Source organism: Haliotis cracherodii, unplaced genomic scaffold (genome assembly GCF_022045235.1).
Source record: "Haliotis cracherodii isolate W230 unplaced genomic scaffold, xgHalCrac1.p SCAF_16, whole genome shotgun sequence".
Taxonomy (NCBI): Eukaryota; Metazoa; Mollusca; class Gastropoda; order Lepetellida; family Haliotidae; genus Haliotis; species Haliotis cracherodii.
Window position 1 is genome coordinate 26,511,341 of NW_027266271.1, and position 126,080 is coordinate 26,637,420.

Below are 126,080 nucleotides of genomic sequence, written 5' to 3' on the forward strand. Positions count from 1 at the left end.
CTCAAGATTTGGCCAATTTTCAAAGGTCACAAATCCCTGCTTATTTTACTCACTTGCTGCGAAAGAATTTGCTCCATTGACTACTTTTTTGCAGCTTTAGTTCTTTGACATCGTGTAATGTCCACAACAAAGATTTCAAGGTGAGGCTTCTCAATTAACCCACGGTTGATTTCAAGGTCTTTCATCCTGTTCTTATTCGTAACTTTTCACCTGAATTTTAAAGACTCACAGAGAAGACTAGAGCAGAGAAGCTGCCAAATAAATGTCCTTCTCTCCAAGACAAAGAAAACAACTGTTGCCGAGTATGGATATTATGCCTTTGTAGAATGAATTCTCAGACGTACTTTTGAGATTTGTGGTAAGTTGTATTCGGGATTCTGGGATGAGCAAATGAGACTCAGAATGAAAAGAACAGATGGTATTTGGGATTTAGGGGTTAGGGTTTGGCACTGATAGATGACACGTGGCCTAGTGCAAACAAACAAACACAATAAAAGATAAGATAAAACAGAAAAAATAATTTCTCACTATTTAAGTATTGAAAACACTAACTTGACAGAATATGAACTGAAGGATATGGAAAATATTCGAAGGGCGATTTATGTGTTCTAAGCCTCAAATAAAAATATTTGGCCTCAATACATTAAAATAACTTATTTTGTAAGACGATCGCCATCCCCAATGATACACATTTCAAATGATGTTGGGGGATTTTTAACCACTTTCGGAGAAGTCGTGTTCTTGGCTGTCCCGAAAAGTATTCACAGCTACTATGGTGTCATTGTTCGAGTTGAAATGGGTTCCGACTTTCATGCTTGGAAACAGATGGAAGCCTATGGACCCCTCGCCTGAAGCCTCGGGGTACATAGCTCACACACATGGTACATCACACCGCTTGCCCCTCGAGATCGGCTGACAAATTATATATAATGTCGAAGTATCATCACAACAGTCATCTCCGCGTCTACTTACGACCTTGAACTTCAATTTACAAATGAGAGTAGCCTCCCTTGTACCACGTGGCCAACAGATGGAAATCGTGTCGTGAGTCTTTGGTGCATCGTTATATGTGTTGCGTAACGGTAATTACAATCAATGTCACATCATGTAAAGTACCTGCTGATTCGTATAAAATCTCACTGCCAGCATGACATATCTGATTGCTCACCTTGCGGATCACAGCTAGATGTTTTCATTGAAAGGTGTTTCTTGGAGGTGTTTGTATACAGTTTCTGAATTTACAAAGTACCAGTGAGTGAGTGAGTTGGGTTTAACGCCGCTTTTAACAGTATTCCAGTTATATTGCGGCGTGTCAGCTTAATGTGGGAGGAAAGCCCTAAGTGATGCAGGTCTCAGACGTTTACCACTTCGGTGAAACCCACGAGCACGGGTATGGTGCTGACAAACCTAGAAACATAATCGGGGCGAACCGGGATTCGAACCCACAATCATAGGTTTCTGGCGTGCCCAAGGGACGCAACTCTGCACAGCGAATCGCGACGCCTTAGACGACTGGGCCACCTGTGCCCCCTACAAAGTGCTACGTCAAAGAATAGCAATTAAAAAGAAAAATCGGTTACATAATCCAGATATTGTTTTTAGCAAAACTTTTCTTAATACTGACAAAATTTTATGTCAACTGTTATTGCCTAATATGTATGTAGAGAAATAAGGCAATGGTTCACCGTTTCTTGTGAAGGAGATGTACCTTTGTGGGCAGGCATTCCACATAGAACAGCACTGAATGCCAATATCATGTTAGGAGCGGTCGGGTAGCCTAGTGGTTAAAGCGTTCGCTTTCCCGACATGCTGGAAAATTGCTACAAACGGCGTAAAACCATATTCACTCACTCACTCAATAACATGTAACTGCACAACGCTATTGTATTTCAATCACTACACGCAGCGTCGCGTTTGTTCAGATTTACGCAGGCATGTTGCCCTCACGAACTAAACATACAATATCAGCAGCAGAGAATATTCCATAATGCATGAAAAGGGAAAATAGAGGTGAACATTAAATGGATGGATCACTGAAAATCATTGCTGAAACCTGGTGTTCACAAAAGGGCAAACATGGCTTAACGATAACACCCACCACTTACAAGATCTGCATAGAAAAAGTAGGTGTTTGTTTGTTGTCTGGCGACAGCGGCCTGTAAACAAACCAGACAAAACGAACCGTCAACGTTTTCCACGAAGTTGAAACGAATGTACACAATGGTGGATTTCAAAGAAACTAGCCTGTGATAATTCGTCATCTGTCGCTTGAGTACCACTGCAACTGTCCACGGTTTGACAGGTAAGATTATATGCTGTACTATATCCACTTGGCTAGTGGGGCGGTGGGGCAGCCCCAGAGTTTGCCCGTCACGCCGGGTTCGATCTCCTCCATGAGGCGTTCCCTGCCTTCCCCGACCCCGTGGTATCTCGGCATTCATCGTATCGCGGCATTTGTGATTTCCGATAGTTCACGCGGGACACGCCTCTTAAGCCCCCTTTACACAGGGCTGAGACCTTTGTGCCACCTTTGAGCGATCAAAAACTGGCCAGGACGCTCAATGGTCGCCTAAAGCCAGACAATCATGTTTCTGTGTAACTGCTCCAGCAGTTGTTCAGCAGTAACTGCTCGAGTTGTTCATCGTCTGCAACCACAATGAAACACTGCAGGTACAAGCCCTCGATTTAAAGGTAGGCAGGCAGACTAGGGAGGCACTACAGGTAGCTCGAAGGATGCAGAAAAACGGCAGAAGCCTTGCCACGGTGTCTCAAGGGTCGCCGTTGTCGCCGAATGGAGGCACGGGGGTCGCCACAGCCATCGTTCAATTCACGCTGTTGTTCGCCCAAAGGAGGCACAAGCATCACCCAGAGTAACGGAATACATTTGCAGCAGAAGGCATCTTCTACCTGGCGACCATTGGGCGACCACTCTGCCTTTATTCTGCAACAACGGCAATGCTTTTGCATCCCTTCTGCCTCCTTTGAGCCACCTTTGAGCAACCAACCTCTTCGGCGACCTTCGTGCGACTGTTTTGAACATGTTCAAAAATTCCCCCCGACCATGACGTCCATCGCGATGTCTGAACCTCCCGCGTACCACCTTGGAACGACCTAGGCAGCCATTGAGCCTCCAACGACGACCTGGCAAATGTCATGGTCGCACACGGGAGGCACAAAGGTCGCCATCCCGTGTAAAGGCCCTATTAGCGGCTGTTTATTAGTGCAAATGCGTAACCAGGAATGGCTCACTTCGTAGACAATTTCAATTTCCTCGGAATGTTCCGTCTGCTGTAAGGAAGGAGTTATTAATTGTTGATACATACTCTGGCATCTTTTTAAAATATTGCCTTGCCCCCATCTATCAATGGCCAACGATATAACCCGTAGTTCCCCAAGTAAACTTTCTCTATCGACCTGAACTAGATCATCTGCATGTTCATGGCGACTCATAAGGTAACGGAAGTTACGTAGTCCGCACATTTTTTCCCGCTCTGTGCCCTGAATCTATTGGGAGATCATAAGGGCTATAATGCCAAACTTAGAAATACGTTCTTCACTAGTAGCCAAAAGATAAATACATACTTTTGGCATACTAGGAGTGTTTTTTATATATTTATTGTTGACTTTTAACATATTTCCATTTTGTGAAAAATCATTGTCATCCAATTTTTTTTATAAACAATCTTAGAATATAATTTCTGATATTTTGTTGTTGACTTATAAAAATGTTTTTCTCTTACTTTTCGGTAAATATGCATTGAATACCTATTGCTGATAACACATTTAGAATTTTATTTGTGCTGTCTTTGCACTCGTCTGGACTAATCAATGATGTCTGGCATGATCATACCAAGTGGTTGGTAGAATTATGTCCTCTTTTTGTCCAATTCGGACCTCCATACACAACTTTTCTCTGTACCGCGATACGATGGAGTTCTCTCCCTTATCAAACAGAGCGCGAGGCCCGGCTTTTACTCGGAGCTACTAATGTAAATAATGAACTTTTATCAGTAAAATATGCATTGTTTGATAAAATAAATGATATCTGATATGGAGAACACGAATAATCATAAAGGTTAGTGAGTGCATTTTGTTCCGTTTAGCGTACATGACAAGTATCGCGATACCCCGAGGTTGCAGGCTACTTACTTGCCTGGTAAACCCTTTGCTAGTGTTTGGATGTAACACCTTATAAACACACACTCACATACTACATTGGAGGGTGCTTTGAGCCTTTGACACATGGTGAACTCGATCAACACTCACTTGGAGTGAGTGAATATGGTTTTACGCCGCTTTTAGCAATATTCCAACAATATTCTCGGGGGGGGGGGGGGGGGGGGGGGGGTTAGGGTGTTGGAGAACACACCAGAAATGGGCTTCACGCATTGTACTAAAGTCGGGAATCGAACCCGGGTCTTCGGCGTGACGGGCGAACGATTTAACCACTAGGCTACCCGACCGCCCCTAGTTATTATTATGACCAGTGATGTCATTTACTGAAAACATAATGAACCTAATCTTAACAAAACCCTAAACTACATGAACGATTGCATACAACTTAATTCGTACGTTATTCTACCACAATTCGCAATGTACCATGTCAACACTGAATGTATAGTGATATTTTCAGGTATTAAGTTCACTGAAGCCAAATTGGGGGAAGTCATGGAAACGTATTATCCCATAGGAAACAGTCGGTCAGTCGACGTCACCCATCACTGTCAGGTTGCTAAGGAGTGCAACATCTTGATGATGGGTTGCGGGGACGTCAGGAACGTCTTACACACCCTGCACGTGCTCAGTCAAGATGGCACTACTGATGCACAAGATCAGACTTTACACTTCCATCTAAATGACATTGAGAGTGGTATTCTGGCACGAGACTTGCTTTTGCTGCACATCGTTGGGACCATTGATCCATCAAACACTGAAGACCTGAAGTTCCTTTGGGCAGTGTGGTACGATGCCCTGTTGTCTGAACTTCACAGTGAGAGGTTGAAGCAGTCGATCAAGGGATTATTAACAACGGAGTTACACAGTTATGGAATGTACTTTGGGAATGAGAAAAGTGAACGGGAAATCAGGGAGGCTCTGCAGGTTTTCACTCGAAGTGGTATAAGTGACAAGCGAGTGAAAAAAACAAGAGATGTTTTCTTCGAAGCTTTGTATCATTCCGACAAGCCAGAGTTTGTCTTGGACAGGAAAACAGGCAGAATGGTTCGTCCTAGAGTTGACCTACCCCACTCAGCTGTGGAGTGGATATCGCTGAGAGTGAGTGCCCACTGTCTTCGTCTGGAGGAAACTAGTGATCTGAGAGAAAGGTAATACGGGAAGTTGTCACTTACAGAAATACTGTTCACATCTGAAACAATGATACTATCGAAGTCGCATCAAAGTCCTTATTATATTATTCTGTTCATGAAGAACATTACTCAATAATCGTTCGAGATGTAACTTCTCTTGCATATGGTTTACGAGTTATTTACCGGTATACATGTGTAGGGGTTAGACCATTATCTATTTACTAGTTAAAATGATTAGACAATTATCTATTTACCAGAACATTGGGTTTAGATATTTATGGCATATTTACCAGCAAAAAGGGAGATAGATCATATATCATATTTGGACTTAGTGCAGTACAAATTGTAGTACCTTTTTTGGGTGGAGTCCCATCCAGGATGCGAAACACGAAACACCGAGGCTTCCACAAAATGGAAGTCTGACAACATTACTGGTGGTGTAGATAACATACTTTGTGTACCCCACTGATAAGTGTAAACTGGCACGGCTCCGACGGCCAAAATCTGTGAGTAGACAATACCTTTTGGAAAGATTTGGAAACCTTAGCAGATGTACATATTTACAATTGGTCAACACCTAACACGTTTGCAATCAATCACTTTATTCAGATACTATGAGGAAATTAGGGAGTTTGTATCGACTGGGATCACGAGGGTCAACTCTAAAGATGATCGACTGTACGGCAACATCACACTGTTTAGACCGGAGAGCGATGTTTGGGTCGTACCAGATGACTGCTGTCCATTCCTGTGCTATGATGTAGACCTACAACTTCACAGGTTCGAATATCGCAATTATATTTGGTGACTGGATGCATTAGTATTAACGCCGTTTTGAACATTGCTTCAGTTCTGTCATGGCGTGTCAGCTTAGAGGGATCCACATGGATGCTAACATGACAACCCCTGGTAGAAAAGGTGTCCAAAACGTTTGGCTGTCGCAAGAGGCGACTAAATTGTTTCTCGTGATCATGTTCGGTTATTTGGTTGATTGCGTGCCATCGTACTCCGATCTCAAATAATATGTGTGTCTCATGATATCAGCCACTGGTTTGTTCGGTCCAAACGCAAGTATTTATATAGACCGCCGTGATATATTGCTGACTGCAGCGTAAAACTACAAACAAATGGACAGGATTCAATCAAGAACGACTACATTAGTTTCAGGGCGGTCGGGTAGCCTAGTGGTTAAAGCGTTCGCTCGTCACGCCACCCCGGGTTCGATTCCCGACATGGGTACATTGTGTGAAGCCCATTTCTGGTGTCCCCCGCCGTGATATTGTTGGAATATTGCTAAGAGCGGCGTAAAACAATATTCACTTAATCACTTAATCATTAGTTTCAGTAAATATTCAAGATGCCGCTTTCTCAATTGTAGGTACGATGGACGAAAGGTCACTCTATCCTCTCTGTGTCTGGAAATAATGAAGACGTGGGTGGAAAGCTATCAGGCCGTAATGAAAGGAGGATGTAATATCAAGGTGAGTACTTGATATGATTTAACAATTAATATCATTACATGTAGCATGGGGAACATGTTAGTCTTTCTGACACAAGCAGGGCATATATATATGTATGTATGAATGTTATGGATAGTCACACACAAATAGGACAAATAGTACGTTAGCTGTACTGGACGTGAGGAATGACAATCAAACACCTATATTATGTTCATGTTCCCTTTTCACACCTTTGACAAACATATATATATACCGTAATATGTTTATTCACAGTCAACAAATTGATAAGTAGAATGTCATAACATAAGAGATCGTCATCGGCAGATTGAAAATCCTTCGGTAATGCCTTGATGAATACTATTGGTACCACATTGAACTTTAAATACATTGAGTTTCAGATCCATCTGTGGCTGGGAAACGCCATTGTTGTGTGTGAGACAGACCTTCCTGAAGACCTCCAGTTTGACTTCATCGATACCTCCAACATTGCCGACAAAGTTGGTCTTATCTTGCTGTTGTTACACTGTCAAGAGAAACTGAAGCGGTAGGTATCTCACAGAAAAAAAATGCCATAATCAAGATTTGTTGTTAATAAAATACATGTATGGAACTGACATGTTTACTTACCAGTCACTAGAAACCAGATGTGCATGTGTTCCCTTGAACACTTGATTTGCCATTGCGTGACAGGTGGGGCAGGATAGCTCTCCTTTTGTCCAACTCCTGGTATCGTCACTATTAGATTTGATTTCATAAACATATGCGTAAGATATAGCCAGACAGTGGTGTACTAGTTGAAAAGTCTAATGACTTTTGAATAAATTGAATTGAATGAATTGTTCCCGTGAACACTTGATTTGCCATTGCGTGACAGGTGGGGCAGGATACGCTCTCCTTTTGTCCAACTCCTGGTATCGTCACTATTAGATTTGATTTCATAAACATATGCGTAAGATATAGCCAGACAGTGGTGTACTAGTTGAAAAGTCTAATGACTTTTGAATAAATTGAATTGAATGAATTGTTCCCTTGAACACTTGATTTGCCATTGCGTGACAGTTGGGGCAGGATAGCTCTCCTTTTGTCCAACTCCTGGTATCGTCACTATTAGATTTGATTTCATAAACATATGCGTAAGATATAGCCAGACAGTGGTGTACTAGTTGAAAAGTCTAATGACTTTTGAATAAATTGAATTGAATGAATTGTTCCCGTGAACACTTGATTTGCCATTGCGTGACAGGTGGGGCAGGATAGCTCTCCTTTTGTCCAACTCCTGGTATCTTCACTATTAGATTTGATTTTAAACATATGCGTAAGATATAGCCAGACAGTGGTGTACTAGTTGAAAAGTCTAATGACTTTTGAATAAATTGAATTGAATGAATTGTTCCCGTGAACACTTGATTTGCCATTGCGTGACAGGTGGGGCAGGATAGCTCTCCTTTTGTCCAACTCCTGGTATCGTCTCTATTAGATTTGATTTTAAACATATGCGTAAGATATAGCCAGACAGTGGTGTACTAGTTGAAAAGTCTAATGACTTTTGAATAAATTGAATTGAATGAATTGTTCCCGTGAACACTTGATTTGCCATTGCGTGACAGGTGGGGCAGGATACGCTCTCCTTTTGTCCAACTCCTGGTATCGTCACTATTAGATTTGATTTCATAAACATATGCGTAAGATATAGCCAGACAGTGGTGTACTAGTTGAAAAGTCTAATAACTTTTGAATAAATTGAATTGAATGAATTGTTCCCTTGAACACTTGATTTGCCATTGCGTGACAGGTGGGGCAGGATAGCTCTCCTTTTGTCCAACTCCTGGTATCGTCACTATTAGATTTGATTTCATAAACATATGCGTAAGATATAGCCAGACAGTGGTGTACTAGTTGAAAAGTCTAATAACTTTTGAATAAATTGAATTGAATGAATTGTTTACAACTGGTATCTAAAATTTCTAAGGAAAAATACTTCAATTAGTTAATACTCGATAAAATGTGCGGTGACATAGTATACGACACTATTTGTTATGATTTTGTAAAGGGTTTTGTCGCTTTTACTTATGATTACTTAAAATAACGTTTATCACTGACAACTTGTTCAGAACTGATATCTTGAATTTGTAGGTCAAAATACAATCTTCTTCTTCTTTGTTTGTTGTGTAACACCGCACTCAACAAAATTTCAGCAACATGACGGCGGTCTCTAGATAATTGAATCTGGACAAGACAATCCAGTCATTGACATCACGAACATTGATCTTCGAAATTGAGATACGATGACAAACATCAACTACCTGAGCGAGCCTGACCACCCGATCCCGTTAGTCGCCTCTTACGGCAAGGATGGGTAGCTGAAGACCTATTCTCTACCCGGATCTTCACGGTTCCAAAATGCAACCAATACTCGATATAATGTCCCGTAACATGTGATAGCGTAAGACAATATTTGCTATGATTACAAAAAGGGTTTCGTCGCATTTTTTACGCAACTCATGCGTCTTTTTTTATGTTTAGCCCAAACGGTGTGCTGCGGACGGAAAGCTTTTTCTGGACCAAAGTCACCTTTATTTCAGTCAAAGACTTTCTGTGTCAATGTTTGGACATACCCGTGTCATATTACCCAACCATGATAGGTCTACATCTTGCTGAAGAACTCACTCTTGGACACGAGTAAGTGTTGGGGTGAGTGAGTGAGGGAATATGGTTTTACGCCGCTCTTAGCAATATTCCAGCATTTTTACGGCGGGGGACACCAGAAATGGGCTTCACACATTGTACCCATGTCGGGAATCGAACCCGGGTCTTCAGCGTGACGAGCGAACGCTTTAACCACTAGGCTAGCCCCTAGTAAGTGTTGGGAATTACCACTTTGACACAGTTTCAGTGAGCACGTAGAGCATTATGCATTTTGATATGTAAAACTCCTTTGACGACTTGAAATGGTCAACGTAAATCGACATACTGTAAAACTAGTTGAGAGAAACAAAAGAAGGCACATGTTTGTATGAATTGTGAATGTCTCTGGAGGTAAACATCCATTATTTGGCAATGCAGTAAAAACATTACACTGGGTGACGTGACGTATTGTGTACTTGAAGAGTTTCGTACTGACGTGTGCAATGTAACTGTAATATTTGTATATTGCCATATTCTTCCATAAGTATATATTAATCCTACGATTGCCAGCTGAACGATTTAGCTTAATTATGAATATCAATTCAAATTCATGTTTTAAACTAATTTTCCAACGCAAATATGTACAAGTATAATCATTGCTATGTTTTTTTAGGGAGCTTCTACCAACTTACGCAAATGATGTACGTTCCAAACTCACGCTGAGATGGACAGCAGCGATAGCAAAGGATACCATTACAAAGCTCAGAGTATCAACAGATGGTAGGCCTTAAAAAGATATTGTTTTAAACTTCATTTGTTAACATTTTCACGTGGCAGACTTCGGCTTCAAGCCTATGTGTAATGAGTGCGTAACGATATGGGGGAGGATATATTAAGAAATATATTGATCGACAATGTATTTTTCATATGATTAATTCTTGTAATTAAGCAAACGTTTCTATTACTTCTGTGTGAAATCTAAGACATTATGTCTGAGTGCAATACATGTTGCTGTATTCGCTTTCATGTAGAGTAAAATTTGGAATTTCAATTTTGTATAGATTGTCTGAAAAAATGTTTTGTTGTCATTTTCAAGGAACTGATGCAGTGTCCAAAACTGTGTATGCGTTGGAAAACCACACAAAGTTGAATAAAATACCAACAACAGCTCTTGACTTGAACTGTACAGGCAACAAAATTTACAGAAGATTGAAGGAACTTAAAGGTAATTTGTTACCTTACAGTCAGGAAAACAATCGGCATGCTGACAATAACATAATGTTTTTTTCATAATTCCATAATATCCTAATACTATTTCTTAGCATTTGATATTTGATAATTCGGCTTGCACGCGCACACACACACACACACACACACACACACACACACACACACACACACACACACACACACACACACACACACACACACACACACACACACACATTTATATATATTTTCACAAAAAAAGAAACCTAAAGCCAGGTTTGTGTGAGGTAGGAAAATACATTTATACGAGGAACCGTACAAGGTATTGAACCAGAGTATTGTGGAGAGAACACTTGGTGATTCTAGTCATCTCAGTTATCGGTACATAGGAAAAATCCAAGGTGAAGGTCAGCTACCATCACTAGCGCGTATGTCCCCCGTTGGATTCGAAAGCGGCCTGACATCTCCTGAACATGGAAGCGACGAGTATGCGAATCACATCCTGGGAAATGGTAGCCCACTCGTCCTGCAACGCAAAGGCCAACTGCTGCAACATCTGGGGTTGTGGTTGCAATATCTAATTCATCCCACAGGTGACCGCCTCCGTGGTCTAGTGGTAGAGCGTTCGCCCGGAAAGCGGAAGGTCCGGGGTTCGATCCCCGGCCGCGTCATACCAAAAGACGTTAAAAGATGGTACTTGTTGTTACCCTGTCTGGCGCTCGGCATCAGGGTGCTAAAACAAGGACTGGTCGGCTCGGAGTCAGTATGCTGTGTCTGAGTGGTTTATTCATGTTAAACTGCGGCATAGTATCTCAGTGAGCTAGCACTATAAATCGGCATTAATCCGGACTAGTACAAGCAGCCACACAAACACACACACGATATGGCCGCAATAATCTTGGACGCGACGTTAAACCCCATTTCACTTCACCTCATCCCACAGGTGCTCTGTGACGCGTCGAACAGGATGTCTTGCTCGTTGACCTGCTGCTCTTAAACGGTTTCGTACCGTCTGGTCAGAGACGCGCAGTCCGGGTATTTGGGATGCAGTTGAGGTGGCTGTGGTCGTCCTTTCACGCAGGTGGCGCAGTCGGATGTAGCGATTTTGGGCGGGGGTGGTTACACGTGGTCGTCCCGACCTTGGCCGATCTAGTGTTGACCCATGCTGTTGAAACCGATCCCATAGCCTTGTGATGGTGCTTGGCGCTATATTGAAAACCCTGGCTACAGCTGATCGGGATTAACCTGCCTGCAAGCGGCCCATGACGTTGTTTCTTTGCCCTTCTGTTAATCTTGGCATGTTGTTGAACTGTCACTGTTCGATTGACGCAGATGCCATGCAAAAAAACCCCAAACGCTGCACTTTAATACCGTTCATAGTGCAGATGCACGTGTAGTACGTGCAACTCCGTGGCCCTTTTGTTAATGCACTGGGTGCGTTTTTCCGAATCATACGTGTTTCCCAACTATTGGTTTGCATGTCCTTGCCCATTTTAACACGGGAACTTTTTCTCTCTCACTATAACCCATTAAACCTCTTCATATTGCACCGGTTTGTCCGCTAATTTGCCTTAATGGCCACAAATATCCGTATTGCGTTTCTTTTTTTTGAAGAGTATATCTATACATTTTCATTCTCTTATGTTGTCGGTTTCTCTGTAAGCAAAACCCATGTAAGTCTTTGTATGTCAGCTGTGTAAAAATATTAGCAAGTTTATGCATGGATGTTATTCAACAAAACAACAACTATCTGTTAAGCATCAACCACTGACTTGTTTATCTAATTTGTGTGAAATGCGGGTGCTATCGGTACGGCACGACATGCTCGCCCTTTTCAGTGATCCATTCATAAAATGTCCAGCGCAATTTTGACTTATATACACAATGGAATCCCTTTCGAAAGATAACTGAGACTGATTATTCTCTGGCGTTGACGTTTTATATGATAGTAATGACCCACTTTCTATAACTGCAGATTCAACGACAAGTGATGGGCATGGTTACGTAAGTTCTCTTTTTTAATGCTATCAGTAAAGGTTACATTTCAAGATTACACATGGCAGTGATTCTGTGATCGAAGCGACATTAACATTAAAGCACACGCCTAGTTTCCGATGTTGGCTTTACAATTTTAGAACATGCAATAAAACAGTTAATTAAATGGAGAATCTCACCCCAAGTGTCCAACACAAGAGGGTGAGATTATAATTATCATCCAACATCATTCTTCCAACCTTTTTCAGTTTGTAGACAGTAATAAGCAGTGTATAAAGTACTGCTAACAGCTTCGGTAGCAGAGCCATTAGTGATGTCATTTGATTGTGACGTCATGGTAACCAATGGCCTGCAAAGCACTGTGATGCAATTTCATTGCAGCGATATCTACAAGCAATATCTGCAGCTTGATCTCACCCTTGGAATATCTCCTGTGGGAGCCAGTTTTGGATGATAAAGAATGTTTATTATCTTTAACAGTTGGTTGTCGAGTTCCCTGACTATTACTCGGTGATCATCTCAACAGAACAGGACGGTTCGGAGAATGGGGCTTTCAAAGTTAAGATTGTTGATGGGGATCCACAGGATGTTATGCTGCAGTGTATCGAGAAAGGGTAACTCTCTATTTTGGAATAAATAATTCATAATTATAATATGTTAACTACTCATATGTTTAATGTTTAATCAGCTAAACTGTGTGGACCATGTTCCGAATGAATTTCAACCTCCAAGATAATGTTTTATAAATTTTCAAATAATAAAAAAGGAAACATAGCACACACACACGCACATGTATGCACGCACCCACCCCCCCACCACCCCCACCCCCCCACACACACGAAGAACAACATGAGTGATCAATAGAGCTCATGAGCCCTAATTTTTGTTACCTTCTCAGGATCACAGTAAGACTACACTTGGCATGCAGCATCAGTCTCAACTCGACCAGATTTATTAGTAGGGAGGATGGAACTGTTGAATGCCGCCTGATCAAGAACTCTGATCTCATCGCTGGGGAACGTGTACTTCCTTGGAAGAAGCTTGATGTGAACACTGTGGCTGAACTTGCTGATTTCCCTCAGTCGAAATACCGGGGAAGCACTTTAAAAACATACACTTCACGTATGTGGATTACAGATGCGACCTGTGAATTAATGCCACCAGAGAGGCAACTAGCGCACATCGTGGAGTTCATCTTTGGCGTAAGTATGTAACTACGTTTCGTCTTAAGTAAAGGAGTACTCTGCTCAATTGGGCTTTTGATGAAAATACAATGGGTTTTGTCGCTTTTATTACATTGGCGTCACAGAACGCTCGGCACAATTATGGACCTTTATTCAGGGTATATGTTTTGATGTTTTGACGAGCTTGAGCTTCCTTTTCAAACTTTGATCCGTTCATATGAACTGCATTAAAATTGAATTTGGTATGCATGCATATGCAATACGCAATACACTTAACCTCCCAATTTAACATTTTTTTTCACCAGGCATCATCATCTATCAAGATCAAATCATCAAAGCCATCCGGCAAGACTACCAACATCATATTACAATTGGAATGCTTAAAGATTTATGAGAATAAGCCCACAATGTTTTTGAGTTATTTTGATTTCGACAAGGCAAAACATTTTGTTTCGCAAAAGAAAATGAATAACGAGGAATTTCAAATTGCCTACAAAAACTTTGAGCATGCATGTGTGGAAATGGACGCTCCATCACCCAGAGGAATGAAAGAGGTAATTAATGCCTTCAGAAATATGCTTTTATATGGATTCTGTGAGGGTCAAACAAGAACGCATAAAACCGCGGGGACATTTTAGTACTGCCAAATATCCTTCTGTTTCTGTCCACATTTTTAGTGTGTGTGCAGGTGGCCACTTGACTAATTTTTGCAGGTGTTTGTGGCGGGTGTCATCGGTGGGACAGGATACCCTCACGTTTTCGCGTACTCCTGGTATCAACACTATTTGATAAATAAATATAAATGTGTCATCACCAGAGAATAATCAGTCCCGATTTTCTGCCCGAAACGGATTCAGTTGGACATAAAAGGCAAAATAGCTATGAAAACACATACTTATGATATAATTGGAATCGTACAATCAATTCTAATGATTATTCAATGGTTTGAAACAATAACTTGAATGTGATCCATACATGGGTAATGTGCAATAAATGCCTTTTGAAAAAGTAAACTCCACCAAACTATACTTTAAAAACACTCGAAGAACCCGAAAACCTTTGCACGTGTTTTTTATGAAGAATATCTATTACCATGCCCGATAATTGCCGAATGATATACAGTTAGTTATTAACCATAAACTACGCAAGTGTCTTCAGGGCATACCCGAACACATTTCATTACAATGTCCATCACAATGTCACAAACATTTGACATCCTCTCTCAAACCTAAGGCCGTGGATGCCATGAGTGTTTGCATGGATCATTCCAGCAATATATTTAAGGACTTGAAGGCTTTTAAACTGGATTTCATGAAGATCATGTTGAAAACGTCATTTTCCCAATTTCGTGTATCGTCATTACGTTTGACATTCGATCAGTTTCTGACAAGCACACTTACAAAAAGTATGTTTCGGCTTTTTGTCTATTCCAAATTTTGAAACATATCTTTGGGCAGAGATTTCTTATGATTATGTAAAGTGTTATGTCGATTTCATTAAAATATATCTAGATATTATATAGTAATGTCACATGTTCAGCATTTTTTCACTGCGTTTGTATATGAAACTTGAAATGTGTGTTATGGCCTTATCCGACAATACATCGTACAATTTTACATATTTGCCTCTTTTCTGAAACCATAAGCATTGAAAACATTGAATACTAACAGTCTGACACAATGGTTTGAATAACATCTGCTATGAGAATATTGTGAAAAGTTATTTATGTTGTTAAAATTACAGAGATACGAGACTCTTACTATTCCTTTTATCAAAACAAAGACGGTGATAATGGAACTGCCCTCATCGCACTCGTCTTAAAATTAAAATTCATTGTATACAGATTCTATTAATTCGGTGATGTATATCTACATTGTCATGTTGGTGTGTTCTTCTTCAGGGCTACGAGTTGCTGGTGAAGATGATGGAAATCAACTCACACCGCATGACCCAAGATCAGCCTGAAGACAAGAGATGGATTTTGAAGACCTTCGTTAGAGGACGGTATCCCTACACGGACCAAAATACATTCTGTAAATTAACGTCCTTTGCTCAGCTCTGTGCCACACGTGAGTTGTATAAAATGTATGTTAATAAACACAGTCAGACTGTTTAGGTTTACATGAGTGGAACACAAATACATGATCTGATAATTTAAAAATGTGTGTATACCAACCACTTACAGATGCATCAACCCATTGCTTCATTTGATTTGAACCCTGTTTACAGAACATGTATAATATTTCTTTACATTTACATTTATTAACAATACATGTGCTTAAAGTTGATATTTCAAGCATCTGACATTTAAAAATGTTGGTAGGTGATATGTCTAATAATCTTTATCACTTATACTAACGGTCTTAAATGATAGAAGGAAGAAAATGGAAAGGCATCGATTGGTATACGAGAAAAATTAAATTGATAAAAAAAGATAAAACAGCATAGGAATCATTGCATGTTTCAGTTGGTTTGGGGAAAAAGGCTGCATCACGTACTACCTCATACAGTGGGGCAGCTTCATCGACTAACTTGAAACAACTGTGTGCTAACTGCGGTAAGACATCACCAGACTGTAAGAAATGTGCCAGGTGTGACAAGGTATCTTATTGTGGCAAAGCATGTCAAAGGAAGGCCTGGTCAGTCCACAAAGGAGTCTGCAAGGAAGAGGAAAATAAGCACTCTTTGCCATCTTGTGCTAACTGCGGTAAGACATCACCAGACTGTAAGAAATGTGCCAGGTGTAACAAGGTGTCTTATTGTGGCAAAGCATGTCAGAAACAGGCCTGGTCAGTCCACAAAGGAGTCTGCAAGTCAGAGGGAAATAAGCACTCTTTGCCATCTTGTGCTAACTGCGGTAAGACATCACCAGACTGTAAGAAATGTGCCAGGTGTAACAAGGTGTCTTATTGTGGCAAAGCATGTCAGAAACAGGCCTGGTCAGTCCACAAAGGAGTCTGCAAGTCAGAGGGAAATTAAATTTACTTTGCTACTTGTTATAACAGGATCTCTTCTCAGATTATCAAATTCTCCAACCCTGAGTTAATCAGTAAGGTTCCACAAATGACCTATGACCGTGCTGTGTGCACACAACTACAAGACCAATGCCACATTTTCTCAGATTTTTATATATCTATCTTATCAATATATAGTTATTTAAACAAAGATATATAAAGATTTTGTAAAGAGGAATTATGTATCCCGATACAGTAATTGATGCATCTTTGTAGTTCGAAATGTTAGTTGTTTCTAGCATGATATGTATTTGGTCGAGAATATAACATTGCATACATGTTTCTGATTTGATTATAAAACCATATGACTAATTCTATATGACACTCTTTAAAGTATTATAGAAAATGTGTGCCGGTTCAGATTCATGTAGATGTGCTGCTGTATTTATATATTAAGTTATGAAATACTATTTTATCTGAAATTATGAACTGATATTTGACACTGGTGATATAAAACCTTATATCCCGCTTCACTGTTTTCAAATTTATATCAATAAGAAAAAACACATAAAACCCTTGGCATGTGTCAAATAACATGCTTTCTCATCTACTGACCGACTTCACTTGTCAAACTCTGAATTTGACCGCCACCACAAGAAGATTTATTTTGATAAATGTACGTCTACTATGCAAAGGTTATTGGCATTGATGAAATCATCAAATTGACTTCTTTCAAATGGTCCCATTGGGGAATTGTTTTGCATCAAAAAGGCCGAGATAGAAATATCTCATTAGAAGGTTTATGGTTTCTAATTTCTAAATAGTTATTCAAGCTTTCATCGTGAAGATCCGGATTAGAATAGGTCTTCAACAACCCATGCTTACATAACAGGCGACAATGCTTGTGGTAAAAGGCGACAAACGGGGTCGGGTGGTCAGGCTCGCTGGCTTGGTTGATGCATGTCATCGTACCTCAGCTGTGTAGATCGATGCTCATGATATCAATCATTGGGTTGTCTGGTCCAGACTCAATTATTTACAGACCGCCGTCATATAGCTGGAATATTGTATAGCGAGTACAGCGTTAATCACAAACAAACATCGTTAAAGTATATAATAGGAATCGTTACATCTGCAGTCATTGCACTTTATATATGAGTATATCGTCACAAGTCCTTTAAATTCATGTGGCAAGGCTACCAAATGTCTAAGTCATCTCCAGAAGTTGTTTTAATTAAGCTCAATGAACTGGAAATAATGCTTTTGGACTTTAAATGCACGATTGTATTGGACCTTCCCCCGCATCCAGATAAGTTGCACATAGTGTCAAAATAAATCACAATTACCCAAATAATTTTGAGTTGCTTGCGAACAAACAAATACAAAGGTTCAGAAAACCATTAATATAAAAACTCTGTGCGTAATTACCTAACCTTGTCAGCTTGAGTACCCAAATAGCTTTTTATATCATTTTTAGCTGATCGAATGCAGGCATCACCTGCACATAAACTCGACTGCAGTGAATAAAAGGCTTATTGTAACTGGGACATGTTGTGAGCTAATATGACCTGTGAAACACTTACGCGGCACTTGAACAGAAGAATGTTAGAAGTCTCCTGAATCATCATTTTAAGCCGAATTATTTTTATCTCTCACTGGGTTCAAAGTACCCAATAGACTGGATGCAAGGTGTGTGTGTGTGTGTGTGTGCGTGCGTGCGTGCGTGCGTGCGTGCGTGCGTGTGTGTGTGTGTGTGTTTTGATACCCAAAGAAAACTATGTAATACTCAGTTAGAATGACAACATGTGAATAAATACTCAGTGACTTACAAATATTATCTAGAGCCCGGGGAAAGGGAATATTTAACAATGCTTTAAGCCTCTAATAGCAACCCTAGTTTATATCATTTTCTCTATGATTCACCTGCAACGTGGAATACATTTGGAATAATCCTCTTTCTTTATTCCACGGGTGGGTTTGGTTCCACAAAACGATCATAGCAATAACTTACGATTGTCTGTTTGTGTAACGGATACCTGTCTGTACTTATGTCGCGGCCTTTAACAGGAATACTTTATGTCACATATCACATAACTTAGCAACATTTCACTTCTTAACATTATCTGTCCATCAGTTTCAACGTTATCACATGTTGTCAGTTTTACATCGTTATGATATATTGTTATGACATAGTGTACCAAGTGAAAGAATGTTTTGATTTAATGATTAAATGGCTTGCATGTGTTTGTGACTGGTGTAACATATGGGACAGGATACGCTCAAACCTGGTAAATCACTATTTGATAGTCAATCATAAATATATGCTTATGACATAGTGCGAATCGTACTATGAATCTTATAATTACAGACATTGTTTTGTAATTTAAATTAAGACTAGCATAGATAAGTGATTCACAACAATATGCTGATGATATATATGATTATGGAAAGGGTTTTGCCACTTTTATTTCGACTTAATTGTAATATTTCAGGTACCTCAGTGATTTATAGAAATAAATATAATTTAACAACACATTATTCACCTCTGACAATTATGTCAAAATATACCTCCATGTTGAATATGGTCCACATTATGTAATTATCATATATGCTTTGTTTGAAGAAGATTATGTCATACAGTTTCCAAATACAATTCAGTTACAACTTTGTAACGTGTCATGTCTTTTTTTGTTGATCCATGTATACAAATGTAAATTCAAGATAATATTTGAAAAGTTCAAAATGTTACCTAAAATTAGGATCGTGTAAAATACTCAATTTAATATGGTAAAATTCCTTGGGATTTTTTTTCGCAACGCAAGTTTGACGACGCATGCTAATGCAAATAATTTTTTGTTTGTTTGTCAGGTTTGTAGATATGCAAAGTACTAACACGCCACGCCTTTCTTCCTTGTGCACTATAAGAATACATAACTTCTAAGGTAAGACACATATATATTTAGTCTCCATGGTATGAAACATATCTTGGCAACATATATATGATCAACATTAAATTTTCTGAACTGCTTATCTGGATGATCATATATAGTCTGCTAAAAGAAGAAACGCAAAAGTAGCAAAATTGCAAATATCCGACAGAGTGTTGCCGACATCCATATAAAATTAATACCAAAAATGAATTGGTCATTTCTGCATGGATTGGGATTTATGTGTGAGAAAAGAATGAGGTACTGCAGGAATTTGGTGAAAAGAATCACAACCACGATATAGCCTGGCGCCGAACACACCAACATGACATGCAATGTGCAACGTCACTTGTTGGGCCACAACAAAACGTTGGGTCTTCATTTGCATGCCATCACAATCTTACAGCAAGTGAACAGCGAAAACATGCCACGCCTGACGGAAGCCCAACGCCACAACTCCATCGGCCGACTGCAAACACGAGAATCATCTTCAACTGTAGCCAGGTTTTTCCACGTAGCACCAATCACTATTACAAGACTGTGGAACCGTTATCAGACACTCGGGACAACACGTGACCTTCCCAGATTCACGTCACTTACGTGAAAGAACCATCACGGCCACCAGGATTGCCTAGGATATCAACCCAGACAGTGAGGAACCGTTTACGGGATAGACGACCAGTTTGGGGTATCATTTTGTCGGACCCGGTTCTTCGTCGGCTGCGACATCAACGGTGTCAAACTCACAGTATGGCAACAACTGCGATGGAGAGAAGTTTGGTTTAGTGACAAAATCACGTTTTATACTTAGCCGTGCGGATGGTGGACGTCGTGTTTACAGGCGTTCCGGGGGACGATATAAAGGAATTGCCTACAGGAAGTGGCCAGATTCGGTGTCGGTAGTGTGATGAGGATATTTCCTATACTTCCCATTATGCAACAACCGAAAGTCATTTTCCAACAAAGAGAACGCTCGACCTCACACGGCAAGGCCGACAACAGCCAATTTCAGGAATCACAACATCCAGGTCCTGTCATGGCCCCCAGGTCTCCAGGTTTAATCCGAAACGAAAATTTATGGGATGCATTGGATCAACGTCTGCGAGCACATCAGCAACAAACACAGGCCTCCGACAGTTGGCACAAGTGGATGAGCATAAATCTTTGTAAATACATAAATCTGCAAACTGAATGGTGAAAATGTGAATTTTGTAGCATCAGAGTGAATGCGACATTATTCATGTACATAGAGGTTATCACGCGAGTGTGTTTGGGGATGGTAAATATCCTGCATTAGGAATAAACATTGTATTTAGCGAGCCAGACGTTGTTGACAGTCGGTCTGTTCTGTCATAACGTTAAGAAGTGTAGTCAGATGTACACACAGTGACAAAACGAAACCAGGTAACAATTCGGCCAAATCCAACTATTTTAAATTGTTGAGAAAGGTTCCAGCCGCAGAGGTCTACATGCACAGATATGGCTACTGATCCCGCTTGGCTAGGCCTAGTGCCCTCGCAAAAATTGTTTCGAAATTTATATCTCCAAAGTTGCCAAAACGTATGAAATGCCTTAGCTACGTCACAGTTAGACACTGATTTTCAGTATATTAGACTGTTCTTTTGATAATGAAATCAGTTATCTCTGTAGTTTATCCAGATTCCCGATGGTTAATGCTGACTCGATCGCCGAATGACGAGTGCGACCCCATGTTTGTTTATAAACAGTGAAAGTAGTGCCTACTTGACCTTTGATATTTGCATCTCTATCCGCATATGACCCCAACGGATATCGTTTTTATCCGTTGGCTTTATCCTGCCGAGAAACCTACCCATTATATGATAAAAATTTATCTTGGTGCCTTCTGTCTGAAGAAATAAACATATTTCAAGTCATCTACCTTTATTTAAGAAACCTGTATAGATAGTAGACCTTCATTCACCCATGGTCGGGTAGCCTAGTGGTTAAAGCATTCGCTCGTCACACCGAAGACCTGGGTTCGAATTCCGACATGGGTACAGTGTGTGAAGCCCATTTCTGGTGTCCCCCGCCGTGATATTGCTGGAATATTGCTAAAAGCGGCGTAAAACCAAACTCACTCACTCACTATTAGTTGACATACTCTTAATAATCCCTCTCTTATATGATAATTGTTGTTACTGTTAATCCTTCACCTACCATTTTCATTAGTGAGTCTTGCAAAGGAACTATACTGAAACGTCTAAAATACAGTATAATAAAGAAGTTGTTATGCATATATTTTGGTCTACTTGTCATCCTTCACCTTCCAAGAAATGCCTATCAAACAATTCATAACTTCAAATTATATATATGAGGAGATCGTGAAATCTAAATGTTGTCTCAGTTAAGTGTAAACAGAAAGTCACCGCATGTTGGGAGGGGAGCAACTATATGTAGGCACAGCAATCTGTCACTATCTGTATGTTAGGGAGGGGGTATCTAAATGCAGACAATTCAACATGTACAAGTAAGAAGGAAGTAACCAGATACCTATAGCAAAGAATAAAGTAGAGGTGCTCCATATGAAAATTGAGCCAATTGGATATTCAAACTCCTTTTTTGAAGAATATTATGATTGCGAAACGTAGCACATCCAAACACATGAAGCATACTCCCCCTACTTTCATTGGTTATATCAGCGAAGGTCGATTTCCCCAATGTTATAACGCGAAAAGCTTACCGTCATTATGGTGAGCTCATAGGGTGAGAAATGCGTGTTATGCACTGCATTGGGTATGCATTGAGTGTAACACCAATCTGTGCTTTATTGTAAATCCTTGCTTGACACCGGTATAAGGATCTGTATTGAAACGTCACCATAACTGAGTGATACAGAAGGTGTTACTACCTTAGAGTGGTATGTTACTGAATGACCCATGCACGATTCAAGCCTAGTAATCCATGGCGTAACCGCAAATGTTATACTCTGTATTGTCATTAGTTATATTTCATGTATGAATTGAAGGAAAGCGTTGAAGGAAGAACACCGTTCTACTTTCAGTTTAAGTTCCAAGTGGTTTCTTTCCTCGAAGTAATCTTATCTGTCGCTGTCCACGTATCAACACAATTATGTATGACGTGTCGATCTCTAGATATCGGGTGAAGGTGATTTAACTGTTAGCTTTTAACAACAGTAGTCGGAGATAGTAGTCATCACTATTTTTGTAAACAAATAGGTCAGTTCAAATCCCTGCACAATGGGGAGCTGTGACTGGTGGCAGTGGTAGTACAGAGAGCACCCTGAACGGGCTATCACTGTTAGGAGCTTGAAGAAACCTATATCGAAAGTAGACCTTCGCTCACCCACGGATGTGTTCCCAGAAGCGTGAGTGAGGGCGTTGTGTACGTTCGTCTTGTCACGGACGCTTGAGTGTGGATATTGTGTTCAGAATCAAGGTAATTCCATTTAGTGACAAATACCATAGCAATGAAATGTGATACTTAAACTCAACCCTGACGGAATATTTTATATAGATTTTTCGTTCATGTATGATTTCTCTTTCCTTGACGGATGCGTGAAGGTTTCTCACTATTTATTATTCGTGGTGGGGTGGGTGAGAGATTTTCGACTTGTTGGTAACAGAATGTTACTTTTATTATATACTTCAAAGTGAAAAACTGAATTTTAAGTTGAGAAAAGTGATATTTTCATTGTGGTGAACATAACTCTTAATATTTCACTGAAGTGAACATAACACCTGATATTTCACTGCAGTTTTACAAGAGTTACCCCCCTCCCCCCCTCCTCAAATGATCTCCCTTTATCGTAAGTGTCAAGTCCGTACAAAAAACTGCTGACCTCCTTGTTCCACATTGACAAGGCACATAATGACAGATGGTCAGTTAATATCACTTCTTGCCGTTGTTATTTTCTTGACAATGTTTCTTTATAAACTGTAAATTTTTCATTTAACTCGTTACTCGAGACCGTTCGTTTCGCTAAGCACCATTTTTGTTACTGACCAGCGTGTATTCTTTCGCTTCCAACAGCGGTCTCGTAGTTTTCAAGAATATTTTTTATGCTAAAGTTGAGTTTGTACATAATTATATCTCAATGTACGATGTGACCCTACATATTTTTTTATACTTTTGTTAATATTATCTAAGATTTTGCAAACATGAAACTACTTTTTAAGCCGCAAATACAAGAGTTGGTGAAGCGTTCCTGTGTGTTAGGTAGGGAGAATTTACATTTGTAATGAAATTATTTAATATTCCGCTGCACAAAAAGTATATAATAAATCCATGTGTCTCGAGAAATATCATGTTTTTCTCATCTCGTGACGGAGGAAAAGGAGATATATTCACAAATGGCTACGCCACTCGTGTTTTGATACTTATCCGTCATTAATCCGTAACTGTAACAGTAGTTATACCCCACTTCCGGTCTCGTTGCCATGGTTTCTTCTGTTAAAACTGTAGGTTCATTTCCCAATACATTCCGAAAAAAGGGTAGTGATATCAGCGATATCACTCCACTTTTGACCATTCCCATTTTGTGTAAAAAAAAACAAAAGAAAAGGACATCAAGGTTTTTATTAGCATTGTCCCAAAATTAGAACATAATTTCAAAACTGTCACCGTTCCGTTTCGTACATTTAATGGTAACAGCTACATGAATCAGTTGACACAATGTGGTATTACGTTCAAGACATGTAAACATGAAACTGGAAAGATATTGTAAATTAGCATTAAAATAAACCAAAATACGGAAAATCTCCATATTTCTGCCGTATTTGTGTCGGACAGTGTGTTGGAAATAGTTATGGCCGGCGAAATATCTTGCGATATGAGACCCTAGAATTTTATAAACTAATTTAAAAGTTCTTACCTGAATGGAACCTTGCCACCTTGTTTTAGCCCTCCATGGTTATTCTTGAAAGTTCCTCCCAGGAAATCTACAAATTCTCCCTCGTCACTTTCCCGAAAACAAACTGATCTACACCTAGTGAAGAATGTTCATCAGCCGCCCTTAATCCAAATGTCTTGCAGTTGTAGAAATAAACTGTGTTGAACAGAGATTCAGAATTGTCAATACCGAATGAACCAGTCTCCCATAATTTCTCTTCTTCCAGTGGTGAAATGGGCTCGGCCTGTTTAACTATATTTCCTACACCTTCTGAATCCAGTTTCTTCATTTGGCCATCAAGTGTTGCTCTCAACCCGGCATATTGCGCATTATCTATATCCATGAACTTCAAGTCAAATCGCTTGTACTCTTCTTTGAGGTAACACAGAATTCCAAGTCATAGGTTCCTAAAATGACATGGCAGGGTATGGACTTCCATCTTGGCGACGTACCTTACATATGAATCGACACAACCAGAAGTCGAATTCTTCAGCGGTTATGTCCTTCGTTAATGGGACAACATAGGCATACTTCTCGCTGTGTGTAGTACCATACGTTTTCACACGCGTGTTTCTAGCACAGGCCCAACTGTCGTAGACATTAACGCTCCATTGCGTGTTTCTCTTAGTATTTCGTGGGATCCGACTTCGTTGTAAAGAGAAATCCCTGTTAAAGGTTTGATTGTACAGAGTCGAAAATACTATTTGAACGTATTTTATGTATGTCTTTCCTATCCCTGTTGGGAAATATCTTTGGAAATATTGCTGATGATAATTTTAAAGTAAGGAGAAGTATATATTCTTCGAGTTACTCGGATATAGGTCAGTATACATTCATCTGGAAACGAAAAGCTTACGCTGAAGTTATATTCCACTCATTCACTCCCTTATTCATGTATGCATTATTGTACAAGTTTCACGTATAACCTCATGAAAACATTCGTGAAGAAAAATTACTATGCGAAGTGCATTCAATATTGATAGTTTGCATTGTATCGAGTTTCGCAAACTCCTGGTATCATTGTTCTAAGTACAGTCGTGTTTGAAAGATTTCATCATGTAACGGATCCGGGTAGAATAGGACTTCAGCAACCCAAGCTTGTCGTAAAAGGTGACTATGCTTGTGGTAAGAGGTGACTAACGGGATCGGGTAGTCAGGCTCACTGACTTGGTTGATGCATGTCATCCATCGCAATTGCGTGGATCGATGCTCATGATGTCACTCACTGGATTGTCTAGTCCAGTTTCGATTATTTACAGACCACCGGCATATAGCTGGAATATTGGTGAGTGCGGCGTTAAAAAACAAACAAACAAAACTTGTTGTTACTTTGCCTGGCACTCGGCATTAAGGGGACTCAACAAGGTCAGGTCGTTGTAGAGTCAGTTTACTGAACCTGAGTGGAGTATCCATGTTAAACTGGTTTCTCAGTTGTGGCGCACTAAAAAAGATCGGACTAGTCCAAGAACGTCGCTGTATAAATGCAATATTCTTGAATGCGACGTCAAACCACAGTTCACCTCACCTCAATCCGCAGTCTTGTGGTGATGTTTCTATCACTTATGCATAGAATCTTTATGCATAGAACTAAATATGAAACACATGCGGCGGTTTCATTGGTCTCTTTTAGTTCAGGTGCATACATGAGTGGAAGGGTAATGACTATTTGACGCTTATTGAATGATATCAGATCATCGATATACCTGAAGGTTTAGTTTAAAAGCTTTGCCAGATTCCTTTTTTTTATTTTGCCAATACGAGCTGAATGTCCGATCAGTCAGCATAAAGAAACCAATATACCAGGAGAGGATCACTCTTTGTGCCTATTGGGGTGTCTACTTCTTGTCTATATGTCTTAATCTCACATAAATGTTATCAATGAGGAAGTCCAGCATTTCATAGTTTTCTCAGTAAACGTCAGACATGTACACTATACAATAAGCTCTAGTATCCAACCAATCACTACACCCATTATTGAAATATCCCCTATTACATTTTATCGTATTTGTTACAGCAATATGGAGGCGACTAACCCACAATTATCGTCGGTGTATTTTCCGATTGGAAACACACGGTCAGTTGATGTGACGCTTGGATGTCATGTTGGTAGGGAGTGTGACATGCTGTTACTGGGGTGTGGTGACGTCAGGAACGTCCTGCATACCATGCACATACTTCAGACAAGAGGGACCACAAAATCAAAGGATCAGAGAATCAACATCCACCTCAATGACATTGAAGACAGTATCTTGGGGCGCGATCTGATTTTACTCTACCTCGCTGGAACAATTGATCCAAACAACTCTGAAGACATGAAGTTTCTGTGGGGAGTCTGGTACGACGCCCTTTTGTCACAAGAACACCTGCAGAGGCTAAAGAAAGTGATGAAGGAAGTGGCGTCAGTCCAGTCAGGCAATAGCGGGGTATATTTTGGAAATTTGAAAAGTGAAGTTTCCATCAAAAGGGCTCTTCTAGGGATGGAGAAAGCTGACATTAATGGTAAACAAATGATAGATACGAGATTGGAATACCTTGACATGGCGTACAGAAGCGGTATGCCAATGGTAACCATGGATTGGATAACAGGAACATTGATTAGTCCTAAAGTTGACTTACCACAGACAGCAGTAGACTGGATGACAGCTAGAGTCAGTGCCCATTGTGGTCGGCTTGATAAAGTACCTCGGCTCAAAGACAGGTATATTATCTGATTATTACCACACGGACTACGCCTCTTTACATTTAGCTCGGAGTCAATTGCTGATCGAAGTTCAATATAACAGTCATGTTTTGTTATTTCTAACATCGCTTCTATCATGTATTTAGATTCCAGAACGCTAAGCGTTTTAAGGAAATGTATAAGTGCCACAACCTAAAAAGATATCAACGTAGGTGATACTTTCATCTACGTACATCGTATATACGTATATGATATTATAATCTGCATGAAAGAAAGTATAATCTATCGATTCATCGACTTTTGTAACCACATTTTCTCGAGTAATCGACAATAGTTCCGGGTCAGTGATATTTAACCTCTGGCTCAATTAATAACGACTATCGACCAATCTCTGTGTGTGGGTTACTGAAGAATGACACACGCTGCAGTCTTTTACAACTGTTTTAAAGAGAGAAGGGTACAAAATAGTCTCCAAACTACAAAAACCACACAACTATAGATTATTCAACCATGACATGGTTTAAGTCTGAGGTATCACTCGAATATGTTGATTCTCATGATTTCTCCAATACGGAAATGAGGTTTAAGGTGTAAAACGTGAACATGAGTGAGTGAGTGAGTATGGTTTTATGCCGCTTTTAGCAATATTCCAGCAATATCACGGCTGGGGACACCAGAAATGGGCTTCACACATTGTACCCATGTCGCGAATCGAACCCGGGTCTTCAATGTGATGAGCGAACGCTTTTACCACTAGGCTACTCGACCGCCCCAACGTGGACATGAAGGGGTGAGAATCAATCAAACTTTTAAAAAAAACCCAAACTAAATCAAACGAATGTTCGTCATCATCCTATGAAGCACTGAAGGTACAACTCTGCAGTTTCAAATTTTGTATTAGCGCTGATAGTTTGACCATTTGCAATTGAAATGATCTCAGCATGTTGTAAAAATACGGAAAATAGACGACCAACATGCCCCCAAACAATAAATGAACAGTAATTAATTAATCACCTTTAATTCAAAATATTTATGTTTGTGTAAACTTGTATCCAACCTGGGTCGCAACTTCTCTCTTAATAACGATACGTGCGATAACGATATCACATACGTAGATAAAGGTATCTTCTACGTAGATATAAGTATCATCTGCGTAGATGTATGTTTTATATAATGGACTGATACAAATACAAAGGACAATCATCACCAGTGCCATTTGGTAGGGGATGCTTTCATCAAGAATAATTCCTTCCCACAAACCCTTCTTCTAGTTCATGCTTCTTTAATCTGTGCAGGTACCATCAAGAGATCCGGGACTTCATTTCAACTGGGGTTACGAGGGTCAATTCAAAGTCGCTGTCGTCTGAACAGATCGTGGATAGTTTCAAGGGCAACATTACGCTATTGAGACCCGGGTGTAGTATTTGGAAAGTCCCAGATTCCTGCTGTCCATTTTTTTGTTACGACTTTGACCTGGAACTCCACAGGTAGAGAAACATAATTTCTCAGTAAACGTTCCTGTTTCGCTTAATTTATTGCAACATAAACACGGTTCAAACGAAATAATTTAGCCCTTTTGCTGACGTTAAGTTAATTGATTTTCAGACATGATATGCAAGAAACTGTCATTGCTATGCCTTAACACGGTCGTGTATACAAAGTTTATATTTCCTCACGTTTACATGAACTGTACTCACACCTAGATACGATGGGCGTACGGTGACACTTGCCTCTCTCTGCTTGGAAATACTGAAGAAGTGGGTGGAAAGTTTCCAGGCAGCAATGAAAGATGACTGTGCTATCAAGGTACAAACAGTACACAGAATGAAAGGATAAACCATTTTCGAGTTTACAAAATGTATATTTAAATTGTATGACTTTTCCATTCATAGACGGGTGGCCAAGTCGTCCAAGGGGGCCACAATTCGCTGTGCAGTGTCCCTTGGGCACGCCAGAAACCTATGGTTGTGGCTTCGAATCCCGGTTGCCCCGATTATGTTTCTAGGTTTGTCAACTGGAATACTGTTATAAGCAGCGTTAAACACAAATCACTCACTCCTTTCATAGACAAGAAATCTGTGTCTTCTAAGTCTGACTGAAAATAATATTCCCTCTCAACCCCCTCTGCCACACAGAGTTTATGGGACAAAACAACAGAGTTTGTGAAACGCCCTGGGAAATAGCACAATGGCCATGGCCCGGATCATCTCCCACAGAAACCTCTGATGTGCACACCCCTGATACTCGAATACTGGAATATTGGTGGTCTTCTCAGCAAAATAAATGATGTTGACTTTTAAACAAACATCAGTAAATTTGATATTGTGTGCCTTGTTGAGACATTTGTTGTAAATATTCCAGGAAAACATTGGCTACATGGGTATGATACTTTTTACTGTCCTGCAGTTAAGTTATCCAACTATGGACTTTTATCAGGTGGTATTTGTCTGTGTGTACGTCAATCACTGGGTAGTTTCTGTAATGTTATACAAGCAGATAGAGACAACATAATTGGTCTCTCGTTATCTAAAGATTTATTTAAAATTGACAAAAATGGGAATTTGTTATGTACCTATGTCCCTCCATTGGGGTCTCCTTATTATAATTATGTAAACACCATTGGTAACATTGTTAAAGTAGAAGAATTCTTAATAGATAATGATGAAATGATTTCAAATTTATATAATTTAATCTGTGGAGATATGAACGCAAGAACAGGTGAGAGAAATAACCCTGATATTAGCAATAATGATGATAGCTTCAATCATACCTCCCCTTTCCCTGAGGAGGTGGATGACCCTATTGAGGATCGTGCTTCACAGGATACAGTTGTAAATAGATTTGGTCAAATGTTGTTGGATTTATGCTATGTTTTTAAACTTTACATCGTAAATGGAGGTGTATATGGTGATACTAATGGGGAATTTACTTATTGTAGCCAACATGGCTCTAGTGTGAACGATTATTAAGTAAGTACACCAGATTTCTTTCAGTTTATCGATATGTTCACTGTCGGTGATCGGTCTGATTCTGATCACTTTCCATTAGAATTGATGTGTAAATTTCAAAATATGGGTAAGAGGGGCAACAATGATTCATGTATGGATCCACAAGCATCAGAGAAAATTGTATGGAATGATTATTACTCCAGTTTGTTTCTTGATAACCTGAGATATAATATTACTGAAAACAAAGAAATGGTCCTTAAAGAAATTGATAATGCTGTTATGCTCTTTCATTTAGATAGTATCGGTAAGGTTACATGGGTATCGCATATTAGGACACTATTATTCTCACATGGATATGGGTATATATGGCTTAACCAATTTGTTGGTGATCAACATTTATTTCTAAATGATTTTCGTAAAATAGCAATCAATATGTTCTATGAAGGGTGGCAATGCAATTTGGAAAACAGTTCACGTTATGATGGTACAGAACATTTAAGACTTTATTAGAGCCAGAAAAATATCTATCAGTTTTAACAAATAGTCGCCTAAGAAATGTATATATTAAATACACACTTGGCTTGTCAAAACTTATGATTAATTATGGACGGAATATATCACTTGAAAGAATACAAAGAATTTGTCCATTCTGTAACTCTGCTATAGAATACGAAATACATTTAGCTTTGACTGTCCTTATTATGCAGAACTACGTACTAAATATATACCAGAATGTTTCTTATCTAAGACGAGTAGAATAGCGTTTGTTTCTATTTTGTCATCGAATGATGCCGATGTTCAAATTGTCTTTATTTGTAAAACATGGGATGGAACTACGAAATAACATGTTGAGTGGAAATTCAGAATTTTTATTACCTTACCCAAGAAAGTCTTCATGATTATCACCGATTGTTAAATGAATGTTATATTTTTATATTTTTTGTTGTATCTCCCAATCTGTAAATTCTCACCCACTGTATTAATCTGAACTTGTATATGTGCAGATGGCCTTTGATACAATAAACGTCTTTGACTTTGACTTTGACAAAAGCTCCTCATATATCATATTTAGTGCATTGCTATTATGAATGTTCATTTTCAGTTTATGATGTATTGTTTTGCAGATCCATATGTGGCATGGAGAGGCAACAGAAGTATGTGAGACGGACCTCCCGGAAGATCTCCGATTTGACTTCATCGACACGTCAAATTTAGCAGATAGAGTTGGTCTGATCTCTGTACTGAGTTGTTCTCGCGACAGATTGAAATCGCAAGTATACCCGAAGAACTCAAATTCAATAAAACAGTGTTGTCAAATCACTATAGTACGAACCATTAATGAAATAATGATAATGAAGCATACCATCTCATGGGTGGCCCAGTCGTCTAAGGCACATTCGTGTCCCTTGGCCATGCCATACATTTGTGGTCGTCGGTTCGAATCCTCGTTCGCCCTGATTATTTGTCTAGGATGGTAAGCACACACACACACACACACATACATACACACACACACACACACACACACACACACACACACACACACACACACACACACACACACACTCTGTTGATGGTTTTGTTTTCGTTCAGGGCAAATGGACTGCTAAGGACAGAGAGCTTTAACTACACGAAACTAGAGGGCTACATTTCAGTAGAAATCTTTCTTCGTGACTGCATTGATGTGCCAATTTTGATGTATCCAACGGTGTTTGGTTTGCACCTAGCAGAAGACATCTCACTTGGACATGAGTGAGTACTCGAAATGTCTTTGTTTACAGAAGAAATGTAGCATATATGTCATATTTATAAACTTCATGTTTGAACAAGTGACTGTTACATGTGATTTACGGAACATACGATCGACCATTTAAAAAAGAACATATGTTCCAATATTACTACACTTTAAATGTTAACGCGAGTATTAGAGAATAACCAGTCTCGATTATCCGACGAAACCGATTCATTTGGGCGTAAAAGTTCAAATGGCCGTGAAAATCATGGACCGATCAGTGAAATACTCTTATCCTTCAACTGATCGTGCGGAGTAGTATTTATAGGAGATGAGGTATAACAGTCAAGATTATTCCACATTAGTCCATGATTCGTTAGGGCAGGGATTGGCTACAAAGTGACCATTAACAAGTCACTTCTTTCATCAGGAGTCTCCTGCTAACTCAGTGTGCACACATACGTACAAAGTTGACTTTGAAATGGAAAACAGCTCGGGAGCAGGAGAACCTGACAGCACTAACTCTGGCTGAAAACGGTATGTGATCCTTAAAAGTTTAGTTTAAAATATATCTACCTTAACCTTCACTCAACATCTCTCAAACCTTTGAAATAATCAAATACTGCTTACTCATATCAAATTAATGTAAAGTCAAAGACGAAACGTTTGTTGGAGTGAACAAACAACTGAATGGTACGTGTGTGACTATGTGCTTAACAACGTACTCATATATCCGAGGAAGGGACACTTTTTGGGGACCAACAGAACATTATTGTTTTCAGAACATGCAGCATGTACTTCAAATAAACTGTTCTGTTTTGTAAAATATGAGAACAAATTATGTTCGGGAACAGATTATTTCCATAAAACAACCCCCGTCTCTCACCAATACATAATATCACAGTTTCGTTGTCCTTGTTCCTGTTAACTAATCAAATTTATAATAAATTTGTACCTAAGAATGCATTGGTATATATTTCAGCATCAGATGCAGTGTCTAAAGCACTTGAAAAAATTGAAAATTATCAAGGCTTAGACAGTGGAGATCCCTCAGTAGTTAAGAAGATGTGTGTCAAAAGAGGAACGGACAAGATTCTGAAAAGGATTCAGAATATTGCTAAAGGTAACCGTAGCGTCGTTAAGCAACAAACACTTGATTTGTATATGTCACAGGTTCAAAACACATTTTTTAATTTGATGAGAGCAACATCCATTAAATTTTGTTTTTGATGTCACCGGAGGCAGAATAAGTTTGTAAAAGAAATCCCCGATTCTCTTGCGACACAAACATGGAAGCATCTCAAAATAGATAAAGTGTTATCATCACAACTGGAGACATCTGCTGTCAGATTTCTCCAATATCGATTGTGAAAAACGACATGATGCCGATTCGAAGATCATGTTCCTGAAAGCATTTGCACACACAAACTTTACCAGTGAGTGAGTGAGTGAGTTGGGTTGAACGCCGCTTTAAACAGTATTCCAGTCATATCACTGCGTGTCAGCTTAATGTGGGAGGAAAGCCCGAGGTGATGCAGGTCTCAGACGTTTACCACTTTGGTGAAACCCACGAGCACGGGTATGATGCTGACAAACCTACAAACATAATCGGGGCGAACCGGGATTCGAACCCACAATCATAGGTTTCTGGCGTGCCCAAGGGACGCAACTATGCACAGCGAATCGCGGCGCCTTAGACGACTGGGCCACCCGTGCCCCCCAAACTTTACTTAACAGTTATTCTGATAACAGGCAACTGCAATATATCGTTTATGGACATATTCAAGTAAAATATGTTGAAAGCACAATTTGGAGATACGTAGTGAGTCTATGCATTACTCATGCTTCGTGAAAAATAGTAGTGTCTATCGGGAGTAGAGTAGACGTTGCACAGTGCTACTGACAACCCGAATGATGTTTTTTACACAATGAGAAATATTCTAAAAATCTTTACTAAAAGTTCAAAGGCGCCATCTGTACTTTATCCTCCGACAAAGTGCATTTTTTGAGTAACGTCATAATGGACTGACGTCACGGCACAAAATGGTTCAAATTACCTTTCCCGTCATCCAACGAATCCGTTGTAACATCGTTCTTTCCTTCTTTTGAAAATGGCTTTAAATTTTCTAAAGCCAAGACCAACTGTATTCATTTTTGCAGGAAGTACAAGTACCATAAAGATCCCGAACTGTTTTTGGATGGCACTCCTATCAAAGTTGTTGAGGAAGCCAAGTTCCTGGGACTTGTTTTTGATCGGCATTTGACTTTTCTGCCCCATATCAAATATCTTAAGACTAAATGCCTGAAGGCTCTGGACTTGCTGAAAGTCGTTGCAAATTCAAAGTGGGGTGGTGATAAGAAAACCCTCCTTCACTTGTATAGATCCTTGATCCGATCTAAATTGGATTATGGTTCTATTGTGTATGGTGGTGCTTGCAGAAGTAATTTAGAGAAATTAGATTCCATACACCATCAGGGATTAAGGCTCTGTCTTGGCGCATTTAGAACATCTCCCATTGATAGCCTATATGTGGAAGCTGATGAACCTTCTTTACAGCACCGTCGTATCAAGCTATCCCTTCAGTATGTTACTAAATTATACTCCAACCCATTAAACCCTGCTTACACCTGTGTTTTCAAACCTCCTTATGAAGAGTTGTTTCAAAATAAATCTACGCTGGTCCCACCTCTGGGAATTCGGATAAAACCCCACATTACTGCTGCTAATATTAATCTAGATCTTATTTCTCCTTGTCGACTTTTGTCTTCTCCACCTTGGCAAATAGTTCGGCCGGAAGTTGATCTTACTCTTACTCAATTTAAAAAATCTGACACGAATCAATTGGTCTTTCAACAGGAATATCTTCAAATGAGAGCAAAATATGACTCACATCGCTCAATATTTACAGATGGGTCCAAGGACGGTGACAAAGTAGCGTGTGCCACTGTCGTTGGAGCAAAAATTATATCTTTCCGAATACCAGACTGTAGCTCAATTTTCACTGCTGAAGCAAAGGCTATTCTGACTGCCTTGGAATATGTGCAACATCAATCGAGATGTAAACAATTTGTTATCTTTTCAGATTCCCTGTCATGCCTTCAGGCACTAAAACATGTATCTTCCAATCATCCATATGTTCTTGACATTTTAGAATTGTATAATGATCTTTCTACTGGCCAATACGACATCGTTTTTTGTTGGTTACCGAGTCATGTCGGCATAACCGGAAACACAAAAGCTGATGCTGCAGCTAAAGCAGCTCTGGATAAATCTCTCTCCCACCTTCTTATACCGTATTCTGATTACAAACCTTCTGTCAGCAATTATGTCAGGCGGTTAATGCAGACAAGGTGGAATACCCAGTTAGGTGCAAACAAACTTCACCAGATTAAACCAACTATAGGCTATACTTTCTTGGGTTGCAAGTCCAGGTATGATGAAGTTATTCTACAACGATGTCGCATTGGCCACAGTCGTTATACTCACGAGTATTTATTGAAAGGCGAAGATCCTCCCTTTTGCATCCCTTGTGATGAGAGAATCACTGTCAAGCACGTTTTGCTTGATTGTGTAGAGTTTTCTCTCACAAGGGATACTTTTTATCAAGTTTCAAATTTAAGGGATCTTTTTATCAATGTCAATTCTCATTTAATTATAGATTTTTTAAAGGAAATAGATCTGATAAGCAGCTTTTGAGTAAATGTGTTTTAATTTAGTTAGATGCAATTGATAACTTCTATTATTCTGGTTGTGGCATTTTATGGGGTTGAAGTACAGTAAAATTATTGTCCCCTGATAGTGACACATAAATCCGCATAATATTTAGTACATTGCTGAGAACTAGACTTTTAATACGTTTCCTATTTTGATTTGAATGTGTCTTAATTTATGGCTAGTATTGTCTACTCTTACCAGTGCCTAGAGCTATGACTTAAATCCTGTTGGGGATTCATGCAGGTAGCTAAAGTACTGTAAGTCCCCATGATCCCCAATAAGGTGGTCTGGCTTTAGTTACTGGTGGTATATAGCTCGTATTTAAAAAAAAAAATAAAAAAAATAAAATGTAAAGTTGCTGTATATATGTTTGTTAGAGGTTTTAGAGTTGAATTTGTTAGTTTTTAGACTTCAATCTGTGATACCATGCTAATGTTTTACTGTCCTTTGTGACAGATATTTATCTTTCAATTTGTTCTCGTCACTATATGGCTGAAATACTGCCGATGTGACGTAAAACTTTAACTCACTCACTCACTCACTCGTTCTTTCCTTACGGTCATGCAAGATGGCGCATCCTTATCAATTTGGGGTGAAATAGTTTCTTTAAACTTGTCTAATATTTGAATACATTTACGTTGAAAAAAATACGGCAAGATGTTATCAATCTTCTCTTCGGTATTTTATTTAAAGATATCAATAATGTTTTTAAAGTAATTTAAGATATCTTGAATTCAATTCTGATATCCAAACCACAATAACTGATATCTGATGTTACTTTATCAACAAAATAGTTCGTGATATCTCTTAATGTATTTAAGATATCATTAAACAATTACCATCCTGCTGTACATAATCATATTAGAAATATATTCAAGATATCCTAAATTCAATTCAAGATATCTTGAATAAAGATGCATTAGAGATATCATTAATTTGTTTTAGATATCTCTAATTCAATTAGGGATATCTTTAATTATATCCAAGATCTCTTTAATAATTTTGATATCTTTATATCAATTGTTGATATCTTTAATATGATTTAAGTAACATGAAGGAACGGCAAAAGAATGATTCCGGTCCCAAAAAGTGTGGGAAATGATTTACAGATATCTTCATATACTTCCGGTCTGGCTACATATCCGTTAATTCTTCCAGTTCCAAAATGGCGGCAAAACCATGCCCAACTTGTGCAGGAACTAGTTTCAACAGCACGCCAAGCAATTCGCGGAGGAGTTGAGGGGACTGACACAGCTGTGATCAATTTGCAAACATGGTCTCCGTAGTGAGAAGAAATTTTCCGCAATGGTTAGAAACATAACCCACAGTACTTAACAGACAGAATTACTTGAAGATATCTGCAAATAAGCGAAAGTCTTCAATAATGGCAACAACTGAAGATATCAATAATTAATTATTGAAATCTGTATTTAGTTTCAAGATATCAGGAATTGAATTACTGATATAACGAAACATGATTTTTGTCGGCAAATAATGCCCTCCACAAAAGTTTGCAAGATATGCATTTTACCCAGTAGCTTGTAATGAATAACATTATGTTTCTACTTTTCATAAATACAAGACACCAACTTGCTAACCCATCCCCCAGACGCGAAAAAAAGGAGTGTAAGTACATATTGTTTAATCATAATGCATTGAAGTTTTTAAATATTATCCTATGCACAAACTTGCCAACAATCGTGCATGGATGAGAATACCCGTGAAGATCCGGGGAGGAATAGGTCTTCAGCAACCCATGCTTGCCGTAAAATGCGACTATGCTTGTCAGGCTCGTTGACTTGGTTGATACATGTCATCGATCCCACATTGTGAAGATCGATGCTCATGATATCAATCACTGGATTGTCTGGTCCAGATTCAATTATTTACAGACCGCTGGAATATTGCTGAGTGCGGCGTTAAACAACAAACCAACAAACGAACATGGTTGAGAAACGTGTTTCATGCAACGAAAATAATATTTCCCAAACTTATCTCGAGTTAAACAGCTCAAACAGTTTCTCAGTTTTAGAATGACCAACAGAAATGCTGCGGATTGGAGTGGATGAATTTGGTCTAACGCCGCTCTGGAAATTATTTCAGTTATTTTGTCACGTGTCAGCTTTATGTGGGAGAAAAACCTTAAGTGTCCCCGTTGCTGAAATGACCAGAATAAATGCTGTCATTGAAACACCACTCATATAATCTTCTTATTATTATCCTAACTCGTCATACAGTATTCTGTTATTGTTGTTTCAAATTATCGCAGACCTCGTTATCAATAGGAAAACCGAACCGTAGATTGTCATGACTACGTATACTAACGTGTACACGTGTTGATGCACAGACGGTGACTGAGTACACAGATCATTACCTTGTGACCATCACAACAGACCCAGAATGCCTGAAGGAAGGGACGTTCAGCACGGATCGTGTTGATGGAGACCCATATGTTGTAGAACTACAGAACAGTCAGAATGGGTGACTTTTTGTTTTGAGTTTATTCATTGGTAGACTGAATTTTTAACAAACTTTTAACACACTTTTAACCTGTCGGGAAAGCCTGACATCATAGTATGTCATGTCAAAACGTGTTAAAACCATTAAGCTACCATATGTGTGACAGGTGTACGTACGGAACGAGTTTCAGAAGTTTAAATAAAGTTTATGTGAGCATACCTAACTGTATTCCTTCCTATGCGCTCGAAATATATAACGTCAACGCCAGAGAATAACCAGCCTCGATTATCCGCTATGAAGATTTCATTGGTCATCAAAATCCTTATCTCTTGAACGGTATTTTAGTTTTGTCATCTCGTGTCAGCTTGATGGTGAAATAAGCCCAAATTGATGTAGATCTTAGACAATTACGCTTTTGTCGATATTTTACTGAATATTGTCCTTTCATGCTTCAGATATTCAAGCTTTAGTGAAACGCTAAGGCTTTCATGCGGAATTGCTTTAAACAGTAGCAACATTAAGCTGTCAAGGAAGAGAGGGTGGATTGAAGCTTGTCTTGTCAAGGATGCTGATGTGACCATGGGTGAACGTGTTTTGCCCTGGAACAAGCTCAACACAAACTCTGCAGCTGATCTGCCCAACTTTCCTCTCTCGAAAACCGGAAAAGAAACATTAGAGACGTATGTTGCAAGCATGTGCCAGGTGTCTGCAGGGAAACCTTCGCCCATACATCAGCTTAGATTTCTTGTGGAGCAGATCTTGATAACAGTCCCGTTTTCATCAGGGGTAGGTCTAATACTTGTGTGGTTTAACATGTATCTTTTGTTACACCATTTTGGTAGTTTAGTTGGTTGGTTGTTTGGTTTGTTGTTTAACGCCACACTCAGCAATATTCCAGCAATATGACGGCGGTCTGTAAATAATCGAGGCTGGGACAGACAATCCAGTGATTAATATCATGAGCATCATTCCACGCAATTGGGATCAATGACATGCATCAACCAAGTCAGCAAGCCTGACCACCCGATCCCGTTAGTCGCCTCTTACGGCAAGCATAGTCGCCTTTTACGGCAAGCATTGGTTGCTGAAGACCTATTCTCTCCCGGATCTTCACGGGTCGGTAGTTTAGTAGTCAGCGAAGTGTAAATACACAGTACACACTATTCAAACATTTTGATAGTAAATGCCAGTTGTTTGTGAAATAAAAACTGATTTAACTTTAAGATACATTTTTATAACGGGATAAAAGATATAATAAGTGAGAAAAGGATACTGTCGTCTCTCAAGAGAAGTCATCTTTCCTTCAATATATACCTTTAATCCAGCATTTGCTTGTTGTTTTCATAGGTGCCAACACACATCACACTCAGAGCTCCAAGTCACTCACATCCTGCCAAGAGAGCAAGCAAAATGCTTCGTTTGGAAGGTCTTAAGATCCACGAGGACAGACCAACTCTATTTTTGACGTTTTTCGATTTTGACATAGCCGAGGTTTTGGTTACCCAAACAAAAATAACGAATGAAGAAATCATGCCTTGGGAAGACATCAAGAAGACATGTGGGGAAATGGACCTATCTTCTCAACGCCTTAGCGAGGTAAACATTACTTATAAGAACAACAAGAGGTACTGTAATCTGGTTGATTATTTCATGCTGTTTCATTCTTGCTGTTTTATATACATAAACCTTGTGATCAAATATAAACTTACCTATTCTGCACTTATTTTCTTCTTTTTGTTTTTGTTGTTTAACACCACACTCAGATTCAGCTATTTGCTCGCCCAGCTACATGCCCGCTGCCTGTGAATAAGTCTCAACCAGACAATCCAAAGATTGATTTTGTGAACAATGACCCACATGAATTCTATTATGCAGTGAGCACAATAGGGAAAATGTGTGACTATACAAACCTTTTCGCATATCGCTACTGAGGAAGATTTGATTAGACAACCTTAATTTTATATCGGCACATCATCATCATCATCATCATCATCATCATCATCATCATCATCATTATTACTTTTATGATTAAAATGGATGGTTGTGCAGCATTGTATGCTTTATCTCTGACAGGGATATGCTTTGTTGATGAGGATTCTAGAAGTAAACTCCCACAGAGTGATTCAAGATCAGTCTGAGGACAGGAGATGGATTACGAGAACTATCCTGAGAGGGAGGTATCCCTACACGGACCTGCTTACTTTGAACTGTGATACGGAGTTGGTCCAAATGGTTAATTCTCTGTGTAAGTACATAGGAAAATGAGTAATGGGCTGAGTTACGAACTATTTATGCAGCAGGTGCTTCTCCTATGTGCGTTGCTAAGGTATAGTCCACAGTTCTTCATAAATGTCGTTGTTTTAGGTGTTCCCGACATAAGGACATCAGGGCAATCTTCCCCGGTCAGTGGAGCGAGTTCTGGTTCGTTAGCCGCCAGGCCTGGTGAAGTTTGTGACAGCTGTGGCAAGATCTCAGAAAACTGTAAGAGATGTTCCAAATGTCTCCTGGTGTTCTACTGTGGCAAAGCATGTCAGAGGAAAGCCTGGAAAGTTCACAAGAAAGTCTGTAAATCTGCCTAAACGTATGCGCCTGTTTTGTTTTGTCTAGAGCTAACCCTGGACAAACTATGTTTGTATATGATATACTGCGAGTCAGGTTAGAAGTGGAGGGTCCTGCCTTCGTATGAAAACGACTGCGTTTTAAAACATACAGACACAAAGGTATTTATGTCATACATGTAGGCACAACATTGAGAAAGTTAAGAAAGAACAGTTTTAACTTTCTAACGACAGTCTTGACTATTTGTAGGGGGCCTACAACAAATCCGGTGAACAATGACTTTTCTTTATGCAAATTGGATTTTTTTTATTTTGTTGCAATGAATTATTTTTAGATAGAATAAAAATGTTGTAACGTCGAATATCCAAGCATCAGCACATAAACTATGGCAAACAGTTGACAAGCTCCTACCATCACATCGGGCTGGAGAATGTTCCATGTGTATGTCAAACGGGGAAATTTAACAAACAACAACTTGTATGTGAATGAACAAACAAGTCACCTCGGAAAATTGCATAAATGTTCAATTTGTTTGGTCGTCTATAAGCGCTAACAGTTCCTACTTTATACGTGTTATTAATCAATACCAATAGGAATATCTATGAATTAGTGAATGAGTGAATATTGTTTTACGATGGTGACGATGACATCCAGCCGTGCGATCACGACAGACTCTGGTACAAGGGATCCTGTGTTGAATCCCAGTACAGAAAGCCTTGCAATTGACATATACAGTTTATCCTACCTTGCATAAATATACTCTTTTTCGATAGGTTACTGAATTAGCATTTTTCCCCATGTACAACCAGACAGATAAGGTACAAAGTTCATGTACGTAGCTGTGAATGCCAAATTTCTTACAAATGCGAATCCAATGAGATAATACTATTATATCAAACTGAACACCAATGAAATGCAGTTCAGAGAACTTAAGCGATTATATCCGATTTTAATACAAGGGTGATAAATCTGAATGAATTTGCGCCGCCTGCTAGCTATCAATAGTTAGCCATACTGATAAAGAGATATGAGGGCTGTAAAATAGTTTCGTTGTCAACCGGTCCCTCGGCGTATATAGGCAGTGTTGCTGTACACTGTGAGCGAGGCTATGTACGCCTCGACGTCCGGCTCGGAGTACATAAACTCGCACACACATTACAGCACACTATGCATCTCTCGCGTCCACAACTAATACTATACCAGAACATTACATAGGTATTGATACTCCATTGTGGCCCAAATCATTATTTTGCAAACGAAAGGAACGTTGAAATGTATTCAGTTAGGAATATAAATAAAATGTTTACATTCAAATTGCATTACACACTGTAAAGCAGGAAGTTGAATTGTTTGTATTTGAGTTTTTTGTCAGTCAAGTTTTAGATGATCATATGGATATCCAGTTGATAATATAATGGTATGGCGGAAGGCCTGGATCCTCATTGTGTATACAAACAATGATGCTAATTTCACTTTCAAGACTTGCTTTAAAATATTTGAAGAACAGGTGAAACACATTTAATAAAAATGAGTGCACGTCAAATCAAACAAATATCACCATGAATAATACACGTATGCAAATAGACGTCTTTTATACAGACAGCACGCTTTCCAGTGAGCTGACGATTAATGACACCAGTATGTGCCTTCACAGTGTGGACCCCATACTGGAACTTTAACTTCTGTTTGAGTAACTAATTGTTATTTTCCATGTTTGTATTTTGGTCAATAAAGTCAGTAATAACGATTTCATTACGTTCTTTACCACGTGGAGTATCAGAAATATATATATGTGTTACTTACCGGTGAAGAGATCACTCGTTTAATAAACATACAGCAGTATTACACATTGTGTATTACCAAAGCAAGTGCTTGTGTACTGCGGGAACAAGTTTCACGAACACGTGTTGAACACTCCCAACATCCCCTGGCTATTTCAACGGCATTGAGTGTAGAGGTAATAGATCACTTCTTTTCCTGTATGGGACTGTATATGTTATGAGGGGAGTAACTGCATCTGGCTACCTGTCTATGTGTGAGACTATGTTTGTAAGGGTACAGCAGGCACGTCGTACGTCACGAGGGGATCTAGGCCTATCTGTAGGCACTTGTACAAGTAAGAAGAAAGCCAGTGTAAGCGAGGAGGGCGTCCGGAGTAACCCTTTGGAGGCAATGCAACATTACACGGAAGAAGAAATCCACCGTATACATATAGTAACGAATAATACAAAGTTGCCAGAAATGAAAACTTGAACCAATTGTTGTTTCGAACTGCCGTCTTGAAGGTGATTATTACTAATTGCACATCAAGACGCATCGAACATACTCCATCACTTTCAATTGTTCCTAGCAAGAAGGCTGATTTTCTCTCTGTGAACACAAAAAAGATCGATTTTATTTCTCTCTCCCTTGACAACGAAGCATATGTCATTATGGTGAGCGCATACTACGAGGCATGCGCGTGATGCACTGCACTGAGTATGCCAGAGTGTAACACTAATCTCTTCATTAATGTAAATCCTTACTTGACAACGGTATAAGGATCTGTATCAAACCGTCACCATGACAGTATACTAAAGACGTTGTTACCCCCTTAAAGTAGTTGTAACTGAATATCTTACTAAATGACCCATTTAATCTTAGTAATTCAAGGATAAGTAGCAAATGTTATACTCTGTGTTGTCATAATAAAGTATTTAATGTACGAATTGAATGAAGGGTAGAAAGAAGAACAGCACGGTCCTACTTTCAGTTTAAGTTACACGTGGTTTTCGGTCCTGGAAACATTTTAGGGCTTTATCTATCACTGTCCAGGTATTGACACAACTAGGTATGGTGTGTTCAGTCAGTCGATTTCTAGATAATTGGTGTTTTTATCTGGCACTGTCCCAGGGCAGCTGTATATAACCAGCGCGCATGTACTCAAAAATGATGTTAACCATCCAGTGAGAGAACTTTAATTATCTACTACAACGATGATCTGAATTGTTTTCTAAATTAACAGAAAAAAATAATAGATGCATGTGTGGCATATTTCACTAGTAAGAACATGTCTACATCACGTGCTTTGTGTATCCCTCTGACAAGTGTTAGGGGCAGTCGGGTAGCCTTGTGGTGAAAGCGTTCTCTCGTCACGCCGAAGACCCGGGTTCGATTCCCGACATGGGTACAATGTGGGAAGCTCATTTCTGGTGTCCTCTGCTGGAATATTGCTAAAAGCGGCGTAAAACCATACTCACTCACTCACTCACAAGTGTGAAGTGACACGGCTCCCATGGCCGAAAGCTATGCATATGATTATGATTATTATTATTATTATTATGATAGAGCATACTTGAGTCTCTTCGTGTTGGTAATCGTAGAGTTATCCCCCTTCATCCAAAACGAAACTAGGAAAATGACATACAATTTCCAAGAAAAGAACAGCTTTTTTCATGAGCGACAGATAAGCGACATCTGGAAAAGGTGTGTGACATTTCCCCAGGAAGGTAAGAATTCTTAAACATATTTCAGGCATAATCCCACCTACCAGGTTTCTGAAGATTGTGGCACTTGCATTGCTGACATAGACACTGGGTGTTTTTTTACGTCCGTAGAGAAAACCAATACTTTCAGTAGGACGGTGTGTCTACACCAAATCACGACCATATAAATCCTAACGTCAACACCAGAGAATAATCAGTTTCGATTATCTGCCGAAACATATTCCATAGGGCATGGAGGGCAAATACGATCTTAGTGATGTAGATTATATGAACTGATCACTGAAAATCAGTTATGTCACCAGGTGTTCACAACTGGTTTGGTCTGTCAAGCTTAATGCGAAATGCATATATCGATTCATATCCGACCTAAATTTGAACAAGAGTTTAACCTCGTCGACCGAGCAGTAGGCTTGTTGTGCAAGTGGGCTATGTATTCAGCTCACATATCACAAAGCACTTGTGTGAAATTCATACAGGTCATACAGGCGAATGTACATTGAATCAATAACAGGGAGTTTTAGAATTAGAATGATTGTCCCTGAAGATTAGCTTTCTATGACCAAGTAGTATCTGATATAATAGTAACTGAATGATGCAGTGTAAATAAAGTTACAGAAAAAATACGCATCAATTCACATTATATAAATTAAGGGCCAAAAGAAACTTTACCATCAAATCATGAAAACACAACAATGCTCTATGCAGAAAATGATACACGTCCACGTCACGTTTTTATTGTAGAAAATGTGAAAAAGTGAAAAACAAAAACTTATATTACCGCTTACTTCGGCAGCCGAAACTAGACTTGCCATAAGGGTATATAAATAATACGGCATGTCATACACTCACACTGATATAACAAAACACACCACAGAAATGCCACGACATCTAAAAGAAGCGAGCGGGCCCTGCAACATGTACAAGTAAGAAGCCCCTGTATATCAGGACAGGATCTGGAGTAACTATACGTAGGTACCGCAATTTGTACAAGTAAGAAGCCCCTGTATATCAGGACGGGATCTGGAGTAACTATACGTAGGTACAGCAACATGCACATGTAAGAAGAAAGTCCCTGTATATCCCTGTGTATTGAAACGTCACCATAACTGTGTGACAAAGAAGGTGTTACTCCCTTAGAGTGGTATGTGACCAATGCACGATTCAAGCCTAGTAATTCATGGCGTAACCGCAAATGTTATACTCTGTATTGTCATTAGTTATATTTCATGTATGAATTGAAGGAAAGCGTGGAAGGAAGAACACCGTTCTACTTTCAGTTTAAGTTCCACGTGGTTTCTTTCCTGGAAGTAATCTTATCTGTCGCTGTCCACGTATCAATACATGTATGTATGACGTGTCGATCTCTAGATATCGGGTGAAGGTGATTTAACTGTTAGCTTTTAACAATAGTAGACGGCGATAGCAGTCCTCACTATTTTTGTAAACAAATAGGTCAGTTCAAATCCCTGCATGGTTGTGGCCGAATAGCACAATGGGGAGCTGTGATTGGTGGCAGTGGTAGTACAGAGAGCACCCTGAACGGGCTATCACTGTTAGGAGCTTGAAGAAACCTATATCGAAAGTAGACCTTCGCTCACCCATGGATGTGTTCCCAGAAGCGTGTGTGAGGGCGTTGTGTACGTTCGTCTTGTCACGGACGCTTGAGTGTGAATATTGTGTTCAGAATCAAGGTCATTCCATTTAGTGACAATACCATAGCAATGAATAGTGATACTTAAACACAACCCTGGACGAATGCGTGAAGGTTTCTCAATATTTATCATTCGTGGTGGGGTGGGTGAGAGATTTTCGACTTGTTGGAAACAGAATGTTACTTTTATTATATACTTCAGAGTGAAAAACCGAATTTTCTGAAGTTGAGAAAACGTAAATTTCTCATTTAACTCGTCACTCGAGACGGTTCGTTTCGAAAAGCACCATTTTTGTTACTGGCCAGCGTGTATTCTTTCGCTTCCAACAGCAGTCTCGTTGTTTTCAAGAATATTTTTATGCTAAAGTTGAATTTGTACATAATCATATCTCAATGTACGATGTGACCCTACATATTTTTTTTATACTTTTGTTAATATTATCTAAGATTTTGCAAACATGAAACTACTTTTTAAGTCGCAAATACAAGGGTTGGTGAAACGTTCCTGTGTGTTATTTGGGAGAATTTACGTTTTAAAGTTTTACATTTGTAATGAAATAATTTTATATGCCGCTGCACAAAAAGTATATAATAAATAGGATAATCCATGTGTCTCGTGAAATATCATGTTTCTCTCATCTCGTGACGGAAGAAAAGGAGATATTTTCACAAAAGGCTACGCCACTCATGTTTTGAGTAACAGTAGTTATATCCCATTTCCGGTCTCGTTGCCATGGTTTCTTTTGTTAAAACTGTAGGTTCATTTCCCAATACATTCCCAAAAGTGTAATGATATCAGCGATATCACTCTACTTTTTTCAAAAAGTGAAGTGATATTTTGACCATTCCCATTTTGTGTAAATATAAACAACAGAAAAGGACATCAAGGTTTTTATCAGCATTGTCCCAAAATTAGAACATAATTTCAAAACTGTCACCGTTCCGTTTCGTACATTTAATGGTAACAGGCTTTGCATCCGACTTGTCAGGCACAGTGCATGTTGCAACTTGAGACTTGGGAGGCGATGTCTTCGGTTCAATCTTTGATTCCTTGTTTGGCGGCTGGAGGAGATCCGATTTTTTTTCCTGCTGTGTTTCGCTCGTGCGCTTGTACGCTCTCACAGCTAGACTTCTGTGGCCCGTCCTTTCTTGAACCAGCTGTTCGTCCACTTTGTTGTGGAACAGGCGAGTTGCTGTTGTTACCTGAAACACTAAGATTAATTTGAAAAAAGGACATATAGGCATTTATGCCGCTATATAATACGATCATGCAAATACATTTTTAGTCCTTGTCATGCTGAAGGCTGATTTACTCTTATTAAATTCAGAGTAAAATGTATTCAACGGAGGCGTGGAGGAGGAGTTGGAGTTTTACGTCGCACTAAAGATTATTTCAGCAGTACAACGGTTAAATGAGATGTCAATGTAATAATATTTACCTTGCCAGAATGACCAGTGTGGTGTCCTGTTATACTAGCTTTTTCGCATATTTTCTTAAACAGCTTCTCAAACGTGTGCACGCCTACCTTCTGGTGAGAATACCTCACGTTTTCACCGTCACGTGCCGACAAAGGTCGTCGATAGAACGGTCCTCCTAGGGGGATGGATTCCATGTATTCTCGTAGCACTTTTACATAGCATCTTGGGTTTGACTCTTGGACGTATTGGCGAACACGTCTGAAAATACATAGTAAGCGTTATTTAGACAGCTACATGAATCAGTTGACACAATGTGGTATTGCGTTCAAGACATGTAAACATGAAACTGGAAAGATATTGTAAATTAGCATTAAAACAAGCCAAAATAACGAAAATCTGCATATTTCTGCCGTATTTGTGTCGGACAGTGTGTTTGAAATAGTTATGGCTGGCGAAATATCTTGCGATATGAGACACTAGAATTTTATAAACTAATTTAAAAGTTCTTACCTGAATGGAACCTTGCCACCTTGTTTTAGCCCTCCTTGGTTATTCTTGAAAGTTCCTCCCAGGAAATCTACAAATTCTCCCTCGTCACTTTCCCGAAAACGAACTGATCTACACTGTAGAAATAAACTGTGTTGAACAGAGATTCAGAATTGTCAATACCGAATGTTCCAGTCTCCCATAATTTCTCTTCTTCCAGTGGTGAAATAGGCTCGGCTACATTTCCTACACCTTTTGAATTCAATTTCTTCATTTGGCCATCAAGTGTTGCTCTCAACCCGGCAAACTGCGCATTATCTGTATCCATGAACTTCAAGTCAAATCGCTTGCACTCTTCTTTGAGGTAACGCAGAATTCCAAGACATAGGTTCTTCAATGACATGGCAGGTATGGACTCCCATCTTGGCGACGTACCTCACATATGAATCGACACATCCAGAAGTCGAATTCTTCAGCGGTTATGTCCTTCGTTAATGGGACAACATAGGCATACTTCTTGCTGTGTGTAGTACCATACCTTTTCACACGCGTGTTTCTTGCACAGGCCAAACTGTCGTAGACATGAACGCTCCATTGCGTGTTTCTCTTAGTATTTCGTGGGATCCGACTTCGTTGTAAATCCAAGATTTCTTCTTCACTTACATGATTGCTGAAACGGGCCTGTTCTTGTTCCTTTGTAAGCTAGAAGTCTTCCACATCATCCTGATCGTTTGATTCCAGAGAATTGTCAATTTGAGTTACATGGCGACATTCAAACTTTCTAACGCTTTCGCCAGCACATGGTGTGGTGCGCACGCACTAAATACCTGCTTTCGCACGTGCGACTCATGAGAAATTTGCCCCCGGGAAGCGGGTACATGAGGCTACAGACGGAGGTGACCACTACACCTGTAAAGTGTGGTGATAACTATTACCTACTGGAATCCTCCCATGGGGATACTGTCCAAAGTTAAAGACAGTGAGATGCGTTTTACGTTTTTGAGGATTATTTCAGTTATTTCACAGCCTGACAACTTTATGTGGCCTAATGATCAAATTGGTTATTAGTTGTTTTCGAATTTAGTGAAACCCATTGGCCCCGTTTGGGCGTGACAACCTAAACTAATATTCAGAGCGACTGTCTAAATGTTTTTTTTGTATATAAAAATACAAACAACAAAACTTTTTCCATTATCATAAGAAATCCCTGTTAAAGTTTTAATTGTACAGAGTCGAAAATACTATTTGAACGTATTTTATGTATGTCTTTCCTATCCCTGTTGGGAAACATCTCTGGAAATATTGCTGATGATAGTTTTAAAGTAAGGAGAAGTATATTCTTCGAGTTACTCGGATATGAGTCAGTATACATTCCGCTGAAGTTATATTCCACTCATTCACTCTCTTATTCATGTATGCATTATTGTACAAGCTTCACGTATAACCTCATGAAAACGTTCGTGAAGAAAAAGTACTATGCGAAGCGCATTCAATATTGACAGTTTGCATTGTATCAAGTGTTTGAAAGATTTCATCAAGTAACGGATACGAGTAGAATAGGTCTCCAGCAACCCAAGCTTGTCGTAAAAGGTGACTATGCTTGTGGTAAGAGGCGACTAACGGGATCGGGTAGTCAGGCTCGCTGACTTGGTTGATGCATGTCATCGATCCCAATTGCGTGGATTGATGCTCATGATGTCACTTGCTGGATTGTCTAGTCAAGATACGATTATTTACAGACCACCGTCATAAAGCTGGAATATTGGTGCATGCGGCGTTAAAAAAACAAACAAAACTTGTTGTTACTTTGCCTGGCACTGGGCATTAAGGGGATTCAACAAGGTCAGGTCGTTGTAGAGTCAGTTTACTGAACGTGAGTGGAGTATCCATGTTAAACTGGTTTCTCAGTTGGGGCGCACTAAAAAGATCAGACTAGTCCAAGAACGTCGCTGTATAAATGCAATATTCTTGAATGCGACGTCAAACCACAGTTCACCTCACCTCACTCCGCAGTCTTGTGGTGATGTTTCTATCACTTATGCATAGAATCTTTATGCATAGAACTTAATATGAAACACATGCGGCGGTTTCATTGGTCTCTTTTAGTTCAGGTGCATACATGAGTGGAAGGGAAATGACTATTTGACGCTAATTGAATGATATCAGATCATCGATATACTTGAAGGTTTAGTTCAACTGCTTTGCCAGATTCCCTTTTTTTATTTTGCCAATACGAGCTGAATGTCCGATCAATAAGCAAACAGAAACCAATATACCAGGAGAGGATCACACTTTGTGCCTATTGGGGTGTCTACTTCTTGCCTATATGTCTTAATCTCACATAAATGTTATCAATGAGGAAGTCCAGCATTTCATAGTTTTCTCAGAAAACGTCAGAAGACATTTGCTAATAGATGTAAAATATTCATGACATGTACATTATATAATAAGTATCCAACCAATCACTACACCCATTATTGAAATATCCCCTATTAGATTTTATCGTATTTGTTACAGCAATATGGAGGCGACTAACCCACAACTATCGTCGGTGTATTTTCCGATTGGAAACACACGGTCAGTTGATGTGACGCTTGGGTGTCATGTTGGTATGGAGTGTGACATGCTGTTACTGGGGTGTCCTGCATACCATGCACATACTTCAGACAAGAGGGACCACAAAATCAAAGGATCAGAGAATCAACATCCACCTCAATGACATTGAAGACAGTATCTTGGGGCGCGATTTGATTTTACTCTACCTCGCTGGAACAATTGATCCAAACAACGCTGAAGATATGGAGTTTCTGTGGGGAGTCTGGTACGACGCCCTTTTGTCACAAGAACACCTGCAGAGGCTAAAGAAAGTGATGAAGGAAGTGGCGTCAGTCCAGTCAGGCAATAGCGGGGTATATTTTGGAAATTTGAAAAGTGAAGTTTCCATCAAAAGGGCTCTTCTAGGTATGGAGAAAGCTGAAATTAATGGTAAACAAATGACAGATACGAGATTGGAATACCATGGCACGATGTGCAGAAAGGATATGCCAGTAGTAACCATTGATCGGACAACGGGAACATTGATTAGTCCTAAAGTTGACTTACCACAGACAGCAGTAGACCTGATGGCAGCTAGAGTCAGTGCCCAATGTGGTCGGCTTGATAAAGTACCTCGGCTCAAGGACAGGTATATTATCTGATTATTACCACACGGACTACGCCTCTATTCATTTAGCTCAGAGTCAATTGCTGATCGGAGCTCAATGTAACTTCAATATAACAGTCATGTTTTGTTATTTCTAACATTGCTCCTATCACATCTTTACATTCCAGAACGCTAAGCGTTTTATGGAAACGTATTAGTACCACAACCTAAAGAGATATCAACGTAGGTGATACTTTCATCCACGTACATCGTATCTACGTACATGATATTTTATAAACCTATTCATTGGGATCGCTATTAAGTAAGAGACTTCTTTCTATAGGCATTTAAACCTATTGTGAGGTTTTACTTTCCAGTCAGGTTAAATCTCATTAACAGGGACGTTGTAATGTCCCTGGGATTTTATATAATATCCCAGGGATTTTATATAATGTCCTGGGTATCTTATTAATATAACTTCCGTTCAGATTGTAACATGTAATGAAATGTAGAATCAAATGACAAATGAAATGTTTTCTTTATATCCCCGAGCATCGAACTCGCAACCTATCATATCTGTAGCCCAGTGAGTGTACCCTGAGGCTACAGAGGTGTTGATAAGCCTCACTGGTTTTTAGAATGTCCTTTTCAAGATCCGTACGCCAGCAACAGATATTTTACGCCCGTTTCCTAAGGTTCATGGAAAGTATGTTCGAAACATAAAAATGTTTATAAATGTTGTTTTAAGTTGTTGTTTTTCGGTTTATAAGCATGGAAAAAACACTTTCCCTCGGTTTTGGTAGACAGAGCATGCCCTGGGGGTCGGGGAAAACCGCGGGGGCTTCGCCCCCTTGGTTTTTCCCTCTCCCCAGGGCATGCTCTGTCTACCAAAACCTCGTGAGCGTGTTTTCTTCAATACATAATCTGCATGAAAGAAAGTAAAATCTATCGAATCATCGACTTTTGTAACCATATTTTCTCGAGTAATTGACAATAGTTCCGGGTCAGTTATATTTAACCTCTGGCTCAATTAATAATGACACACAAGCACACAACTATAGGTCATTATTCAACCATGACATGGTTTAAGTCTGAGGTATCACTCGAATATGTTGATTCTCATGATTTCTCCGTTACAGAAATGAGGTTTAAGACGTAATACGTGAACATGAAGAGGTGAGAATCAATCAAACTATAAAAACCCCAAATCAAACGAATGTTCGTCATCATCTTATGAAGCACTGACGGTACAACTCTGCAGTTTGTATGTTTGTATCAGCGCTGATAGTTTGAAATGATATCAGTATGTTGTAAAAATATTGAAAATGCCAAATGAAAATAGACGACCAACATGCCCCAAAACAAAAAAATGAACTTAAATTAATCACCTTTATTGAAAATATTAATGTTTGTGTAAACTAGTATCCAACTAGGGTCGCAATTTCACTGAACAATCTCACACTCTGAGTAATGATACGTACGATAACGATATCACATACGTACATCTACGTAGAAGATACTTTTATCTACGTATCACATATGGAGATAAAAAGGACAATCATCACCACTGCCTTTTGGTAGGGGGTGCTTTCATCAAGAATAATTCCTTCCCACAAACCCTTCTGCTAGTTCATGCTTCTTTAATCTGTGCAGGTACCATCAAGAGATCCGGGACTTCATTTCAACTGGGGTTATGAGGGTCAGTTCCAAATCGATGTCGTCTGAACAGATGGTGGATAGTTTCAAGGGCAACATTACGCTTTTGAGACCCGGATGTAATATTTGGGCAGTCACAGATGACTGCTGTCCATTCTTTTGTTACAATTTTGACCTGGAACTACACAGGTAGAGAAACATATTTGCTCAGTATGTTGTTTTCACGCCTACAGGCAGGTTTCGCTTAATATAATGGGGGCGGTCTGGAAGCCTAGCGGTTAAAGCGTTTGCTCGTCACGCCGAACACCCGGGTTCGATTTCCGACATGGGTACAATGTGTGAAGCCCATTTCTGGTGGTCCCCGCCGTGATATTGCTGGAATAAAAGCGGCGTAAAACCATACTCACTCACTCACCTAATATATTGCAACATAAACAAGGTTCAAACGTTGCTTTGTATATCTTCATGTTTACATGAACTGTACTCATACCTAGGTACGATGGGCGTACGGTGACACTTGCCTCTCTCTGCTTGGAAATACTGAAGAAGTGGGTGGAAAGTTTCCAGGCAGCAATGAAAGATGACTGTGCTATCAAGGTACAAACAGTACACAGAATGAAAGGATAAACCATTTTCGAGTTTACAAAATGTATATTTAAATTGTATGACTTTTCCTTGCATAAACGGGGGTACGCTGAGCAGAGTTGCGTCCCTTGAGCACACCAGAAACCTATCATTGTGGGTTGGAATTCCGGTTCGCCCCGATTATGTTTCTAGGTTTGTCAGCACCATACCCGTACTCGTGGGTTACACCGAAGTGGTAAATGTCTTAGACCTGCATCACTTGGGTCTTTCCTCCCACATTAAACTGACACACCGTGGTGTGACTGGAATACTGTTAAAAGCGGCGTTAAACACAACTCACTCCTTTCATAGACAAGAAATCTATGTCTTCAAAGTCTGACTGAAAATAATATTCCCTCTTAATCTCCTCTGCCACACAGACGCACGCACGCACACGCACAGAGTTTATGGTACAAAACAACAGAGTTCGTGGAACGACAAAAGCTCATAACGTATCATATTTAGTGCATTGGTATTTTTGATGTTCATTTTCAGTTTATAATGTATTGTTTTGCAGATCTATATGTGGCATGGAGAGGCAACAGCAGTATGTGAGACGGACCTCCCGGAAGATCTCCGATTTGACTTCATTGACACGTCAAATTTAGCAGATAAAATTGGTCTGATATCTGTACTGAGTTGTTTTCGCGACAGACTGAAACAGCAAGTATATCCGAAGAACAGATCACAATAGTACCAACCATTAATGAAAAGCAAATTAAGATAATGTATCATAACATCACACAGATGGCACCACGTTCCACTGTGCACATTTGTGTCCCTTAGCCGTGCCAGACATTTGTGGTCATCGGTTCGAATCCTGGTTCGCCCTGTTTGTCTAGGATGGTAAGCACCATAGTCGTGCTCGGTTGTGGTCTAAATACCTGCGTCATTTGGGTTTTCCTGTTCAAAGTGGCGTCACACACACACACACACACACACACACACACACACACACACACACACACACACACACACACACACACACACACACACACACACACACACACACACACTCTAATATATCTCTGTTTATGGTTTTGTTTTCGTTCAGGCCAAATGGACTGCTAAGGTCACAGAGCTTTAACTTCGCGAAACTAGAGGGCTACATTTCAGTAGAAATCTTTCTTCGTTACTGCATTGATGTGCCAATTTTGATGTATCCAACGGTGTTTGGTTTGCACCTAGCAGAAGACCTCTCACTTGGACATGAGTAAGTAATTTAAATTTCTTTGTTTACAGAAGAAATGTAGCACATATGTCATGTTTAGAATTCATGTTTGAACAAACTGACTGTCACACGTGATTTAGAGAACATACGATCGACCATTTAAAAAGAACATATGTTCCAATGTTACTTCACTTTAAATGTTAACCCGAGTATTAGAGAATAACCAGTCTCGATTATCCGACGAAACCGATTCATTTGGGCGTAAAAGTTCAAATGGCCGTGAAAATCATGGAACGATCAATGAAATACTCGAAGCCTTCAACTGATCATGCGTAGTAGTATTTCTAGGAGATGAGGCATAATAGTCAAGATTATTCCACTTACACATGCGTGTGTAGCTGCATGTACGGTTTTCGGTTTTATAGTTCTATGCTCGCCCACTGAGATATTATGCGTCAGTTTTATATTTGGAAATCCCACTCAGACACATTAGTCAATGATTCGTTAGGGCAGGGATTTGCTACAAAGTGACCATTAACAGGTCACTTCTTTCATCAGGAGTCTCCTGCTAACTCAGTGTGCACACATACGTTCAAAGTTGACTTTGAAATGGAAAACAGCTCGGGAGCAGGACAAGCTGACAGCACTAACTCTTGCTGAAGACGGTATGTGATCCTTAAAAGTTTAGTTTAAAATATACCTACCTCAACCTTCACTCAACATCTCTCAAACCTTTGAAATAATCAAATAATGCTTACTCATATCAATTTGATGTATAGTCAAAGACGAAACGTTTCTTGGAGTGAACAAACAACTGAATGGTATGTGTGTGACTATGTGCTTACAACGTACTCACACATCTGAGGAAGGAACATTTTTTAAGGGACCAACAAAACATTATTTTTTTTCAGACCATGCAGCATGTATTTCAAATAATGTGTTCTGTTTTGTACAAATTGAGAACAAACTATTTTTAATAACAGATTATTTACCTAAAGCAACCACAGTATCTCACCAATACATAATATCACAGTTTGTACCTAGGAATTCATTGGTATATATTTCAGCATCAGATGCAGTGTCTGAAGCACTTGAACAAATTGAAAATTATCAAGGCTTAGACATTCAAGGTCCCTCAGAAGTTAAGAAGATGTGTGTCAAAAGAGGAACGGACAAGATTCTGAAAAGGATTCAGAATATTGCTAAAGGTAACCGTAGCGTCGTTCAGCAACAAACAAACACTTGGTTTGTATATGTCACAGGTTCAAAACACATTTTACTTATTTGATGAGAGCAACATCAATTAAATTTTGTTTTTGATATCACCGGAGGCAGAATAAGTTTGTAAAAGAAATCCCCGATTCTCTTGCGACACAAACATGGAAGCATCTCAAAATAGATTAAGTGTTATCATCACAACTGGAGACATCCGCTGTCAGATTTCTACAATATTGATTGTGAAAAACGACATGATGCCGGTTCGAAGATCATGTTCCTGAAAGCATTTGCACACACAAACTTTACCAGTGAGTGAGTGAGTGAGCTGGGTTTAACGCCGTTTTTAACAGTATTCCAGTCATATCATCACGGCGTGTCAGCTTAGTGTGGGAGGAAAGCCCGAGGTGATGCAGGTCTCAGACCTTACCACTTCGGTGAAACCCACGAGCACGGGTATGGTGCTGACAAACCTAGAAAAATAATCGGGGCCAACCGGGATTCGAACCCACAATCATAGGTTTCTGGCGTGTCCAAGGGACGAAACTCTGCACAGCGAATCGCGGCGCCTTAGACGACAGGGCCACCCGTGCCCCCCAAACTTTACCAAGTTATTCTATGTTGACAGTTATTCTGATAACAGGCAACTGCAAAAGTTCACGGACATATTCAAGTAAAATATGTTGAAAGCACAATTGGAGATACGTATGTCTGCGTCTATGCATTACTCATGCTTCGTTAAAAATAGTTGTGTCTATCGGGAGTAGAGTAGACGTTGCACTGACTACAGTGCTACTGACAACTCGATTCCATTGATGTTATTTACACAATGAGAAATATTCTAAAAATCTTTACTAAAAAGTTCAAAGGCGCCATCTTTACGTTATCCTCCGATAAAGTGCATTTTTTAGTTACGTCATAATGGACTGACGTCACGGCACAAAATGGTTCTAATTACCTTTCCCTTCATCTAACGAATCCGTGGTAACATCGTTCTTTCCTTACGGTCATGCAAGATGGCGCATCCCCATCAATTCGGGGTCAAATAGTTTCTTTAAACTTGTCTAATATTTGAATACATTTACGTTGAAAGAAATACGGCAAGATGATATCAATCTTCTCTCATGTCGCAGGTATGGCAAGCCGTTTTCACGTTTATCACGGAATTACTGATATCTTCAATTGTTTTAAAGATATCGGTATTTTATTTAAAGATATCAATACTGTTTTTAAAGATATCAAAAAATAATAAAAGATATCTTGAATTCAATTCTGATATCCAAACTACAATAACTGATATCTTAAATGTTACTGTGATATAAACAAATTATTTCGTGATATCTCTAAATGCATTTAAGATATCATTAAACATTTACCATCCTGCTGTACATAATCATATAAGAATCAAATTTAAGATATCCTAAATTCAATTCAAGATATTTTGAAATAAGATGCATTAGAGATATCATTAATTCGTTTTAGATATCTTCATATATCTTCATACATTTTATATCAATTGTTGTTATCTTTAATATGATTTAAGTAAAATGAAGGAACGGCAAAAGAATGATTCCGGTCCCAAAAAGTGTGGGAAATAATTTACAGATATCTTCGAATACTTCCGGTCTGGCTACATATCCGTAAATTCTTCCAGTTCCAAAATGGCGGCAAAACCATGACCAACTTGTGCAGGAAGTAGTTTCAACAGCACGCCAAGCAATTCGCGGAGGAGTTGAGGGGACTGACACAGCTGTGATCAATTTGAAAACATAGTCTCCGTAGTGAGAAGAAATTTTCCGCCATAGTTAGAAACATAAACCACAGTACTTAACAAACAGAATAATGGCAACAACTGAAGATATCAATAATTAATTATTGATATCTGTATTTAGTTTCAAGATATCAGGAATTGAATTACTGATATAACGAAACATGACTTTTTGTCGGCAAATAATGCCCTCCACAAAAGTTTGCAAGATATGCATTTTACCCAGTAGCTTGTAATGAATAACATTATGTTTCTACTTTTCATAAATACAAGACACCAACTTGCTAACCCATCCCCCAGACGCGAAAAAAAGGAGTGTAAGTACATATTTTTTAATCATAATGCATTGAAGTTTTAAAATATTATCCTATGCACAAACTTGCCAACAATCGTGCATGGATGAGAATACCCGTGAAGATCCGGGGAGGAATAGGTCTTCAGCAACCCATGCTTGCCGTAAAATGCGACTATGCTTGTCAGGCTCGTTGACTTGGTTGATACATGTCATCGATCCCACATTGTGAAGATCGATGCTCATGATATCAATCACTGGATTGTCTGGTCCAGATTCAATTATTTACAGACCGCTGGAATATTGCTGAGTGCGGCGTTAAACAACAAACCAACAAACGAACATGGTTGAGAAACGTGTTTTCATGCAACGAAAATAATATTTCCCAAACTTATCTCGAGTTAAACAGCTCAAACAGTTTCTCAGTTTTAGAATGACCAACAGAAATGCTGCGGATTGGAGTGGATGAATTTGGTCTAACGCCGCTCTGGAAATTATTTCAGTTATTTTGTCACGTGTCAGCTTTATGTGGGAGAAAAACCTTAAGTGTCCCCGTTGCTGAAATGACCAGAATAAATGCTGTCATTGAAACACCACTCATATCATCTTCTTATTATTATCCTAACTCGTCATACAGTATTCTGTTATTGTTGTTTCAAATTATCGCAGACCTCGTTATCAATAGGAAAACCGAACCGTAGATTGTCATGACTACGTATACTAACGTGTACACATGTTGATGCACAGACGGTGACTGAGTACACAGATCATTACCTTGTGACCATCACAACAGACCCAGAATGCCTGAAGGAAGGGACGTTCAGCACGGATCGTGTTGATGGAGACCCATATGTTGTAGAACTACAGAACAGTCAGAATGGGTGAGTTTATTCATTGGTAGACTGAATTTTTAACAAACTTTTAACACACTTTTAACCTGTCGGGAAAGCCTGACATCATAGTATGTCATGTCAAAACGTGTTAAAACCATTAAGCTACCATATGTGTGACAGGTGTACGTACGGAACGAGTTTCAGAAGTTTAAATAAAGTTTATGTGAGCATACCTAACTGTATTCCTTCCTATGCGCTCGAAATATATAACGTCAACGCCAGAGAATAACCAGCCTCGATTATCCGCTATGAAGATTTCATTGGTCATCAAAATCCTTATCTCTTGAACGGTATTTTAGTTTTGTCATCTCGTGTCAGCTTGATGGTGAAATAAGCCCAAATTGATGTAGATCTTAGACAATTACGCTTTTGTCGATATTTTACTGAATATTGTACTTTTCATGCTTCAGATATTCAAGCTTTAGTGAAACGCTAAGGCTTTCATGCGGAATTGCTTTAAACAGGAGCAACATTAAGCTGTCAAGGAAGAGAGGGTGGATTGAAGCTTGTCTTGTCAAGGATGCTGATGTGACCATAGGTGAACGTGTTTTGCCCTGGAACAAGCTCAACACAAACTCTGCAGCTGATCTGCCCAACTTTCCTCTCTCGAAAACCGGAAAAGAAACATTAGAGACGTATGTTGCAAGCATGTGCCAGGTGTCTGCAGGGAAACCTTCGCCCATACATCAGCTTAGATTTCTTGTGGAGCAGATCTTGATAACAGTCCCGTTTTCATCAGGGGTAGGTCTAATACTTGTGTGGTTTAACATGTATCTTTTGTTACACCATTTTGGTAGTTTAGTTGGTTGGTTGTTTGGTTTGTTGTTTAACGCCACACTCAGCAATATTCCAGCAATATGACGGCGGTCTGTAAATAATCGAGGCTGGGACAGACAATCCAGTGATTAATATCATGAGCATCATTCCACGCAATTGGGATCAATGACATGCATCAACCAAGTCAGCAAGCCTGACCACCCGATCCCGTTAGTCGCCTCTTACGGCAAGCATAGTCGCCTTTTACGGCAAGCATTGGTTGCTGAAGACCTATTCTCTCCCGGATCTTCACGGGTCGGTAGTTTAGTAGTCAGCGAAGTGTAAATACACAGTACACACTATTCAAACATTTTGATAGTAAATGCCAGTTGTTTGTGAAATAAAAACTGATTTAACTTTAAGATACATTTTTATAACGGGATAAAAGATATAATAAGTGAGAAAAGGATACTGTCGTCTCTCAAGAGAAGTCATCTTTCCTTCAATATATACCTTTAATCCAGCATTTGCTTGTTGTTTTCATAGGTGCCAACACACATCACACTCAGAGCTCCAAGTCACTCACATCCTGCCAAGAGAGCAAGCAAAATGCTTCGTTTGGAAGGTCTTAAGATCCACGAGGACAGACCAACTCTATTTTTGACGTTTTTCGATTTTGACATAGCCGAGGTTTTGGTTACCCAAACAAAAATAACGAATGAAGAAATCATGCCTTGGGAAGACATCAAGAAGACATGTGGGGAAATGGACCTATCTTCTCAACGCCTTAGCGAGGTAAACATTACTTATAAGAACAACAAGAGGTACTGTAATCTGGTTGATTATTTCATGCTGTTTCATTCTTGCTGTTTTATATACATAAACCTTGTGATCAAATATAAACTTACCTATTCTGCACTTATTTTCTTCTTTTTGTTTTTGTTGTTTAACACCACACTCAGATTCAGCTATTTGCTCGCCCAGCTACATGCCCGCTGCCTGTGAATAAGTCTCAACCAGACAATCCAAAGATTGATTTTGTGAACAATGACCCACATGAATTCTATTATGCAGTGAGCACAATAGGGAAAATGTGTGACTATACAAACCTTTTCGCATATCGCTACTGAGGAAGATTTGATTAGACAACCTTAATTTTATATCGGCACATCATCATCATCATCATCATCATCATCATCATCATCATCATTATTACTTTTATGATTAAAATGGATGGTTGTGCAGCATTGTATGCTTGATCTCTGACAGGGATATGCTTTGTTGATGAGGATTCTAGAAGTAAACTCCCACAGAGTGATTCAAGATCAGTCTGAGGACAGGAGATGGATTACGAGAACTATCCTGAGAGGGAGGTATCCCTACACGGACCTGCTTACTTTGAACTGTGATACGGAGTTGGTCCAAATGGTTAATTCTCTGTGTAAGTACATAGGAAAATGAGTAATGGGCTGAGTTACGAACTATTTATGCAGCAGGTGCTTCTCCTATGTGCGTTGCTAAGGTATAGTCCACAGTTCTTCATAAATGTCGTTGTTTTAGGTGTTCCCGACATAAGGACATCAGGGCAATCTTCCCCGGTCACTGGAGCGAGTTCTGGTTCCTTAGCCGCCAGGCCTGGTGAAGTTTGTGACAGCTGTGGCAAGATCTCAGAAAACTGTAAGAGATGTTCCAAATGTCTCCTGGTGTTCTACTGTGGCAAAGCTTGTCAGAGGAAAGCCTGGAAAGTTCACAAGAAAGTCTGTAAATCTGCCTAAACGTATGCGCCTGTTTTGTTTTGTCTAGAGCTAACCCTGGACAAACTATGTTTGTATATGATATACTGCGAGTCAGGTTAGAAGTGGAGGGTCCTGCCTTCGTATGAAAACGACTGCGTTTTAAAACATACAGACACAAAGGTATTTATGTCATACATGTAGGCACAACACTGAGAAAGTTAAGAAAGAACAGTTTTAACGTTCTAACGACAGTCTTGACTATTTGTAGGGGGCCTACAACAAATCCGGTGAACAATGACTTTTCTTTATGCAAATTGGATTTTTTTTATTTTGTTGCAATGAATTATTTTAAGATAGGATAAAAATGTTGTAACGTCGAATATCCAAGCATCAGCACATAAACTATGGCAAACAGTTGACAAGCTCCTACCATCACATCGGGTTGGAGAACGTTCCATGTGTATGTCAAACGGGGAAATTTAACAAACAAACAACTTGTATGTGAATGAACAAACAAGTCATCTCGGAAAATTGGATAAATGTTCAATTTGTTTGGTCGTCTATAAGCGCTAACAGTTCCTACTTTATACGTGCTATTAATCAATACCAATAGGAATATCTATGAATTAGTGAATGAGTGAATATTGTTTTACGATGGTGACGATGACATCCAGCCGTGCGATCACGACAGACTCTGGTACCAGGGATCCTGTGTTGAATTCCAGTACAGAAAGCCTTGTAATTGACATATACAGTTTATCCTACCTTGCATAAATATACTCTTTTTCGATAGGTTACTGAATTAGCAGTTTTCCCCATGTACAACGCAGACAGATAAGGTACAAAGTTCATGTACGTAGCTGTAAATGCCAAATTTCTTACAAATGCGAATACAATGACATAATACTATTATATCAAACTGAACACCCATGAAATGCAGTTCAGAGAACTTAGGCGATTATATCCGATTTTAATACAAGGGTGATAAATCTGAATGAATTTGTGCCGCCTGCTAGCTATCAATAGTTAGCCATACTGATAAAGAGATATGAGGGCTGTAAAATAGATTCGTTGTCAACCGGTCCCTCGGCGTATATAGGCAGTGTTGCTGTACACTGTGAGCGAGGCTATGTACGCCTCGACGTCCGGCTCGGAGTACATAAACTCGCACACACATTACAGCACACTATGCATCTCTCGCGTCCACAACTTATACTATACCAGAACATAACATAGGTATTGATACTCCATTGTGACCCAAATCATTATTTTGCAAACGAAAGGAACGTTGAAATGTATTCAGTTAGGAATATAAATAAAATGTTTACATTCAAATTGCATTACACACTGTAAAGCAGGAAGTTGAATTGTTTGTATTTGAGTTTTTTGTCAGTCAAGTTTTAGATGATCATCTGGATATCCAGTTGACAGTATAATGGTATGGCGGAAGGCCTGGATCCTAATTGTGTATACAAACAATGATGCTAATTTCACTTTCAAGACTTGCTTTAAAATATTTGAAGAACAGGTGAAACACATTTAATAAAAATGAGTGCACGTCAAATCAAACAAATATCACCATGAATAATACACGTATGCAAATAGACGTCTTTTATACAGACAGCACGCTTTCCAGTGAGCTGACGATTAATGACACCAGTATGTGCCTTCACAGTGTGGACCCCATACTGGAACTTTAACTTCTGTTTGAGTAACCAATTGTTATTTTCAGTGTTTGTATTTTGGTCAATAAAGTCAGTAATAACGATTTCATTACGTTCTTTACCACGTGGAGTATCAGAAATATATATATGTGTTGCTTACCGGTGAAGAGATCACTCGTTTAATAAACATACAGCAGTATTACACATTGTGTATTACCAAAGCAAGTGCTTGTGTACTGCGGGAACAAGTTTCACGAACACGTGTTGAACACTCCCAACATCCCCTGGCTATTTCAACGGCATTGAGTGTAGAGGTAATAGATCACTTCTTTTCCTGTATGGGACTGTATATGTTATGAGGGGAGTAACTGCATCTGGCTACCTGTCTATGTGTGAGACTATGTTTGTAAGGGTACAGCAGGCACGTCGTACGTCACGAGGGGATCTAGGCCTATCTGTAGGCACTTGTACAAGTAAGAAGAAAGTCAGTGTAAGCGAGGAGGGCGTCCGGAGTAACCCTTTGGAGGCAATGCAACATTACACGGAAGAAGAAATCCACCGTATACATATAGTAACGAATAATACAAAGTTGCCAGAAATGAAAACTTGAACCAATTGTTGTTTCGAACTGCCGCCTTGAAGGTGATTATTACTAATTGCACATCAAAACGCATCGAACACACTCCATCACTTTCAATGGTTCCTAGCAAGAAGGCTGATTTTCTCTCTGTGAACACGAAAAGATCGATGTTGTTTCTCTCTCCCTTGACAACGAAGCATATGTCATTATGGTGAGCGCATACTGTGGGCATGCGTGTGATGCACCGTATTGAGTATGCCAGAGTGTAACACTAATCTCTGCATTAATGTAAATCCTTACTTGACAACGGTATAAGGATCTGTGTCAAACCGTCACTATGACAGTATACTAAAGACGTTGTTACTCCCTTAAAGTAGTTGTAACTGAATATGTTACCAAATGACCCATTTAATCTTAGTAATTCAAGGATAAGTAGCAAATGTTATACTCTGTGTTGTCATAATAAAGTATTTAATGTACGAATTGAATGAAGGGTAGAAAGAAGAACAGCACGGTTCTACTTTCAGTTTAAGTTCCACGTGGTTTTCGGTCCTGGAAACATTTTAGGGCCTTATCTATCACTGTCCAGGTATCGATACAACTAGGTATGGTGTGTTCAGTCAGTCGATTTCTAGATAACGGGTGTTTTTATCTGGTACTGTCCCAGGCCAGCTGTATATAACCAGCGCGCATGTACTCAAAAATGATGTTAACCATCCAGTGAGAGGATCTTTAATTATCTACTGCAACGATGATCTGAATTGTTTTCTGAATTAACAGCAAAAAATAAAAGATGCATGTGTGGCATATTTCACTAGTAAGAACATGTCTACATCACGTGCTTTGTGTATCCCTCTGACAAGTGTTAGGGGCAGTTGGGTAGCCTTGTGGTTAAAGCGTTCTCTCGTCACGCCAAAGACCCGGGTTCGATTCCCGACATGGGTACAATGTGTGAAGCTCATTTCTGGTCTCCTCTGCTGGAATATTGCTAAAAGCGGCGTAAAACCATACTCACTCACTCACTCACTCACAAGTGTGAAGTGACACGGCTCCCATGGCCGAAAGCTATGCACATTATTATTATTATTATTATCATCATTATCATTATTATTATTATTATTATTATGATAGAGCATACTTGAGTCTCTTCGTGTTGGAAATCGTAGAGTTATCCCCCTTCATCCAAAACGAAACTAGGAAACTGACATACAATTTCCAAGAAAAGAACAGCTTTTTTCATGAGGGACAGATAAGCGACATCTGGAAAAGGTGTGTGACATTTCCTCTGGAAAGTAAGATTTCTTAAACATATTTCAGGCATAATCCCACCTACCAGGTTTCTGAAGTTTGTGGCACTTGCATTGCTGACATAGACACTGGGTGTTTTTTTACGTCCGTAGAGAAAACCAATACTTTCAGTAGGACGGCGTGTCTACACCAAATGACGAAAATATAAATCCTAACGTCAACACCAGAGAATAATCAGTTTCAATTATCTGCCGAAACATATTCCATAGGGCATGGAGGGCAAATACGATCGTTGTGATGAAGATTATATGAATTGATCACTGAAAATCAATTATGTCACCAGGTGTTCACAACTAGTTTTGTTCTGTCAAGTTTAATGCGATATGCATATATCGATTCATATCCGACCTAAATTTGACGTAGGTACAGCAATATGTACAAGTAAGAAGTCCCTATATATCAGGACGGGATCTGGAGTAACTATACGTAGGTACTGCAACATGTACAAGTAAGAAGAAAGTTCCTGTATACCTGTATATCAGGACGGGATCTGGAGTAACTATACGTAGGTACAGCAACATGTACCAGTTAGAAGAAAGTCCCTGTATATCAGGACGGGATCTGGAGTAACTATACGTAGGTACCGCAACATGTACAAGTAAGAAGTCCTTGTATATCAGGACGGGATCTGGAGTAACTATACGTAGGTACTCCAACATGTACAAGTAAGGAGAAAGTCCCTGTATATCAGGACGGGATCTGGAGTAACTATACCTAGGTACCGCAATATGTGCATGTAAGAAGAAAGTCCCTGTATATCCCTGTGTATTGAAACGTCACCATAACTGTGTGATAAAGAAGGTGTTACGCCCTTAGAGTGGTATGTTACTGAATGACCCATGCACGATTCAAGCCTAGTAATTCATGGCGTAATGTGTTCACGGATGTGTTCCAAGAAACGTGTGTGAGGGCGTTGTTTATGTTCGTCTTGTCACGGACACTTGAGTGTGGATATTGTGTTCAGAATCAAGGTAATTCCATTTAGTTTCAATACCGTAGCAATGAAATGTCATACTTAAACACAACCGTAACGGAATATTTTATATAGGTTTTTCGTTCATGTATGATTTCTCTTTCCTGGACGGATGCGTGAAGGTTTCTCACTATTTATTATTCGTGGTGGGGTGGGTGAGAGATTTTTGAGTTGTTGGAAACAGAATGTTACTTTTATTATATACTTCAGAGTGAAAAACTGAATTTTCTGAAGTTGAGAAAAGTGATATTTTCATTGTAGTGAACATAACTCTTAATATTTCACTGTAGTGAACATAAACCTGATATTTCACTGCAGTCTTACAAGAGTTGAGATCAAATGATCTCCCTTTATCGTTAGTATCTTGCCCGTACAAAAAAACAAACCCTGCTGACGTCCTTGTTCCACATTGACAAGGCAAATAATGACAGATGGTCAGTTAATATCACTTCTTGCTGTTTTTCTCGACAATGTTTCATTATAAACTGTAAATTTCTTATTTAACTCGTCAATCGAGACTGTTCGTTTCACAGAGCACCATTTGTGTTACTGACCAGCGTGTATTCTTTCGCTTCCAACAGCGGTCTCGTAGTTTTCAAGAATATTTTTATGCTAAAGTTGAGTTTGTACATAATCATATCTCAATGTACGATGTGCCCCTTCATAATTTTTGATACTTTTTGTTAATATTATCTAAGATTTTGCAAACACGAAACTACTTTTTAAGTCTCAAATACAAGGGTTGATGAAGCGTTCCTGTGTGTTATTTGTAACTGTTTGTAATGAAATAATTTAATATTCCGCTGCACAAAAAGTATATAATTAATAGGGTAATCCATGTGTGAAAAATCATGTTTCTCTCATCTCGTGACGGAGGAAAAGGAGATATTTTCACAAATGGCTACGCCACTCGTGTTTTGATACTTATCCGTCATTAATCCGTAACTGTAGTTATATCCCACTTTCGGTCTCGTTGCCATGGTTTCTTTTGTTAAAACTGTAGGATCATTCCCCAATACATTCCCAAAGTGTAGTGATATCGACTACTCCACTTTTGACCATTCCCTTTTTGTGTAAAAACAACAACAGAAAAGGTCATCAAGGTTTTTATTAGCATTGTCCCAAAATTAGAACATAATTTCAAAACTGTCACCGTTCCGTTTCGTACATTTAATGGTAACAGGCTTTGCATCCGACTAGTCAGGCAAAGTGCATGTTGCAACTGGAGACCTGGGAGGCGATGTCTTCGGTTCAATCTTTGATTCCTTGGGTTTTGGCGGCTGGAGGAGATCCGATATTTTTTTCTGCTGTGTTTTGCTCGTGCGCTTGTACGCTCTCACAGCTAGACTTCTGTGGCCCGTCCTTTCTTGAACCAGCTGTTCGTCCACTTTGTTGTGGAACAGGCGAGTTGCTGTTGTTACCTGAAACATTAAGATTAATTTGAAAAATGGACATATACGCATTTATGGCGCTATATAATACGATCATGCAAATACATTTTTAGTCCTTGTCATGCTGAAGGCTGATTTACTCTTATTAAATTCAGAGTAAAATGTATTCAACGGAGGCGTGGAGGAGGAGTTGGAGTTTTACGTCGCACTAAAGATTATTTCAGCAGTACAACGGTTAAATGAGATGTCAATGTAATAATATTTACCTTGCCAGAATGACCAGTGTGATGTCCTGTTATGTCAGCTTTGTCGCATATTTTCTTAAACAGCTTCTCAAACGTGTGCACGCCAACCTTCTGGTGAGAATACCTCACGTTTTCTCCGTCACGTGACGACAAAGGTCGTCGATAGAACAGTCCTCCTAGGGGGATGGATTCCATGTATTCTCGTAGCACTTTTACAATAGCATCTTGGGTTTGACTCTTGGACGTATTGGCGAACACGTCTGAAAATACATAGTAAGCGTTATTTAGACAGCTACATGAATCAGTTGACACACTGTGGTATTGTGTTCAAGACATGTAAACATGAAACTGGAGAGATATTGTAAATTAGCATTAAAATAAACCAAAATAACGAAAATCTCCATATTTCTGCCGTATTTGTGTCGGACAGTGTGTTGGAAATAGTTATGGCTTGCGAAATATCTCGCGATATGAGACCCTAGAATTTTATAAACTAATTTAAAAGTTCTTACCTGAATGGAACCTTGCCACCTTGTTTTAGCCCTCCATGGTTATTCTTGAAAGTTCCTCCCAGGAAATCTACAAATTCTCCATCGTCATCTTTGGCGAAAACAATCTGATCTACACGTAGTGAAGAAAGTTCATCAGCCGCCCTTCATCCAAATATCTTGCAGTTGTAGAAATAAACTGTGTTGAACAGAGATTCAGAATTGTCAATACCGAATGTACCAGTCTCCCATAATTTCTCTTCTTCCAGTGGTGAAATGGGCTCGGCCTGTTTAACTACTTTTCCTTCACCTTCTGAATTCAGTTTCTTCATTTGGCCATCAAGTGTTGCTCTCAACCGGCAAATTGCGCATTATCTGTATCCATGAACTTCAAGTCAAATCGCTTGTACTCTTCTTTGAGGTAACGCAGAATTCCAAGTCATAGGTTCCTAAAATGACATGGCAGGGTATGGACTTCCATCTTGGCGACGTACCTTACATATGAATCGACACAACCAGAAGTCGAATTCTTCAGCGGTTATGTCCTTCGTTAATGGGACAGCACAGGCATACTTCTCGCTGTGTGTAGTACCATACCTTTTCACACGCGTGTTTCTTGCACAGGCCAAACTGTCGTAGACATTAACGCTCCATTGCGTGTTTCTCTTAGTATTTCGAGGGATCTGACTTCGTTGTAAATCCAAGATTTCTTCTTCACTTACATGATTGCTGAAACGGGCCTGTTCTTGTTCCTTTGTAAGCTAGAAGTCTTCCACATCATCCAGATCGTTTGATTCCAGAGAATTGTCAATTGGAGTTACATGGCGACATTCAAACTTTCTAACGCTTTTGCCAGCACATGGTGTGGTGCGCACGCACTAAATACTTAAATGTGCGACTCATGAGAAATTTGCCCCCGGGAAGCGGGTACATGAGGCTACAGACGGAGGTGGCCACTACACCTGTAAAGTGTGGTGATAACTATTACCTACTGGAATCCTCCCATGGGCATACTGTCCAAAGTTAAAGCCATTGAGATGCGTTTTACGTTTTTGAGGATTATTTCAGTTATTTCACAGCCTGACAACTTTATGTGGCCTAATGATCAAATTGGTTATTAGTTGTTTTCGAATTTAGTGAAACCCATTGGCCCCGTTTGGGCGTGACAACCTAAACTAATATTCAGAGCGACTGTCTAAATGTTTTTTTTGTATATAAAAATACAACGAAACTCTTTCCATTATCATAATAAATCCCTGTTAAAGTTTTAATTGTACAGAGTCGAAAATACTATTTGAACGTATTTTATGTATGTCTTTCCTATCCCTGTTGGGAAACATCTTTGGAAATATTGCTGATGAAAATTTTAAAGTAAGGAGAAGTATATTCTTCGAGTTACTCGGATATGAGTCAGTATACATTCATCTGGAAACAAAAAGCTTACGCTGAAGTTATATTCCACTCATTCACTCTCTTATTCATGTATGCATTTTTGTACAAGCTTCACGTATAACTTCATGAAAACGTTCGTGAAGAAAAGGTACCATGGGAAGTGCATTCAATATTGATAGTTTGCATTGTATCGACTTTTGCAAACTCCTGTTATCATTACTCTAGGTACAATCGGGTTTGAAAGATTTCATCATGTAAGGGATCCGGGTAGAATAGGTCTTCAGCAACTAACGGGATCGGGTGGTCAGGCTCGCTGACTTGGTTGATGCATGTCATCGATCCCAATTGCGTGGATCGATGCTCATGATGTCACTCACTGGATTGTCTAGTCCAGATTCGATTATTTACAGACCACCGGCATTATAGCTGGAATATTGGTGAGTGCTGCGTTACAAAAACAAACAAACAAAACTTGTTGTTACTTGCCTTTGCACTCGGCATTAAGGGGACTCAACAAGGTCAGGTCGTTGTAGAGTCAGTTTACTGAACCTGAGTGGAGTATCCATGTTAAACTGGTTTCTCAGTTGTGGCGCATTAAAAAAGATCGAACTAGTCCAAGAACGTCGCTGTATAAATGCAATATTCTTGAATGCGACATCAAACCACAGTTCACCTCACCTCACTGCGCAGTCTTGTGGTGATGTTTCTATCACTTATGCATAGAAACTTTATGCATAGAACTAAATATGAAAAACATGCGGCGGTTTCATTGGTCTCTTTTAGTTCAGGTGCATACATGAGTGGAAGGGTAATGACTATTTGACGCTTATTGAATGATATCAGATCATCGATATACCTGAAGGTTTAGTTCAACTGCTTTGCCAGATTCCTTTTTTTTATTTTGCCAATACGAGCTGAATGTCCGATCAATCAGCATAAAGAAACCAATATACCAGGAGAGGATCACACTTTGTGCCTATTGGGGTGTCTACTTCTTGTCTATATGTCTTAATCTCACATAAATGTTATCAATAAGGAAGTCCAGCATTTCATAGTTTTCTCCGAAAACGTCAGATGACATTTGCTAATAGATGTAAAATCTTCACGACATGTACACTATATAATAAGCTGTAGTATCCAACCAATCACTACACCCATTATTGAAATATCTCCTATTAGATTTTATCGTATTTGTTACAGCAATATGGAGGCGACTAACCCACAATTATCGTCGGTGTATTATCCGATTGGAAACACACGGTCAGTTGATGTGACGCTTGGATGTCATGTTGGTAGGGAGTGTGACATGCTGTTACTGGGGTGTGGTGACGTCAGGAACGTCCTGCATACCATGCACATACTTCAGACAAGAGGGACCACAAAATCAAAGGATCAGAGAATCAACATCCACCTCAATGACATTGCAGACAGTATCTTGGGGCGCGATCTGATTTTACTCTACCTCGCTGGAAAAATTGATCCAAACAACTCTGAAGACATGAAGTTTCTGTGGGGAGTCTGGTACGACGCCCTTTTGTCACAAGAACACCTGCAGAGGCTAAAGAAAGTGATGAAGGAAGTGGCGTCAGTCCAGTCAGGCAATAACGGGGTATATTTTGGAAATTTGAAAAGTGAAGTTTCCATCAAAAGGGCTCTTCTAGGTATGGAGAAAGCTGAAATTAATGGTAAACAAACGACAGATACGAGATTGGAATACCTTGACACGACGTACAGAAGCGATATGCCAACGGTAACAATGGATTGGATAACAGGAACATTGATTAGTCCTAAAGTTGACTTACCACAGACAGCAGTAGACTGGATGACAGCTGGAGTCAGTGCCCATTGTGGTCGGCTTGATAAAGTACCTCGGCTCAAGGACAGGTATATTATCTGATTATTACCACACGGACTACGCCTCTTTACATTTAGCTCAGAGTCAATTGCTGATCGAAGTTCAATATAACAGTCATGTTTTGTTATTCCTAACATCGATTCTATCATGTATTTACATTCCAGAACGCTAAGCGTTTTATGGAAACGTATTAGTGCCACAACCTAAAAATATATCAACGTAGGTGATACTTTCATCTACGTACATTGTATCTACGTATATGATATTATAATCTGCATGAAAGAAAGTATAATCTATCGATTCATCGACTTTTGTAACCATATTTTCTCGAGTAATCGACAATAGTTCCGGGTCAGTGATATTTAACCTCTGGCTCAATTAATAACGACTATCGACCAATCTCTGTGTGGGGGTTACTGAAGAATGACACACGCTGCAGTCTTTTACAACTGTAATAAAGAGAGGAGGGTACAAAATACTTTCCAAACCACAAACAGGCACACAACGATAGGTCATTATTCAACTATGGCATGGTTTAAGTCTGAGGTATCACTCGAATATGTTGATTCTCATGATTTCTCCATTACGGAAATGAGGTTTAAGATGTAAAACGTGAACATGAGTGAGTGAGTGAGTATGGTTTTACGCCGCTTTTAGCAATATTCCAGCAATATCAAGGCGGGGGACACCAGAAATGGGCTTCACACATTGTACCCATGTCGCGAATCGAACCCAGGTCTTCAGCGTGACGAGCGAACGCTATAACTACCAGGCTACTCGACCGCCCCAACGTGAACATGAAGGGGTGAGAATCAATCAAACTCAAGAATCAAGAATAAAAAAACCCTAAATAAAACGAATGTTCGTCATCATCCTATGAAGCACTGAAGGTACAACTTTGCAGTTTCTAATTTTGATAGTTTGACCATTTGCAATTGAAATGATCTCAGTATGTTGTAAAAAATACGGAAAATAGACGACCAACATGCCCCCAAACAATAAATGAACAGTAATTTATTAATCACCTTTAATTTAAAATATTAATGTTTGTGTAAACTTGTATCCAACTTGGGTCGCAACTTCTCTCTGAGTAACGATACGTGCGATAACGATATCACATACGTAGATAAAGGTATCTTCTACGTAGATATAAGTATCATCTGCGTAGATGTATGTTTTATATAATGGACTGATACAAATACAAAGGACAATCATCACCAGTGCCTTTTGATAGGGGATGCTTTCATCAAGAATAATTCCTTCCCACAAACCCTTCTTCTAGTTCATGCTTCTTTAATCTGTGCAGGTACCATCAAGAGATCCGGGACTTCATTTCAACTGGGGTTACGAGGGTCAATTCAAAGTCGCTGTCGTCTGAACAGATCGTGGATAGTTTCAAGGGCAACATTACGCTATTGAGACCCGGGTGTAGTATTTGGAAAGTCCCAGATGCCTGCTGTCCATTCTTTTGTTACGACTTTGACCTGGAACTCCACAGGTAGAGAAACATAATTTCTCAGTAAACGGTCCTGTTTCGCTTAATTTATTGCAACATAAACACGGTTCAAACGAAATACTTTAGCCCTTTTGCTGACGTTAAGTTAATTGATTTTCAGACATGATATGCAAGAAACTGTCATTGCTATGCCTTAACACGGTCGTGTATACAAAGTTTATATTTCTTCACGTTTACATGAACTGTACTCACACCTAGATACGATGGGCGTACTGTGACACTTGCCTCTCTCTGCTTGGAAATACTGAAGAAGTGGGTGGAAAGTTTCCAGGCAGCAATGAAAGATGACTGTGCTATCAAGGTACAAACAGTACACAGAATGAAAGGATAAACCATTTTCGAGTTTACAAAATGTATATTTAAATTGTATGACTTTTCCATTCATAGACGGGTGGCCAAGTCGTCCAAGGTGCCGCAATTCGCTGTGCAGTGTCCCTTGGGCACGCCAGAAACCTATGGTTGTGGCTTCGAATCCCGGTTGCCCCGATTATGTTTCTAGGTTTGTCAGCTGGAATACTGTTATAAGCAGCGTTAAACACAAATCACTCACTCCTTTCATAGACAAGAAATCTGTGTCTTCTAAGTCTGACTGAAAATAATATTCCCTCTCAACCCCCTCTGCCACACAGAGTTTATGGGACAAAACAACAGAGTCTGTGAAACGCCCTGGGAAATAGCACAATGGCCATGGCCCGGATCATCTACCACAAGGAACCTCTGATGTGCACACCGGTGATACTCGCGCTCACAGTGTTACTGATGTCAACAGAGACGCGTTCTCCTTATTATGTTGGAATATTGGTGGTCTTCTCAGCTAAATAAATGATGTTGACCTTTTAACTTACATCAGTAAATTAGATATTGTGTGCATTGTTGAGACATTTGTTGTAAATATTCCAGGAAAACATTGGCTACATGGGTATGATACTTTTTGCTGTCCTGCAGTTAAGTTATCCAACTATGGACTTTTATCAGGTGGTATTTGTCTGTGTGTACGTCAATCACTGAGTAGTTTCTGTAATGTTATACAAGCAGATAGAGACAACATAATTGGTCTCTCGTTATCTAAAGATTTATTTAGAATTGACAAAAATGTGAATTTGTTATGTACCTATATCCCTCCATTGGGGTCTCCTTATTATAATTATGTAAACACCAATGGTAACATTGAAAAGTAGAAGAATTCATAATAGATAATGATGAAATGATTTCAAATTCATATAATTTAATCTGTGGAGATATGAACGCGAGAACAGGTAAGAGAAATAACCCTGATATTAGCAATAATGATGATAGCTTCAATCATACCTCCCCTTTCCCTGAGGAGGAGGATGACCCTGTTGAGGATCGTACTTCAAAGGATACAGTTGTAAATAGATTTGGTCAAATGTTGTTGGATTTATGCTATGTTTTTAAACTTTACATCGTAAATGGACGTGTATATGGTGATACTAATGGGGAATTTACTTATTGTAGCCAACATGGCTCTAGTGTGAACGATTCTTTTGTAAGTTCACCAGATTTCTTTCAGTTTATCAATATGTTCACTGTCGGTGATCGTTCTGATTCTGATCACTTTCCATTAGAATTGATGTGTAAATTTCCAAATATGGGTAAGAGGGGCAACAATGATTCATGTATGGATCCACAACACGTAGGGCACCTAGGAGATTTAGAACACAAAGAACAGTCGCTAACAGAATTGTGTACTGTCGACAAAGAAATCATTATAAATTTTGTTGCAGAAAATTTAAATCCATTTCACGTAAGAAATCAGTTGAAAGATTGCATAGAAGCATAACTAGTCAATCTAGCTTTTGGAAACAGATAAGATCATTAGAAAACAAACCCAGACTGAAGAATCATATAACGAAAGCAGAATGGCTTTGCCATTTTAGAGTGGTTTCTGCAAATGACAATGTTTTTTCTCCTCACTTAGATGATGAAAATGAACTCAGTTCTAATCAGTTTACATATATTGAGGCATTCATACTAAATTCTGCGATAACTGAACATAAAATTACATCATCAATAAATAAGTTAAAAAAAGGAAAATCTGCCGGGCCCAATCAAGTGCTGATAGAAATGCTTAAATGTTCCCAATTGGATAAACTCCCATTTCTCCATAAATGTTTCAACAAACTCTTTGATAATCAAATATTTCCAAGCAGTTGGTCTTGTTCAGAAATAGTCCCTCTACATAAAAAAGGCGATCCGAGAAACCCTGACAACTGACTAGATAAATATACTAAGGAATTGAATTTATCTGTAAATTTAGATAAGACAGAAATTATAGTATTCAGAAAAGGGGGTCCTTTAAATTTTAAGGAAAGATGGTACTTAAATGGACAACAAATTAATGTAGTTAATGGTTATAAGTATCTCGGCATAATGTTTAATTCAACACTGAATATGGACAAATGTGTATCTGACTTATCACTGCGATGGAAAAGAGCTTTACTTAATATAATGTCTGTTTCACATAAACTTGGCGTTATTACACCAAAAGTATTTTTCAAATTATTTGATACTCAAATACAGCCAATTTTATTGCATGGATCTGAAGTGTGGGGTTACCGAATATATGAATGTTTAGAAGGAATTCACCTACTGGCATGTGAAAAGTTTCTTCGCGTTGGAATAGCAACACCACATAATATGATATATGGAGAATGTGGAAGATACCCACTTTACATTAATTCGCAAATAAAGTGTTTAAAATATTGGTTTAATATCATCCGTATGCCAGAACATCAGCTTCCGAAAAAAGCATATAACATTCTCTTTCATTTAGATAGTATCGGTAAGGTTACATGGGTATCGCATATAAGGACACTATTATTCTCACATGGATATGGGTATATATGGCTTAACCAATCTGTTGGTGATCAACATTTATTTCTAAATGATTTTCATAAAATAGCAATAAATATGTTCTATGAAGGGTGGCAATGCAACTTGGAAAACAGTTCACGTTATGATTTGTACAGAACATTTAAGACTTTATTAGAGCCAGAAAAATATCTATCAGTTTTAACAAATAGTCGCCTAAGAAATGTATATATTAAATACAGACTTGGCTTGTCAAAACGTATGATAAATTATGGACTGAATATATCACTTGAAAGAATACTAAGAATTTGTCCATTCTGTAACTCTGCTATAGAAGACGAAATACATTTTACCTTTGAATGTCCTTATTATGCAGATATATACCAGAATGTTTCTTATCTAAGACGAGTAGAATAGAGTTTGTTTCTATTTTGTCATCGAATGATGCCGATGTAATGTTTAAACTGTCTTTATTTGTAAAACATGGGATGGAACTACGAAATAACATGTTGAGTGGAAATTCAGAATTTTAATTACCTTACCCTAGAAAGTCCTCATGATTATCACCGATTGTTAAATGAATGTTATATTTTTATAATTTTTGTTGTATCTCCCAATCTGTAAATTCTCACCCAATGTATTAATCTGAAATTGTATATGGGCAGATGGCCTCTGATACAATACACGTCTTTGACTTTGACTTTAACAAAAGCTCCTCATATATCATAATTAGTGCATTGCTATTATGAATGCTCATTTTCAGTTTATGATGAATTGTTTTGCAGATCCATATGTGGCATGGAGAGGCAACAGCAGTATGTGAGACGGACCTCCCGGAAGATCTCCGATTTGACTTCATCGACACGTCAAATTTAGCAGATAGAGTTGGTCTGATCGCTGTACTGAGTTGTTCTCACGACAGATTGAAATCGGAAGTATACCCGAAGAACTGAAATTCAATAAAACAGTGTTATCAAATCACTATAGTAACAACCATTAATGAAATAAAGATAATGAAGCATACCATCTCATGGTTGGCCCAGTCGTCTCCCTTGGCCGTGCCATACATTTGTGGTCATCGGTTCAAATCCTGGTTCGCCCTGATTATTTGTCTAGGATGGTAAGCACACACACACACACACACACACACACACACACACACACACACACACACACACACTCACACTCACTCACTCACTCACTCACTCACTCACTCACTCTAATATCTCTCTGTGTAACCTGTTTATGGTTTTGTTTTCGTTCAGGCCAAATGGACTGCTAAGGACAGAGAGCTTTAACTACACGAGACTAGAGGGCTACATTTCAGTAGAAATCTTTCTTCATGACTGCATTGATGTGCCAATTTTGATGTATCCAACGGTGTTTGGTTTGCACCTAGCAGAAGACATCTCACTTGGACATGAGTGAGTACTCGAAATGTCTTTGTTTACAGAAGAAATGTAGCATATATGTCATATTTATAAACTTCATGTTTGAACAAGTGACTGTTACACGTGATTTACGGAACATACGATCGACCATTTAAAAAGAACATATGTTCCAATGTTACTTCACTTTAAATGTTGACACGAGTATAATAGAATAACCAGTCTCGATTATCCGACGAAACCGATTCATTTGGGCCTAAAAGTTCAAATGGCTGTGAAAATCATGAACCGATCAGTGAAATACTCCTAGCTTTCAACTGATCGTGCGGAGTAGTATTTATAGGAGATGAGGTATAACAGTCAAGATTATTCCACATTAGTCCATGATTCGTTAGGGCAGGAATTTGCTACAAAGTGACCATTAACAAGTCACTTCTTTCATCAGGAGTCTCCTGCTAACTCAGTTTGCACACAAACGTTCAAAGTTGACTTTGAAATGGAAAACAGCCGGGGAGCAGGAGAACCTGACAGCCCTAACTCTTGCTGAAAACGGTATGTGATCCTTAAAAGTTTAGTTTAAAATATATCTACCTTTCACTCAACATCTCTCAAACCTTTGAAATAATCAAATACTGCTTACCCATATCAATTTAATGAATAGTCAAAGACGAAACGTTTGTTGGAGTGAACAAACAACTAAATGGTATGTGTGTGACTATGTGTTTAACAACGTACACATATATCTGAGGAAGGGACACTTTTTGGGGACCAACAGAACATTATTGTTTTCAGAACATGCAGCATGTACTTCAAATAATCTGTTCTGTTTTGTAAAATATGAGAACAAATTATGTTCGGGAACAGATTATTTGCCTAAAACAACTCCCGTCTCTCACCAATACATAATATCACAGTTTCGTTGTCCTTGTTCCTGTTAACTAATCAAATTTATAATAAATTTGTACCTAAGAATGCATTGGCATATATTTCAGCATCAGATGCAGTGTCTAAAGCACTTGAACAAATTGAAAATTATCAAGGTTTAGACAGTGGAGATACCTCAGTAGTTAAGAAGAGGTGTTTCAAAAGAGGAACGGACAAGATTCTGAAAAGGATTCAGAATATTGCTAAAGGTAACTCTAGCGTCGTTAAGCAACAAACAAACACTTGATTTGTACATGTCACAGGTTCAAGACACATTTTTTAATTTGATGAGAGCAACATCCATTAAATTTTGTTTTTGATATCACCGGAGGCAGAATAAGTTTGTAAAAGAAATCCCCGATTCTCTCTCGACACAAAAATGGAAGCATCTTATTATAGATTAAGTGTTATCATCACAACATGAGACACCCGCTGTCAGATTTCTCCAATATCGATTTGATATCACCGGAGGCAGAATAAGTTTGTAAAAGAAATCCCCGATTCTCTCTCGACACAAAAATGGAAGCATCTTATTATAGATTAAGTGTTATCATCACAACATGAGACACCCGCTGTCAGATTTCTCCAATATCGATGATAAAAAACGACATGATGCCGGTTCGAAGATCATGTTCCTGAACGCATTTGCACACACAAACTTTACCAGTGAGTGAGTAGGGTTTAACGCCGCTTTTAACAGTATTCCAGTCATATCATCACGGCGTGTCAGCTTAGTGTGGGAGGAAAGCCCGAGGTGATGCAGGTCTCAGACGTTACCACTTCGGTGAAACCAAAGAGCACGGATATGGTGCTGACAAACCTAGAAAAATAATCGGGGCGAACCGGGATTCGAACCCACAATCACAGGTTTCTTGCGTGCCCAAGGGACGAAACTCTGCACAGCGAATCGCGGCGCCTTAGACCAAGTTATTCTATGTTAACAGTTATTCTGATAACAGGCAACTGCAATATATAGTTTACGGACATATTCAAGTAAAATATGTTGAAAGCACAATTTGGAGGTACGTAGTGAGTCTATGCATTACTGCAAAAATAGTAGTGTCTATCGGGAGTAGAGTAGACGTTGCACAGTGTTACTGCCAACCCGAATGATGTTATTTACACAATGAGAAATATTCTAAAAATCTTTACTAAAAGTTCAAAGGCGACATCTGTACTTTATCCTCCGACAAAGTGCATTTTTTGTGTACGTCATAATGGACTGACGTCACGGCACAAAATGGTTCAAATTACCTTTCCCGTCATCCAACGAATCCGTGGTAACATCGTTCTTTCCTTACGGTCATGCAAGATGGCGCATCCCCATCAATTTGGGGTGAAATAGTTTCTTTAAACTTGTCTAATATTTGAATACATTTACGTTGAAAGAAATACGGCAAGATGTTATCAATCTTCTCTTCTTTCGTGATATCTCTTAATGTATTTAAGATATCATTAAACAATTACCACCCTGCTGTACATAATCATATTAGAAATATATTTAAGATATCCTAAATTCAATTCAAGATATCTTGAATTAAGATGCATTACAGATATCATTTATTCGTTTTAGATATCTTTAATTCAATTTAAGATATCTTTAATCATATTCAAGATATCATTAATAATTTTGAAGATATCTTTATATCAATTGTTGATATCTTTAATATGATTTAGGTAACATGAAGGAACGGCAAAAGAATGATTCCGGTCCCAAAAAGTGTGGGAAATGATTTACAGATATCTTCAAATACTTCCGGTCTGGCTACATATCCGTAAATTCTTCCAGTTCCAAAATGGCGGCAAAACCATGCCCAACTTGTGCAGGAAGTAGTTTCAACAGCGCGCCAAGCAATTCGCGCAGGAGTTGAGGGGACTGACTATGACAGCAGTGATCAATTTGAAAACATGGTCTCCGTAGTGAGAAGAAATTTTCCGCAATGGTTAGAAACATAACCCGAAGTACTTAACAGACAGAATAAATTGAAGATATCTGCAAAAAAGCGGAAGTCTTCAATAATGGCAACAACTGAAGATATCAATAATTAATTATTGATATCTGTATTTAGTTTCAAGATATCAGGAATTGAATTACTGATATAACGAAACATGACTTTTTGTCGGCAAATAATGCCCTCCACAAACGTTTTCAAGATATGCACATTGCGCAGTAGCTTGTAATGAATCACATGATGTTTCTACTTTTCATAATTACAAGACGCCAACCTGTTAACCCATTCCCCAGACCCGAAAAAAAGGAGTGTAAGTACATATTCTTTAATCATAATGCATTGAAGTTTCAAAATATTATCCTATGCACAAACTTGCCAACAATCGTACATGAATGAATACCCGTGAAGATCCGGGGAGGAATATGTCTTCAGCAACCCATGCTTGCCGTAAAATGCGACTATGCTTGTCAGGCTCGCTCACTTGGTTGATGCATGTCATCGATCCCACATTCTGAAGATCGATGCTCATGATATCAGTCACTGGATTGTCTGGTCCAGATTCAATTATTTACAGACCGTTGGAATATTGCTGAGTGCGGCGTTAAACAACAAACCAACAAACGAACATGGTTGAGAAACGTGTTTTCATGCAACGAAAATAATATTTCCCAAACTTATCTCGAGTTAAACAGCTCAAACAGTTTCTCAGTTTTAGAACGTCCAACAGAAATGCTGCGGATTGGAGTGGATGAGTTTGGTCTAACGCCGCTCTGGAAATTATTTCAGTTATTTTGTCACGTGACTGCTGTATGTGGGAGAAAAACCTTAAGTGTCCCCGTTGCTGAAATGACCAGAATAAATGCTGTCATTGAAACACCACTCATATCATCTTCTTATTATCATCCTAACTCGTCATACAGTATTCTGTTATTGTTGTTTCAAATTAACGCAGACCTCGTTATCAATAGGAAAACCGAACCGTAGATTGTCATGACTACGTATACTACTAACGTGTACACGTGTTGATGCACAGACGGTGACTGAGTACGCAGATCATTACCTTGTGACCATCACAACAGACCCAGAATGCCTGAAGAAAGGGACGTTCCGCACGGATCCTGTTGATGGAGACCCATATGTTGTAGAACTACAGAACAGTCAGAATGGGTAACTTTTTGTTTTGAGTTTATTCCTTGGTAAACCGAATTTTTTACATCACAAACTATTAACACATTTCCTGTCGGAAAGCCTGACATATCATAATATGTCATGTCAAAACGTGTTAAAATCATTACGCTCTCATATGTGTGACAGGTGTACGTACGGAACGAGTTTCAGAAGTTTAAATAAAGTTTATCTAAGCATACTTAACTGTGTTCCTATGCGCTCGAAATATATAACGTCAACGCCAGAGAATAACCAGTCTCGATTATCCGCTATGAAGAGTTCATTGGTCATCAAAATCCTTATCTCTTGAACGGTATTTTAGTTTTGTCATCTCGTGTCAGCTTGATGGTGAATTAAAGCCCAAATTAATGTAGATCTTAGACGATTACTCCTTTATCGATATTTTTCTGAATGTTGTACTTTTCATGCTTCAGATATTCAAGCTTTAGTGAAACGCTAAGGCTTTCATGCGGAATTGCTTTAAACAGGAGCAAAATTAAGCTGTCAAGGAAGAGAGGGAGGATTGAAGCTTGTCTTGTCAAGGATGCTGATGTGACCATGGGTGAACGTGTTTTGCCCTGGAACAAGCTCAACACAAACTCTGTAGCTGATCTGCCCAACTTTCCTCTCTCGAAAACCGGAAAAGAAACATTAGAGACGTATGTTGCAAGCATGTGTCAGGTGTCTGCAGGGAATCCTTCGCCAATACAGCAGCTTAGATTTCTTGTGGAGCGGATCTTGATAACAGTCCCGTTTTCATCAGGGGTAGGTATAATATTTGTGTGGTTAAACATGTATCTTTTGGTGCACCATTTTGGTAGTTTAGTTGGTTGGTTGGTGGGTTGGTTTGTTGTTTATCGCCGCACTCACCAATAATCCAGCTATATGACGGCGGTCTGTAAATAATCAAGGCTGGATCAGACAAACCAGTGATTAATATCATGAGCATCATTCCACGCAATTGGGATCGATGACATGCATCAAACAAGTCAGCAAGCCTGACCACCCGATCCCGTTAGTCGCCTCTTACGGCAAGAATAGTCGCCTCTTACGGCAAGCATAGTCGCCTTTTACGGCAATCATTGGTTGCTGAAGACCTATTCTACCCCGGATATTCACGGGTCGAAAGTTTAGTCGTCAGCCATGGTCCGGTGTAGTACTTTCACTGTACAGTGAATTGACGAAGTGTAAATAAACAGTACACACTATTCAGTTGTTTGTGAAATAAAAACTGATGTAACTGTATATATTGTAATAACGGGATATAATATGTGAGAAAAGGATACTGTCGTATCTCAGGAGAAGTCATCTTTCCTTCAATATATGCATTTGAATATCAATTTAAATACTGGACCTTTAATCCAGCATATGCTTGTTGTTTTCATAGGTACCAACACACATCGCACTCAGAGCTCCAAGTCACTCACATCCTGCCAAGGGAGCAAGCAAAATGCTTCGTTTGGAAGGTCTTAAGATCCACGAGGACAGACCAACTCTATTTTTGACGTTTTTCGATTTTGACATAGCCGAGGATTTGGTTACCCAAACGAAAATAACGAATGAAGAAATCATGCCTTGGGAAGACATCAAGAAGACATGTATGGAAATGGACCTATCTTCTCAACGCCTTAGCGAGGTAAACATTACTTATAAGGACAACAAGAGGTACTGTAATCTGGTTGATTATTTCATGCTGTTTCATTCTTGCTGTTTTATATACATAAACCTTGTGATCAAATATATACTTACCTATTCTGCACTTTTGTTCTTCTTTTGTTTTTGTTGTCTAACACCACACTCAGCAATATTCTGCTATATGCTCGCCTAGCTACATGCCCGCTGCCTGTGAATAAGTCTCAACCAGACAATCCAGGGATTGATTTTGTGAACAATGACCCACATGAATTCTATTATGCAGTGAGGGCAATAGGGAAAATGTGTGACTTTACACCTTATCACATATCGCTACTGGGGAAGATTTGATTAGACAACCTTAATTTTATATCGGCACATCATCATCATCATCATCATCATCATTACTTTTATGACTAAAATGGATGGTTGTGCAGCGTTGTATGCTTTATCTCTGACAGGGATATGCTTTGTTGATGAGGATTCTAGAAGTAAACTCCCACCGAATGATTCAAGATCAGCCTGAGGACAGGAGATGGATTACGAGAACTATCCTGAGAGGGAGGTATCCCTACACGGACCTGCTTACTTTGAACTGGGGCAAAATGTTCAATTCTCTGTGTAAGTACATAGGAAAATGAGTAATGGGCTGAATTACGAACTATTTATGCAACAGGTGCTTCTCAGATGTGCGTTGCTAAGGTATAGTCCACAGTTCTTCATAAATGTCGTTGTTTTAGGTGTTCCCGACATAAGGACATCAGGGCAATCTTCCCCGGTCAGTGGAGCGAGTTCTGGTTCCTTAGCCGCCAGGCCTGGTGAAGTTTGTGACAGCTGTGGCAAGATCTCAGAAAACTGTAAGAGATGTTCCAAATGTCTCCTGGTGTTCTACTGTGGCAAAGCATGTCAGAGGAAAGCCTGGAAAGTCCACAAGAAAGTCTGTAAATCTGCCTAAACGTATGCGCCTGTTTTGTTTTGTCTAGAGCTTCCCCTGGACAAACTATGTTTGTATATGATATACTGCGAGTCAGGTTAGAAGTGGAGGGTCCTGCCTTCGTATGAAAACGACTGCGTTTTAAAACATACAGACACAAAGGTATTTATGTCATACATGTAGGCACAACACTGAGAAAGTTATGAAAGAATAGTTTTAACTTTCTTACGACAGTCTTGACTATTTGTAGGGGGCCTACAACAAATCCGGTGAACAATGACTTTTCTTTATGCAAATTGGATTTTTTTTATTTTGTTGGAATGAATTATTTTTAGATAGGATAAAAATGTTGTAACGTCGAATATCCAAGCATCAGCACATAAACTATGGCAAACAGTTGACAAGCTCCTACCATCACATCGGGTTGGAGAACGTTCCATGTGTATGTCAAACGGGGAAATTTAACAAACAAACAACTTGTATGTGAATGAACAAACAAGTCATCTCGGAAAAATACATAAATGTTCAATTTGTTTGGACGTCTATAAGCGCTAACAGTTCCTACTTTATACGTGCTATTAATCAATACCAATAGGAATATCGATGAATTAGTGAATGAGTGAATATTGTTTTACGATGGTGACGATGACATCCAGCCGTGCGATCACGACAGACTCTGGTACCAGGGATCCTTCGTTGAATTCCAGTACAGAATGCCTTGTAATTGACATATACAGTTTATCCTACCTTGCATAAATATACTCTTTTTCGATAGGTTACTGAATTAGCAATTTTCCCCGTGTACAATGCAGACAGATAAGGTACAAAGTTCATGTACGTAGCTGTAAATGCCAAATTTCTTACAAATGCGAATACAATGACATAATACTATTATATCAAACTGAACACCCATGAAATGCAGTTCAGAGAACTTAAGCGATTATATCCGATTTTAATACAAGGGTTATAAATCTGAATGAATTTGCGCCGCCTGCTAGCTATCAATAGTTAGCCATACTGATAAAGAGATATGAGGGCTGTAAAATAGATTCGTTGTCAACCGGTCCCTCGGCGTATATAGACAGTGTGGCTGTACACTGTGAGCGTGGCTATGTACGCCTCGACGTCCGGCTCGGAGTACATAAACTCGCACACACATTACAGCACACTATGCATCCCTCGCGTCCACAACTAATACTATACCATAACATTACATAGGTATTGATACTCCATTGTGACCCAAATCATTATTTTGCAAACGAAAGGAACGTTGAAATGTATTCAGTTAGGAATATAGATAAAATGTTTACATTCAAATTGCATTACACACTGTAAAGCAGGAAGTTGAATTGTGTGTATTTGATTTTTTTGTCAGTCAAGTTTTAGATGATCATCTTGATATCCAGTTGATAGTATAATGGTATGGCGGAAGGCCTGGATCCTAATTGTGTATACAAACAATGATGCTAATTTCACTTTCAAGACTTGCTTTAAAATATTTGAAGAACAGGTGAAACACATTTAATAAAAATGAGTGCATGTCAAATCAAACAAATATCACCATGAATAATACACGTATGCAAATAGACGTCTTTTATACAGACAGCACGCTTTCCAGTGAACTGACGATTAATGACACCAGTATGTGCCTTCACAGTGTGGACCCCATACTGGAACTTTAACTTCTGTTTGAGTAACCAATTGTTATTTTCCATGTTTGTATTTTGGTCAATAAAGTCAGTAATAACGATTTCATTACGTTCTTTACCACGTGGAGTATCAGAAATATATATATGTGTTACTTACCGGTGAAGAGATCACTCGTTTATTAAACATACAGCAGTATTACACATTGTGTATTACCAAAGCAAGTGCTTGTGTACTGCGGGAACAAGTTTCACGAACACGTGTTGAACACTCCCAACATCCCCTGGCTATTTCAACGGCATTGAGTGTAGAGGTAATAGATCACTTCTTTTCCTGTATGGGACTGTATATGTTATGAGGGGAGTAAATGCATCTGGCTACCTGTCTATGTGTGAGACTATGTTTGTAAGGGTACAGCAGGCACGTCGTACGTCACGAGGGGATCTAGGCCTATCTGTAGGCACTTGTACAAGTAAGAAGAAAGTCAGTGTAAGCGAGGAGGGCGTCCGGAGTAACTCTTTGGAGGCAATGCAACATTACACGGAAGAAGAAATCCACCGTATACATATAGTAACGAATAATACAAAGTTGCCAGAAATGAAAACTTGAACCAATTGTTGTTTCGAACTGCCGTCTTGAAGGTGATTATTACTAATTGCACATCAAAACGCATCGAACACACTCCATCACTTTCAATTGTTCCTAGCAAGAAGGCTGATTTTCTCTCTGTGAAGACAATAAAGATCGATGTTGTTTCTCTCTCCCTTGACAACGAAGCATATGTCATTATGGTGAGCGCATACTGTGGGCATGCGTGTGATGCACTGCATTGAGTATGCCAGAGTGTAACACTGATCTCTGCATTAATGTAAATCCTTACTGGACAACGGTATAAGGATCTGTATGAAACCGTCAGGATGACAGTATACTAAAGAATTTGTCACTTCATTAAAGTAGTTGTAACTGAATATGTTACTGAATGATCTATTCAATCCTAGTAATTCAAGGATTAATGTTATACGTGTACTTTGTATTGTCATTAGTAAATGCGTTGGCACGCCACGCCGGAGACCCGGGTTCGATTCCCGACATGGGTACAATGAGTGAAGCCCATTTCTGGTGTCCCCAGATATTGCTGGAATGTTGCTAAATGCGGCGTAAAACCATACTCACTCACTCATTAGTAAATGTATTTCATGTGTGAATTGAATGAAGGGTAGAAAGAAGAACAACACCGTTCTACTTTCAGTTTAAGTTCCACGTGGTTTATTTCCTGGAAATATTTCTGGGCTTTATCTATCACTGTCCAGGTATCGGCACAACTAGGTATGGTGTGTGTTGAGTCAGTCGATTTCTAGATAACGGGTGTTTTTAGCTGGCACTGACACAGACCAGCTGTATGTGACCCGTATGCAGGTACCCCAAAATAATCTTAACCATCCATTCTTAATAACAGATGCAGTTGTGGCATAAATTATTATAATAAATCGTAGAGTTATCTCTCTTATCCAAAACGAAACTAGGAAACTGACATCCAATTTCCAAGAAAAGAACGGCTTTTTTCATGAGCAACAGATAAGTATATCACGCGGTGTGGAAAAGGTGTGTGACATTTCTTCAGGAAGGTAAGAATTCTAAACATATTTCAAGCATCTACTAGGTTTCTGTGGTTTCAATACTACACCCAGTCACGACAATATAAATCTAAACGTCAACAATGGAGAATAATCAGTTTCGATTATCTGCCGAAACGTAAGACATAGGGCATGGAGGGCAAATACGATCTTAGTGATGTAGATTATATGAATTGATCACTGAAAATCAGTTATGTCATCAGGTGTTCACAACTGGTTTTAGTCTGTCAAGCTGAATGCGATATGCAGATATCGATTCATTAATACGATCCAACCTAAATTTGAACAAGAGTTTAACCTCGTCGACAGAGCATTAGGCTTGTTATGCAAGTGGGCTATGTATTTAGCTCACATATCACAAAGCACTTGTGTGAAATTCATACAGGTCATACGGCTCTTGCTCAAAAGTTGTTTGATCAATGTTATAGAGCATTCGAAAGCCATATATGAGGCACGTAGATACGTAAGTATACGTATGCTAATTTCACTGTTCACTACAATACTGAACGCGAATGTACATTGAATCAATAACGGAGTTTTAGAATTAGAATGGTTGTCCCTGAAGATAAGCTTCTATGACCAAGAAGTATCTCATATAATAGACGTGCCATGAGGGTATATAAATAATACAGCATGTCATACACTCACACTGACATAAAAAAAACACCACAAAAATATCACGACACCCAAACAAAGCGAGCTGGCCCTGCAACATGTACAAGTAAGAAGAAACATGTAAGAAGAAAGTCACTGTCTATCAGGACGGGATCTGTAGTTACTATACGTAGGTACAACAACATGTACAAGTAAGAAGCCCCTGTATATAAGGACGGGATCTGGAGTAACTATACGTAGGTACAACAACATGTACAAGTAAGAAGAAAGACACTGTCTATCAGGACGGGATCTGTAGTTACTATACGTAGGTACAACAACATGTACAAGTAAGATGAAAGTCACTGTCTATCAGGACGGGATCTGTAGTTACTATACGTAGGTACAACAACATGTACAAGTAAGATGAAAGTCACTGTCTATCAGGACGGGATCTGTAGTTACTATACGTAGGTACAACAACATGTACAAGTAAGAAGAAAGTCACTGTCTATCAGGACGGGATCTGTAGTTACTATACGTAGGTACAACAACATGTACAAGTAAGATGAAAGTCACTGTCTATCAGGACGGGATCTGTAGTTACTATACGTAGGTACAACAACATGTACAAGTAAGAAGAAAGTCACTGTCTATCAGGACGGGATCTGTAGTTACTATACGTAGGTACAACAACATGTACAAGTAAGAAGAAAGTCACTGTCTATCAGGACGGGATCTGTAGTTACTATACGTAGATACAACAACATGTACAAGGAAGAAGCCCCTGTATATAAGGACGGGATCTGGAGTAACTATACGTAGGTACAACAACATGTACAAGTAAGAAGAAAGTCACTGTCTATCAGGACGGGATCTGTAGTTACTATACGTAGGTACAACAACATGTACAAGTAAGAAGAAAGTCACTGTCTATCAGGACGGGATCTGTAGTTACTATACGTAGGTACAACAACATGTACAAGTAAGAAGAAAGTCACTGTCTATCAGGACGGGATCTGTAGTTACTATACGTAGGTACAACAACATGTACAAGTAAGAAGAAAGTCACTGTCTATCAGGACGGGATCTGGAGTAACTATACGTAGGTACAACAACATGTACAAGTAAGAAGTCCTTGTATATCAGGACGGGATCTGGAGAAACTATACGTAGGTACAGCAACATGTACAAGTAAGATGAAAGTCACTGTCTATCAGGACGGGATCTGTAGTTACTATACGTAGGTACAACAACATGTACAAGTAAGAAGAAAGTCACTGTCTATCAGGACGGGATCTGTAGTTACTATACGTAGATACAACAACATGTACAAGGAAGAAGCCCCTGTATATAAGGACGGGATCTGGAGTAACTATACGTAGGTACAACAACATGTACAAGTAAGAAGAAAGTCACTGTCTATCAGGACGGGATCTGTAGTTACTATACGTAGGTACAACAACATGTACAAGTAAGAAGAAAGTCACTGTCTATCAGGACGGGATCTGTAGTTACTATACGTAGATACAACAACATGTACAAGGAAGAAGCCCCTGTATATAAGGACGGGATCTGGAGTAACTATACGTAGGTACAACAACATGTACAAGTAAGAAGAAAGTCACTGTCTATCAGGACGGGATCTGTAGTTACTATACGTAGGTACAACAACATGTACAAGTAAGAAGAAAGTCACTGTCTATCAGGACGGGATCTGGAGTAACTATACGTAGGTACCGCAACGTGTACAAGTAAGAAGTCCTTGTATATCAGGACGGGATCTGGAGAAACTATACGTAGGTACAGCAACATGTACAAGTAAGAAGCCCCTGTCTATCAGGACGGGATCTGTAGTTACTATACGTAGGTACAACAACATGTACAAGTAAGATGAAAGTCACTGTCTATCAGGACGGGATCTGTAGTTACTATACGTAGGTACAACAACATGTACAAGTAAGAAGAAAGTCACTGTCTATCAGGACGGGATCTGTAGTTACTATACGTAGATACAACAACATGTACAAGGAAGAAGCCCCTGTATATAAGGACGGGATCTGGAGTAACTATACGTAGGTACAACAACATGTACAAGTAAGAAGAAAGTCACTGTCTATCAGGACGGGATCTGTAGTTACTATACGTAGGTACAACAACATGTACAAGTAAGAAGAAAGTCACTGTCTATCAGGACGGGATCTGGAGTAACTATACGTAGGTACCGCAACGTGTACAAGTAAGAAGTCCTTGTATATCAGGACGGGATCTGGAGAAACTATACGTAGGTACAGCAACATGTACAAGTAAGAAGAAAGTCACTGTCTATCAGGACGGGATCTGTAGTTACTATACGTAGGTACAACAACATGTACAAGTAAGAAGAAAGTCACTGTATATCAGGATGGGATCTGTAGTTACTATACGTAGGTACAAAAACATGTACAAGTAAGATGAAAGTCACTGTCTATCAGGACGGGATCTGTAGTTACTATACGTAGGTACAACAACATGTACAAGTAAGAAGAAAGTCACTGTCTATCAGGACGGGATCTGTAGTTACTATACGTAGGTACAACAACATGTACAAGTAAGAAGCCCCTGTCTATCAGGACGGGATCTGGAGTAACTATACGTAGATACCGCAATATGTACAAGAAAGAAGAAAGCCACTGTATATCAGGACGGGATCTGGAGTAACTATACGTAGGTACAACAACATGTACAAGTAAGATGAAAGTCACTGTATATCAGGACGGGATCTGTAGTTACTATACGTAGGTACAACAACATGTACAGGTAAGATGAAAGTCACTGTCTATCAGGACGGGATCTGTAGTTACTATACGTAGGTACAACAACATGTACAAGTAAGAAGAAAGTCACTGTCTATCAGGACGGGATCTGTAGTTACTATACGTAGGTACAACAACATGTACAAGTAAGAAGCCCCTGTATATCAGGACGGGATCTGGAGTAACTATACGTAGATACCGCAATATGTACAAGAAAGAAGAAAGTCACTGTATATCAGGACGGGATCTGGAGTAACTATTCGCAGGTACAGCAACATGTACAAGTAAGAAGAAAGTCACTGTCTATCAGGACGGGATCTGGAGTAACTATACGTAGGTACAACAACATGCACAAGTAAGAAGTCCTTGTATATCAGGACGGGATCTGGAGTAACTAAACGTAGGTACAGCAACATGTACAAGTAAGAAGAAAGTCACTGTCTATCAGGACGGGATCTGTAGTTACTATACGTAGGTACAACAACATGTACAAGTAAGAAGAAAGTCACTGTATATCAGGATGGGATCTGTAGTTACTATACGTAGGTACAAAAACATGTACAAGTAAGATGAAAGTCACTGTCTATCAGGACGGGATCTGTAGTTACTATACGTAGGTACAACAACATGTACAAGTAAGAAGAAAGTCACTGTCTATCAGGACGGGATCTGTAGTTACTATACGTAGGTACAACAACATGTACAAGTAAGAAGCCCCTGTCTATCAGGACGGGATCTGGAGTAACTATACGTAGATACCGCAATATGTACAAGAAAGAAGAAAGCCACTGTATATCAGGACGGGATCTGGAGTAACTATACGTAGGTACAACAACATGTACAAGTAAGATGAAAGTCACTGTATATCAGGACGGGATCTGTAGTTACTATACGTAGGTACAACAACATGTACAGGTAAGATGAAAGTCACTGTCTATCAGGACGGGATCTGTAGTTACTATACGTAGGTACAACAACATGTACAAGTAAGAAGAAAGTCACTGTCTATCAGGACGGGATCTGTAGTTACTATACGTAGGTACAACAACATGTACAAGTAAGAAGCCCCTGTATATCAGGACGGGATCTGGAGTAACTATACGTAGATACCGCAATATGTACAAGAAAGAAGAAAGTCACTGTATATCAGGACGGGATCTGGAGTAACTATTCGCAGGTACAGCAACATGTACAAGTAAGAAGAAAGTCACTGTCTATCAGGACGGGATCTGGAGTAACTATACGTAGGTACAACAACATGCACAAGTAAGAAGTCCTTGTATATCAGGACGGGATCTGGAGTAACTAAACGTAGGTACAGCAACATGTACAAGTAAGAAGAAAGTCACTGTACATCAGCACGGGATCTGGAGTAACTATACGTAGGTACCGCAACATGTACAAGTAAGAAGTCGACCCTGTATATCAGGACGGGATCTGGAGTACCTATACGTAGATACCGCAATATGTACGTTCCTGTATATGAACATGTACAAGTAAGAAGTCCCTGTATATCAGGACGTGATCTGGAGTAACTATTCGTAGGTACCGCAATACGTACGTTCCTGTATATCAGGAAGGGATCTGGAGTAACTATACGTAGGTACAGCAACATGTAAGAATATAAAACGTCAACCCCAGAAAATGAACCAGTTTTTATTATCCGACGAAACAGTTTCCACTTGGCGAAAAAGAAAGCCACTGGATACAAAATATCGAATTATGTAAGCTTGCTGCAAAAAAACTTGAACCATTGGTAATAATTCGAACCACTGTTTTTAAAGTTCCAAATGTTGCTGTCCAAATTGCACACAAAGACACATTTGCATATGCCGCTTGTTGTTAGTGATTCGTATATCGAAAGTTGATTTACTTCCTGTAATAAAACCAATGTTATAAATCATTCGCTTGACCACGATGCTTATTGTCATTGAAGTGAACACACAGTGTGAGACATGCATGTTATACACTCCCTTCAGTATGCCAGAGTGTAACAATAATCGTTTTATTAACGTAAACCGGATAATATAAATTAAAAACAGCCTGTGTTGTATGATTAATATGTTACTGAATGGTCCATGCACAACCTCACCCTAGTAATTAAAGGAGTAATGGTAACAGTTGTATTCTGTATTTGTCATTTGTACATGTATTTGTATATATAAATTGATTGAAAGGGTAGAAAGAAGAACAACATGGTTTATACATTCAGTTTACGTTCCACGTGGTTTCTTTCCTGGAAATATGTTAGGACTTTGTCTATCACTGTCAAGGTATCGATCGACAGAACTATGTGTGGTGCGTTGTCAGCTGATCTCTAGATATTGGATGTACCCGATTAATTCTTTATCTGGCACTGTTCCACTATAACTCCATAACAGCTATTCTTGATAAGCACACATGTACCAAGAAATTGGTTGACGGAACTAATGTGGGGATCATCAATTATCAAACAAATTTCATTACTAATCAAAATAATCGAAGCAACGAGAAAAACTCGAAATTTTGAGTTTTTGAAATACATGTGAAATAACGAGAAAATAATCAAATGACGAAGACATAGCCGAAGCAACAACTAAAATGTCCAAATTTCGAAACAATGAACAAATAATTGAAATAACGAGAAATGTCCACTGAAAAAATAAAATTATGCTACGAAAGTGGTTCCATTAGGCTTTCGTATATACAGGAGAATCTATTCATCAATGCCACTTCGGTAAGCATTTAACTCACAGTATCCAAGACGAAATCTTGTAATTATGACTCCTCAAATTTCTTTTGTCGGCGAATTGTCCTATTGGTTTTAGCAAGACTAGCTGTGGTCGGCCAGCAGTCCGAGCGTCCCACAAATGTAATTGCTACCTTCTGGTGAACGAATTAGCTAAAATGAAGCCGAAATCATCAGGTTGGGGTCCAAATTCAGATATCATAACCTCATGATTTTGGAAGCCCGATTTTGCAAGTTATTCCGCCATCTCCTTTCCGTGCAGCCCGGCATAAACTGGGATCCACACACTATCACATGTAATATATACTTTGAGTATCCAGCTTTAATACTACAAAAACAATATCTCTTCGTGAACCACTGACATCTGATTCAATTGCCTTTACAGCTGCCATGAAGTCAGTGAATCTAACTGCCTCATGATCATATCCATAAATCCACCTTAGGGTTTGAAGTTAAGCAGCGAATGGTGAAAAGATGTTAACTGTTAGTATTAATGGACCCTTTAGACACCCCTTCTTTCATTGCAGAATCAATGATGATGCTTATTTAAGATGAATAACGGATTGATATTCGTATTGGCATGTTTTAAATTTCAGTGTTTCAGTGTTTCAGATGTGATAAGATATGGCGGAGCGTTTTGGACGAATAAGATTCAGTCCATTGGAGTTTTATTATCCTGTTGGGAACACAAGATCAGTTGACATCACCCGTGGTTGTAAAGTTGCTGACGAATGTGAGATGTTGTTTCTTGGGTGCGGTGACATCAGAAATGTCCTGCACACCCTGCACGTGTTGCACAAAGATGGCACCACAAAGACAAAAGGTCAAACGATTAACATTCATCTGAATGACATAGAAAATGGTGTCTTGGCACGAAATTTGATTTTATTGTACTTAGTTCAAACCATTGATCCTGCAAATGCTGAAGATTTGAAGTTTATGTGGGGAACCTGGTACGACTGTCTTTTGTCCCCGGATCACACGAAGAGACTGAAGCAGCTGATGAAAGAACTGTCAACTATTCCGACAAGTAGTTTTGACGTCTATTTTGGAAATTTACACACAGAAATCTGCATCAAGGAGGCTCTGCAGTCTTGGCTGAAGGTTGAATCCATCAGTGGTAAATTGACAAATGACAAGCGAGAAGCTTTCATAAGGGAGAGGTACACAAACGATTTCCCCGATGGAGCTGTTAAGAGGATCGCATCCAGGGTGACACATATGTGTGATCAGTTGATGTCAACGCCTCGTCTAAAAGAAAGGTGATTTTAATTTCAACATTTGCTTATAACAAAAGCTTTGATGTTTGAGAACAACACACTGTTTCTAACATTTGATCCAAACCAAACACTGGGTGACATTGCACATCTTTCCCATATCAAAGACTTCAGTCAATTATAAGGTATTTGAACCAGGTAATTGTGTCTTCACAGGTACGATCAAGAAGTTCGGGAATATGTCATGACTGGTGTGTCGAGAATCAACTCAGCTCCACTGTCATCAAAGCGTGTCGTTGAACAGTTTCATGGCAACATGACATTCTTCAGGCCTGGCTACGAAGACATGTGGAAAGTGGAAGACAATTGTTGTCCACTAATGTGCTTTAATGTGGCCCTTCAACTTTACAGGTAAAGTAACTGCTCTATAGGTTATCAGGATAGATAGACAACCCGAAGCTATGAACAGCTCTCGTGATTATGTACATAACTATGCTTATGTGTATTTTCAAATTGACGGTCGTGAATCGTGAAATTAGTTTAAATATTTGTACCTACATAGACGTTGCATTTCTACACCTACTTCGAATATCTTATTCATATATCTTTCAATTAACCAATATTGTGATCTTTTAAATATTATAGGGGCGGTCGGGTAGCCTAGTGGTGAAAGCTTTCGCTCGTCCCGCCGAAAACCCGGGTTCGATTCCCGACATGGGTACAATGTGTGAAGCCCATTTCTGGTGTCCCCCGCCGTGATATTGTGGGAACATTGCTAAAAGCGGCGTAAAACCATACTCACTCACTCACTTTTAAATATTATACTTTATCAGATACGACGGGAAACATGTCACGATGTCTTCTCTGTGTCTTGAAATAATGAAGCAGTGGGTGGAAAGTTATCAGGCAGCCATTAAGGAGGGATGCATAATCAAGGTATGTTTCTATGTCCACACGACTAACGCGTCTGTCTACAAATGTACGTCTGCTGTCAACGTAAACATTATTATTGATTAAATATTAATAATAGTTCCGTTGCTTGTAGATTCATCTCTGGAAAGGAGAGGCGACTGTACTTTGCAACACAGACCTGCCTATAAATCTCCATTTTGACTTCATAGACACCTCCAACATCGTGGATTGCCTTGGTCTCTTACCTGTTTTGACGTACTGCCGAAATAAACTGAAAAGGTGAGATAACATGGTAAATGCTGTTGCTTCTTGATATGCTAAACCGTATGGTCCTTTTTTCATAATGTGTTTGTGTTTTTCACTTTTACATTGCGATGCTGTTGTAAAGCTGGATTTCACATTAGTGGACATGTATCTAGTGTGTACCCATGTATGAGCTGAACTCCACTTGTTTCCGTTTAGGCCTGACGGAATCGTGGGTACACAAATCTTTCACTGGAACAAACATGCATCTTCCGTGATGCATTACTTACGTCTCTGCTTTGACATTCCTGTGTTGATGTATCCAACAGTATTTGGATTTCACCTGGCAGAAGAACTATTAATTGGACACGAGTGAGTACAGATAATTACAAAAGAAATTTGATCACAAATCTTGATCCATTTTCCCACAATTCCTTCGTTGAGCACGTATTTTAGAATAAGAAACATGACGCATAACCTGACGATTTTTATGTTCGGTAAAATGTATCAAAATGATTCAGCATTACCAATATTCTCAATATTAACTATACAATACATTTTTTTATCAAACCTACTGCTTGCTCCCTGTCATAGTTGTATTCCTATTGCATTCCGTCTATTTACATTTAACAGAAGTATCCCAGACTAGGGATCTTCTGTTGGAAATAAAATGGTATACTTGATGTGGAAAGTTGGACGTGACGAGACCGAACTCTCCGAACTCACGATCCTCCAAGATGGTATGTTCTTCTGCAGCACTTATACATGTATATGATAGTGTTTAAGTTACATTGGAATTACATAAAGAACGGGTTGTGAGTCTGAATAATTTTCAACTGAAAAGGTACTGTTACACTCTGAGATTGTATCTAAATGACCTGCGCTTCCACATTATTGCTCAGAGAAAAAATAATAAAACAAAACTGTTCACATTGCGGATCGAACCAAGCTTGTTTGAGAGAGAGAGAGAGAGAGAGAGAGAGAGAGAGAGAGAGAGAGAGAGAGAGAGAGAGAGAGAGAGGCAAAAACATTAAACATTAACTTAAAGTTTCCGTTATTATGTTATGTATGTGATACATTTTAGGGTCAGCTGATATTGAAAGACTGGAATATGTTTGAATTACAGTACTAAAGAATACTAAAAAAAATTCGTCGGCTCCTTTCAGAAAAAAATGTATATTTGGACCAGTGACCAAAATATGACCCACCACCCTAACCAGGATATGATATAGTCGGTCTGTTATTCATATCAATTTTTATCAAATATTATCGCCGTGTACTTGATTAGAAGGACGGAGTTGAACCACAAACACCTAATGGCATTTCATCTGTCATCTACATTGATCCCCCATCAAATTCTTGACAACCACTCTGTCCTCTTGGAGATATATAGATTATATAGATTTATAACATGATATGCTAAAGGCACAGATGCAGTGTCAGTGGCCCTTGACAAGTTGCTCAAACCAAGTATGGTTGATGAAGTAGCAGGGATCTTCAGAACAATACAACCATCAGCCTTTGATGTGGAAACAAGAGAAAAAGTCGTTAGAAGAATTAAGGGAATCAGTAAAGGTATGTTAAATTGAATACATTACTGCTTCATATTGTATACAATGAATATTTTAATAGAAATACCAACCCCTTTTGCGATTCAATGTATAAGGATTCCCTACAAAATGATCAATGGTAGTTAGTGCTAACTTTATCAACATTTTGTTTGTTGGTTAACACCGCACTCAGCAATATTCCAGCTCTATGACGGCGGTCTAAAAATAATCGACTCTGGACCAGACAATCCAGTAATTGATATCATGAGCATCGATCAACGCAATTGTTTGTTTCTTTTGTTTGTTGTTTAACGCCGCACTCAGCAATATTCCGGATACATGACGGCGGTCTGTAAATAATCAAGTCTGGGCCAGACAATCCAGTGATTGACATCATGAACATCGATCCACGCAATTGGGATACGATGACATGCATCAGCCAAGTCAGCGAGCCTGACCGCCCGATCCCGTCAGGCGGCTCTTACGACAAGCATAGTCGTGTTTAAGGGCAAACATGGGTTGCTGTTCTGATCGATGAAATGCATCAACCAAGTCAGCGAGCCTGACCACCCGGTCCGTTAGTCGCCTCTTACGACAAGCATAGTCGCCTTTAAGGGCAAACATGGGTTGCTGTTGTGATCGATGACATGCATCAACCAAGTCAGCGTGCCTGACCGCCCGATCCCGTCAGGCGGCTCTTACGACAAGCATAGTCGCCTTTTACGATAAAAATTGGTTGCTGAATACCTATTCTACCCCGGATCAACAGATCATATGGTTAATTGGTAAAACTTTCGAGGTTGCTGTCATTTCTTTCCAATTCATAAGTAGTATTGTAACAAATTTGACAGTTGATTAAGGATTATATGTACAGACACGTTATTCATGTATGATCAATGGTCCATGCTCAATCGGGTAGTGGTGATGTATATTGACAGCTGACAATGAAAGTCAAAGTATTTTCAATGTGATGCAATTTGGAAATGACATTGATGGGGTTCTTCTTTAATGCTTGGGATACTCACAATGATGGTCAATGTATCAGCCACATTGTATAAGTTTGTCATATATATACTAATACAATACTATTGAGCAAAATATTTCAAGAAATATGAATAGTATGTTTTTTCATTCTCACTACTCCTTTGAATATTTGGGAACTTTCCATATTTGTCCTGCCTTGCTTCATATACGTGCATGTTGAAAGTTATGAATAATGCTGTTGATGAGAAATTGGTTGATTATATATGCCCCAACTCCAATGTAATTAAAGAGTACTAATTACCCTTTGTTCCAAATAGTAATGAAGCAGTCAAATGCAGATGAACTATCAACGAACTCCGCAAGCTCGTCGTCAAAACGACTTGTAAGTGAAATGTTTTACTACCACTATGTTCAATCTTTCATGTATCAAATAAAAGTTCAATCATAAAATTGTATGGAAATGTATTCCAAATATAATATTAATCTTAGGTTTTTAGAAACATTTGATGATAAATATCCCGAGTTAGACAATATAATCTGATAATTTAACAGAGTTATACATGTATTTGCTTCAGACCATAGTTGAGTACATCGACCACTACAAGGTGATCATTACAACTGATCCAGAATGCCTGAAAGAAGGGAAGTTCACAATAGATCATCTTAGAGGGGATCCAAATGTTGTAGTGCTGATCAACACCCAGCATGGGTAAGAGGGAATTTTATTTCTATGGAAAGAAACAGGCACATTTATACACTTCTCCTCAAAGTTGGAAAGGACTCTTTTGTCACAGTCATAATGACATGCAGAAAACTTCTTATTCACGTTAACATAACGCTGTTTCTAACGTAAAGTCATCATGTAGATCCTAGTCGAGAATTATATGTGATGAACGTATGATGGCATTCATTAGTGAAAATAGTCCTTTCATGTTCCTCAGGCACCCAAGCTTTAAAAAGATATTACGTCTTTCCTGTGGCATCTCAATCAACTCCTGCAAGATCACACTGTCGAGGAAGAAGGGAACAGTAGACGCTCTTCTCGTCAAGGACGTGAATATAACAGTGGGTGAACGCGTGCTACCCTGGAAGAAACTCGAGCTGGATTCAGCAGCTGGTCTCCCCGATTTCCCTCGTTCAAAGTATGGGGAATCTGTCATTGACAAATATTTAGAACAACTGACGCCCCCATCAGTCACTATTGATACAACATCACCAGTTCAACAGCTTCAGTTGCTTATAGGCTACCTCTTTAAGAATATTCCTCAATCATCTGGGGTAAGTATTTGTTTCTTGTAAATTATATTGATATACAATGTTAGTCTTATGACGACTGGTGTGTTGTGATACAAGCTAACACCGAGCACCTATGACATTAAAGATTGTGAATGTGAAATGAAAGGTTTCAGGACACTGCCAAATAGAACCTTCTGGAACCGATAATTTATTATCAATTCAACTGTTATAAATTTATCCAGGCACCAACATTATTTGCTTTTATTCATGAAAACAATAATATGCCAACTACAAACAATCAAAACCATCCAACATCTGTTCGGGTGTTCGATTAGTTTCTAGACTCTGTGTGTGATGATCACGTAATAACTTGTACTTATCCAAGTCTAAAATCAGCAAGCGGTAGTTGAAGTAGTCTAGACTAATATATATTCTTTGCACCAGCGCTCACATTTCTGAACATTAGTGTCAGCATGTTGGACAGTTCTTCATGAATCGTGTAGCATGAGTTGTGTAAAACATGTTGTAATGATTTGCAATCGCATTGTCTCAGATGCATATAAACTGGAAAGTAAGGCTGCGGCCATTATGAAGTACCCTTTCTAATCATGGTAAAAGTAAATATGTATTGTCAATCCAAGAGAATAACCAGTCGGATTATCTGCCGAAACACTTTCCATGGCAAAGGGCAAATTAGCTGTTAAATATTATGTGAATAGACCACTTAAAATCACTGACGACAACAGGTGTTAGCGAAAAGGGTTACATGTCCTGCCCTTCCGATAACACTCGCCATTTGAACATTTTGAATGAAAGGAAACAATCACACATGCAAGCTATAAAAGGTTTGACATGACGTTGACCATTCCTGATAAATTCCATTTGTCTCCGTTTGATTTTCATAAAGTTTTAAATGACATTGACATTAGCTCTTCTTCATCAACAACATAACAGATGGGATTGGATGGGTCCTCGTTGACAGTTTTGTGTTGGTTATATCAACTAAGCTGTAACAAGAACGGGACTAAAGCACTCACTGTAGCGAAGAGTTTATTTGATTGTCGTCTCTGTCGCGATCCAAGAAAACCCGCGACCCAAATCATCAGACGATATGCATCCTGCTGACAGAACATAATTTTTTGTTTTGCTATTTTTAATGAAGTGAAATAACTCCACTTTAAAGACAAGCCGATGGGACATAACAGATACAGTGTACTTCCGAAAGTATAACATTCCTGGATCAAAAAACGTGTCAAATCAAAATGATGTGTCCCATAATCTTTTAAGTTTTCAAGAACCACCAATAGTTTTGTTCTCCTGTGCGAACACCACTTCTTCCAACTTGTTTCTCTACAGGAAGGTATACAGAACGTGGGTATGGCAGCTTTTGATATAATTTCCACTGTTTGAGGCTGCCAAGGCTTATTATACTACGACCAACCTGTTGGTCATGTAATCACAGGAACGACTTTACGTGCAAGCACTTTAACCACTTGGCTACCCCCAGGCCTCGAAAAATATAACCATTATATGTAAGCATCACAACATATTATTGATTGATCAAACAACTTTTTGGAAAGAGATATGACAAATAATGACATATATATTGCCAGTGTGTTAACTGAGGAACAAATCTACAAGAACCACGCATCAGTACTATCAACGGTTTGCTTAACTCTAAAAGGCATGCCCATTCCTCTTTTGTACTGGATTCCAAAGATACATAAGAAAACCCGTACAAAGGAAGATAGATTGCCGGGTCCAGCAAATGTACCGCAACAACTATGTCTCAAAGACTAACCAAAAACTTCAAGACAATCAAGGAAGGACTTTCTTTATATTCACAGAGGGCATTTGAGACGAATAGAATTGGTACATATGAATTCTCAAAGTTGCTCGGAAATCAGAAAAGTGCAATCTCAGAAAAGTGAGTCGAAGATAGAGATATCAGATTTTTAAGAAATGGAAGCAAATGTCATCTAAAGTTTACTGAGAAAACAATATGTGAAATGTTGGACTTAAATATCATCTATTTAAAATGTTGGCAAGAAGAAGGCAGCCCCATTGGTACCAATTGTTGCTCTCCTTGCTGATCTGTTTGTTATGCATAGCTGAAGTTTCAGGTATATCGATGATCTGATTTAACTGTCATATAGCCGAGTCCTTTCCACTGATTTACCCCCAAACTAGAAATATAAGAATGCTTATCTGTTTTGTATTTAGATCTAATTCAGAAAGATTTAGAGTAGCAAAAACTCTCCACATGACTGTATGACAAGAGAGATGACTTTTCAACTGTCCAACAGACAACTGTCCATTCATGTCGAGCAGTACGGCAACATTGGTGTCTCTTCTCCGTCCATCAAGCAGTTACCACTTTTCTTCAGGCTCTCAGGCATGTGGTGGTGACGGGTCGGATACTCTCACCGTTTCGTGAACACCTTGTATCATGACTAATAAACACGTGCTTATGATATAGTCATATGAATCATACACTGGACATTTCTTATTAATATGGACAGGTTGTGTCGCTTGTATCTATTGCACATTTTCAAGATACAGATTCTATTGTGGAACGGATTTTGTATGAGGTGACAACATTCAATGTGTATGGTTTAGGTGTACGTTTTCAGTAATTTTAGTCAAGAAATTAGTTAAACAGTTGTAAAGTAGGCTCTTTCTGTAAACCAACACGAACAAGCTAATGTTCGTTACTAGTGGTTCAACTGACATTGATACTCAAGGAGACGAATGAATATGATTCTTTAATTTGCAAAGATGTTTATGGTTTTTATATTGTGATTTGCTCGAGGTTGTTCAATTCATTTTGATTTCAAGGTACCATCACTTGTCAAAATCGGAGCTTCTTATCTGACCAACCCATCACAGAGAGCCAACAACAGATTTCACCTGAAAGGCTTAAAAGTGCACGAAAATATGCCGACACTGATTTTGGAGTTCTTTGACTTTGACAAAGCTGAAGTACTGGTAGAACAGCAGAAGGTTACCACTGCTGAACTTGCACCTTTCTATGCACGTTTAAGTGATTATCGGGAAATGGACCCTGTCGACTCTGTTCACCTGACTCAGGTGAGAACAGCATTGTGAGCACATCTGTAATAGATACATGTACTTATAACTCACGTTTCGTTTGATATGTAATGCATTAACATTGACGATTTGACTTTACAGCTATGAATCTTGGCTGCGTCGCTTTATTTTGGCGATAGATGGACTTAAAATAATTCATGAAATGACTCCCGATACACGATAGTTCAAGTTGCGCAGTGAACCCACATCTTCTCCATGTTGGCTTAGGAAGTAGATGTTACACACTTCAAATGCCTATCATGTATGCGGGTAAGGAGTGAGGGAGTTGGGTTTAACGCCGCTTTCAACAGTATTCCACTTATATCACCGCGTGTCGACTTTATGTGGGAGGAAAGCTCGAAGTGATGCAGGTCTCAGACGTTTACCACTTCGGTGAAACCCACGAGCACGGGTATCGTGCTGACAAATCTAGAAACATAATCGGAGCGAATCGGGATTCGAACCCACAATCATAGGTTTTTGGCGTGCTCAAGGGTCGCAACTCTGCACAGCGAATCGCGGGGCCTCAGACGACTGGGCCATCCGTGCCTTTGAGCGTATATGGCGTCTTACTCTGTTTAAAGGATATTATCGGTGTATCCTTGAATAAGGTTGTGCGCCCGCTAAAATCATTGGACTGAACTGAACTGAATCAATATCCGCCCTTACCCTAAAGATTTTGCGTTCAATTTTGTCATGGTAGAATACGCGTTCGGTTTCATTTAGCACGGTTAAATCTACAGGTAACCTTATTATACATGGAAAACACAGTATGTTTATATGTGCATGTTTAATGTCTTTTTTGAAATAATTATATTTAGCACGTCTGATACATAGTAAATAATAATTGTATAACTACAGGGTTATGATTTGCTGGTTAGGATCCTAGAACTGAACTCTCATCGTATCATCCAAAACCAATCTGAGGACAAGAGGTGGATAATGAGGACCTTCTTGAGAGGACGATATGCTTATTTGGACAACCAGAACTGGCCAGGTCTGTCTGATGCCAGTCCAGCTGATGTAGTAGGTAAGGAAAGACTGATCACATTGGCTCTTTTTTAGGTACAACAATTCTGGACACATTCGAAACAATTGCTAAACCCGTTTTATGGCCCATATGGCTCACCTTAGTTGTGACAACTGGTGTACTTGATGTTTCAGAAACAATGAAGTTGCTGCAACGCATGTGGAAGACAATGTGAATAGTGTCACAAGGACAAGTTCTGATTCAGTTCTGGAAACAACATTTCTCAGCCAGTCATATATAGACATGAAAACTGTCTCAAATGATTCACGAGTCTTGGCAAGAACATTGTTTCTCTGGTTTACATATTTGTTTTGTTTGTTTATTTGTTGTTTTCACGCCGCACTCAGCAATAATCCTGCTATATGACGGCGGTCTGTAAATAATCGAGTCTGGACCAGACCGTCCAGTGACTGACATCATGAGCATCGATCCACGCAATTGGGATACGATGACATGCATCAAGTCAGCGAGCCTGACCACGATATCCCGTTCGTCGCTTCTTACGACAAGCATTGTCACCTGCTGAAGACCTATTCTTTGTCAACATCGAACTTTCCAACAAGTAAGGCGATAACATGTTTATATCATATAAGAAAGATGATATACAAAGAATATACCACTCTCTTTGTTTACATTGGTTGTACGGCTCCACATGCTGTCATCGAAGCCCAAAGGAGAACTAGCGATACGGTCACTTTGATGCATAAATATATATTGTCATGCAATTTTCTGTCGCAGTTGTAGTAGCATATCTATATAAGTATGCAAAACAATATGTAAAGCGCCCCCAGATACTTGCATTACTGCGTTCTATACTGATTTCTGAAAAAGCGCGTTTGTTTACAAACAAGAGAAAAGTCCGGTCACGTGATGGGCAAATAAGCCCGTGGCAGTGGTGTTATGCTGAGTCACCACTGCGCCGGAATGTGAGAATATACAATATAAAAGAAAATCCAAACTTCATGCAGGTCACATGGCCCTGATTAGTGTACATGTACGTCTTTTGAGGAATCTTTTGACCCTTGTGCGTATTTTATGCAGTTCAAATCAATTGTTGACAATGGCGCGTGTGATCCTTTAACACATCGGTAATAATTTCAATGCACAAACAATAACTTAAAACAGGAAGGTTGGTTGCATGCCTTACCTGGAATTATATAACTACCATCCTGTAACATTGTCATTTGTCTAGAAACCAGATCATTAAGTCTTTGCTCTCCAAAAAGCAACGAACGATACTCAAAATAATAATTTGAAGTAGCATTTTAGTATTTTCTGTAATATGGCAACCTATTGGCATTGCCGGCAAAATATGTAAACATATGACTATCAGTCTTACTCATATGTGATTTCGACAAGGCTTTTCGATCAACACCCAAAATATTTCTTGAAACTCCATTTTACAAAACTCATAACCAAAGGTGTAAGTAACAAAAAAATAACTCATTGGATCAAACAAAGAAGTCATGTGTAATTTTAACCTAATGGTCTAATTATAACTATAATTATAATATATATATAAGGTTCTGACAAACGTAAAATCATAATCAGAGTGAACTCGAATTCAAACGGGCGATCATAGGTTTTGAATGGACGTTAAAGAGACGCAACTTTGCAGAGCAAATTGTGGCGCCTTAGACGACTACACCGTAGAATATGACTAACTTGTGTTTGCATAATCACTGTTCTTTTTAAATTCTGTCACATGTACACATATTAAACATTAGCTTTCTAGTGGTATAAATGATAAAATCTCGGACAGGATACGAATTGTATTGTTTTGAAATAAAGTCTTTATGAAAACCATTCACTCAAATATGTATATGTTCTGTTTATTGCACTTTATTACTTAAATATCGCACAAGAATGTTTTCTTAAAATGATCATGTAAGGGGTAACAAAAAACAAAAGTAAACAGATATTCGTACATGTACGTCTCCTATACACAAAATTCGCCACTCATGGACGAGCTATGCTGATCACTTTCACATGAAAGAAGTATATTAGTGGTCTAAAATGCATTACAGTATCACTTCAACATTTACATTGCTTCAAGGTATATACATGTAGTTTTGTTTAGATTTGTTTGTTTGTTGTTTAACGTCGCACTCAGCAATATGCCAGACTTATGACAGCAGTCTGTATATAATCGAATATGGAACCAGACAATCCAGCGATTAACATCATTAGCATCGATCCACGCAATTGGGATACGATGACATCCATCAACCAAGTCAGTGAGTCTGACCACCTATTCTGCCCCGGATCTTCACGGCTTCTAATTGCCTATAAGCACTGATGTGTTTGTTCAGGTGAACACTTGACTTGCCTTTGTATGTATTTGTGACGAGAGCGGGCGGTGGGGAAGAATCCACTCACCTTTTCACGAACACCTGGTGTCACCTGGTGATTCATAAACACATATGTAGGATATAGTCGGAATTCTTATTGATAGTGAAATAGTTTTGGCACTCTTATTTATGCTATGTATTTCATTTTATAAGTTATCTGGACAAATACACCATGACGTATAGCAAGGTGGCAAAAAACACAAATTATAAAATACATGGTAAAGATAAAACATCCAAATATTCATATCTGTTCGCTAGTTACTTATACAGATAAGATTTGCCTTTTGCTCACATTGCGCATATGAATGTCGATGATCTGAACTAACTATTATATTCAACTATGTGAAATAATTATGTTTGTCATAATGACAATAGTTCTATATAACAAAGACCCAACAGTTTCTGCCTCATACACTCGGAGAGGTCGTTTTATAGTTGTCACAGTGACAGACAAGTTTGTGGATAGGCCTCGCCTTCCTCTGAACACAAGTTGACATCCCGTGCATATCTTGCACTCTGCTGACGTCCTGACACAAGTGTCACAAGACCAGGTGGAGGAATTAGCTGCCTTAGATGTTAGAGGCATACTGTGGTTCCTGGAGGCGGAATATCCGTCAAGAAAGGCACCTGCCAACTCTAGAATGTCCCTGAAACAATGACAATTTCAAAGAGTAAATTGTCTTTGTTCATGGAATAGTTAAAACAAATTGTTTTAGCATTTTACCTCGCATTCCGATATCAGATATGACATCTTGAACTAAGTTCAGACTCCTCGACTCTCACTATTGATATGAACATTAAATCGATAATTGTGACTTAACTGATCTGAACCGTTCCATTACATGTTGTATATACTTACGTGACCTCAATGATGTGAATATGACAAAATGAACATTCACTAAAAGAGGCTGAATAACTGAAACAATGCATATTCATGGCATCCTCTTGTGAAATGTCCGACAGTCTCAAATTTTAAGTCTGATACTCCATATACAGGCATCTTGCTCTCAATAATGTTCTCATCACGCATCTTTTGTCTGGTTAATGGCAGTGGTCTTGGGCTCTCTGAGGAGAGTTCAATTCTAAAACTTGCATCAGCAACGACAGCTGCTGTACACAATACATGATTTGTAGCCCACCATGCCTGTTAAGGTTTGGCGTTTAAGTCAAATACGTGTACCATCAATACAGCATAGACTATTAATGATGTAATAGTGTAATTGTAATTAAATTGCACCAAAGTGGTGTTTATGAAATAAGCTGATTATTATAGTTACTGGAGCCAGGTATGAGGCAGACATTGAATCAAATTACATACTTCTCATCATCAGATGGGTCAGGGTAAGAGTTCATGCCGGCTGATTTTCTTGTGTAAGGGGTTGGTCCGTTTTAATCCGCATCCAAGAATGTCAAAAACATCGTTGGTTCATAAAACAAAACTGTTTATAAAATCTGTTGTTGACCCTTATGTCAACACGGACCCCATTTATGCTTCTAAATCCGTTATGTTAATTCATCCTCAAGTAACATCTGCCTAATCCGGAAATTTTCAGATAAAGGAATTATGGGACAAAGGAACAATTTGTCATGCAGTTGACGCGCACTTATCCTGATTACCATGTACCTGACGACGCCTAACGCTGATTATTGTTTACATATTTCACCCATGCTGTAAACTGTTCCCATCAATAATATTCTGTTATATCTTCTGTATAAATAATAGTGTTATACCCACATACGTTTGACAAATTGGTATTTATGACTTTGTATTCATGACTCACTTGTGTATATATTGACTTTTTGTTCTCGTCGCTATATGTCTGAAATAAAGACGATGCGACGTTAAATTTTATCTCACTCACTCACTTTAAAGAACGTTTTGCATTGTTTAGTTGAGCCATGGTGAAGTTGTAAACAGTTCACCATCCCAGCTCCACACCCACCACGGAGTCCTGGAGTCCCACCACATGGACAATCCAGCCACAAGGATATTGGAATGGTATACTCAAGCAGATTAACCAAAAGTCAATCAATTCACCAGTTTGGCCCATAAGACACCACTTTATGGGCATACGACTCTAGGTAAAATGGGATATTTCACAATCAAAATTCAAGATTTGTTACATAAATAATTTGGCCAAGTCCAAAAGTAAAAAGTCAAATCAAAAGTCAAATCTGTACATACTCAATAAGTGTTCAGAGATTGGCATTACTAGCGGATTGATAGGACCGGGCCCATTCTACCACCCGTCTAGGTGAAGTCAGGGTGGAAGTGTTGTACTGGACAAAGGAAAGCTTTTTTCTGGAGCCAGTGCCCTCAACCACCAGACTACCTTTCTCCACCGACACAGGGGCCCACACGCTATTGATTTGTAAATTGACATTTTGGCATGTTAATGTTTTTTTTAATGAAATCACGCATTTTCTGAAGTCAGTATGGCAAATTAAACCATTTGACCACTGTCAGGACCACTTTCAGGAGTCTTTTATCTATTGCAAACCGAAATTGTTTCTGATTTGGTAAAATACATAACTTTGCATTATTCTTATTCAATGTCACAGGAACTTTTGTTGTTCAGCTGTATATGAATGGATCACTGAAAATCAGTGATGACACCAGTTGTTCCTCTTCTTTTTAAGCCTGTGTAGCACAAGCGACTCGCATAATTTGCATTAAGGCAAGTGACAGGCAGGAGTAAAAGGACACGAATAAACAGGAAAAATAATCAGCAACGTAAACAAACAGGTATACCTACATGTACGTCGACTGGATACAAAAATAGAGTCAAAGTCAAAGTCAAGTCAAAGATGTTTATTGTATCAAAGGCCATCGGCCCATATACAAGTTCAGATAAATACAGTGGGTGAGAATTTACAGATTGGGAGATACAACAAAAAATATATAAATATAACATTCATTTAACAATCGGTGATAATCATGAGGACTTTCTAGGGTGAGGTAATTAAATTATGAATTTCCACTCAACATGTTATTTCGTAGTTCCATCCCATGTTTTACAAATAAAGATAGTTTAAACATTACATCGGCATCATTCGATGACAAAATAGAAACAAAAGCTATTCTACTCGTCTTAGATAAGAAACATTCTGGTATATATTTATTACGTAATTCTGCATAATAAGGACATTCAAAGGTAAAATGTATTTCGTCTTCTATTGCAGAGTTACAGAATGGACAAATTCTTTGTATTCTTTCAAGTGATATATTCCGTCCATAGTTAATCATAAGTTTTGACAAGCCAAGTCTGTATTTAATATATCCATTTCTTAGGTGACTATTTGTTAAAACTGATAGATATTTTTCTGGCTCTAATAGAGTCTTAAATGTTCTGTACAAATCATAACGTGAACTATTTTCCAAGTTGCATTGCCACCCTTGATAGAACATATTTATTGCTATTTTACGAAAATCATTTAGAAATAAATGTTGATCACCAACAGATTGGTTAAGCCATATATACCCATATCCATGTGAGAATAATAGTGTCCTTATATGCGATACCCATGTAACCTTACCGATACTATCTAAATGAAAGAGAATGTTATATGCTTTTTTCGGAAGCTGATGTTCTGGCATACGGATGATATTAAACCAATATTTTAAACACTTTATTTGCGAATTAATGTAAAGTGGGTATCTTCCACATTCTCCATATATCATATTATGTGGTGTTGCTATTCCAACGCGAAGAAACTTTTCACATGCCAGTAGGTGAATTCCTTCTAAACATTCATATATTCGGTAACCCCACTCTTCAGATCCATGCAATAGAATTGGCTGTACTTGAGTATCAAATAATTTGAAAAATACTTTTGGTGTAATAACTCCAAGTTTATGTGAAACAGACATTATATTAAGTAAAGCTCTTTTCCCTCGCAGTGATAAGTCAGATACACATTTGTCCATATTCAGAGTCGCCACACATTGAAGGGTGCAATGATCACTTCCAGATGTAAATTGTCCAAAGAAATGTGTTTATTTTACAAAATTAACAAGATTATATATCACTTCCAGATGTAAGTGTGTCAAAGAAATACATAAGGCTTACAAAATGAAAGTATTTTAGGTGATGCATTGAAGTGTTTATTCGGGGTTTATATTTTAGATTTCAAACATGAAGTTATTGTGGATGAGCTTGTTCGGGTTCACAACTTGATAGTGATTCACACGCTTATCATATAGTCGGAATCGTTCAATCGACATTTGATAATGACGGAGTTGTGTCAGTTTTGTTTACATCATGCAAAGTATTTCTTTTTATGTAGACAAATCGCAATTAAACGGTGGCCTCTAGGGAGGTTGCGAAAAACACAAATAGAAAAGCATTGTGAAAATAATACATCCAAACATGGCTGTTTGATTTTCAATAGTCGATTATGTTTTGTTTGTTTGTTGTGTAACGCAGCACTCAGCAATAATCCAGCTATATGACGGCGGCGTACATAATCGAGTCTGGACCAGACAGTCCAGGGATTGACACCATGAACATCGATTTACACAATTGGGATCCATGACATGCATCAAAAAAGTCAGCGAGCCTGAAAACCCGATGCCGTTAGTCGCCCCTTACGTCAAGCATAGTCGGATCTTCACGGGTCAGTCGAGTATGTGCATGAGATTGATATGCTGAAGGGATATACTATGTAGAATAACATCATATGTCAGTTATCAAAACTCACTCATATGAATATTAATAATGTGAATTAACTTTTTTTTACTGTGCCGAACATGTAATGTTTGTCATAATGACGATATTTCCATTTAACAAAGAAACAACACCTTCAGTCTCTAATACTCGGCGAGGCCGTTGTATGTTTGTTGCAATGACATTACGCACGCCTGCAGGTAAGTTTGTGGAAAGGCCACGCCTTCCTCTGACATTTCCTGTCACAGTAAGACACAAGTTGACATCCCATGCATTTCTTGCAATCTGCGGATGTCCTGCCACAAGTGTCACAAGATTGGGTCGAGGGACTAGCTGCCTGGGGTGCTGCAGGATTATCCAGCTGGTTCCTGGAGGCGGAATTTCCACCAAAAACGTTATTTGCCATTTCTGTGAACGTTCCTGAAACATTGCGGGATATATAAAAAAATATTTTTCTTTGTCCATGAAATAGTTTCAAGAAATTGTTTCAGTACATTATCGCACATTCTGAAATCAATCATCTTTAAGTTGGGACTGATGGTATTGCCGGTACTGCTGAACAATTTATTTATATTTATGACGATTTATTAACATTGACTGATCTAAATCATTCAATTATAAATTGGATATAATATGAGTATAACAATGAACGTTCGTTAACAGGTGGCATACTCATGAAATCCTCTTGTGAAATTCCCGACAGACTCATGTTGTAAGTCTGAAAATCCATATACGGGTATCTTGCTCTCAGGAATGTTCTCATCACCCATCTCTCGTCTGGGTCTTGGCAGTGGTCCTGGGCTCTCCGACGAGAGTTCAATTCCAGAATTTGCATCAGTAACGAATACCCCTGTACACAAATTTGCATGTAAAACATCTACACTAACTGCAAAACAGAACCTTCTTCAGACCCAATGACAAATTGCATCACATTATTATATAAAACGTTAACGCCAAGGAACATAGATCCCGTTTTCGTTTGGCACTTAAGTATAGTAGATAACACAGCATAGAATATATATAATCTGTTGTTAATCAGATTAAATTTTACCAAAGCGGTGTTTTTGAATTATGAAATATACCAGAAAAAGATTATCATAGTCACCGGAGCCAAGTATTTTGCAGACTGTGAATCCATTTCCATCCAACCCATGATCACTGAAGTGAAGGGTAAGATATCGTCCCGGCTGATTTTACCTTGTGCAAAAAGCTGGTCTAGTTTATCCACATCTAAGAATGTCAAAAACATCGTTGGTATATTTTCATATATCTTCAGACCCTCCAGACAAAATCTGTTGTTGACTCTGGTTAAAGTATCTGGCTTACTTGGAACTCTGATGGCCACGTTCGTTGGTACCTGTTGGTAAAGGAAAACACTATATGAACATGCATTTGAATCCGTCAAAACCGGTCTGGACTATTCTTGATCTGTCAATACGGACCCCTTTTATGATCCCGAATTCACGATGTTAATATAGCTAAAAGTGACAAATATCATTCCATAATTTCAGAAATTGATGCGTCGACCCGCGAAGATCCGGGGTAGAATAGGTTCTCAGCAACCCATGCTTGTCGTAAAGGTCGACTATGCTTGTCGTAAGAGGCGACGAACGGGATCGGGTGGTCAGAATCGCTGACTTATTTGATGCATGTCATCGTATCCCAAATGCGTGGATCGATGCTGATGATGTCAATCAATGAATTGTCGAGTCCAGACTCGATTATTTACAGACCGCCTTCATATAGATGAAATATTGCTGAGTGCTGCGTTAAACAACAAACAAACAAACACTGATGTGTCGAATTTGTAAATTTCCTCCACGTGTCAGCCATGTAACGTTCTGAAACCTTTACTGAGCCCTTCAATGGTATGACCTTAATCATTCAACTATTGAGCTATAGTCGTATGATTGTCTTTGAAATCGTCGTAGAAAGCGTATGCTCAACTGTACCTCAAACGTAGTGAACTCGAGACCTCAAGGACCGACGCTGCTGACGTTTAGCTCGACATAAAGGGAAATCTGACTATTGAAGCCATCCCTCTTGTCATACAGTGAAGAGTTTTTTGACACTGTGAATCCTTATGCATTGAACTAAAATATGAGAGGTCGCACGTATATTTCTTGTTTAGGTGGGTAAATCCGTGGAAGGGAATTGGCTATTTAACCTTTATTGAACGATAGCGGATCATCGATATACCAGAACCTTTAGTTAAACTTCTTGGCCAAATTACCTTGTTTTGACAATCCGAGTAAAAATGCCTACTCAGAATCTCTGGAGAAAGATAAGTGTAACGTTCCTCGGTCGAACCCAAACTCCACGAGAGTAACAACAAACTTATGGTCGTTAAGACTTCATTTACTCAAGTGCCTTGAGGTGCGGCGCGTGCACAGTGACGCCATCAGCCCGTCCGGCTTGCGTCCTGTGACCTAACAAGTTGACACCTTTATAGTGTGTAAACACAACAATCTGTAACTATACATATGGTTACCTGGTTAACTAACAAAATGACCCATGGATGAAGAAGTGAAGTGTTTCCTTAAGTTTGTCATGTGGGATAGTGGTGTACAAAGTTGAAAAATCAAATGTTTTGACAGAATTAGATTTGGTTATTTTGTTAGATTACAGAAGTTCAAGACGATTCTTTGATATTTTTAGAATACGCAGATAGGTCAGCATTTATAACCAGACTCCACAACAACCGAGTCCGAGTCCTTACTTTTGATTGTGTTTCTCAAGTTTAATACTTGTGGTTTTACCAAAACATGAGCTTAGAATGGATTACATATATTATCAAAGGTTTGCAACTCCAATCCGGGTTAGAATAGGTTTTCAGCAACCCATGCTTTTAGTGTTAAAGGCTACTGACGGGATGGGGTCTTCAGGCTCCCTGACTTGGTTGATGTATGTGATCGTATCCCAATTGTGTACATCAGTGCTCGTGAACTCTCTCTGGAATGACTGGTCCAGACTCGATCATTTGCAGACCACCGGTCATAGCTTGATTATTGCTGAATGTAGCGTTAAACGACAAACAAACAAACAAACAATGTTTTTGAATTAATGTGTAACATCTGATACAGGGAACGGACTTGACGTGTAATTTTTAAACAAATAATGTTTTCAGTGTTCAAATCGCAATAGCAAGTGAAGTTTTCGCTGACCTGGACCTCTACAACAAACTTAACTTTCATGTTATGGTTGCTTAATTATGCATTCCTGCTTCAACGAGAAATTCAATGACGATTTTACAGAAGACACCTCAATGATATAACAGCCATATCCTCCATATGTACGTACTTACGCCAAATGAAAATGGAGCAGTTTTCATAAGGTACCCTACTATGTACTGCAACTGTTGCACTGGTGTGGCGGTTTCCAAATCAGTTAGAGGTTTCAGGTGCATGCATGACACATAACACATTAGTATTTCCTTTCCGAAATCTGACCGGGGAAGATCTGGAAGATTCACAATGAAGTCCTTGTCAAGTTTCTTCCATGGTAAAAGTCTGTCACCGAGAGTGAATCTGGGATCCTTTACGAGGTGAGCTTCAACTGTTCCTCTCTTCCTGGACAGTTTGATGCTGCTGGTGTTGATACAGATACCGCACGCAAACCGAAGTGTCTTACTAAAGCTTGTGGACCTGAAAATGTGAAACGGACATGAATGACACAATCCGGTCCAATCAACATAAATTCTTAGTGTTTACTGTTTCCCATCGTATACACTAAGTCAATGATTTATTTAAAGTTAGAGAAAACTGAATATAAAAAGGTGGTAATAGGTGGTACTTCATCACCCATTTCAGGAAAACGTAATTTCGAAAAGCGTTTACAAAGCCTGTTAGATGTAGGTTTCCAATGAATTAATCACTGGCATTTGTTTCGATTAGCTTTCTTTAGCAGAGAAATGGATTCAATGACACCAAGGCTTTGTTGTCTCACCCATTACGAGTGTTCTTCAGCACCACAACATATGGATCTCTTCTCTCATTGTCAGTTGTGAAGATTCCATCCTTCAGAAACTCTGGATCGGTTTTAATGGTTACATTGTAGTGATCGATGTCCTCAACTACAGTCTGAATGGTGCATGAATAGAAGGTTTTAAAAGTTCAGGCAATAAGCAGTGTGTCTCGAAATAATCACGTAATGGTTACATACAGAGTGATTCAAATACGAATGATAAAAATAATTAATATTGGGCTATTGTAGATATTCATAAAGATGATGTGAATAATATGCGTCAAAGTATTATCTTAAATGTTTTCACTATAATGCTGTCATTGGGATCGGAGGAAAGCATATTTAATAGTCAATATATGAACACGGACAGGCTGTTGTAAGGCAACGTATATTAAGGTAACTTTGAAATAGAACGACCTTATATTTATGAATTACTGTCGAATAGTGATGATACCAGGTGTTCGCGAAACGGTGAATGTATCCTGCTTCACCTGTGGCACACGTCACAACACATTCAAAGTCACTTGTTCACTCGAACAAACACGGGAATCAACGGTACAAGTCTACACAGGAATCGCAAGAAATATTCTTTTCACTGATGCGTAAATATCTTACAGCATTTCTTGTCCAGATGGGTAAATCAGTGCTAGGGAATTGGCGGTTGTACCAGGATAATAAAGAATGGATTCTGACTGGTCAAATATTAGTAATATCAGATATCTAATTCCATTCGATGCTCAAAGTTAACATGCATTCTCACATAACATTCCTGAGTATGAAAACCTATATCAAGAGCCAAATGCGTTTCTTCACACAACCATGGCTGGAAGTAACCCATCAGAATTGTATACGTTTGATATCAGCCTACCAAACATGGTGCCATCTATTTTGGAACACACACAATAAAGTAAAGACACAATCATCAGCCATAGAAATGAGCAGTACCTCCGACCCTCTCGGGTCGTACAATGCAAGACTCAGCTTCAGCTAAAACCGTCGGTTTTCATCCCCACTTCAGGATGGTTCTGATAGTAGTGAGTGAGTCAGTATGGTTTTACGCCGCTTTTAGCAATATTCCAGCAATATCACGGCGGGGGACATCAGAAATGGGCTTCACACATTGTACCCATGTCGGGAATTGAACCCGGGTCTTCGGCGTGACGAGCGAACGCTTTAACCACCAGGCTACCCGACCGCCCCGGTTCTGATAGTAATGAAGTTGTGCCTGCAGGCTCACGTTCACTAGTAAATCTTCATGTTAATTGTGAACATAACTACGGATCGGGGTTCTTGCAATTTGTAAATAAGACAACAACAATTTAGGCTGGCATAGAGAGTACAGAGTAACGGAAGTATGCCAGAAAAATCGAAGTTGGGGATGAGAGATAGTCACTCTGAATTTTGTATTACTGTTACTGGTGAAATATTTCAGGGGTACATGGATAAAAGGACATCTTCCAATTAACTAAAACAGCGTGATTTAATAAGTTGTTTGAGAGATACATTAGTTCAGCGCATATTGACACTATGTCTATAAACTGTCATCCCTACAATGGAAGATGTCTTGTTTATTTTGAACTTGAGTCATGTTTGTTACGTTATTATGCCTGTGATTGCTTTGAGGCACGTTCTAAGATAGCTGGCCTTTTTGCTATGTCTAAGTGCGCGTTCCAAGACAGCACCAGTTTTAAAGCACTCTTGCATGGTAACAAGGTAACGCTCGGTTTCAAATTAAAATTAGAGGTTTCGAATGAACAGTTAGACTACCCATAATTTCAAAGCGCCATTATTAAACTATATCAGATCCTCAACTATACTTTAAGTTGAACTTCTTTGCCAAATTCCCGTTTTGATTTTGCTAATCACAGCAGAAATTCTGACTTACGAGGGGCGTTCAATAAGTTTTGCAACTTCAATATGAGACCCTATCTTTTGCACTTTTTTTCTTCAATATAATCTCCATTCACCTAAATAAACCAATAAACGTATTCTATTGTTCTTGTCCTTCAAGCTTTTAATACCACTTTTATAGAAATCCGCAGATTAGCCCTCTAACCACGCCTCTGTGGCAGCCTTTATGTCTTCGTCATCCGGGAAGCGTCTTCCACGTAGGGCAGATTTCATTTGCGGGAACATGAAATATTCACTGGGGACTAAGTCTGGCCTGCAGGGTAGGTGATTTAACTGTTCGAAGCCACATTAACATATGGCGGCCTGTGCAATACTCGACGTTGTCATGCAAAAGTAGAATACCATCTGTTAACATCCCACAGCGTTTCTGGCGAATAGATTTTCGCAATCCTTCCATTACATTAGCATAATACTGTCCATTGATTGTAGGTTTTGGTGGCATGTAATTAATCTATCAGTAATATGCGTCTTGCACCAAAATATGGTGGCCATTACCTTGCCAGCCGATGGTTGAGTGCGAAACTTCAGAGGTGGAAAATTGGGGTATTTCCATTGCATGGATTCCAATTTAGTTTCTGGGTCCCAGTGGTGGATCCATATGTCATCACCTGTCACTAGATGAGAAAGAAATCTTGAGCTCTGAGGTTTCTAGGTATCTTGCAGATACCTTGGACATACCGAGATGCTCATGAATAATGGTTACAACAGTTCCAACTGATATTTTGAATTCCGAAGAAAGTTCAGATGCTTTCACTCGTCCGTCAGACACAATTCTTCTTTCTATAGCAGCAATGGTTTCCGGTTGGGTGGCATCTGAAGATCTGCCTGACCTTGGGTCATCGTCTATGGACTCCCTACCCCTTTTAAACTGTAGAGACCACCGGCAAACTGTGGAATAATCAGGAGCATCCTTACTCATGTGAACATGGATTTCTTTTGCTTTGCATCCCTCCTTGGTAAGAAACTTGATTACTGAGCGTTGTTCATGTTTGAGAGAATCCATGATTGTGACCACCCTTAGGTGAATCAAGCCATCATATCTAACTTATTTTTGTGTCTGGAACTTGTTATGACACATGTCAACCCGATGTTATGACTAGTGTCACATCTGCCACAAGTTGACATTGTTTGTGTAAACACAAATGCCCAAGCTGCAAAACTTATTGAACGCCCCTCGTATATGCATAAAGAAGCAGATCAGCAAGGAGGGGAGCACAATTATTGCCTATGGTGTTGCCTTAATGGTTTGCGTGACCACCTGGTATTGTTGCTTTCCATTGTGCGATTCCCATATCATAAGCATGTCTGATAGGAACACAGTCCATTGGCTGATAGTTAATACAACCTGACATTGAGATATGGATATTTATTTCATATATATGAAATATAAACACTAGTGCAATCAACGCCAACGCAGTTTGTATATGCCCATATATATATATATATAAAACAGTTAGACTGATGTGAATCAATTACAAACTACTTGCAACAAGTGTCCGACAAGTGTATCAATCATCTTACTCCAATTGTCTGACAATTAAGTATACACAAGAGCAGTCTTTACATGACGCTGGCTCAATTTCAACATTTTGTGAAATTATGACAAACAGTTAAAGAGAAATTGAAACATTAGCCCTCAGTAAACATTATGCTACATATTGAATGGAGAAGGAACATATTTTATTTGGCTTTAAAGGTAAATGTAATAAACCCTTAAATGCTATTTCCTTCGTTACCAGAACTATATTTATAACAAAAATAGAAAGAAGAAATGTTACTTTCAACAACTTCAGAGAGAAATACTAAACTACCATGACGCAACTAAATTTATTGCAGTCTCAAACTGCAGTCAATCCAAGTTTTTCTCCTGGTCATCATTCCATATAATATTTACAGAATTGAGGTAAATATACTTTTGAACAATTATAACTGTATGCTCTACCGAAACATAGATACGTAATTTGTGTCTGTTCTTTCTGTTGTTGATGTTGATACTGGAACCTGATATAGAGTAATAGATGAATATATGGTATATGCATGCACCATTCCCTTACTTGTGAGCACTCTTCTGAATGAACGGACTGACTATGATTGGATGATGTACAGCTGGGAATTGATGCACATATGACTCGATTATGTAATGAAGGCTTTATGTACACCATTGCTTACATGTGCTTTTTCCAGTGATTGGAATAAAAAATACCAAACAGCAGATCGTGTTGAGTACAGGGTATTCATTGCCGTTTACCGTACTGACATTTAACAGACTAATTCCCGATTTTCAAATTCATCGATCTCATTTGGAGCCAAACGGACTGTAAATAGTGTCACTCATCACTGCTCTTACAGGTCAAATGAAAACTCTGATGATGTTTCCAGGCAGTGTGATAGCAGAGCAATTTGAGTCGAGTTATCGGAGTGATGTTTTTAATGAAGCACAGAGTTGTGAAGAACGTTCAACTATCATAAAAAGGAATGAGAACCAACTGAACTACAGGGCAGTTGACGTGGGCCTGGCTATTGAGAAAGAGTTGAAGGATGCTGATAAATACGGTCATTTGAAAATCATTAGAATGCAAAGCAAGGTCTTTGAGATTGGAGTTGTGAAGAAGGTGGTTACTAAATGTCTCCTGGCTTACTCCGAAGTGATAAATCTGTCTGTTCAAGACCAAGAGAAATGGTCTCAAATGTTGTGCAGAAAAACTGTGTCTCTTTTGGCTAGCTGTGGTTTAGTAAAGGAAATGAATGTGATTTTGTTCTACTTTCCTGGACAATTACCGTAGGTGGATCAGAAGCATTTTCAAGTTTCAATCAGAGGGCAGAAAGTGACAGAGTGTGTGTGTGTGTGTGTGTGTGTGTGTGTGTGTGTGTGTGTGGGGTCTTATCATGTCCAGATGTGATGATGTCAGCATGCCCAGTTTGAAGGGTGTTTTCAAATTGCTGCGGGTTGAAAGAGGGTTCTCAGTTAGTAAAGATGAAGTGGAGAACAAATAAGAAGAGTCGCCGAGAGCACAGAGACTGTTACGTGACCAAGTTAAGGCTTGTGGAGTCTTGAATGTACCAGCCACCGAGCCACGTTTCTGAATCTAATGCTTTAAGGAGAAGTGCAAAGGTAAATGCAGTGCAGCTGAAACAGCCAGATGAGGCGCTTGATGCAAACCTTGACAGTCTGAAGACATGTTGAATAAGATAAAAGTGCAGTTAAGTCAGTGTCAATCTATTCCTTCACCGGTTCAAATGACTCCTGAAATATTGATAAACACTTGTTTTTGTTTTTTCACTCTAATCAGTTCAAGCTCTGTTCCGTTCTAGGTCACTAAACCTGTTAAAAGTGTTTTGCGTTTTACATTATAAGGCCTTATGTCTGTGTGCAAAGGCATTGAAAGGGCCTTTAAAAGCTAAAACTCTGCATTAACCATAATTGTGTGACATGCATGTTGTACAAGCAACGTGGGATATAACAATGTGGGATAATCTACATACAGACCATATAAACATGCATTAGAAACAAGACGTGTACAGTTTAAGAAGACGGCTATCAAATGGCCCGAGTATATGAAAATCAAATACAGCATAGCTGCACACATACAAAACAGTGATAAATATGAACTTACGAACGTGTTTCCTGAAGTGTTTGTATCTTCAGTTGCTTTACCTGAAACATGGAATATAATATGTATATGTCCAATTTATTAAAACAATAACCGTGAGAACAGAAGCTCTCCTGGAAATGTAGTCAACAGTTACATATGTTAGCAAACATTGTCACCAAACCGGATCCAATCCTCTTGACCCACTTGGGGCGTCATCATTGGTTTAGAACAAGCATGTGAAGTTGCACCTTCATAGGTCAAGTAGTTGCTGAGGAGATGATGTTTACAGTGTAATAAATGCATTTTTTCAGAGAATTTATGTGCATGGTTCAAAGTACCATTGTCACAAACGAGTCCACATTTAATATATCATGAACTTTGCAACATACATTTATGTGAAATACAACTATAACAAATAGGTACTATTGACGGACAAACATGTCATGACATAAGCAAACTTGACTTTAACTCAAATGAGCTAAAAAAAATATATAGATGAGAAGCTTGTACTTAAAACGCATATATGATATACATTTGTTTGTATTTAACGCTGCAGTCACCAATATACCAGCTATACATGTATATGGCGGCGGTCTGTAAATGACAACATGCGCATCAATCAAGGCAATTGTGAAATGAACCAAGTCACCGAGCCTGACCATCCGGCCCATTTAGTCTACAAGCATAATATGTTGCTGGGGACCTATAATTTTACTCGGAATCCACATGAGTGTAGCTTAACATAAAGGATATTTGAAATACTTATTTTATTAACCTACTCTTCATCTATTTAAGACAAGAAACAGAACAAGCTTTTATCATTTAAAAAAGTAAAATTTGCAAAATAGTTTAACTGTACAAAAAAAGATAGCGAACTGTAGAACTGTAATACACACCTGTGGTGATCCTGGTCAGTCGATGCATCAATCTGTCCTTTGATTTACTGTCGATTGTAGTCGTGTCATAACCACTAGAATCACTGACGTCCAGCACCTCTTTTCTACTTTTTAGCTGTGCAAGACATTTCGACAGGGCATCTCCTCCTTTAACACGAACGTGAGGTATTCGTCATTGACACCTCTTTAAACTGATTAAACCGAACATGTTACCGCAGATACACAATTTATACAAGTAGTACATATCTGGATAACATACTGATTTCTTTGTTTGTTGTAAAGTTTATACTATGGTCCAGCCATATAACGGCGGTCTGCAAATAATCGAGTCTGGTTCAGACAATCCAGTTATTGACATCATGAGCATGCATCTACTAAGTCTGCGAACCTGAACTCCCGATCCGGTTAGTCTGACGACAAGCAAAATCGCCTTTTACGGAAAGCATGGGTTGATGAAGACCTATTCTAATATCCGGATCTTCACGGGTCTTTTTCCTGTGTGTATACATGGCATCATTTCGGTACAGAAAGGTCATTGATGGGTGCACATTATACAATGGTTTAAGACCATACTGTTGATCACCGTTGGTCTCTAAGCAGGTGCAAATGCAAAAGTAAACTATCGACTGACGTACAACCATTTGACTTAAACCTAAAAACATTAGTTACTTTCGACTTCCTTCTACACATTTCCTCATTTCCCAAATACCCATGAAGAATGGGTACTGATAACATTTGCCAATATAAGTGACACACTCATACGTTTAGTGTAGTGGCGCTGCAAAAGAACACCTTTTTTTACAGTCAAGTATACGTTTTTGGTCGTTGTACTTTGACCTTGTTTAAATGAGCTTCATGGAAGACAAAATATCATTATTATTTCCATTTATCTCAAACCAGAACATATTTTTAGGATGTAGGCCTATCACAACCTCTTACCATCTGCATACAGCGTCAACAGTTCCTGTTCCCTGCTTGCCTTCCATCTCAAGGCTAACTTTGTTACTCCAACAAAAGACCCGTCTACAAGGATATTCCTAAAATGAATTAATGAAGGACACACAATCAGTGGAATGTTCTGGTACTATCATTTGAAAAACCATTCATATCGATTCATGTTCTCTCTGTGTAGTGTAAATATAAACGTCTACATCCGATAATAAGCAGTACTGATTATCCACCGAAACAGATTTCATTAGCGTAAAAGACAAAATGACAGTGTAAATAATATGAATGGATCAGTAAAGCAACAAAACCCTTTCCATAATCCATTGTATAATTTCGATAATATTTGTCTTTCATATATGTTTATGAATCACTAGAAAAGTAAGGGTGTATAAAAGTATTAGACGCATGACAGCCTTTGCAAAAGACATAAGAGTCTTTTACTTACTCATGACCAAGGGGGCACGGGTGGCCCAGTCGTCTAAGGCGCCGCGATTCGCTGTGCAGAGTTGCGTCCCTTGGGCACGCCAGAAACCTATGATTGTGGGTTCGAATCCCGGTTCGCGCCGATTATGTTTCTAAGGTTTGTCAGCACGATACCCGTGCTCGTGGGTTTCACCGAAGTGGTAAACGTCTGAGACCTGCATCACTTCGGGCTTTCCTCCCACATTAAGCTTACACGCTGTGATATAACTGGAATACTGTTAAAAGCGGTGTTAAACCCAACTCACTCACTCACTCACTTACTCATGACCAAGTGTGAGTTCTTCAGCAAGGTGGAGACCAAACAGGGTTGGATACATCAACTGAGGAACATCCAAGCACAGACGCAAAAACGATTCCAATGTGGTACCGCTGCCTTTGTTCCAATGAAAGGTCTCTGTCCTCAGAACACCATTTGGCCTAGGAAAAAGAGACTCTAAACTTCACACAAAAGAATCATCATTTGCAACACAAAGAGCAACAGTTGCGTTTTGCTTTGGAACATTCTTCCAATTATTTAGCAAGAACACTCAAGCTCCTTAAAGCTGCTTACTGTTTGAGTCTCTCTTGACTAAGGACCAGCAATGGAATCAGGCCAACTCTATCGGCAATGTTCGATGTGTCGATGAAGTCAAACAGGAGATTGTCTGGAAGGTCTGTGTCACAAACTTCTGTTGCATCACCCAGCCACAGGTAGATCTGAAATTATGCATCGTAATGTGACCTTATTTTACAAGCTTTCGAAACACCAATTAAGATATCTTTATGTTACAATATCTGTGTCTTAATATTGAAACAACATATCTTTTGCCCACTAATGAGTAATCGTTTACAAGTTCAAACGTTGTCCAAGTTGTTTTAATGACCAGTGTATGGTTGTATCTAGTTTGCCCATACCTAATTTCTTTTGCTGTGTGTTTGTTGCGATTTAAGGGCATGTGATCGTTTTTATTCAAACGTGGGTTATATGTATATTCATGTAAAATGAATACTACTTTCATCTACAAATATACATCCATGTACAAAACATACCCTGGTAGTACATCCAGTCTTTATTGCTGCTTGGTAGCTCTTCACCCATTTCCTCAATAGTTCAATAAATAAAGAGCACATTGTGACATCTCCACCATTGTATCTAGAGAGAAATATTTAAGGTTATTCATGTTTATGCAAGCATTAATGGCGCTGGCCCGTAAATGCATTTGCAATAAAATAATATTAATGACCCTACCTGTCAAGCTGAAGTTCCACGTCATAACACATAAAAGGGCAGCTGTTGTCCTCAACTCTCCAATTATCACGTCCTGGTCTGAAAAATGTTACGTTGCCATGGAAACGATCCAGTATTGTTTGAGAGGTCAGTGCTGACGAATTAACCCTAGAAACGCCACTTGTGAAGTATTCACGAACTTCTTGTTGATATCTGAAAACAATTGTGAATAGTTCGTCAAAGCAGATCAATAAAATAAGTATTTGCATTCTACTGAGCTAATCAAAGAGTTATTTAAAAGAGTTTTGGTTAATAGATTTCACATAGTCCTGAACAAGTAGCTGAAATCAAACCACCTGGAGAAATTCCTACATTTCTTAACGTTTCTCTTTATCTTGTAAGCAGCAGAATCTCTGCACTTAACATATCGTTTTTTTTAAACAAAAGTAGTAATTGCACTATCGTTTTACTGGATTGTCTGATTCATAACTTGATCGTCTGATCAGGACTCGATTATAAACTGGTACGGGTTTTTTCAATGAATTTGTTATGAAAAAACATTGATCAGAGGAATGAGCAAACGTTATGTTGTTATTTTTTTATAACATAACCTTTACAACACTTTATATGAAGCAGTTACTTTTGTCGCCGCTAAAAATAGTGTCAAGCATTTTAGAAAGAAACTATTGGTCAATTTAGCATCACTCGGGCATCCTCGAATAACCAAGGTATTATATCTCATTCTATTAAATTTCTCCAGTGGCAGCCATAGCTTCATTTCGAGAGTGACGTCACCAGCTCTATCTCTCTCATCTCTCTAGCGCTCAAGAGAGTAATTTATTGGATGGCTCTCTTTACCGTCTTGCCATTCTAATAAGTATGGCGGCGAAAGGGTCCACGGTATTTATCAACCCAGCTTGAAATATAATAAACAATATAATGATACTATGTGTACACAAAGAAAAAAAGATCCGTGAAAATCCGGATTAGAATAGGTCTTCAGCAACCCATGCTTTCTTAAAAGGCGACTATGTTTGTCGTAAGGAGCGACTAACGGGATTAGGTGTTCAGGCTCAGTGACTTGGTTGATGCATGTCATGCTAATCCAATTGCGTAGATCGATGCTCACGATGTCAATCACTGGATTGTCTGGTCCAGACTCGATTTTTTTACAGACCGCCGTCATTTAGCTGGGATATTGCTGAGTGCGGCGATAAACAACAAACCAACCAACTTTAAAATTAACTAAATGAAACCTATGGGCATGGTGATGGTAAACATGGATCATAATTCTAGAAATACTTTAATTATATTAAAATCAAAATCCCTTACACCCCTGCAAAAGTTAGTGATGCCTTTGAAACGTGTAATACCTGTCTTTCAAACGTTGTGTCGAATCCAAGCGCTTGCTTTGGTCCACCAGCCGGGAGGAAACTCTCAGTACCGCTCTTTCAGGGAAGTCATTCATATTCATCGTGTTAAGAAAATTGGTTCGTTTATCGATAGTCTGTCTAGCTGAGATTTTAACTTCCAACCAAGACCGGAGGGCCTGTTTGATTTTCAGTTCTGTCTTTCCATTTCCAAAATATATACCATGACTGCCTGATTTGAGTCCTGATAATTCTTCCATCACCACTTTCAGCTTCTGTAGGTGTGTCGAGGACAATAACACATCGTACCAAACAGCCCACAGAGTCTTCAATTCTTCAGTATTTGTTGGATTAATAGTTCGAGCTAGGAAGAGTAAAACCAAATCCCGAGCCAAGATACCTTCTTCGATGTCATTGACGTGAAAGTTTATTGTCTGGTTCTTTGTTTTTGTCGTACCATCTTGATGTAGTTCGTGCATTGTGTGAAGGACGTGCCTGACGTCGCCACATCCTAGCAGCAGGATGTCGCACTCCCCAGCAACCTGGCATCCATGGGTAACATCCACAGATCGAGTGTTTCCAATCGGATAATAAATCTCATCAGTATCACCATCAGCGTGTGTAAAGATAACGGCACGATCTGTTTCGAACAGAAAATATATTTTAGTACCTAATGTATACGACTTCAGATAAGACAAACCCTGATAATATTAGTACAACAAAGCTGCTTCATTGTGAATACAGTTATAATCTTAATTATTTTTTATTCATTTTCATATTGTTTAAATGAGATGATCTCAGATCAATAACATGAATGTTTGTGATTCAAGCAACATCACTGTAAAGGAATTTACATTGATAATTGCTATTAATGTCTGTGACGGGTATCGTAGTCTTTAGCCTTTTACTGTTTTGATAAAGTTTGTTATTTTTTTAAATCAAATCCAATGTTCAAGTGTATACTTTCTTTAGCCAGGCAGTTTATATGCAACTCATGTGTCTCCCTCAGTCCAGAGTGGTATACAGCTAACGTGACTTAACATATGCTGAGCTATGGTCCCCTAAAGCATTTGGGCGAGTCAGTGAATGCTGTCAGCAATATTCCATCTATATCAGCAATATTCCATCTATATCATAGCAGCCTGTATATAGTCAAATCAGACCAAGTTATGTAATCGATCAACACGATTTTCCAGTTCATCGACTCTTACGACGATATGTTACGTCCATCGTTGAGAGGGAAAGGTGGTGGAGGGTGCATATCAGATATATTATATACATCATTCACAACTATAGGCGGGAGAAGGTGTATATCGCATGTTGTCCATCACTCAGAACGAAAGAAGGTGGAGGGTGGATATTGTATATTTTATATACATCATTCAGACTAACGACATGCTTCTTCCAGTAATGTGTTTCGTGTATTTTTCTAGTAGTAAGCCTCCTAAGATGAGCAACACATTCTCCCACATATTTCATTCTAAATTAAAAAGAAGATTACTGGTACACATACTCCACCTTATGCCATTCCAAATTATTCAGATGATATATCTACATTTATTTTTCTTAATTATGCATATCACCATGTCTACAGTACTCGCTAAGATCGTTTTGCAATAACCGTTACCACTAACTCGAACAGGATAGATACTTGCAATTTGGGACTTAAGAACGTCTTTAAAAAATCACCAACTGCAAGAGGGTTGTCAGGTGTTCAGGCTTAGACCTCAGAGTCATTCTCATGATTTTTGTGGCAGTTGTACTCCCTTTTTACTCTGATAGGATAAGCATAATATTGTTCTCTTGTTGTTTAAAGCACCCTAGTATTGATATTGTGGTCTCGGGATGACTGCCATATTTTTATTATATACC

General features: G+C 39.0%; 5 protein-coding genes and 3 pseudogenes across 5 annotated transcripts in view; 5 read left to right on the forward strand and 3 right to left on the reverse strand.

The window, feature by feature from the left end:
- The first annotated feature begins 2,231 nt into the window (after positions 1–2,231).
- LOC139463515 (uncharacterized) lies at positions 2,232–18,032 on the forward strand. Its single transcript, XM_071244787.1, has 14 exons — positions 2,232–2,302; positions 4,634–5,324; positions 5,916–6,086; positions 6,685–6,787; positions 7,165–7,310; positions 9,290–9,445; positions 10,065–10,171; positions 10,488–10,616; positions 12,576–12,604; positions 13,076–13,209; positions 13,494–13,797; positions 14,085–14,333; positions 15,680–15,848; positions 16,247–18,032. Exons 2-14 carry the CDS (start codon positions 4,669–4,671, stop codon positions 16,756–16,758), a joined length of 2,865 nt encoding a protein of 954 aa, XP_071100888.1. The 5' UTR covers positions 2,232–2,302; positions 4,634–4,668; the 3' UTR covers positions 16,759–18,032.
- A 4,962-nt stretch (positions 18,033–22,994) lies between these two features.
- On the forward strand, positions 22,995–42,352 carry LOC139463516 (uncharacterized). The gene is made up of 14 exons (XM_071244788.1): positions 22,995–23,077; positions 26,545–27,228; positions 28,506–28,697; positions 28,914–29,016; positions 31,283–31,428; positions 31,752–31,910; positions 32,321–32,427; positions 32,873–33,013; positions 37,188–37,231; positions 37,953–38,086; positions 38,521–38,851; positions 39,413–39,661; positions 40,139–40,310; positions 40,430–42,352. Exons 2-14 carry the CDS (start codon positions 26,549–26,551, stop codon positions 40,642–40,644), a joined length of 2,673 nt encoding a protein of 890 aa, XP_071100889.1. The 5' UTR covers positions 22,995–23,077; positions 26,545–26,548; the 3' UTR covers positions 40,645–42,352.
- A 1,713-nt stretch (positions 42,353–44,065) lies between these two features.
- On the forward strand, positions 44,066–61,283 carry LOC139464018 (uncharacterized; annotated as a pseudogene).
- Positions 46,673–48,387, reverse strand: LOC139463640 (uncharacterized; annotated as a pseudogene).
- Positions 61,284–66,639: 5,356 nt separating the features above from the next.
- Positions 66,640–67,899, reverse strand: LOC139463641 (uncharacterized). Its single transcript, XM_071244909.1, has 3 exons — positions 67,809–67,899; positions 67,101–67,339; positions 66,640–66,864 (listed from the first exon to the last, which is right to left on the reverse strand). The coding sequence occupies exons 1-3, from the start codon at positions 67,897–67,899 to the stop codon at positions 66,640–66,642; spliced, it is 555 nt and encodes a 184-aa protein (XP_071101010.1).
- Positions 67,900–70,163: 2,264 nt separating this feature from the next.
- Positions 70,164–84,902, forward strand: LOC139464017 (uncharacterized). Its single transcript, XM_071245531.1, has 13 exons — positions 70,164–70,843; positions 72,121–72,312; positions 72,529–72,631; positions 75,948–76,093; positions 76,428–76,586; positions 76,996–77,102; positions 77,543–77,683; positions 79,693–79,736; positions 80,460–80,593; positions 81,028–81,358; positions 81,981–82,229; positions 82,687–82,846; positions 82,966–84,902. The coding sequence occupies exons 1-13, from the start codon at positions 70,164–70,166 to the stop codon at positions 83,178–83,180; spliced, it is 2,661 nt and encodes an 886-aa protein (XP_071101632.1). The 3' UTR covers positions 83,181–84,902.
- Positions 84,903–93,181: 8,279 nt separating this feature from the next.
- Positions 93,182–103,042, forward strand: LOC139463517 (uncharacterized; annotated as a pseudogene).
- Positions 103,043–107,967: 4,925 nt separating this feature from the next.
- Positions 107,968–126,080, reverse strand: part of LOC139464020 (uncharacterized) — a 19,917-nt gene continuing 1,804 nt past the window's right edge. The window contains exons 2-14 of the mRNA XM_071245532.1: positions 124,212–124,848; positions 122,860–123,051; positions 122,661–122,763; positions 122,182–122,327; positions 121,893–122,048; positions 121,140–121,237; positions 120,201–120,347; positions 119,326–119,366; positions 113,783–113,916; positions 113,142–113,481; positions 110,943–111,194; positions 110,510–110,687; positions 107,968–110,257 (exon numbers count right to left, since the gene is read on the reverse strand). Coding sequence (XP_071101633.1) covers positions 110,022–110,257; positions 110,510–110,687; positions 110,943–111,194; positions 113,142–113,481; positions 113,783–113,916; positions 119,326–119,366; positions 120,201–120,347; positions 121,140–121,237; positions 121,893–122,048; positions 122,182–122,327; positions 122,661–122,763; positions 122,860–123,051; positions 124,212–124,848 — 2,660 coding nt within the window. The 3' untranslated portion in view covers positions 107,968–110,021. The remainder of the gene's footprint in view (positions 110,258–110,509; positions 110,688–110,942; positions 111,195–113,141; positions 113,482–113,782; positions 113,917–119,325; positions 119,367–120,200; positions 120,348–121,139; positions 121,238–121,892; positions 122,049–122,181; positions 122,328–122,660; positions 122,764–122,859; positions 123,052–124,211; positions 124,849–126,080) is intronic.

Bases quoted from the DNA above. Each gene is read 5' to 3' on its own strand.
- LOC139463641 (XM_071244909.1), bottom strand. From the start codon at position 67,899: ATGAAGAAACTGAATTCAGAAGGTGAAGGAAAAGTAGTTAAACAGGCC. The intron at 67,340-67,808 runs GTACATTCGGTA...ATGTATTTTCAG, and splicing joins AGAGAAATTATGGGAGACTG to ACGTGTTCGCCAATACGTCC. The intron at 66,865-67,100 runs GTAAATATTATT...TTAATGTTTCAG, and splicing joins ACACTGGTCATTCTGGCAAG to GTAACAACAGCAACTCGCCT.
- LOC139464017 (XM_071245531.1), top strand. From the start codon at position 70,164: ATGGAGGCGACTAACCCACAATTATCGTCGGTGTATTATCCGATTGGA. The intron at 72,632-75,947 runs GTACAAACAGTA...ATTGTTTTGCAG, and splicing joins AAGATGACTGTGCTATCAAG to ATCCATATGTGGCATGGAGA. The intron at 77,684-79,692 runs GTAACTCTAGCG...CATAATTACAAG, and splicing joins GATTCAGAATATTGCTAAAG to ACGCCAACCTGTTAACCCAT.
- LOC139463515 (XM_071244787.1), top strand. From the start codon at position 4,669: ATGGAAACGTATTATCCCATAGGAAACAGTCGGTCAGTCGACGTCACC. The intron at 5,325-5,915 runs GTAATACGGGAA...CACTTTATTCAG, and splicing joins ACTAGTGATCTGAGAGAAAG to ATACTATGAGGAAATTAGGG. The intron at 10,172-10,487 runs GTAGGCCTTAAA...GTCATTTTCAAG, and splicing joins GCTCAGAGTATCAACAGATG to GAACTGATGCAGTGTCCAAA.
- LOC139463516 (XM_071244788.1), top strand. From the start codon at position 26,549: ATGGAGGCGACTAACCCACAATTATCGTCGGTGTATTTTCCGATTGGA. The intron at 28,698-28,913 runs GTAGAGAAACAT...ACTCACACCTAG, and splicing joins TTTGACCTGGAACTCCACAG to ATACGATGGGCGTACGGTGA. The intron at 39,662-40,138 runs GTAAACATTACT...TATCTCTGACAG, and splicing joins CTTCTCAACGCCTTAGCGAG to GGATATGCTTTGTTGATGAG.